Source organism: Apostichopus japonicus, chromosome 2 (assembly GCF_037975245.1).
Source record: "Apostichopus japonicus isolate 1M-3 chromosome 2, ASM3797524v1, whole genome shotgun sequence".
Lineage (NCBI taxonomy): Eukaryota > Metazoa > Echinodermata > Holothuroidea > Aspidochirotida > Stichopodidae > Apostichopus > Apostichopus japonicus.
Window position 1 is genome coordinate 22,332,826 of NC_092562.1, and position 142,367 is coordinate 22,475,192.

General features: G+C 36.8%; 2 protein-coding genes and 1 long non-coding RNA gene across 7 annotated transcripts; 2 read left to right on the top strand and 1 right to left on the bottom strand.

Moving 5' to 3' along the window:
* Positions 1-438: 438 nt before the first annotated feature.
* On the top strand, positions 439-5,910 carry LOC139982528 (uncharacterized). The gene is made up of 2 exons (XR_011798199.1): positions 439-3,849; positions 3,936-5,910. It is a non-coding gene; the product is annotated as an uncharacterized lncRNA (long non-coding RNA).
* Positions 3,089-105,650, bottom strand: LOC139982454 (inactive tyrosine-protein kinase transmembrane receptor ROR1-like). Of its 4 annotated transcripts, XM_071995370.1 has the most exons (14): positions 105,374-105,650; positions 67,331-67,385; positions 42,468-42,775; positions 29,161-29,185; positions 28,175-28,602; positions 17,890-17,920; positions 16,190-16,488; positions 14,965-14,995; positions 14,019-14,440; positions 13,082-13,176; positions 12,162-12,312; positions 11,081-11,271; positions 10,126-10,225; positions 8,483-8,623 (listed from the first exon to the last, which is right to left on the bottom strand). In XM_071995370.1, exons 1-13 carry the CDS (start codon positions 105,450-105,452, stop codon positions 10,163-10,165), a joined length of 2,178 nt encoding a protein of 725 aa, XP_071851471.1. In that variant the 5' UTR covers positions 105,453-105,650; the 3' UTR covers positions 8,483-8,623; positions 10,126-10,162. The 4 variants fall into 4 exon arrangements, with proteins under 4 accessions (XP_071851449.1, XP_071851463.1, XP_071851458.1 ...); XM_071995348.1 differs by lacking the exon at positions 10,126-10,225 and having other exon boundaries at positions 3,089-8,623; XM_071995362.1 differs by lacking the exons at positions 10,126-10,225; positions 67,331-67,385; positions 105,374-105,650 and adding an exon at positions 61,659-61,709 and having other exon boundaries at positions 3,089-8,623.
* A 29,173-nt stretch (positions 105,651-134,823) lies between these two features.
* On the top strand, positions 134,824-138,918 carry LOC139982508 (F-box/LRR-repeat protein 12-like). 2 transcript variants are annotated; one of them, XM_071995404.1, is made up of 3 exons: positions 134,824-135,191; positions 136,318-136,467; positions 137,282-138,918. In XM_071995404.1, the coding sequence occupies exons 1-3, from the start codon at positions 135,121-135,123 to the stop codon at positions 138,111-138,113; spliced, it is 1,053 nt and encodes a 350-aa protein (XP_071851505.1). In that variant the 5' UTR covers positions 134,824-135,120; the 3' UTR covers positions 138,114-138,918. The 2 variants fall into 2 exon arrangements, with proteins under 2 accessions (XP_071851505.1, XP_071851510.1); XM_071995409.1 differs by lacking the exon at positions 134,824-135,191 and adding an exon at positions 135,229-135,667.
* The last annotated feature ends 3,449 nt before the right edge of the window (positions 138,919-142,367 follow it).

The following is a 142,367-nucleotide window of genomic DNA, read 5'->3' on the forward strand; positions in this document are numbered from 1 at the left end:
TTAAGGCTTCACAGTAAATACCAATATGCAAATTTAAGCCATCAAAGCCTGTGCTATTTTTTTTGGCTAGATCTGATGCAGCCATACACCGAAGCCTTAGCGAAGCCATAGTGAAGGCATTCTTGGGGCAAATATAAGCCATCATTTATAAGCATTCGAAGCTTTAATGAAGCCTTAATGAAGCCTTCATTTTAGGCTTCAGGGCAAATTTATGCTAGCATTAAGGCTGCAGAGCGAATGCCTATTTAAAGCTTCAAAGTGAATACTTATATGCAAATTTAAGCCATCGAAGCCTTAGCTAATTTAAATTTTTCGGCTCTGGTGCAGCCTTAGCGAAGCCTTAGCGAAGGCATTCTTGGGGCAAATATAAGCCATCATTTATAAGCATTCGAAGCTTTAATGAAGCCTTAATGAATGCATTCATGTTTGGTAAGGGACAGTATACATATAGCAAAAAACATGCAACAGGAAATTAGCCTACGGTATGGCATGTTGCCCGTCATTCTGTATCAGTTATTAGTTTTGTAATTAAATAATTCATCTTTGTCCTATAAATCAGCTACATTGTTAGTATGTTTTAATGTTTGTGATCACTAATGTAGCTTGACATCAGAAATGCATGCCACTGGCAATAAATTCAGGCCTACTGATTCAACTACTTACTAAGTTTGGCAGCTGCAATAAGCTAAATTTATCCTATAGCCTATTACAAGCCTACAGTTGGCCACTGCGTAATAAAATACATATTGCCTACCTAACCGCACTGGATGGAATATCACGAACCGTTTGCACAACAATGTCGACAACGTTCGTTCTCATCCTTTCTATGGTTCGTCCTAAGTTGTTGCACGAACAGCATGTTATGAAGCTAAGCTAGCAATCGTACGTGATACGCATATAAAAAATTATTACACTGCTAATACACTGCGATAATGATATTTGTTTATAGGCCACTGCACATCTGGCTGTCTTACAAAATATGAAAGTTTATATTGTCCATTAGCTAAGTTCGTCAAATGTATTTAAGTCCAGACATTGGACAATAAACAAGAATCATCCCACTGGAAAAATTGTAAAAGTGCACTATGTTTGTCTTTCTGATATATCATGCAAAAGAATATGTAAAAGAATTCAAACAGGAAACAAAATCTGCTGATGATATGATATTATATGATGATGAAACTGGCAAAACATTGCACTAGATCGCATCTAAGGACCTTCATTTGTTCAAAATATCTCAAAGGGGAGCCAGGACCCTCCCCTTAGACCCCTCCCCCATATCAATCGCAAAAAGTGCTCCTCCCCTTTCAAATTTCTGTGCATCACATTTCTTTAGATTAAAACATACTTCAAATCTCTAAAGTTGCCCTCTATGTAAAACATAGGCTAGGAAAATAGCATATATGCCTGACCTTAAAATGTTAGGCACTAATGTTAGGTTTGCAACACACAGCAACAAAGATTGCAGTTATATACTTAGGTCTAGTACTAGTAGTACGTACAGGTACAGTAGTACTCTCACTCAGTAATACTAAAGAGGCCTACTGTAGCTACAGTATATATGGAAAGCTATACATAGGCCTACCTGGCATACTTTATTTTTCAGATGACACATGTTTTGGTTACATTTGTGGTGATGGTCTCTTTGCTAAGGAATGCTTCATTTGCCATTGTTCCTTCACTTCTGTTTTGATATCGTCATAATATTTGATATTTTTTGATATCGTCATGTCAGTTTAGAAACATTTTGCATTCTGCTGTGAGACGGCTGCAAGGTTCTACAATATGCTTTGTACATACAGTATACAGGGTAATTGCTGGTCGTGTACGATGACAGGTGATCGTTGGTTGTGTGGAGTTTTGCAAGTTTGGCATTAGGTTTAATTCCAGTCGTTCTTTATAATCCATAGAGATCTGTTAGACAGAACAACAGGAATATCAATCTTGTTATGTGAAACGACTGGTAACATGAGACTATTGAACTCGGTTTTAAAAGTTAGTTTCTCTAATATACTGGTTTATTTTGTCTGAAAGAAAGGTTTCCAAATTTATTGATGAAAGTAAAAAAAAAGTGGCATTAGAATAGGGTAAATAAATAGGTTTACCAGGTACGAAAAAAGAAAAAAAGCAACGGTGAAAATGGGAAAAAGTGCCATGTCTGTGACAGGGAGGCGTTACGAAGGCCCAGAAGGTGCTGGCAGATCTACTGTAGCAACTTCCTTACAGCATTATCATAGTGTCCCCTATTACCAAACTGAGCAATGACAGTTTATTTACCATTTAAGAAATACACGATTTCAAAGCGAGTATATATGATTGAGAAATGAAGTCAAATTACACTTATGATTGCAAGTAGAAGCCAAGTATCATAAATTACACAATTAAACAAATATCTTAAAAAGAGTCCGAGTATGATTTTAATTTAATGTGATTGATTACATTTTGTTGCATGGTTAGGTTTTCCTTATAAGTTGTTTGTGACCATCCCAGCTGGTATTGTATTATTGCACCCGTCTCCATTGGCTTCCAATCAGGACTCATATTAAATTCAAAATCCTTGTTTATGTGTACAAATGGTAACACTCACTGGTTCCATATTATCTCTCAGAACTCATTTTTCTGGCAACTTCAAACTTACTCAGATTTTCGATCCTCATACGACAACCAGGCTACCTAATCTATATTCAAAGACACGGATAGTAACTAGTGATTGAGCTTTCCAGATACCTGCACCACGCTACGGAATGATTTCTCATGAAACATCAGGGAGCCAAATCCATTCCAATCTTCAAGTCTCATCTTAAAATTAAGTTTCTTGGTTGATCATTTGTATTTTTTTTTCATATTTGGTGTGTAGTTTTTTCTCCATGTCTAGTGTATTCATGTTCTTTCTTATTTGTATTGCATTTTTTTTATTTGGTTTTCAGCGCTGTGTTCACTGGTGGGCGCTTTTGACATACATTTTGGTATTTTCCTGCAATTCATCAAAGTTGCAAAGTTGTGTAGTCTTCACAACTCTTGTCAAGCGCAGAAGTTATGTTTTTAATAAATTGTACCTTAAGGTAAGAAAAACAAAAGAAACAAAGCATAATTTTCATGTTTGTCTTTATTGCTTTAGACAATGACATTTCCCAGGTAAAAATAATCTTGTATGGGTGAAAACATGCATATTAAAAACCACTGAAGACAAAAAGCCTATAAATAAATTTACAAAAGAGCACCATAACAGAAACAAAAAGATGATCAATAAAATGTTGAGCAAAGATCAAAGAGTTAAATTTGAAAATATTACAGTTCAAACATCGAACTTGATGTCAAGGGGATGTCATGCACCCATATGCAGGGGAGAAAGTCATCTTGACTGTATTTTGTAAGAAGTTTTATAAGAGAAGCCCTAAGAATACAATTGCAAAACACTGAGTGGTTACCCACTAAACTGACCTGTTTGACATAAGAATTATCTTCATTTTAAGCTGTATAATATAACATTGGCTTGTTTCTCAATAATACATATATATATCATATATGGATATCCTTTCTTCTGTACTTCATGTTACTACTCTTTTGCTTTTTAATCCATGAAAACCTACAAAGTTTGTGCCTAATTCCATGACGATTGGTGCAATTTTGCTTCATTAATGTAAAAGCTTGTTTCCAAGTACATTTTCTGTCCTACAACCACTTTGCAAGGTACCACCAGAGTGGTGAAGCCATGGTGTCACTGCATGGTACCACTAGAGTGGTGAAGTCATAGTGTCACTATGCATGGTACAATGTACCACTAGAGTGGTGAAGCCATAGTGTCACTTTGCATGGTACAATGGTACCACTAGAGTGGTGAAGCCATGTGTCACTTTGCATGTACCACTAGAGTGGTGAAGTCATATTGCCACTTTGCATGGTACAATGGTACCACCAGAGTGGTGAAGCCATAGTGTCACTTTGCATGGGACCCATCAGAGTGAAGAGGTCATCTCAAACTGGAGCTTTAAGTCATGATGTTAATAGCTGTATAGACATTAAGTTTGGAAATGAATAATTAAGTTAAAAGTCAAGGCACACTCGATAAGACAATTTCCTTATCAATAAATGTGTTCTTTTAATATACAAGTGAAAATCTCATTAAGCCCTAAAGTTAAAATTTTAGACAAATTTCAAGCATTATTACCATGGTTACAGACAATTATCTCAAACCACTAAGTAAAACAAGTAAAACCTAAACAGTTAGTATCCCTATTCAACTCCTGGTCGATACAGTTTTATTTTTTTAACCAAAATTTGAATGTTTTGCAACTTATTCTTGAATTATATTAAATATCATTGAGGCAAGTGATGTTTTCCTAAAGAACCTTGTAGCATTTCATTACTATGATCTAAACAATTCCAAATTGTTATGACAACCACTCAGTTTACTAGTACAACACTCCTCACCACCAGTATAAAGTATTTCTTCTAGTGCAATTAGGAGTCCTATATAAACGAGTCATCTATCCTGAGCGTGAGTCACCCATTCTCAAAGTGAAGAGACTAGAGTGGATATTTGTGACCGTTCTTCAATGTATACACAGCAAAGTGACTCAACTCACTACAACTCCTGCAAGTAGTCCTCTTACCATTTAAAATCAACAACTTCAGCCCAAATTCTTATGTGCAAAGAAAGTCAAGGGTCACAACCCCTGCTTTTAAAGCATTCTAGGCATAACTTAACATTTACACTATGCATTGATATATCCTTTGAAGAGTAACAAGACCTTCTTGGGCTTTCATACATTGTCTCCATATAAATCACACTTCCCCATAGGTGCATGGCGGGAGTTGAAATGTTCAAACACAACCACCCACATATTTGAATGGCAGGTGTTATGTGCCACAGACACCCTGCCATCAATATGTGCCACAGACACCCTGCCATCAATATATGCCACAGACACCCTGCCATCTATATGTGCCACAGACACCCTGCCATCTGTAGTATTCTTCCCATCCATTAGCTGTGTATGTATTATTATTTTTTTACATCCTCCCGCAAGCAGGAACTTGCAAGGAAGCCTCATTGGCTTATCAAAGCTGCAAGCTGACCGAAGTCAGTCTCTTAGATTCATATTTAACGTCCATGATTATGAATTGTCCATTGTCAACAACTCTGTAACTGGACGACATACATTAATCTTGGAGTGACTCGAACCGGGGACCTTATGATTGGAAGGCACCGGCTTTAACCATCAAAATATAGCTGTCATATATAACTGTCAGCTGTCATATATAGATACATGATTTTCATCTAAAAAGGCTTACAAGAATTTAAAGTGTTGTGGTTCTTCAGGGATAAAACCATCCCAAACCTTTGTACTTAAAACAGAAAAAGAACAAAGAGAAACTAAAGGAAACAAAATTAATTGCACCATGAATTGCTCGTTAAGTGCCATACAATGCCATCGACAGACGTTGCAAGGTAATTAACAAGCAATAATTTAACCATTTCATCAAAATGACATCTTCATACATCTTCAAAGCTTATAAAATATTTACACCTCTTAGCTATCTAAATAGTTAATTTAAATTCTCTACTTTTCATCTTATTTCAAACTTCACAGCCTCTATTAAGTAAATCTACAAATGGTCTTTGACCGACAGAAAGAAAAGAATGTTGCATCATGGGTATTAGCAAAGGGACTTGATATTTTCTACATTTTAAACTGAAATTGGAGGAAGAAAGGGACTGTTAGGTTGGAAGGGGAGGGTGAAATGTTCCTTTTCATCACAAAAATGTTCTTGAAGTCTGGGAATGGTTCAAGTTTCCATAATATGAAAGCTTGAGGAATTAAACATTGAGACTTCTTTCTTTTTATAACAGGCTCACCCATCTTGTGCTAAGATGATGAAATGTTCAGACAATAATTAAAAATTAAATTAAAATTTAAACTTAGTACAAATGAATATGTAATATATTAATTTTTAAACAATTTGCAAGAATTTTCTTACAAACTGAGTTTATAAAATGTGCTTGCTGAGTGAACCATTGAAAAGCCTATAAATCTACTTATTTCATCAACCCTAGTACTTATTTCAATGTTCCCAAAATGATTGTTTCGTATTTTTTTTTTTTTTTTGTATTCCCAAAATGATTGTTTGTGCTTGCTTAGTGTATAGGTTACATACATATAGCCAGAATACAACATCAAAAAAAAAGTCCAGGTGACAGGTGAATACAACTAACGGCTGTCATATTTCTTAAATGAAGATAATGTTTGGGAAGATCACAGGAAACAGCATTTCAGATATTATAGATAAATGAATACAATAAAAGAATGGATGGACTGAAACAAAGCTATATGAAAATAATTTAAATATTCGTCTCCTTGGAACAACCTTGGTAAGACTGTTTTAGTCAATATTATGAGTAGTTTGTCTATAAATCCAATGAAAATTAAATGGTACATAGAAGATGACTTGTTTAACATTTGCTTTATTAGGAAGGACCTTATGCTTTTATTTTTTCAATTCTACAATCTGTATTAACATTGCAAATGAGACTAAAAAATATAACTCGGTTGCAATTTGCAATTAATAAGCATTATGCTAAGCCAATGTCTGCAATGTTAACAAACCTTCTAAATGTTACTTAAAACAAGTTACAATTGGTCAACCGATCAAGTATTTTATTTCTTAAATTTCTTGTCTTCATTGTTTAAAGATACTTTCAAACATGTATGGTACTCTCAAATGAAATTCCCTCCAATAACAACACAGTGGCCATGTGACCATGAGATAAGGTGACAGACATTACTGCTGCTTCAATACCATCGACAGCAAGGCTAATGGGTACTGGGTCCCCCCAACCCCTCCCCCCCCCCCCCCCCGTAAATTTCACTCCATATAAAGAAGCAACTTTGACACTGATAGATGAATGATGTTATGATCTGAAAAGTTATGTCACATGTTAGGGACAAGAATAAGAGTGTAGATACTCTCATTGGTACTTCATTGGTGGTTCATTTAGGTAATGAGTTGTGAGAGGTAGACACAGAGTGCTTGATCTCCAACATTATCTGGAACTCTGGAGGGGCTGAAGGTAGGGAGTGGGTCTTTATGAGTGAACAATGAAATCACAACTTATGGGAATAACAATAGGATTTAACGGCCATCAGCAGTTTTTTTTTCTAGCTCTATCTATAGGAGGTGACTTTTAAAAAGCCAACGAAAACAAATATCAGCATGTAAATTTAATGAAACTTAGCACATTTTGCTTATTTTACTCTTTTTGTAGTCATCAAATCATAGCTTTAGGAAAAAAGATTATCTGTAATGATATTTACAGTCAGAGAAGAAACATGATTTATAAAATATTTGCTTAGCATGTCATTAATAAATAAAACTTGGGGGAGTATTTATATTGTGTTAAAAGCTCGATACAAACATATATTACAAGATAATATGCACGCTTTGGTTCAAAGGGCAGTGTACCCCCCCTCAAGGTTGTCTATATTAACCCTCTCCTTGAAAGCTTATGGGTCAAAGGTCAAACTTGGGTTTGTTCCATTTGCTCCGATTTTCTGAGACCGGACGATTGTGATGACGCTGATCTCTCAGAGGGGCACAAATGGTTTCCATTTTGCTGGATCTGAGAGAGAGGCATGATGCCCGGTTTTGTGTCATGTATGAGTGTGCTAGCATCATCCATAGGTCCAAACTGAGCTAAGAATTGTGAATTGGGACTCGAGCTTGGATATGAATTATGTCCGTTAGGGATATGAGAGGGCATACTCTCCAGGGCCTGAAGTCTGGCCAGAATTACTTTAAAGGGTGGCCTTCTGGCCGGTATCTCGTGCCAACATTCCATCATGAGTGCATAGACGTGCGCCAGACAGCCGTTAGGGCACGGTAATATATGTCTGGTCCTTATCATGTCGATCACCTCCTGATTCTTGTAGCCGTAGAATGGCTGCAGTCCAAACGAGTATATCTCCCACAGCACGACACCGAATGCCCATATGTCGCTCTCGATGGAAAACCGACCAAAGAGGATGGCTTCTGGACTCATCCACCTGATTGGAAGTACCGCTGTGGAGGGCATGCGGTAGTAATCACCTGCATATATGTCCCTAGAGAGGCCAAAATCTGCTATCTTTATCTGGAGGTTATCACCGACCATACAGTTCCTCGCAGCCAAATCTCTGTGTACAAAATGTCTGCTGGATAGATACTCCATGCCAGATGCAACTTGAACACTGATTGTAAGGAAGTCTGCATGGTCTAGAGATGCCAATGTGTCTTCATCGCCACTGCCAAAGCCAATGTCTGAGTTAGGAGAATGCCGCACCAGGTATTCATGAAGGTCACCGTGTGGCATGAACTCAAAGAACATACAAAATGGCTTCTGCTTCAAGCAGACACCTAGTAGCAAGATAATGTTAGGATGACGCAGGGTAGCCATCACGTCACTTTCACTCTTAAAGTCTTGCTGGACGCTAGGAAGAGCTTTCTCTTCGAGCGTCTTGATAGTGACAGGTGAAATGCTATACTGATGCTCGCATCCCATTAGCTGCCCTCGGTAAACTTTGCCAAACGTTCCTTCTCCGAGCACCTCTTCAAATTTAACAGCTGCAAGTGGAAAGTCTCTGGCCTGTAAAGAGATGTCGTCAAAATAAACAAAAAGATAAGTTAAAGGTAAAATTTATTTCATCAATTTCAATGCACACGATGTAATAGTCACTAATCAAAGTCGCACATAGAAACAAACTTGCCATGATTATATTCCATGGACTACTTGCAGGTATTTCTTACCAACAACCACAAGGACACCTCAAAATTTGCATTTTCCAACTTTGTTATATGAAATTCAAGGGGTTAATATCCAAAGAAGTGGGGTTTGGGTACCAGAGAGGGGGACTGGGGATTGAGGATTGGCAAGGGTTTGGCTTCCAGAGAAGTGGAAGGTCTGGATGGAATGAAATGTTAGTTTAATATTGGTGACGTTAGCAAAGATGCTGATGGGGTTACACAGCTTACGAGCCATGGAGGGAAAGTTTTAATATGCTTTAAATATGGGAACACACAAGCACGATCATACTTTGAAATAACAAGTAGGTTAGTTTAACTATCATAGATAGTCAATAATGAAAGGGGGCTGTTTAGAGGCAAGGCATTGTCATACCCTGTAAATGCAAGGCATGGTAGCAAATGAGTAAAACCTTACATTTAATCAAGTCTTTTAAATGATAATTTGCTTTTCAAAATTACAAATTGATTTGTTACCTACAAGACAAGGCCAACTATGGCAACATTTCTTTTTTTACCATTGGAAAGTTTAAGAATATAAGCTAATATATATTTATTTTTATTTTATTAATTAAATTTTATTAGAATTAGATCACAAAATTAGTCTCACATGCTTAACTTTGTGTTAAATACTAGCCATATTAAAAATTGCTAGAAAAAATCTAACCTCACAGCTTGAGGAAATAACAGTTTAGTTCCTTCATCCTTTAACCTAAATTATACTGCTGCATTAAAGGAATTACTTGTAATGTCCATGCAAGGTTTTTTGTGTGAAATGTCCCCTAGATATCTGTCAAGGATAACTCTCCACAACTCATATTATTGTCAGTACAAACCAAAGATACATTCCTCATTGTGTATGTAGAGATATTACTTCAATGACCTCTTTTCTTTTATTCAGAAACATTTGAGCCTGATGAGCCAACCAACCAAAGACAAACTTATTTCATATGACTCACACTACAACTGGACTCACACGGAATCAATTCTATTAGAAACGACCTAATTTATTGCGTCAACCGTAAATTTAAGAGCATTTTGTCACACGAATCACCCATGAGGATATCCGTTGTAATAATTGTCTCACTGCTACAGAAATGTACGAAAAACCTTTAAAGCTTTGATTTGGGTTAGATTCTCCAGAAGGCAATGAGGCATGGTAAAACTATGCAGAGATATTTTTCACTTGACAAAGCTGGAAAATGCAAATGAGTTTTAATTTGGGGTCAAACATGCATGAGATAAAAATGCCCACTAATAAAAATCACCACGGTAACCAGCTGATGGGTGCCGTATGTAAGCTTATGAATAATTCATAAGCAGCTCGATCTCATGCATATGACTCACCCTAACTAACAAGTGTTCCATGAGTAAATACTTTAGGTCAAATAATAACAGCGTTGTCCATATTAGCATAAACCATCCCAGAAGGTGAATTCAAAAGAATCTGATGGAACAAGGATTTCATAAGAACATACTCCTATGTGAATTTGACATCATATCAGTTCTGTTCTAGGATATTTTGACAAATTCATCTACAAATTTGTGGTAGTTTTGCTGAAATCCATGTCAAGGCAACAGTTATGGTTTTTTCAATACAATTATTCAAAACTATGTAGTTTTCTAAGTATACTCTAAATGTTACCAAATGAGTCCGTATTCAAAACTTTGATGATGTGATCTTTCTTATATTGCTGAAGAGAACATACAAGAAAGAGAACGTCTCTTATTTGACAATGCTCTTGCACAATCTTCAGGACCGCATCACTTGTTAATTTGGAGCAATATCATGAAAACCATGTCCAACATGGATACCACATTTGATTGGTATTGATATTAATCACAAACTTATGTTTGCAAAGTTACTCTGTAGTAACATCAATAACTACTGAAAATTTTGAAAGTTTATTGAAATGACAAAGTGAGGAAGTGCAGTTTTTACCACAAGACAGTTGAATCATCGATTGCTGACTTCAAACCTAAGGATGGTCGGCAAGGAACCTAGACAGCAACAAACACTTATAGGACATGTACTCCTTGACTGACATTTCTAACACTAATGGAGATTATTGTATGAAAGCCAAAGATCTCTCTCATATCCAGTTGCTTTCCTCTTTTTTTAACAAGCTGAAGTTATTACTCAATCAAATGAACAAAGAAATGTCTTAACCTGCAGACTATGTTTCTATTATCCAACGGGGTTCCTTAATATATTACCATGTCAGCAGACAAACCTTGTTGTGGTCTGACTGTATTAAAAGTCAATGGTTTCTTAATTAATTTGTTATGTTAGTAGACAAACCTTGTTGTTTGGTTTCAGATTCACCAGTTCGGACTGCCTCTTGGCACCTGACTGGGAGAAATTATCTCTATGGGATTGTCTCCAACATAATATCAAACAGACACAAGGAATGCACACCAGTACCACCAATGCCAGTGCAGGAAGTATGAAATACATCACATCACCACTACCAGTCTCTGGTTCTGGGTTCGCTGTGGAACAAACAATATCCAACATGTTGCAAAAAGGATTCAAACTATTTCTTTTTTAAACAGTAGTTATAAATACATTTCATAACAGATACACCCCATGCTTGTTATGACTTCATATAAAATAGGAATTCAATCCTCCTATAGTATTTAGAAAAACTGGTGGTCACTCCCACTCGTGGCAATGATCAAGCAGATGTCTTCGGTCAATAGAGAAGGACTGTAATATCTAACTATAGTCGTAGATAAAAGTTGGTGCAGAAAGCCATACACTTTGTAAGTGTTACTTCATGGACTTAAAAGTTCTAGATACCATTGGCAAAGAGGATGATGGCAATCGGAATGAGTAACATCCAACATCATCATCACACACATCCAACAATATGGAACAGATTTCTCTTTCGAAGATGAATGTAAGGTTAACAAATTGAAAACTATAAAACCTTCTTCCAACCCCAATCACAGAAGTCAAGCAGATTTCACACATTATCTGTTACTGTAGTTAAAGTGCTTTAGATCGTTGCTCTTACAGAGTTGTACTTAGCCCTAGATATAAATGTATTATTATTATAACTACAAACTGACGATGCTTAAAACTCAAATAATGCAAGATAATTCATTCTATTGCTGAAAAAATCATGCATGATATATTTGCTTCACCACAAAATCTTGTGGTCTCTTTTATACTGATGAAGTTGTCTTCTCTAATGATGGAATCTACCCCAGTTAAATTATAAACCACTATATATACTTATGAAGCCCATTTAGATGTTTCCTTCAAATATGTCCTTAGTCTGTATCTACTTCTGTTAGCCTGAAGTCTCTGTTTTTGTTTTATCAATATCCACTATATATTGTTAGCCTGCCATCCTAAATAGTTGAATAGTACTCACCACACTGAACCATTTCACACTGTTGTACCCGCTCCTCTGGGTTCATTGTAAAGCACCACGGTTTGAGGAGACCACCCCCTGGATTCCGACAGTAGTTATGACCCCCGGCTAACTCATGGTACGTGGATACCAGCAGGCTGTGCTCGTGAGGCTGATCATAAAATATGAAAAAAAAAATTAAAAAACAAAACTTTTCATTATCAATCTCAGGTTACACCAGCTGATGTTTTTTAAAGTATCCTTAATAGGAATTTGCTATAGGAATAGGTACAAACTCTGATAGCATAACAACACGATGAAGGAAATCATATCATAACTTGCATTGATTTGCAGTTGTGGTCTTAACCTTAGGCCAGAAAGGAATTTCTTTTTGCAAACTTTGTATCAAAGCAAATTGATCATCTTTCATATCATACCTCAACATCAATACTTTTCCATAACAACAGAAAGTGAAGAAATTCATTTTTAATATTCTAATAAATATCTGATACTGTAAACACAAGCTTTTTAAAAGATGAAGCTTAGAAGGAACCCTGTCAACATCATTCCACAGATGTTTCTAACTCCCCTCACAGATTCTGCAAGGTAAATGTCTCCCTTGACTGCATTCATGTTTCAGTGTACATAGCCAACCGACCATGTTTAAGTTTCAGCATTAAGCCCTGTAATTATGAGTTGCATCTTTAGGAGGACCTATGTTTAATTAACTCTACCTGGCAACTTTCTATGCTCATTTCAAGATCCATGAACACATAAAATATGATCCCCAGAAAAGTGATATACTCAGTAGAGTACCATATTCACTGCGTAAATTCATACTAATGAGGATAAACCAACAAATTTGTCCTCCCTATTACACCCATGAACATTCAAGCTTGCTGATAAGAATAGATTACATTGTTTGCATGAGTGGGTCATACCTCTTGTTTATCCCAGGGCTGGCAGTCGTAGCCACCAATGGTTTTATTCACCTTCCCTCGGTAACTCTGTCCTATATCTTTGTAGCAGGTATCATCTGAAAATTAAAAAAAATTAATAACACAATAAATTAATAGTAACAGTGATAAAAAGGTTAAGCAAATAAAATTAAGGATATATGACACACAACAAAAAACTTTAAAAAAAAAATCAGTTGGTATGTTTTTGTAAGTTCCAGAGCAAGTAATTATCCGAGGGTCCATAAAAACTGATTAGGATATGGTGTAAATTATATGCCTTTAATAGGGTGCAAGTTGGTAAAGTTCAGAAGAAGAAAGACACAGGAACATACAACCACAAGTAGCTATGCAAACCGTGGCATCTGACAACTTCCACAAGTACTTCCAAAAGTACTTCCACAAGTAAATCTTAAAACTCACTACAAAGTATTCAAACCTTAATGAAATTATGATTTGTGAGTACACTGGCAGTTGGCATTTCCACATTGGTATTGAGACCAACACAAGAAGCCAAAGTGCTTATATAAGCAATGAAAACACTGTTTAGCATCATGAAGACTCCATGGCAAATTTTAATCAAGTGAATTACAATGTTTATATCGGACAAAATAGAGCACAAAGAGATCCTGGTGTGATCAAAATATCAGACTGGCTTTGACTAAATTATAGACTACATTTTCCTGACCATTAAGACATGACCACATTAATCTTCTTATTTAATTCTACTTTGCCACTTATTTCAATAATTTAAGCTCAAGGCCCATCTAGGGTCTAAATAGTCCATCCAAGCAAATTGCAATAAGATTACAAAGAATAGATGCAGGATTTTATTAAAATCCAAATTTTAGACATAGGATACATTTAATAGACAATACTGCTTCTTTTGCTTTCATATCCTGAGACCAACGGGCCGGCATACCTGTAATTTTTTCCACCGTCGGTATGTCGACTCGCATACAGTTTTCACTGGCTCTGCTACCTGCGACTGGCAGATAGGAGCAATCTGGTAAGATGACCCTAGGGTGGAGTTTAGCTCTCTCATACTCGGTCTTACAAATGTCCATTTCTAATATCTCGCATTCATCCCGACATAGCTGCCTCCTCTGAGGGACTCCGTTGGGCAGCTTGTCGCACTGAGGGAACGCAAAGAAACAGAGCGAGGGAATGGCATAGTTTTGACACTCCTGAGTCAGATTATCGACGATAGCTAAGAATGCTGTAGTGAGTTGCTTTTCTAGCTCGCCCTGAGCTAGGAGACTGGTCATATAGATTGTGTTGTTCTTGAGGAAGTTAGCGCAGGTGCTCCCGAGATAGTTAAGACACATTCCTTCTTCAGATGGTCTGAAAAAGTACAAAGTAATAAATGTAAGGCAAAAATGTGAAATGGGTGAGCACATTTAACTTGAGAGCATCACTTGTAGTTTACTGAAATTATAAGGCATGAACTGACTTTAAAATGCAACATTTGACCTAATAATCAATGGTTGAATATTTAAGCTCTCATGCACTGCCATATTACATTGCATTACATTTTCATGCGCAGTCTTCATTATGAGATCTACCACCAGTAAATTGATACTGCTGCTCACTTAAATTGAACTTTGGCAACTAGAAATTAATGCTTCTTTCAAGTCCCCCCCCCCCCTCGGTATTCCTTTCTCAAAGTGAGTGGTCTGAAACATATGACCCAATATTTCAACATCACACCAAACCATCTAACACCCGACCAAGAAATATATACTGCTTGCTCACTTTGCTTTTAAATTGACTGAACGTTGCAAGCAAACTTAAAGTACCCATGCAGAATACTGTAGCTATGACTCCAAAAAAATTTGATCAAAAGAACACCAAAACACAGTACTTACATGGCATTGTCACCAGTGGGAACACTTGCCCCTGAAGAAAAAGAAAAATCCAAAGATTAAAATGATTATAATTTAATGGGCAAGACAAAATCTGTTTTTAAGTGTAATTTACAAGAGTTTGCATTATGAAGAACTTGCAAATGAGTTAGATGAGAATAGGACACATTAACACATTAGCACATTAATTCTGAACGGTGAATTTTGGAAGAAAGAGTGAGTGAATGAGTCCACTAAAGGTGAGTTGATGCATTTAAGGTATCTCCCGAATGGGTACATTTAAATAATGAGTTTGTTTAAAGAAAAGGCAGATCGAGTACTGTCCAAAACATATTACAGGAGAAAACAGAGTTCAAGGGAACATGATGGGTTAATTTTTATGGAAGCAGAGGCCAACAGGGACATAATTATAGTCGGTTATGTTTCCAACAGTTGAACATAAGGCTAGGAGACTTGTTTGAAAATTTAAGACACATAGTACAGGAACCTGATTGATAAAGCAATTGAGTATAAATACAATTTAAGAACCAGAACCTCAGAGAGTTCTCCAACATCCAGCATAGCAAGACTTCTTGTATGGAATAGTCACATAGATTTACTACATATGAAGCAATCTATATGTTCATTTAAAATGTGAAACCCTTGGCCAGGTATTGAAATCAACTTTCTATTCAATATAACTAGCAGATAATATATAGTAGTGGTCACAGATCAACATGCATTTTAATTACTCTGAGTTCATCATTTTATTCAATATATTTTTTTATATTTTTTTATTGTTATTATTATTATTTTCAACTTGCAAATACAGGAAACAAGCTCAATTAGAACTCAACCACTAGTAGGTTTAATAGTGAGAAACACTCTAGTAAAATATGAATCAATACTTTAGCTCTTATGCTGAGAAGTGACTACAACCTGTCAAGTTTAATGGCGATTTTTCAACTGTATTTTTTGTCAATATGACTTCTTTTTCATATGTGGTCTTGATATTATCCCCCAAACTGCTTTGTTTCTCTTGACTTTAATATATATCTGTCTATAAACGAGGTGGTCAATGTCACAACCGACTGGAAAACTGGAAAACTTGCATCGACAGATTTTACAAACTCAAAATCAAAATCAAAACTGTGTCTATGACAGAAAACTAAAATTGAAATCTGACTTGGAATAGAGCAATGTTTTATTTCTTTGCTTATTTTTCCCAGGTTTCAATCTTCATACTTACTAAATTTTGCAAAGATGATACCACTTGTTGACCTTTCACCCGCAGAGTTACTGCCCTTACATAGATAATAGCCAGTATCTATGGGATCCACATGACGGATCAAGAGACGTGATCCCCAGTCAAATGTCTTTGTGGACGTCCGCTTATCCATCCGGTCTGGCGTCATCTCCACTTCATTCTTGAACCATTTGTACTCTACCGTCGGATACCCGGTGATGCGACAGTGAAGGACCGCTTTATCCCCCGATTGGAGCTTGGTGGCATTGTTCATCTGCCTCTCTAAGATGATATACTCACGGCTATCAGAAACAAAGAACATAAACTCACATGGAATTGGGGTCTCTCATCACTTTTTAGCATCATCACATTTTTCATTTCACTTAAAAAACATATATTTTATTCACTTTCTTCAGCTGCCCCAAAACAAATAAAGACCAACAATTTTTTGTTTTCAATGTAGCTCTCTCCTTCTTATTTCCTATTCTGCTATTATTACCCAACTGATATTGTGGATGTAAGCAAACTTGAACTACTTTGCTCTCAATTCAGTTCCTGGGAGGTAAGAAGGATGACCTTATAGGGTACTTGTATCAGCTTACCAAGTTAATTGAATGCTTAACTTGTGATAACTTCCCTAAGGTACAGTATATATAAATATATTCTGTTAAATGCCAGAAACATGTTTTCAGTGTGTGTAGAAATATAAAAGTATGTGTATAATGAATTTATGAGAAACAAGGAACACCCTAGAGACTACTGTGGTAGTGAACTTGAGAATAATGAAAGTATACAAACATGTTACATGTCTGTGGCTCTATTGGAAGTATACTTTACATATCAAAATACTGCACATTTTCTCCCTTACATATGTTCATATGTGGAGTGTTAGCTCAGTGGTTAATGCCGGTGCCTTTCAATCATAAGGTCCCTGGTTCGAATCACTCCCAGATTAATGTATGTTGTCCAGTTACAGAGTTGTTGACAATTAACAATTCATAATCATGGACGTTAAATATGAATGTAAGAGACTGACTTGGGTCAGCTTGCAGCTTTGATAAGCCAATGAGGCTTCTTCGCGAGTTCCTGCTTGCAGAAGGATCTAAAATACATACATGTATACATATCAGAACTTGTAAGATCTTGCCAACAGCTTTTCTGGCTTCTACAAGTAAGCTGAATTATATCAGTGCAAACAACTCTTCAATGCATGAGAAATAATGTTGCCAACCACACCTCCATCTAAGTGTAACAAATCTGCCTCCTCCTCGATCCCCTCCCCCCCCCCCCCCTTCTCCCACCATCACCATTAATACCCATCTCTACTAATTTTACATGAAATGTTCTCACAGTATCCTGAGCATCTACCCTCCAGTTATAACGAGAAATTGCCTCTAAATATTAAAGAACTTAATTCAAGAATCATTTTTTTTATGTTGATGATCAAGAGTGTGAATTCCTTTATTATTTCATACAATTTGCATGTAGACACCGGTATGTTATTTGCGAGCAAACTAGCAAACACACAGACAGATAGACAGGCACACAGACAGACAGACAGACAGATAGGTACAGTAGATAGATAGATAAATCAACTGATTGACTGACCAAATGACCTTTTCATATGTCCACTGCACAAACATATGCATGGCATAAAAGGGACAAAGAAATCAATTAAAAAAAAAATGTCTACAGGTACTTACTTTGGAAGGTTGAATCGACTGAAAGATGAATCTGAAAATCAAAGAAAGGTAAAAATAATAGAATGCATTGAGGTGACCTACTGTAAATGGCAACTTATATTAGTTGAACTGCAATTATTGACACAGCAAAGGTTGTTATCACCAAATAGTTCTCTTTTTCATTTGAAATCAGCATATTTTTCATCCCGATGATGACCCCAGTGAGTTGCTAGATCTGTAAACCTGGTGATTACTGGTGGGAAACAAAATGGAAGACTGGAAGAAGGGGTGGGGGTGGGAAAGAGGCTAAGAGAAGGAGAGGGATAATTAAACCTGCTGCAGGCTTTATCCCATAGTGTACCACAACAAGGCTTATATTCTCTTCCCATCCCACTACCAAACCCCATCCCTTTACCTACCCCTCCCCACCACCCCTTTACCTACCCCTCCCCCAACAGCTGCGGAAGCCAATGCTGATCATCGTGCACTCCACATACCCACAGTTTTTTGCACACTGCAGTTTGACTCTGGCACCCAAGTCATTTGATCACCCTACTGTATTCATAGCAGTGAGATTCATCTCATCTTTTTCTAGCTCATTATAATACGATCATCATTTACATGACATAATGATAATTTAGAAAGTTCCAGATTGCTTTTTCCTTTCTTTCTTTCTTCCATATGGAAGTTCTATTCACCCTTAAGCTCTAGCATTTCATTAAAGATATGAAAACTCCCCCAGGGTGAGAGAAACAGCCGCATCATCAGAGACTTATCTTCCTGGGTTTAGTCTCCTATTTTACTAGATCAGAGATTGCATGCATCATACCACATCATCATTCCCAAGGAGATTTCCTATAATCCAAAACAAATTCTTAAGTATTGACTCTAGAGGAGAGACATCCACTCTTGGCAAATAAACCCATTTCCTTTTCCCCGTGACATCTAATCTCACCGATTCATCCTTGTTAACATTTAAAGGTCATATTTCTATAAAATACTTAAACTTTTACTGTGATAAGCAGCTTCTGTCTTATTATATCTCTAAGGGAATTGAAATTAATAGACTTGTAAAAGATGAAACACCTTTTCAAAGATCTTTTTTCTTTTTTTTTCCCTTCCCTCCTTACATTTCCTCTTCTCCTTTCATTACTAAAACAAAGCACAACAAACAGTAGCTGAGATTATTTGAACATATACCATTCTCACAAATGTAATTTGAGAATACTTTACATTAATGTTATATTATGCGATACAATCATACTTTGTGTGTTTACCTTTTAAAATGCTGCAAAAACAAAATAGCAGCATTCAAGCTTATGCAAAATATTAAGTTAAAAAATCAAGTGATGCATGTATGTATGACACCATCAATGATGGGTGCTGTATCAAGTGATGCATTTATGACACCATCAATGGGTGTTGCATCAACTATAATTATCAAAAGAACTCTGTATATTATATATTTATGACACCATCAATGGGTGTTGCATCAGGGTACCAAAAGCTGCAAGGCCCTGACCAATACCCACGTGAACAGCAGGCTTCCACAGAAACAAAGAAATATTAATAATAAATAATCGTTAAATTATAGTTCATGATTAACTCTTTAAGCACAGGTTCTTAGTCCGAAAGTGACACAGGGAAGAGAAAGTGGAATGAAAACAAAAGTGAAAACCCTGCATTATAACAATCAAAGCAATGAGGGCAGCAAAATCAAATACATATCGCTAAAATGAAAAAACATAATTGGGAGAGCTACACAGGGTAAGGTTGGTAACAGGGGAGTTGGAGGAGGGGGGGGGGGGGAAAGATGGGTGGGAGGAGTTTTGTTCTCAAAACAGCAAATCTACAATTTAAGTAAGCTTCAAAAGTCAGATAATTTCTCATTTTCTGAAAATTAAACAACAGCAAACAAAGGAAGTTAAATTTATGCATCAGATCTATACCCACATGGGAAATAGAAATCCAGTAGACTTAACCCAGATACAAAGCATTATGAAGTATACTCTTGTTTAAAAATTACAAATTTAATACCTACATTTAATATCTACAAGAATCGATCATTTAATACCCTAATTGACATTCCATTCTGCCCCACTTTTATTACCCTCTTTGTTAACTCTATTACGGTACTATATATATCACCCTGACTGAGGTTTTACAAATTTTTCAAATAAGACAGACAACTTGAACAACACTGCAAGCGAGCAGAAACACATGAAACCAATATCATCTCCTTTCTACTTTTCCCCTAGAAAGCTTGAACCTAAATTCTTTATCTATCCTCCAGGGAGGATTAAAGCTTGGGATCATTTCCTCTCTGTCAAAAATGTATTCACCCCATTTTCAATTCATATCTCCTTCCTTTTTTGTTTGTTCCTTCTTCTGTTTGTGGCTTTCTTCATTTTATACGCCTTACTTTTAAGGCTTAGCATAATTGACTTCTAACCAATGACAGGGTGAACTTAATTTTAATCTCAAAATAAAGTATCTTAAAACAATTCTATTGAAATGGCTTTAACAAATGACATGTCATTCTGATTCTATGATAACCTGTTTCCATTCAGTTAAATTATGTATGCAAGCGTAGTACATAGAGCTTTCAACCTATTTTTGACGTATTTTGTCACTCTCACAGTTACAGATAACGATGACTGATGTCGAGGTAGAAGTAAGTTATAACTGGAGCAGGAACCATGGTTCTTGCTTTGAAATGCATCAAATATGCAAAAATTTCAGCATTTAATTGTTCTGTATTTTTTCTACATTTTTATATCTTTTAAAGATATTCCAATGTTTATTACTGTGTGCTATTATTACCTCTGATAATAATGACTGCTTCTGGAGACATCCTGAAGATATGATCAGACCTCCCAAGAGTCTAAGCAACTATCCTTATTAGATTGATAACCTACTTGTAGGCCGCACTCATAAAATATTCATAAGTTCATAAGATCTAATCCAACTATGTCATTACAATTGACCACATTTTCCCCTCTTAAATATAATCAACAGGAGAGAGGACTCTAGTAGAATTCGGCTAGCTGGGACCAGTTTTGCATTGAGTTTGCTGGTAATTTGGGTATTTTGCCAAATGGAAATCTGCTATGCACAACAAGATGCATGAAATATTATAGTGAAGCTAGGGAGAAATTAATTAAAAAGAATTGTCTTGTAACCAAGTATGGTCTTTGGTTTTTTTTTTTTTTTTTTTTACAATTCATGCTTGTATGATGCTCAAATAACAGATTTGTCATCATAGGGGACAATCTTTGATCAAAAGCCTCTTTCAAAATCCATTTGGCTACTCCTATTATAGCAAAAAACATTACATCATTGCAGAAACTATTTTCCCAAAAGTTTGAAGTAGACCTTCATTGGTTTGCATAAATTTGCAAATAAAATCTTTTACTGAATTCAGTGACGGAGTCAGAATCATTCGATTTTTTAATAAAACATTGGGAATGTTGGTGTGCAGGTAATGGGGCCATGTAGGGAGGATGAAGGGATGCAATAATGTGGTTCTCATTAGGGTGTCCAATAGGGTGACCAATAAGGTATTCAATACATTTCTACCAGTTGAGCCTGATCAGAGTCAGACAACATATATATATCGGTTTCAGTGGAAGTTATGAAAGGCATCAATCACTTAGAGTTGGAATGTAAATCATAGATGGTATTCCACTCTGGTTCAGATGCATGCACATGTGTGGTATTATAAAAACATAACTTGTACATCATCAGTGACATTGGTGATAATGTTGATCACATGACACATTGACATGATCCTTGATGAATATTCGTCTAAACATAACCGCCAGTGTTTACTGCATACCTATCAATGTTCCCGGCATAATGGCAGCATTAGTCATAAACTTTGACGGCACCGATATCAAACATGGCCATTAAATTGTTAGCATATTAACCCATCTGTCATGGGAGACTCGAGTGAATAAATACCCCGCACTGTGATGGACATGTTGAACAAACAAACTATCAACCTTAATAGAGGGCGCTGTTCTGAAATACCCAGGAGATTTCAGACCACATAGCTGAGATGTCTAAATCATAAAGAGAGACTATATACAATGGCTCAAATTGGAGGGTATAAATTAAATATGTTAAAGGTATTGCCAGGCGGTACAATTAGAACTATAATTATCAAAAGAACTTGATCTGTATATTATATATTGCAATGATATTCACAATCATCCCTGACAGTGAAAAATCCTGATTATTTTCACAAATTAAACTCTGAAACCAAATTCTAATCTATAATTGATTCATGTTTTACCAAAGTTACACGGCATCCTAATTATAAACTGTTTGTAAATCTCATGTCTTTTTTTGCCTTTATCACCTTATACTTCAGTCCTAGAATTTCATCGTTTTAGCAGCTTGCTAAGAAATTGCAATTGCTTAACAAATCCACTAAATGAAATCACATTCCCACCTTTGCATTAATTACAGCACACATCAGTTACTTTATTGATTTTAATCTTTATGTTCTTCAGGTCTGCTGACAGAGAAATGCAAGGACATTTTTGAGCTCAGCTGAAAGCTTCCAGCTGAGGTGTAGCGATCATGCAATTCTGTCGAAAGTCTGTCACTTTTTGCCTACGTTTTTGAACGACTGCCAGTTCGTCAGTTTCCCTTTGATTTGGCTGAAATTTTTTGTCCAGTGGCTTGTGGGAGTAAAGATTTCATGCAATCATATTTATCAATTTGAAGGTCATTTGAGGTTATTTTCTGAAAATGTAAAAAATGTTACTCCTCCCAAAACCATTGTCCAAATATGCTGAGATGTTGTGGATATAATGTTTGAATGGTGGTGAACCAAAGTTGATCAGGTAAAAATGTTTGTTGTCATGTGAGGGCCCAAACAAGATATGCAATGATCACAGGATTTGTTTTTCAACTTTTTAGTATTCATGACCAGTATGCATTTTGGTGTGAGTAGCAAAAATGTGTTCCCATCTTAATAAATCCTGTCATATTTTTAAATAATACAACCCTTGGGAGACTGAGATCAAGTCAAATATTTACTTCTTTTTCAGTCTTCTTATGTAGTTCGTTGTCATCTCTGTAAGAGGACTTCTTGGCAGATTTGAAATTTAAACTTTTCAACAGTTTGTGTACATACGTGGAATACCACATGTAAGAATGACCAATATTGTTGGAGCCTATTCCTATATCTGTTCATTTTCTCTGTTGTAGTCGATTGTAAACAAGTTGCAGGTCGTTCGATCATTATTTATTATTCCATTATCGACCATATCAGAAACAGAGTATTGTGTATGAATTACAGAGAGATGTAATACTAGGGAGTGTGTAATTAACCCACACATACAGTATATGCTTGAAAAACAATGAAATTCTCAATTTCGAAAGAAAGAAGCAAATTGTATGGATTTGAGTATCGTTCTGGTAAATGTTGGTAGTCCACATGCCTTTAGTAAGCGATAACCCCCCCCCCCCTCCCCATAGAGTTGAACGATAAACTCACAGCGAAATGAAAAGATCCTATGATGTCCGTACTGTATATATAGTAACTGCTGAGCTCATCCATGAAATATGTTAAGTGTAATGTCATTGTAATGTTAAACATAAGCAATGTTAGCAAATGATTGGTAAAGTAGCTAGCTAGGTGCTTGAAACTAATCTACAAAGTCATTTATTTGGCCAATGTTATGGACATTAAGATTAGCTTACTTCCTTCATAAACAGATCTACTGTACAAACATATAACATAGATTACTGATAAAATATAGCTCATCTTCTGTTATATTCAAAGCCAAACACTATACAGAATGTGTTCCTTATCAATGACAGCTTCCATATTGTCTGATATATCACCCACTTGGAAACCCGTGGTAATCACAGGATACTTTAGCAACTTTGAATAAAACAGCCAAACCAATAGTAGGGGATTGATTAATGGCCTTGTGACAACCAGTGAACTCTGTTAAAACCATTCCATAAATCAATGGTATTTTAGACTCTTATTTTAGATAACATAAATTATCCATTATATTCAAGACTCTGGAAATACTGAACTAAGTAAAATTTACTACAAGGAGGAATTAGAAAATAGTACACTACTTGACCTTCATGTTTATAAAACCTGCAGTCAATAAGGGCTTTTGCAAAGTAAATTGTCATACAGTAAATGTACTTGTGTCTGCTAAATTTTAATGAGTTTATATTTTTTTTCCTCTACTTTTTCTTGTTGTTTGCAAGAGCAAATAACTGTTTTGACCAGACAGGATATTCAGCTCAACAAAAGAGTGCCAAACATTCCTCTAACCAACTGTTCAGTTAGTGCTTCAGTTGCCCAGACAAATCTCTTTGCACTAACACTTTCTTCTTCCCTTAAAGAATTGTTGAGCTCCAAAACAATAGTATGTTTATAAATAAGTGTGAATGACTTGTTACACACATTTGAATCCTTTTAATCCAAAAATTGTGTCCAATTGTTTTTGGTTTTTTCTAAAGTTCAAACATTTGCAATTGATCACAAAGCTCCCATTCAAGAAACCCTCATACTTGTATTCACCATACATATATCATTATTTAAATTTTCCAATTTTCATTTGACTAGTTTTTACCACTCTGAAGAAATATGTGGGTGGTGAAATGTTGATATCTGAATGTGTTCATTAATGACTGCCTCCTGCAATCAACTTTCATATATTTTTTTATTTATCCTCAAAGAAGTTGACTTATAGTTAAGGTAATGATCTAATTTGCCACAGGGTTTTTAGGATTGAGTAACGTTCAAATTTTTGCAAAATTAACTCAAGGAGTTTAAATATACAGTAGTGAAAAACTCACCTCCACTGAGCAAACAAGTTATTTCCATGGTTTACAGGCCCTTTCCAATATCACTCCTCTCCCCCCCCCCCCCCCCATTATTATTATTGATTTCCATCATGTATTGGTTAACTTTTGACACAGGTTCATATTAAGGTTTTCTTCCCATCACTCAAAATGTCATCTTCAACAAGGAAAACAAATTTTAAGTGATCTTGTCAGAAATAATTGATGTTAATGACAGTATTCTGAAACTAACAGCACAGTAAAACATTGAGGGCTTTTGTTACAGCTGTAAGCAGAATCCGGGAGTGCAATAAGTCAAGATGATTTTGAATTTACTGTACAATCATTCATCCTTATGAATAAACATCTAGGTTATAAAGCTATGAAACTTGATCATAGCTATCAATCAATTAATGTCAAGAGCAAGCTAGGAGTCTTTATTAGATACATTGGGATGACAACTCTATGTCATTATGATGAAAGAATCAATCCATGTCCTGCATGAAGCAACTTAAAGAGGTACTTGTATTCCATCATCTAGTTGAGGTTAACTATTTCATAAATTACATGGGCAGGATAAAATAAAACACACAACAACCCACCCATACCATCAAAAGTTAGTGGTATTATATATTCTAGATGGAAGAGGAATTTAAGACGATGACCCAAAAGTAAGGGTCACTTGACAGAAGATCTCTTGAGTTTGAAGTAGGTTTGAGAAAAAATAATTTCAAAGTGTTGAAAAAAAAAAGTTTGGGGGGGGGGGAGGTTGAAATTCAGTTAATGAATGGAAGTGATGGGATCATCATCATGACAATTGTTTTGATAAAACAATACATAGAGTGAGAGATGATGAACACTCATTAATTGTTCATGTTAAGTTGGACTTATAAAGCGTCTTGCAACCTTTGTATTAATAACCTGGTATCATCTAATGAATATTCATCACATGACAAAATCTTAGTACCTAAATAAATCAGTGAGGCTTAATATAAGGGTATCAAAACTGTATCTTAATGAAAATGCATTTCCGTGAACCAAAAAAATTGCATTTAATTCACATATATCCTTTACAAACATAAACATGCCTGTGGATATTTCCAGCAGAGTGTGGATTAATTCATGAGTGATTCTAGGCTTGATCGGTTGCAATCATAGTCGTGGGAGTTTACGTAGGTTCGGTTACAATGGTAAAACGTTATGACGATCGAATGCAAGCTGTTCTTTAATAAAAAGACAACCCACCAAAGATAATTCCCTTTGAAAACAAACACCACTCTATAGACTGAATTTTACGACTATAATGACAGATAAATTTTACTTGAATTTTCATTTTATTAAGAATTACCATTAGCCAAGTAAATTGGGCGTGCTTAGCATGGAAGAGGCCTTTAAAGGAGTGAGATTTGCCTGTGGTCATCAAGGGCTATTATCACTGGTCATGCATCATATGACATCATCACACATGCCAAAGAGCTTTCAGACTTGGCAAAGCTCTTTATCATCCTAATTGATAAAACTACTCCTCTGGTTCTTAATTTTTTTGGCTTCTGATATTTGGAAATGGATTGAGAAATGAGGTGTTAGAATGGAAAGTGTATCAACAGTCTGGTTTGAGTAGATAAATCTTATAATCTGACATTACTTGCCCCTTTCAAGCTTCTGGCAGTGGCAGTGTTTATATTTAAATTTCTCAATTTCATTGGAAGGCACATTCCTCACAGTAGGGTACGGGTCTAAACAACAGAAATGCTATTAATCTTCCAGTTTTTGTTGTTTGTGGGGAAAAATTAGAGTATAGAGTTTTTACACTCTGATGAGTCACAGGGACAACGTTTTCAGTATTGTCACGACCAATGTATATGTATGATATTCAATTAATGGCTTCATTTCCTACAAAAGCAAGTGAAAATTTTCTGGTCATGTTTTAGGACTATTTGATTTGTCTAGTGAATATAAATTTGAATTTAAACTGTAGTGATATGCTCATAGAAGCAATTCTTCTACATTCCTACTAATTCATGTGTTATTATCACAGACGATGACAGGGATAGGAAGGAGGAGGGGGCTTGCTAAATATTTCAAAAGTTTGAAGTTTCAAAATGACAAACAATCTTTAGTACCTACAGTAGTAAGAAAGAACAATGAAACAACCTAATTATTGACTTAAAACATCTGGCTGTCTAAATGAATTATGTGTAGTAGGATTACAAGTACACTCACTCATAATCACTTGTTAAATGTGTGTTACTTATTCCAATTGCAATTATTTCAACAAGAAGGCCATTTAGCTTACAGCAACACAATTTTATAGGTGTACATAAAGAAAATGGTATTGTATTTATAGCCACAGTGTGTGTGTCAAGACTATAACATGGGCAGAAAAACTAATTAAGACATTATATGACATGTACTAAACATCTGCACAAAGACACGTTCTAGAGCCACTTTCCGACATTCCTATTTTGCACAATTTCGACAGCAGGAGCTGAAATAACAATCCATTGCTTTGAGGGTTTTCTTTTTCTACTGAAGATGATGGTATTCTTTTATCATCTCAATACCATAATTTCTAAAGAAGACAGCCACAACTATAAATTTAAGTTGCCTCTCAGCAGTAGAGTACTAAATATGTCCCAATGTTACTACTGCCAGTATGAAAACACTATCAACATAACAAATGAAGAGAATTATCATGCAGCAGCTGGTCATCATCTAAAACAAAAGAGGAGAATATTTTAGGAACAAGCTGTCTACCCTTTGCCACAGAGGAGCTCTTGGGAAAAGGCCACCAAGATTTCAAAATTCATGTTTCCATAGATGACACAGATATCATTGATGACAGTTTGTTAAACCTTTAGGGAAGATGCCTACCCCTCCCCCCCCCCACTCCCTCTGGAGTATGACTACCCCCATAGCAGGAAAGTCATTCACTTTTTCCTAATCAGTGCTCTTCTTCTTTGCACATGTTATATAAACATAGCTCGTTTATACATTATACATTATACATTAAATATACATTATAACATTTACAGATATAAGGTTCACTGACCCTGGCCAAGAGGAGACAGACTGTTTTTTTTTAGCCCACTTTACTGATGATAATCATAACATACAAATTTAAGGAGCACCATACAGGAATGTTGCACAAATGCAACACAATACATGATTTAAGTTGGAAGTTTACCTTCTTGCATCAAGGCCTGCTGACATACAACAATTAACACCTGGTCATTGGTAGTACTTGTCACACCCATTACACCCAAGTGTGTGCAATTCAAACAACGTCACCCCCTCCCCCTCCCCCCGGGAACTGCGGTTAGCTTACATCTACGCCTGCCCAGTACCTTGGGGGTAAACCCATAGGGTGCCTTCACAATTGCAGTGCATACAATAATGCAACCCACAAATATGGGTACATGACATAGATATCAACAATAAACACCAAAACACACTTTAAGAATACAAAGACAACAATACCAACCTGTCTGATCCAGTATGGGTAAGCAGGAGTTCTCTCCTTCAGTACCAGGGGCTGGTAGATCAGTACACACGGGCAGTACCTCCCCTAGTTCATCCGCGTTACTGTCCACATACTCGTAAAGCTCCGAACAGATATCAGTCTCGAGGGCGGTGCAGTCATCCTGACAGAGGCGATGGGTCACAACGTTTGGGATTTCTTGGCAGAGTGGGAACGCCGTAAGGCAGATGGACGGAATGATATTACGAAGGCATGCGGGAGAGACGTTATCCATGGTCTGGATACGGGACACAGACTCTTCCAGTTCGCTCTCGATGGTGTCTTGGTCCCTTTCACCGTCGACGTACACATTCGAATCCTCAAAGTAATCTCGACAGAGGGTACCATGGTACCTCTCACATTGTGGGGATGGACTGCTCAACTGGTAATCACTGTAGATAAAAGAAATTTGTAAAAATAAGAAAGAGATACAGTAAGTAGCTATGAGCTTCTATCTAATGTTTTGACATTCAATACCATTGTACTTTGTTGATCATACATCATTTTAGTCTTACAACATACAAGTTTATCTTTTCTTGATAACAATAATTTAGTTGGTGTGTTGAAGCATAACTTCAACTTTTGTAGCCACTTGTTATGGAATATTACCAAGTAACTTGTCCTACACCCACCCATCCCTCCCCCCTACACACCCTAAATTTTTTAATGCACCTTTTAAGTTAACTGTAACAACACTTCTAGTCGGTTTGCTTGCATACACCCTGAATATAAGTTATAAGACACTGGATTTCTGAGATGGTCTGACCATTCTTGCCTTCACATTTCATGATATGATATATCACGACACATGTATCTCAGTTCCACTAATTTTGTACGTCACTGTTTCAAGTTCTGATTGGAAACATTACAAGAACCCGACCAAAATAAAATTAGTCTTTCAGTTAATACTCAAAGGAAAAAAGGCTGAAATGATATCTGTTGATAATTACCTGAAACTCTCTCTGGATATAGGATCTGTCAAGAAACAGAGAAAAGGATCGTATAAAGTAATTGAAATAAATCTGAACATTATTTTTGAAGAATGAATGATGAGTATCCTTCATGAATAGAATATATATAGTAATATTCTTGCTTAGATACTTGATTTGATTTCATCAACTTTTCACTGTACATAGTGAGTAGATAAATAGTAAACTCCCAAAGCAATGTAGCTATTAGCTTGACTCAGTCAACTTTCATTTCAAATAATAATGAACTTAACTCACATCCAAAAATCTACAAAACTACTAATTTGACATGTTGTTTACACCACCATCGGCAAACTATGGGGCTCGACCCAAAATTAGGTGGCCAAATGTTTTCAGTGGGGGTGTAGATCTGGAATTTCTTTTAGGCATGATAAATAGTATCTACTTTTTTGATCTCGATGACAAATTATCCAACTAGTATTTTTTTCTTTTATGCATCCCTAGTCCCCACTAAGCTTCAAGTATTCTGAGCATTGATTCTGAGGGGTGTGGTCTGGTGGATCATGGCTCAGTCCTCATGGAAGATACTAGGTCATGGACAACTGGCTCATACTGTTATGAAAAGTGTCTGTATAACAAAATATTCAGGATCGAATTAATGGCCTCAAACTTAAAAGCGTTCTTTTGATGACCAAACAGTCATCTAAGAATGATGTCTAGCTAAGTAGCTGCACTTCCAATTAATTACTTTGTTAAGTCTGGTAAAATTGTTGACTAAATTGTCATGAAAAGGCTGGTCGTTTTAATGACAAAAAGGTTTAGTTTTTGGATAACAATGCTTGTTATTCAACTGAAATCTGATACAATATAGATTTGCATTAATGTTTAACTTGAAAGAGAGAGCGCAATAATTGAAACAACTTCATACTTCCTCAAATACATGCCTAAATTAACATAATTAACATATCTAGACAACTGTTCTTTGCCAAAGTACTGCAACAATGGTGGATTGGGGAGATACTAAACTCATTTGAGACATACCAGCAGGACATAAAATGTGTGTGGGAGCACATAATGGAGTTTGCCTATCTCATGCAATCAGTAGCAGAACAAATACCAAACTGACATATAGATGAATTGGCATCAATTTTGTTTGTCAAAGGGAGAGAATTATTATCAAAAGTTCAACAATAGCTGTCTGATAATCCTGGAATCATATCAAACCCCTGTTATTTCTGTAGACAGATCTTTAGAAGGGCAAGGTCATGAAAATAATTTCACTGAGCTGCAAACATTTGTAAGTGCATGAATACAGCTAAATGTGGTTGCTATGGAAAGAAGATGTGCTGGACACTTCATGCTAATGCAAATATGCCAATTGAAATGACAATCTCATTTTAAGTTTTCTTTGTGAAAAGTTTACTCTGATTGAGCTCAAGTATTTGAAAAAGTAGAAACGTGTTAAAATGTATTGCAACAACAATCTTAGCATTTATCAATTCAAAAATGAAATAGCTTTAAAAGGACATCAATTATAGCAAGAAAATATTCTAGAGGGCCAAGAAATGGTCATTCATGTTCTAACTTCATCACTAATTTCACTATCTAATGTTTGCCTTTCCTCTCACTAAAGTTGGTATAATTTAACACTCCTAAAGTTCTAGGAATTCTTTAAAGAGTCACAAAAGTAGATTCATATATTAGCAATTATAAACAATCGAAGATTAGAGGCTATATAGTAACAAGATTTAAACCTTTGCATATTTGGAATAAATATTTGGATGACCTTTATACAATCTGTTTAACTAAATTGCTAATAAACTGTATGCAGAGCTTTTCTCATGAGTCAGTTTAGAGGTATTTGAGCCGAAAAACATTTATGATACTAGAAAAGACTTGCAATTACTGGTGAACAAAACATGAAAGAAAGATTGCTAAACAAAGATGCCAAATTCCTGTTCTGCATCTCAAATCACAGACCACAGATGACCAGGTATACCATTCACCTGTAACTCAAGAAGGAAACCAAGAAGAGTCCATCAGTCATTCCATAACTAAAACCAACTTTAGCAGGGATATCAGTGGATGATGGTTAAAGGGACTCTGTAGTGACCCCAAAACACATGCTAGATATAACAAGGCAGATCCTTATGTTTTCAAACCATTTCTAGACTATATTTTGAAATTTGTTCTTAATTACAAGATGAAATGTAAACATGTGCATAAAACTGTAGAAAACCTATGTGAGCCTTAGCAAGGCAAACAAAGTTAACATTAATTATCTATGGATATTTGACATGTATGTACACAAATGAAGTATTCATGTTATTCGCTCACGTGAGCCATTTCCGGAGTTCTCTAACATGTCATACTCTGTATAATTAAATATCTTTCATGTAGAATCCATTGCTGTATGATTGAAAGTATGAATTGTAGAAAGAAAACTCTTTTTAACTTCTACTGTACATAACTTCACAAATTTTGCCTTCCAATAAAATGCAAATAAATGCTGCTTTGAAAGCAATTCAAAGTGAAAGTGAGGGTTTAGTATTTGAATGAAAGGTGATTTGATAAACACTGTGGCCAGAGATATAGAGAGGCATTACTTAGATGGAAACAAGAAACTCCATGTACATCAAGGCTGTCATTTCTCAAGTGATATCACCATCCAGAGAGGGTTGTCTTGCATTTAAAGGTTGGATATTTGTATGACAGATAAGGAAAGAGAGAAAAGACTGGTGCCAATCAATCAAAAGTGTCTATCAGAGACAACATATGCAACAACTCACAACTGCATATAGATAAAGGTTAATTAGTATACAATCAGGTACTTAGGTATTTAAGGAGACCAGTTTCAAAGCTGGTGAAGTAATTATGTAGAGAATGTATGGATGGGGGCTGACTTCAAATCACTGGCTACTCGGAATGAATTACTATAGTTCTAAGACTAACAGGTACAAAATCAATTTTTGATATACTGTAAATTGTAGCCCTTTAAAACACTGCTATCAGTCAAAGTAGATGTCCTATAACACTTTGAAGTTTGGAGAAATGTCACTTTAAAACAGCCTGGGTTTGGCGATTAAAGTGACTGAATTTATAGTCTTATACACAGACCAACAGTTGCAGCACTTCAATGGTACAGTAAAACATACAGAAGAAAATATTCTACACGCTCAAATGTTTTCATTTTTCTTGGACTATAACAAATATGGACTAACACTCTGCCTTAATTATGTCATCCTTTAAAGGTACATTCAGTGAAAGTTTGAAGTGAAGATTCTTGACTGAATGTTTCACATTTTTAAGAATTTTGCAACTTGAGTTATTATACTACTAGAGTCTGATCTTTTAACAGAGAGACGAAGTGAGAGAGACAAGAAGAAACACACAAATAGACAGTTTATACACATTGAATATCTGACTTACAACATGAGCTACACGCTCAAGTGTGGACTACTCACTTAAGTGATTCTTCTACATACATGGTAAAATTGGTATCTAATACAATAGTTTACCACCCCTTTAAAGACAAATACATTTTATTTGCATTAAATCCCCCCTCCCCTTTTTTTTTAAAGTTTCATAATTCTAAAATGCTATTTTCCTTCTTAAGGATCATCATTATTATCCCCAAATCTGCTAGAATGGCAAATGATGAGATGGGACAGTAAATAATGCTCCAAACTTATATTAACATGTTATTGCGCACCCTCACAGCAATTTGTTCTCAGTATTATACATGAGATATTTAAATTTAACTAACTGAACACTTCTCATTGTTTGTGATTAATTAGCAGACTAAGAATCTTCCAGAAAATGCATTCAAAATTTGTAGCAACATTTAAAGTTTGCAAGGCCAGCACTGATGACCTTTAAAGTTTTAGCAACCAGTTGATTTGGACATGAAGCCCTAAGTTTAGCAATGCATGGCAGCTGGCTCCGGTTACCATGGAGATTCCTACAGATCATTTAGGAGCAGATTTTCCAGGCGACCCTAATCTGTCAGATGCAGTCTTATCAACTACAGTTACAGAATCTTGATTTGATGGAACAGCTAAATTACACTTGGCTATGACAGAGTCAGTCCCCCAGGACAAATATCGAATATACACAGTAGCCAGCCCTTCACCATTTCACCGAATCGAAGGAGCTCCAAATAGAGTTCTCTTGGTGGTGTGGTGTATTACAAACTAATGTACTGCAATACTATTGTAGAAGGACTGTGATGATGGTGTGGATGACCTACCCAGGAATGCTTCAAAATTAGGACACCCTGAAATATTATATGGACAATTCTTCAATCATTCTAGAACAAGAAGGAAAAAGGCATTGTTTCAGAACGGAGCTGTGAATGGCGAGGCAAAGAATGTGTGTGTGTGTGTGGGTTGGGGGGGGGGGGGGGAGTAGGAACCACGCAGAATGTGTCTCCATTATATGAAAGGGGAAAAACACAAGGCATATACAGTAGTTATTGTCATAAATCATAATTCCAAATTTGGCAAAGAGAAAAATAAAATTAGGCAAGGCTGGTATTTTTAAAAGAAAGTTGCTGGAGATGCTTCATCATAGATTTCCCAGTGGAGTGAATGACCAAATTATGGATGATGAATGAGGTGGCTGGAATAAATGCTCTGCATCTAAATTGAGTGCATTTCTCATTTAACTTATTTGCGATAGTGTAGTCACTAACTATCCTGAACGTCAACCAATTAAAGGAGAAATAAACCCTGGGGTTTTGCAGTGACCTCAAGGTAGAGACATATATATTCTAACACCATCTGTGAAATAACTAGTCAAAACTACCTTTATTATTTTCTTGATGCCAACTGTGTTGGTGGCCGTTATGTAATGAGGGCGCTTCAAAAATGATGTCAGAGAGCAAGTTAACATCGTAAGTTAAAAAATTCCCCTCATTGCATATGAATTGTACACTAGCTCTTGGAGATAGTTCTGGAATTGGTGCAAAATACCGGAGTGCCAAGCATTTGGTTGAGTAAACAGGAGAGGGGAGAAAGTAGAGGGGAAGGGAAAACAATATATTATTCCTGATGGGAAAAGGTTTCCAGAGAAAAGAGAATGTGTAAAAGTCACGACAGCACCAGACGTGCCTTCTGTCACAAATTGGCCTTAAGGAATTCATCTGACCACCGTACAGTATTCAAAGCAGTATTACTGTACATGATGTGCATAAATGTTTCAAACCTATATGTGCTTTAATACACTAAACAAACATTTTTTATCTATATGGATTTTTGAAACTAACAAAGCATGTTTATCCATACTAAATGATGTTCAGCTATACAGTATGCAAATTGGCCTTAAGAAGGGTTCCTTGTTTTAAATTGAATATTTAAAGACATTTGATGACCTTTCTGTGTTGAGATCACCTGCGTATATCACCACCTTGATTAATTAGGTTAAGCTTGATATAATTACCAGTACCAACTTCTGAAGTTAAATTGTAACCTCTCTATGAATCCTTCCAGTACTCACCCAGCTGGCTGAAGAAGAGATTAACCTTAAGGCTCGGAATACTTAATCCTCTGAAGTTAATACCAGGACAGTTACCAAAGGAGACCATTTGGGCTCCTTCTAGCATATTTCCAGAATATATACAGTCTCTATAATTCTATATCGCTTACTGCAATTTATTTCCTGTAAATTACCAAAATTGTTTATTTGCTTCAAATCATAGAATCATGGAATAGTTCGTTTTTCTGACCTGACTTTATTTTTCTTTATACTGTATTGCATAATGTCCAAATTGTAATTTACAAACTCAGAATATAGCTCAAGGGTCCAATCATCCATCCACCTCAAATCTCTCTTACTCTCTCTCCCTCTTTCTGTTTGGTACAAAGGAGAACTCATAACAAAATTGTTTTTGCTGAAGAATTGTGACAGTGAAATGACCTTACATCACAAAAATATGAGCACATTTCCAAGTTTTTATTTGACAGTAATATCTGATGAAGGAGCCTGGTTAGGATTAAACTTTCATATTTTATAGGTGAAATCTCTGTCAACAGTTAATCTAAATCAAAATTTGAACTGAGGAACAGACAAGATCTTGAAGTTATTGTTGTTTGGAAGTATATTATAAAATTCAATCTCCAATGTGTCATTTTCTGAAACCGGCTCCAACTCAAGAATGACACTGAATGACACATTTTATTTCTGTGAACAAGAAATAAGTTTTAAATCTAGGTCACGATGTTCCTCACAAATGAAGGATGAAAGATTGAACTCTTTTACCCATTTCTTATGAAATGATATCCAGTTATCATAAATCAAAATCACAGCTCTAAAGAGTTACTCACCAGAACTGATGCATACATGGTACATGTGGTTGCAGGTGACGACTCCACATATTTGACATGGAAATACAGTATATGTACACCTCATTGTGAAATGAGCACACCAAGCCGACCACATGGGTTTCAGCAATGACACACCCACTTTCACTGAGGCAGGCACAAAAATATTAACAGTTTAATAGTGGATTACCAAAAATATCATGAGCACCCCTAATGTGTTCCATGCAATTAATACCAACTGGATAATGATTCTATCATACAAACTGCCACTTAAACCTACCATTTATTTTGCAACAGCTTTCTAAAAATGGGGGGAGGAGGGGGGGGGATGGGGCAGGAAGGAGAAGAATTAGTATGTCATACAGTCCATGGAGTGTAGTCACTGTATTAAGGACGTATTCTTCTGAGGGTGTTTGCTCAACCCAGCTGGGATTGCCAATCCATCAATCAGGACCACCAGAGGGGCTATGCTACGGGTGACCACCATACCAATGATTATAACCATATCCTTTATCACCACCACACAACACGAGCCTAATGTCTATAGACACAATGATTCTCAATCTTACAAATATTGACATTTTAATTAATTATCAATCACAAATCGTTGCCAATAAAGAACAATAGTACTGACAGCGGCGAGGGTTTAACTAACAATTAGAAGCGACAACAATACAAAACCAAACATAGTGAGTATACAATCTGTAATCACAAAGATGAACAAAATGTTGTCCTTTCCATCGAGAGTTGTTAGGGTACCTGTATGTATCCAATTCAACCTGGGCTATTAACTTAAAAATCTCATAGTCAACCAGGCATGAATGATTTTACTCAGCTGCTGGACTTGTCTACTGTTTATTCTTAGCACAAAAATTTCAAGCAAAATGAAATACTGTACTGTAATAACATATTGTCCGTGTTTTCTATTGGAGTGACTTTATCCCTGACTTTATTTAACTACATGGCTATACGGTACATGACTCATATCTGGCCATGCACTCACAAACTTTTGGAAACTTAATAAATCTATAAAAGCTTCTTAACAATCATATTACAACAAAACTTTCCACACGGCTTGCTGCCATTATTTGCTACATTAAACATTTAACTCCAAGGTTGATATCAACATTTACATGGTACACCTTCCAGGCTCATAACGTACTACATCAATTCTGTTGAATCGACTCTTATGAGCCATTAGCCCACCTTAATGGCCATGTTAAACTTATGCACAATTTCAAGAGCATCTAAAAATGTGGGTAAATTATACAAAACGACAGGTACTAAATGATATTTTAATAGTGAAAGCGGAGAAAAGCTAGTTCAATAATTATTAATCAGCATTATCATAAAAAAATGAAAACAAACATATAAGGAGACAAAATTGGCCAATATTTCACATCTATATAAAAAAGTAATATTACTACCATAGAGGATAGGAGAAAGGGCAGATGGGGGAGGGGTGGGCGTTGGATGGATGAACATGCCCCCGTTTTGTAAAAAGTTAGGGCTCTTGCGATTAAATCTAGGCCACTGTTATCTACTAACTGCTCCTTTCTTAAATCCCTCTACTATGATTGGTTACAAATGAACTACATAGCCAGAAGACAAGTCGTACAATTTGCTACCTCGATGTCCGGGATATATTTGCTCCTCAAAGCCAGCCCACTCTCTACCCATTGAAGCAACCAGTGGGTAATTGGACTAACACTGAAAAAATGTTATTCTTATTTGTTGACAAAATACTAAAAAGAATAGAATGAAAATATAAAAGTAAAATTAAATATGTTATCTTAGATATGTAGAGCCAGTACCTGTGGGATTTTCTATATGGTGGGTGTTCAACTGTGCACAATACTGTACAACCAGGGAGTTGTTCCATAACAACTCCCTGGTACAACTAAACATCTAGTCATATTTTAAATGCTATGTACATGGGATGCAACTGCTACAGTGTGTGTAAACAGGACAGCAATGAACCCTGTTTAAGTTCATTTTAATATTAAACACTGAAATACTTGTTTGTTTGAAGTAGATGATCTGTAGATTCCTCACACTGATATCTCAGTAGCAATACCGTACTGTAGACCTATATAATGACTCCATATCAACCAAAGCAATTTTGGATCTGCTTTTAATGCGGACAAAGAATTCTGCTAAAAAGAAAGTGTGCCTTGAAATGTTGAAACTTTTTTCAAATTGTGTTAAAAAAGAAATGTCCCAATAGATTCAAACTGTGGATATAATGCAAAAAGAAGGGGGGGGAGGGTATTTATATCAAATTTTTGGCAAAATTGGAGTTTGAGTAATTTCATGCTCTGGTTCACTTTACATCCTGAAGTCCTGATTTCGATGGGATAAATCACGATGATAGATTAATCTGTGTTTGGGTGTCACTCTCAGGATAATGGCCAATGAATCTGTTGGAGACTCTCTCTCTCAGGAGCCAATATGGTCAGGATACTGTACATCCTCAATATTGAAGAATCAATGAGACCAGAGCTGAAGGGTGGTTAACACACATGTACTTTTTTACAACTATAACCAATGGTCCCTTCAAAAACATAACTATTCTTAAAAGCAAAACAGTATTCATTACATAATTCTTCTTTTAATCCTATTTTATACATTTGTTATTCAGTTTTCTTTCATAAATTATTCACCTTTGCTAGGATAACAACAATGTCTAAAATTCTCTGTTTATTACACTATCAGAGGGAAAATGGTGATGGTACTATCTGAATAAATGTAGATGGCCAATAAAGAAAAAAGAACATTTGTTAAGTAAATGTTTTCTCTTTCTGTTACTTTGACTTTCTTCTGTTTGTAATAAAGAACAACTATTATCTTGTAATATAATGTTATTATAAAACTTACTGGTTTATATATTTACGAGTGACCCACTTACCTGTCTCCCCACAACATTAGCACCTCATTCTACCGTGTCTAATACGCCCTGGTAATCTTTTAACACTGTGCACCCTTAGTGACCGGTCCTATCCGGTCAATGCTCTTCCTTCTCATTCTACCATCCAAAGTGTTTACTCTTGAATGAGGTGCTAATGTTGTGGGGAGACAGGTAAGCGGGGAATGAAGTAAATCTACATAGTCTGTGCCAGTCACTATCAACTAAAGATATGGAATGTACTGTATGTAGCACACAATGCTATCCATGATATTTAAATTAAACATACAACTTGGCATCGACATCACTGCTATATTCCATAAACAAGGCAAGGATACTTACATTGAACTATATGCAATGTTAGTTAGTTAATCCAATCATTGTTGAGCATTTCAATAACACACATCATCACAGGTACAAACCACAAAAACCAATTAAGTTTTTCTTCTCTGTTGAGATACTTACTGTCTGTCATTAATTGTACTTTTTACCACACAGGACCCATAAATTACTACACAGGACAGTGTTCACATCAGCTGCATGAAATGAAACTCCCTAATGATTAAAACCATTCCCCACTGTCAGAGTTAATGGTTCATGCAAATTAATGGCAAAAACATCCCACCAGAAATTCCTTCAAATGTATACATAATATGTGTACATCAAGAACATCAATTAAAAAATTTGAAAAAGTTCTTCTTCGAATTGCAAGAACTAGGTTCAAACATACCGTAAATGGTTTTCCCATCTCACCAATGTAGTTTCTATGGTTACGACTGAGGTTTATGAGATTAAGGACCTCCATAAAGTGCATTAACTATCAACAATGAAGAAGTTAGACTATCAAATGGATGGATGTCTTGGGAAATCCAGGGCATTAAGAAATGGGGTTAATGGGCTGCACCATCATTGTGGCAATTTTATTGTTTTGAGTGGCCCTATACTTTAACCATGTGCACCATGGGGTCAAATGAACTTTTTAACCATTTCAACCACACCCCCCCCCCCCCTATCCCCATGCTCTCTGCCCATCCCCATGGGATAAACCTTCTTCACAAAAACAAATTTTGGAACAATTATAGTAGACCTTAAAATGGGATTGATGTAAATCCACAGAGAATTAAGGTTATGCAGTTATCATCAACGATTTACACAACATAAAATCACTTGTGAAACTGGAACATTTTGTGAAACTTGTTAAAGTGTAAAGTCTTGCTACTGCATATCTACAGTTATGTTGCCTACTTAATTCAATGGTCTGTTGTTAAGTCTTTATTAATGTTATTAAAAGTATAGAAGTTACCCCTTCAGTTATAGAGGTGGGAATTGGGTGGGGGGGGGGGGGGAGACATGTGCACTTCTCCTAACTTGAGAACACTTGATGTATTATTTGATCCGTCTGATACTGGATGATTTTTACAGGGAACAAGGGAGGGTCTCTTTTACTAAGACTTAAATTATAGAAGACTAAGAAGTCTATACAACAATCTACCTGAATCACTCCAAGTATATTCAGTCCTGCCCTACATACAGTACTGTACATCTACAAATAAGTCTGAGTAAGGTGAGCATGGCAAGGGAACCATTTCTGTCTAAATCACTTTTATGACACCTTGAAATCCCCAAGGTGCAAACTGTTTCTTAATTGACAAATTTCAAAACCATTTAATGCTTTTCCCACCAGCAATCAAATTACAATCCCCTGCACTATAGTATACTGTAGTTTCTGTGGAGCTAATAAAGAATTATTCTTAATCCGACAACACCAGTAAGAATGTAAGGGCAAATGATTTAGAAGGCTTAAAAATATGATCAGTGTCTGCAAAGGGAAAGTTTTAAGGCCATTATTTACGAGGCGACTCTGTGGGGCATCCTTCCTGGTATCATCATACCTGGCCAGGTGTCGTTAAAAGGACCTTTTTAGTACCGTAGACGGGGAGATTTCATGAGGTTCATATAGAAGGTAGCATTATGATGTTGCTTCATCGTCTGAATTCTCTAAACAGATGAATCATTACGAACATAAATGACATTCTCCACTTTTATCGCTTGAAAGTCAAGATCACAAAAAGATGAAGTATAGGATAAGTGTTGGTTAGGTGAGTTTTTCTTTCTAATTCAGATGGAGACTCCGATTATGAAAGAGAAAGAACAGAACTAATCAAATCAATGTGCACAAGTGACTTACTTTCCAACTTTCCACCACATAGAAATGCAATGATGGCCTGGCTTGTCAAACAGAAATTACCTTGATACCCCTGGTCCGAGCAGAAACAACAACTTGACAGATACCTGCCTCATATACAAGTGGACTAATCTACCTAGCTTTACAAAAATATGTGCCCCAGTTGACCCACATCTGTGTAACTTCTCTAATGACACCGTTTTTTGTGGATCAACCATTCTGTAGTTTACAATGTATTTTAAATTCCATTGATAAAGAAATCATCCAATTAGTTTAGAATTCAGTCATTTTAATTTTTGATATAAAATGTAACATACTGTAAGAAGGAGACTTTTCTGCGAGAGATAATATCTTGTCGGTTCTCTCTAACTGCTGTATTCTCCCAATTAAAAGCAGCAGTTAATGCTGTTAATGGGGTCGTACACCTAAATGACATCTTATGACCAAGCTTTGTAACATTTATGCATATATGTTTTATGCCTAAATTTATTTTTTCTGGTAAAATCTGGTTTGATTAGTCTGTCAGGTACATTTACAGCCGGGATATGCTCAGGATTGTTTTAATGCCAGATGGATTTGTACAGTGAAATTGCTCAACACTCATTAACTGAAGACTTTCAAAAGTAGACTACAGGGTAGCCCTGCATAAGGATTATGACAGTAAAGAAACTCATAGATATTATGAGTTTGTTGGCATGTGGTACTATTAACGACCGCCGCTTAGGGTTCAAAGTATGTTAAGAGTGGGTGTTTTTTGTTGGTGATTTCACATATAAGATGAATACTAATATATGAATTTGTATACTGTACTAAAAAAATAGAGGTGATTGTCAATAATTATTAACTGGACTGCGATTGACAAAGTTATGGGGAATTTGTATTCATGTGTAGGAGGTGATACACATTCAAAATCTTCTTTAGTTTGAATGTGCTCTTTTCTTACACTCATGAAAGGGAGAAACCAGAGAAGAAAAAAAAATCATTAATCATCCAAAATATCGCTGGGCAGAGACCTTTGAAATACTGCTTGGGCTGGGTGGTATTTAGCACTGACCGAGCCCGGCTGCCACCGCCGCTCAGCGTGAGCACATCCCTGGTAAACTTGTCTATCATGGAGGGATGATTGTAAAAACAAGATACATGATAAAACTTACTGGTTTATATATTTACGAGTGACCCGCTTACCTGTCTCCTCACAACATTAGCACCTCATTCTACCGTGTCTAGTATGCCCTGGTAATGTTTTAACACTGCGCACCCTCAGCGACCGGCTCCCCGGTCGTTGCCCTTCCCTCTCATTCTACCATCCAAAGTGTTTACTCATGCGTTTTCGTAGTGGATTCAAATCTTTCGAAAACTGCCGGGATTACATTGGATTATTACCTTCTTTACATCATATTGGATTTCTAAGCGTTTCAACAGCCTATTACAGCCTGATAAGTATCCTTTTCTTATAGGGAATACTAGACACGGTAGAATGAGGTGCTTATGTTGTGAGGAGACAGGTAAGCGGGGAACGAAGTAAATACTACAACTTCAGTGCAGATTGACTACAAATTCCACTTTTCCACTTTTGGGTTTGTGACTTATCAATACAGTTTGTAATTTGTTATCTTCACAGGTTTTCATGCCTCACTGGTAACTTCTATCACTCACCATTTCTGGAGGATTCTAGTCATTTTGTTTTGTTACTAGATTTGGATTCGGTCCCACCAGCCCACTTACCATGCCCTGTTGCAGAAAACTACTAACAAAGAGTAGCATCACATTAGAACAAATTCTAAAGAATAGTTCCTTTAATTTCTTCTCTTTTCTTCCTTACGTGTATATATTGTAACAAAGTAAACTTTTGTAGCAAACTGGACGACACTACAGCATACCACATCACGATACAGTTGCACTTACATACTTTACCCACCTGGATTTAGTGAAACTTTTCCCGTCACCGTTTTGCTGCCTACAGTGTTCTCCGAAATGCACTTAAAAGCACCCATATCCAAAGTGTCCACGTTGCGAATCTTTAGCCTCGATCCCCAAGTGAAATTTTTGACGGACATGCGTCCAACATTGCCTTGAATAAATGCGTCGTTACGATACCACCAGTAGTTTGGTATCGGGAAGCCTCGTATTCTGCAGGTGAGAGTCACCGTGTCACCTACATCGGCAGTCACATTGTTCATAGGACCATCCACATGGATGTATGGAGTTCCTGGGCTGGGTGTCGGCCTGCAATAGAAAACATACATATTGAAATTCACAATTATCACTCCTAACAATCAAGATATTGGAAAGTATACACAGAAATGGATAGTCTCCATGTAATTATGAAAGAAAAAAAAAATCATATATAAATTTACTTTAAAACCGTTGTCTGAATGATGGCAGTAATAAAGAGAAATTGACCTTGCTATATATCACTCATTTATATAAAAAAAAGTCCCCCAGTTTTACTAATAACACAGAACCTGAACATTTCCAAGAAGTTTATGATTTATAATTTACAAACTGAGTTCACATATGAAAAGAAAGGATAATCAGTTATTTTTTACTTTTTTTGCAAGGGGATGGGAGGGAGGGGGGAGGAGGGTTGGTAACATTTCCATGTATGAATAGCAGTTACATGTAACTGCAATTCATATTATTGGAAATAATATTTTTGTAGATCAAATTCTTACAGATTCTTAAACATTGTGTGATTGATTGGTGACATCATGGTTTAAGCATGTTACATACAATAGCAGGGGACACCAACAATTTCAACCATACTGTAGTATACGGGTAAACCACCAATAAGGGATCTTTTCATAATCCTTAAAAGAAAGAGTAAAAATACTACATTTAAAATCACACAAAAAAGGACATTACATAAGCCATCCCTCTAAATAAATGTTTGCTTAAAACAGCGAAGGTAAAAACTTGGACCTGAGAAATATGTAAGGATATTGGTGAGATACATATGGCTGGCAGTACTGTACTTATCTAAAGCAAGTTGTTAATGATTAATGCCCATTTTAGCAATTAGCATTAAATGAGATACATACTGATGGAAGTACTGTACTTATGTAAAGTAATTCCTTAATTTGTTAATGATTAATGCCCAGTTTAGCAATTAGCATAAATGAGAAACATACTGCTGGAAATACTGAACTTATCGAAAGTACTTCCTTAAGTTGTTAATGATTAATGCCCATTTTAGCAATTACTGTAGCATTAAATGAGAAACATACCGCTGGAAATACTGTACTTATCTAAAGTAATTTCTTAAGTTGTTAATGATTAATGCCCATTTTAGCAATTAGCATTAAATGAGAAACATTCTGATGGAAGTACTGAACTTATCTAATTCTTAAGTACTTCCTAAAGTTGTTAATGATTAATGCCCATTTTAGCAATTAGCATTAAATGAGATACATATTGCTCGAAGTACTGTACTTATAATCTAAGGTACTTTCATGTCGTTAATGATTAATGCCCATTTTAGCAATTTTACGTTAGTTTCATTGACATTAGGTTCCATCTATAAATGAATATACATCTGTTCTATATAATTGAAAAAAACATTACGGATATAGGTCTATCTTACTGTAGATGAACCAAATTTTGTTATCAAAACAGGAGCCCCAAAAAAACATGTTTTGATATTACCAAAGTGAAATTGCCAGCAAGGGGAATAATGTATACTATCCATAATAAAGGGTGACACATCTCGACTTTCCATGCTATTAACTATCCTATTACTTTAGGCAATTTCCAGAGACTGTAATTCATTCAAAAAATCTTTGTGAAATGTACATTACCTATATACTGCCACTCATGTGGTTGTAACAGCAAATTTAAATTGCCTCAGTCAAAACAAGTTATAACAGTCTGTCTTAACCATCTATTTAGCTATAGGCTATAATGACTTTGCTACAAATAATTATTATTTCCATATATTTCTCTAGGCACAACAGAAATACTCCATACCTCTTTATGTTCCTCCTGACATGTATAATCTTTTAAAGGTAAAAGGGCTAATAAGAGTGTTTTACATCAATAAACTTGGATAACCTCCATAGAAGACTTAAGAAATAGAACTGAAGTACATACTTTTCAAGGGCAAATATATTTGAAACATCTGTAATATTTTAAAAGTAAAATACAAGGCTTATCAGAGTGCTTTACATCAAGAAACTTGGATAACCTCCATAAGACATAACATGAACTAAATCTCAAAAAAAAAAAATTTAAAAGCAAAACTGTATTTTACTAGCAGATGTTGTGTATGATAATTGCCAATTTCAGATCATAATATGATTACATTTGATCAAAAAATTTCTAGATTTTATCTACCAAATAAAAGTAATTACTTTGGGTTTTTAATGTCATTTTCCTCACCCAGACATATACATGTTATGAACTTTCAAACAGAACTCAACATCATCAACAAAGCAGAATAATTTGCTAGATTTTATAACTCTACTTTTTAAACTCAAACAAACTCTGTTGAATGTCGTAAACATTACATGATTTTGAATATTTTCAAAAGTTTGGGCAAGCATTAGCCCATAAAAAAAAATAAGTTAAACTTGATGAATGAATGTGGATGAACCAAAAAAATGTTAAAAAATTTGAAATTTTACCAAGTATGTTATAACTTGCTTTCTTAAAAAAATCCCTGCCTATAAACAACTTGTAACTACTACAGGTGTACACCCTAACTGTCTTTGCCTTTACAATTCACAGCTCACCTTATTCTGAGAGAGCAAAAAGGAAATCCATTAGTTTAGAAAAACCTACCTATCTAAGTGATTTTTAATTTACTATAAAACCCTTCAGTCTAGTTATGAGGGGTTTCAGCTATTTGCAGAGATTTCAGAAATATTACACAAACTATTTTTTACTGCTAGTAAAAAGTTGTAAAGCTTTTAAGCTGATTCACTATCATTTAAAATCCCTTTTAATATACAGTAGTCATTATATTTTGACAATAAGTTCTGCTAAATTTGAGAGCAGGGATACAAATTTGGTATCGAATGTTTTTAGTGAAGAAACAACCTTTATTTTTATAACAATGAAGCACACCACTTTTAATTGGAAGGTTTTGAGGAATGTCCTATAGATTTGACTTCACAAGGAAAAACAACCTTTGAATTTTGAATTAAAAAAAAAATGTGCTTTTCATGTTCTCCAAATAGGACAAAAAGAGGAAGATTAACTTTGAACATACAGTACAGTACCATCTCTAATAATTCATCGGTAAAACATTGCCTCATTTGTCGATTTCATAAATTGAAGTATGCGTAATATAATTTCCAAAATTATCTTATATTATATTACACTAATTTCCATAGAAACAGGAGTGAAAAGAACCTCTGCAATTCTCTCCCTACTCACCATGATGAAGCAACTAGTTCAAAGAAAAGGCACAGAGCGACGAGAATGTTTTCAACGTAGCGTAAATCCATTGTTCCAGGGCTGGGGTAAACAGAAACTTATAAACAAAACCTCCTAAATTTTGTAATTGCACATAAATAATGAACCTGTCAATTTCCTTTCAGTTTTTCAAGTTATATCCATGAGATGGTGAAGAATTCCAGGCTAATTTTCGTCAGAATCTTGAATTAAAATATCTTTTTTGCAAAAGTTTCCACCATCTACAACTATTTACACAACTGATGCTTGGGTTTTATTCTAAGAGAACAACCAGGTATTATGACAGAAATGGCAAAAAAATTGAAAAATGCCACAAAATTGTCCGATTTTTATAACTTGACAACTTGGTGATAATGTTGCTTTACAGAAGAGGACTAAATATTCCACTATAAAAGATTCATGTAATGCCATGTATGATCCATCCACTGTGAGTTTGATTTCCTTGAGACGCACATTCAACTCAAAAATAAGTCATACCACTCGCAATCAGTTCTTACAGACGAAACTCCTAAACGGATCTATCCTCTCTGAAAGTGGCACAGATGCTGGTTAAAAACAGGGAACATCAAAAAACAAGATTGTCAATCCACTCTCAATGAAATGTGACCATCTGCACATAAAATGTTTCTTTGATGACAAACAAAATGGGTTTGCGGGTTGTCTTTGCGGGAGTGGTACTGGGTACTGCTATCAGTACAGATGTATTCTCTCCAGTGTTTATGGGTTGGAGTTGACTTTTATGCTCGTCCTAGTTTTGGAAAGGAAGTCAGCAATTCCCGACAGATCGAAATAGTCAAACAATGCTGCGGTGGCTCTTAACTCTCTTATGGAAATTCCAGTAACAAATTGATTGGACTATTGAGCCCTCCTTGAACCACTTACTGAAATCTAGATCAATTGTGTTCCTGTGGGGAAACAATGGTAGGATAAAGACCTACTTGCAGAAAATGACAAAAGAAGACACAAACTGTTCCATGTGTCCACAGAAATGATTGGTTTGTAATGTTCGACCAACAGAAACAAGTGAGCGACTGTGCAATCATAATGAAGCCTTGACCTAAATGGACTTGATTCCCTGCCACATGCCAACGGCCTAATTACATAGACAAAAAGGTACTGATACTAGTTACACTGATGCCGAACTGAAGACAACGACGACCACAATGACTGCATCACTCCCCCTGCAGGCTTAATCTGTCACTGAAGTAGATAAACTTGCTTCCATCCAAATATATAAGATATGTATATATACATTTACTCTCAGACCACCACTACCAAGTAACTGAGAACAACTTATTTTTTTTCCTCGTTTTTTTTTTTGCTTCAAATTCTCTTTTCTAAAGAGAGAGAAAGAGAGTTGGCATGAAAAATCAGCTCTGACAAGGCCATGCATACACAACTGGTTTGGTTTACTTCCTTATGACCTGTATGCCAACAGATCAATCACTTGAAGAAACAAGATTGAGTAGGTTTAGAACAATTTCAAAAAGGGGATAGGAAAGAGAGAGAGAGAGACCTTTGAAATGTAAAAACAAAGTTTGACATTTTGGGGTTTGGCATGCCACCTCTTGCCTATCTTGACAAAACTCTGGTGTGTCTGCAAAAGCAAGAACGGAGATGGCTCATTTAGCATGGCATCCAATTCTGTTTATCAACCCAACAAACATTAGAGATGGTATGGGGAAAACTCTGTAGGCTCACCATATCTGAACTTTGAACTTTATGCTCTGGGCAATCAGTCATCTATTGATTACCCCTGTCTAATATGGGTTTTCTTTCTTTTTAAAAGAGAAAAAATGGCTCAGAAAAAACACTAGAAATATTTCCCCACAGTCAGTTTCAATTATTCATTTACTTATATACAGTAGGAAGATATCAAAAGATGAACACACATGTCATCTAACAGATGAGTTGCTCAACAATTCCAGAATAGACATTAAATTCTGACATTCAATCTAAATAAGTCAAAACAAATTAGGCTACGGGTAATCAGTAATTCATTGCTTACTCAGTCCAATATATATGGTTTTCAAGAGAAAATGTCTGAAAATAAAGCCGGAAACATTCTTGATATCAAAAGATGGACAACTAAAAAATCATCCATCTATATCAGAAGATTGTTAAAGCTCAGCAATTCCATGGTAGACATTGGTCCAACGTTTGGTCATGTAAAATTCAGTCACTACAAAATTGGTCCCAACAATCTACAGTATATATCAAATAATTTTAAAAAAATATATTTTTAGCACGTTTTGGACGCTATGGATTTATCTATATTTGAAAAGTATAGTTTCTTGACAATATTTATGCTTGAACTCATATTTAATTTGGTATTTAATTCTAATATCACCAAGTGATGGTTCTTTTTATTGTCCTTTACAGTTGCTTTCATAGATAAAATTTAGTAGTAAATGATAGGATTCCTAGTTCAAGAAACATATATATGTTGCAAAACAAATTAAACATTTAACAAAAAACTCTTTATTTGATAGTAATAAAGAATTAGCAAAAAGTGAAAGTTATTATTGATTTTGGAGATAAACTTTTAATAAGAATTAATTAATACAGTCTTCTTCTTAAAAATACATACAGTTAATATGTTATTGTGTGTTAGTGTATATAGTTCTCATCATTACTCAGATTTCTATGATATAAGTGTATAGAGACCTGGATTTCTTGCATCTTTGTGAGATTTTCTCAAGTTCCATGCAAGTCATTTCAAGATGTCCTTAATTTGATCTGATCAAATCAGAGGACACTAACTTATTGCCTCATCGAGTTGTTAGAACTGTAGAGCTTGTACAATGCGGTCGGAGAGACAAAGCCATATTAGTGATACATGTTTAAGTAGCCAGTTTGATAACAAAGATTCTCAGCATACATCCACAAACTCAACACGAATGACTACATCTGCGCTTTTAAAGACAAGGCCGAATATTGTCCCATTGAGTCTTTCAAAGGATTCAAAATGTCTTGTGTCCATCAGAGTTGGTTTTGTTACAAGTAAGCTACTGTATGTACACATACAGTAGACAGAGTTAACTCAGGTAATCATCCAACCATCAATGGCCTTCTCCTTCTTCACAAATAAAAGGCGAGGTGAAGCTCTGTAAATTCATCTCTATTCTATCTACTCTTCTGGAACACGAACATGCATGGCTGCTCAAAGGAAGAGATTAGAACTTAAAGATAACTGGTTAATTCTTGGTCCTCATGACCAGTTCTGGACAGTAGAAGATATGGACACTTTTTACTATTCGATATGTATACTGTACTGTACTGTATTTATGGTGGATCCGTACTGAGGAAAGGGGAAGCGGATTATGTAAATTAGCATGAGACAGTGTCAATTAATGAGGGATGGAATTTAAGGTGTGACAAATATGGAAAAAGAAGGATTTTAATCTAACACAATTGCCACCGTGAAGGAAAAGCCTCCAATTGATAACATGACCATGATATAAGATATAAGAACCTTTATTGGCCATAAAAGGAATTGGAGTTCACTCCATCTCAGTATAACATACATAAAACAGTCAAAAATACATCAAAACATATGATGATCAGGTTGCTACGATTGTACAGAATAGCTGCAGTAATTAGTGATCAAATGATGTACTAAAACACACGGTATAGCCACTAGCCAGAGATCTGCAGTACTATGCATTGTTATCAACAACATGTTTACTATATAGAATAAATATTACAACTTGCATACTTGATCTAGTGTGTGCAGATCAGCTCACCACATTATGACAGCTCCTAACACTTGAACTCCAAAAGATATGAAAACAATATGTTTGTTTTATTCCACTGTGTCATTACCCAAAAAGGAATGGTCATATGCCCCACTGAAAGTTGCCAGTTAAGTTTTAATGGCAAGAAAATTGATGTAGATAGGATAGGGCAATAATACAATGACGACATGGCTAACAAAAACAAGTATCGGTATAAAAGAAGCTAGGTACAACCACGATTAAAACGAGACTTATGAAACATTGATGATTCATAACTATGTTGAGACAAGAAACATCAAGATACCCCTTTTATGCCAGTATATACTTGTGAAAATCACAATTCCAGAGTTGTTGAAATTATGTTTGTAACTACCCAAAAAGGAATACGATTTGCTTGAGTATGCTCAAATAAGGGGAATTTTTTATATGGTACAGAAGGTACCAGAAAACACTTTTCTTCAGTCAACCAAAATGTCACCAGGTGTGTTGTTATGAACTTTAAAATATTGTCACTGGAATGGTCTTCATTAGATGAACTTGATAGAAATAATAATTTTCTAATCTTCCCTTATTAGAATTTAAAAGCTTGTCAACACATGTATATATCTTTCAGTGAAGTCAATCAAAGTTTGGGTATCATGTTTTGAGTGAAATTATCAAATGGCCAGATATGACTTCAAAATTCATATAATTCAAAATACCTACTGTATCTTTAACATACCACCTTTACTCATGTTCAATATTTATACACAAAATATTCTCTTGTAACATAGGGAGCATAGAGTTTAACCAAAATTTATCAGAAAACACCTTAAATTAAATATATACATTTAACATCATTACTTTAAAGCAAAAATCATTCTTTATGATGTGACTCCTCCAAAAGACAAGCACATCACACAACTGGAACCTTTGCACATGACCAAAGCACTATATATATCCCTTTAAGCTACAGTATTCTAACCTTTATAATCACTCCTATCTCTCTAGGAGGAGAATATCACAAATATTTCTTCTCCAAAAGAGACAGTAATTGTAAAATTGGATGCCAGGAGAGGGATAAGGTCACTGGCGAAACTTGTGTCAGGAACGAAATTTACAGACAAATTAAGTGCAGCCATTGAGCCTGTTACGATCATTAAACTGCTTACAAATGTCTGCCACAGCTATAAAGTGGACATTAAAAGGAGCCATAAACTGGATGTTAGCTTTACTGTAAATATTACTCGCCTCTATGTCATAACCATACCATCTCCCCCATTATGATGTCATATAAGTGTTGTCAACGGATTTAATGGCCTTGACATAGTTACCGATGAAACAAACTCAAAAATACTAAATAGTTCCTAAATGTTGATTTTTTTGGGGGGTAATAATCTTGTAGAATTGCAACACTTTCGACTTTACCGAATAAGTCTTGATATTTTCAAATTAATACAAATAGTAGTGTTTTGACAAGAACCCCTATTAAGTCAGTGGTTTGAGATCCTGACAGGTCCAAAGAAAGATATGGATTTTATATTTGTAAGAAAGAACACAACAGTGGCTACTACATGACAGGTGACCTTTCCATTTGGATGTGTTTCTGTGTTACACAGCTGACAGTAAACTGAAAACACTCATAATGCACACTTATGTCAGTTACCAAGGTAGGAAATAATGAAAAGGTTTGCTTTAATCGAGGGAAATATTCACTACAATGTAGATCTAATACTGTAGTTGCATAATTTACAATAATTTCAACAATTTAAGAAGAATCAGGGAATAGGAATTGCAACAGGTGAGAGTGATAGTCATTTAGCATTCAGAAGTACTGTAATGCTCTCTGTTTCTAATTTGCATGATATCCATATAATAATTAAAACAGCAAAAAAACATTTAAAGTAACATTAAAACTATTAACATACAGGAGATGAATTGGAGGGCAGTATATCATTACAGAGAGATACAGAAGGGATACACTTGCTTAAAGACCAAATACTTCCAACTTGGTAGATACATTATATGTGTTGTGAGGAGACATTTCATTCAGCAGAGATGTATAACTTCCTGGTTTGGGTATTGTGGGTTTCTACTTAATATTTTAGTGACCCTATATCAAGCTCACATTCCTGGACAATGAAATGTTTAATCTGTCATATATATGTTAGAGTATCGCAGTGAAGAACAAGATATATCTCTACGGGAACCAGATGATCAGAACAAGCAGGGTTATTGACCATGGAGTTACAGTATGACTTGTAGCTAAGGATGTGCAGTGAATTAAAAGTGTTAAAAGGTTTGAAAGTTTGTGTGAAAGAGAACAAGAGTCAATCATTTTTCCAGTAGGGGCCGGTAACTAAGGGTGTAGAGAGTTAAAAAGATACTAGCTGAGTCTTAACACCATAGAGCGAGAGTGCTTTAAAGCTTTGTGGAGACTAGTAAGCGAGGAAGCAAAGTAAGTTAACCAAATATAAATTGTCTCCTTTCAGTAGCAACCTTTTAACTTTTCTCAAAGCCAATTCTTAGACATTAAACTCTCAGTTTTATAAAAAATACTTTCTAAAACATTCCTGAAGATCATTCTTACCCATGTACAAATAATAAGATGAAGATGTTTTTGCACAAGGTAACTTGCTGCACACAATACAAACAAATACAAACCAATACAAACAAATACAAACAAATACTGAGAGCTGTGATCTGAGAGTTGAATGCCTTAATTGTTTACACTCGTGAGAAGCCTGATTCACTCTTAAGTGCACACACTCTCTGTATATTTGACATACAATATAAGTTTTACAGGTCAAGCGTCAAGTTATTCTACATTCACTGATTCCAAATATTTAAACATCCATTTTAACAGTAAGTCATTGTACCTCTTTTTGAAATATGATAATCCCATATATGGCATTCTTAATATTTACTCAAGGATATGTACTGTTTTGTCTATAATTTGTTCATATAACCAGCTTTTATGGAATGTTTCATGCATGGCCCTTAAGCAGCTTCAATGTGAACTTGGCTTTTAATGACCTTTACACCAAACAGGAATCCCTCTGAGCTCTACCATTGGGAGTTCATCTACGACCATTGATCCAAATTGCTGGTGTGCATGACCAACCCTCATACCAAGAAAATCAAACCAGGAGATCAACTAAATATATCTAAAACAAGTGCCTTTGCCAAGAAGAACCTACCATTTACAGTAATACGAAAACAAAGAGTGCAATATGTCTGACTGAGTGTCATTTGCAAAGTGAGAAAAGACTAATGATTCTACACAGGTTATGGTTCAGAAAATGAACATTCATATTATAGAAAATAGATTAAGAAAGCATCACAGCTAGCCTACTGTACAGGGGATGTCAAGTTGTCCTTTCCATGTATTTTGTTTCTTTTTGTCAGCCAGCATGATACTAGGAACAATAACTTAATAATCATGAATGTACAGTGAATGACTCAAATAAACCAGTGCAATTATTGTGAGAGGACATGTAAGTGATGATTAGTCTAGTAAATTCTCTATATTTAGTTTACCCAAACTATAGACTAAGGACTTGCCAAATGTAAGGCAGATAAGGACATGTGGATCCCTTCCAATGTTTAATAGATGACAAAGATTTCAAACTCTCCTGCCAGGTGTAGCACCTCATTCCAACTTTGTTTGTATTTCCTGATCGGCCATGTTTATAAAATTCATTTCAAAGATATGGAACTCCCACCATGTTCAATTGGTTTCCATCCAGAAGAAAATGTCATCACTCCAGAAAATGTCATAATTGTTTAATTATATTGTTCTGACAGCCCCATCAGTAGTAGACAAGAGACACAAATTCATGAGCCTGGCTGTGACCTCATTGGTAGACCATGCACTCACTGATCATGCAAAATGGCTGACATTACAAGAGACCTCATTTACAGAGTTAAAAATAAGTAGGTAAAAAATTCTGCAGCATGGAAACTGTCAAACATTGTGGCTCCCCTTGAGCAGTGGCGTTTGACACATGGACAAGAAGGATGCGATTTTATTGAACAACTGGAAACACAACACATGACAGGAATGCAAATAACTTGAAATGATGACACAAATTGAAGAAAGCAAATCTCATTTAATGGAAGGCACTACCTAATTTGTAAATATTAAATCTTCAGTTTAAGCAATGAATATATGCACGTATTTATTTTCTTTTTTCTATCATACTTAATATACAATACCCTACCAATATCACACATATCATTTAAAATATGTGTCAGGATCAACTGTTTAAGCGCAGTACTCAGGGAACGTTTACTTGTGGAAATCTATATACTGTACAAACTATATAGTATTACTTACTGTACATGCTCAACGAAATTACAAATTTAATCGGTTAACAAGAATTAAGAAATAATATGCACATGAAGAGCTACAGTATACATGAATAAAGTTCAATGTACTGTACTGTACATCACAATTAACATGAAAAAGACATAATTTCACTAACATCACTGCAAATTTATTCCAAACTACCCAGCGATTACCAGCATTGAGTAACCAGCATTGAAAGTAAATTCCTACTGCCTCTGGAATTCCTCCAAAATCAAGTCATTCTCTCCACCAATCCGTCATCTACTGCCCTCATTAGATGTGTATGGATGCTTTGACATACCAGAACAAGAGAATAAATCATTTGTTGGTCTAATGGGATGACAGCTGTAATTCCTTAACTAGCCAGTAAATCTTTCATCGCTACATGGACTGCCAACCTGTCCAAGTCAGTAATAAACCATTAGGAGAGCCCAGAGATGGGAACCACAGATAATTAATTTCAACTTTTCCTTTCTTTTTTAATCAGCCAACTTTTCATCATCCAATAAAAAGCCACAAAATTAAGGTAGGGGGTTACAGGGTGCAAGGGGAGGATACCTTGTCATCCAGAGACATGTTCTGGTTTATATTTTCCTACTTAATTATATCACTTTTTGAAAATAATTTGTTTGCTTGTAGTCAAGATTAATATTGTGCCTCTTTGACCAGCAGCCAAATTGTTCACCCTGTGACACCCAGTAGGTTTAAAATGATGTAATATGTAAATGCCGATAGGTTTAAAATGATGAAATATATAGAGGGCAATAGGTTTAAAATGATGTAATATATAGAGACCAATAGGCTTAAAATGATGAAATATATAGAGGCCAATAGGTTTAAAATACATGTATATAAAGGCCAATAGGTTTAAAAATGATATAATATATAGAAGCCAATAGGCTTAAAATGATGTAATATAGAGAGGCCAATAGGTTTAAAATTATGTCAAGGCCAATAGGCTTTAAATTATGTAACATATAGAGACCAATAGGTTTAAAAATGATGCATTATATAGAGACCAATAGGCTTAAAATGGTGTACTATATAGAGGCCAATAGGTTTAAAATGATGTAATATATATATCAGCCAGTTGGTTTAAAATTATGTAATCATACCTTAGACTTAATATGATAATTTATACATATTCAATATTTAGTTACTTTGTCATTATTAAGCACTGTGTGTTGTCTTTGGACAGGCTCCCTACAGTATGTAGGAAAACATTCCTGTCACTAACACACCCCTCTGCTTTATTAATTTGACTCATTTGCTTGAGATTACATAAATTGGATCATTACTAACTTGAAATATATATACTTTATCCACATAACTGAAAGACGGGAATGTGCTAGGGTTAAAGTAATTGTGAATAAATTAGATTAAAAGGTTTGTTTCCTTCGACTATCTCAAATATACTGTACTAACCTGTATGCAACAAATGACTAAACTTTAGCTACATCCCCCAGTAACTTGATTACACATGGTTCTCAAAAATGCTTTGCCCAGATACACTCATATTATTGTCATGTAAATGTAACACACATCTCAAATTTCCAAAATTCCCTGCGTTTCATACTTGAAAGTACTGTATAACCTTGACTAACTAGAGCTGTACAAAACAAATTTACCCTAATCTTTGAGCTCTTAGTAATACATAAATAGAAACAATACCTCAGTCAATGCAAATAGCTGAACATTATAAAGCAAAATAAGAACCAAACATGAATGAATGGATGGAACTTCAAACAAAGTGCCCTCATTCCTACAAACATTACTCATTTTGCATATAAACTTCACAATTCTCCACTTATTACAAAAAGCTGGTTCTATGGTTGACCTAAATACATCCCCAATCCTAGAAATACGATCTGAAATATTTTAGTAGTACTGATGGCAACCACAACTATATACAGCAGGTAGGGTGACGCTCCTTGATCTCACTGGACTGAGGAAAGATATCTTCATCTGGTTTCAAGTGAGAGGTTACTCCAGGGGTGGATTAAATGGTGAGACAGTGTATAAACCCAACTCCATTATCAGATATAGATATCCATAACACAACACAATGGCAGCCATACCCCTCAGTAACATCCTCAGGGTTCCTGACCTAAATCTGACAAAATCTTCAAAATTCATCACAAATAAACAATCTTTTTTCTCTATTTTTTCAGGAGGATATAGACCCATTGTCTTGTATCAGTCATCAGCAGGTTACCATTGATGAAAGAATAAAAGGGCTTCTTGTTTTTCTTTTACTTTTTCTCATCTTCTTTGGTTTTTTCCTTGTTTCATCATTAGATGATACCAAAAATGTATTGAAAGACGGTTTTTCAAAACTAAAATAAGACCTGGGGGTCAAAACAAAGGGTGAAAAAGTTCAAAGAAATTCAAACAAAGAAGGAAAGGATGGGATTAAAATAAAAGGAAGCTAAATATTGCAATCTGATGGTAGAAGAAAAGGAAGGAGGGGGAGGGGGGGTAGCTCTTTATACATCATCATCATTGTCGTCATTGTTATGACTGAAGGTTTACCAAATATATAAGAGTCAACTCTAAGCTCTACTGTATGTAGGTGGAAGCAGCTAAAATCAGGGCTAAGGATGGGATTGACATGAGAATGAAGAGGTCAATCCTATGATAATAATGTAAACAAACAGAGTAAGAGCAGAACAGCATACCAGCCTCTGACAGTTAAATCCTGCCAAGAACTATATACCTTCATTAAAGCTATGCACTGATTTTGTAAGTCTTAAAAGTCTCCCGGCCATGCAGGGAAATATCTAAGAAACTACAATTTACTAAGTACTGGTTATTGAGTAATTAGCAGAGCCTGCACTCATAATGGGTACATGATACATCAAATAAGACATTATTTACCAGCAATCTCCTTCTTGAGGTAAAGTATTTATAAGGTTTCCATAATTTGACATCTGTTGGCCTAAAACCTCCACCAAATACACTGTATACATTTTCCATGTTGTGAGGCCAATCTATGATGCATGTAACCTTCCTTTATGATTTATCATGCTTGAGATATAGCACTTTCAAAAAACAATTTGACCTCTGTAGATCTCAAATGATTTTTGAGCCCCACCAAAAGCAAAAAGGACTTCACACACACACACTATGGTCAAGCTTCATGTACATGCTACATATCAAATTTTTAACAGCAGAATAACAATGAGAAAACAGTAAGTACCCTTTTCACATTAAGACATCAATCAGTCAAAGTGACTGGATTATCAAGTTAATTAAGTCTGATCCACAAATTAAACATATCCATATAAATCCTGCCAATGATTCAGAATTGTACAATAGCTACAGTACTCATGGATATAAACAGTTGTTGACATCTTCCCCACTTTAAAGGCATAACATCAAACCATCTGTCGTTGACTCCTGCAGGGTTTACTTTAATGATCATTGTATCATGTACAATAGCAAACTTTGAAGGGAAAATACAATGCTTGGTTCTTGTAAGCTGCCAGTAGACAAATAAAATATTTCATAATTTACTGAGGTTGTAAAACCTCAAGGGTCTAAAATAATGTTCCTCATTCCTCCTAAGTAGTAAAGAACATGCGCAACATCCTTTTAGCAATTTATGATGATGGACTTGTAAAGATTATCTCTGTGACTTTAAAGCAAACATATTACACAACACTAAGATTATCAAATACCATTAAGTACCTTATTGTTTGTTTGATATTTAACTTTTATAGTTTCTGTTTTTAGTTTTTAGTTTTAAAGCTTGATTCTTTTTCTTGACATCTAAGACAAGTTTTCATAATGTGACGCATTTGAAAAAGATCATAGCATAGAACTCAGCTGTATTAATAATACAATTAATAATACAATTCTATTTTACTATATAACAGCCTACTGAAGGTTCCTTTAAACCTGACAAACTAAAGACACATCTCAAAAATTCCAAATTTTATTTCATCAAATAAAGCCCTCCTTAAAAAAAAAAAAAAAATAGAGAATGAAAGAGAAACAAGATAATTTGTTGGCTTCTTAACTAAAAACACTTAGGGCTTGAATTTATCACCCATCATCACTCCTACCCCTCTTATAAGAGTCTCTGGCTAATAAGAGGTAATATTTATGACTCCACCGAAAAGGGTTTATCAGTACAGGTCAGTGGGAGAAAATAAAAGACTGACAAAAACTCCTTCCAAGGGAATGGGTTATATACTTTGATGTTTGATAATATTCTTAAGGTTTAAGGTGACCTCCACTGACCACTCAATGACCACAAAATTCTGCTAATTCTTTCAACACAATCCAGACTTCAATGTGGGGGATTACCTCCATTTCTGTGCATTTTTTATTCCAAAGAAACTAACAAGGATTAATTCCAAACTCCCAACAGTCATCATGACAGCTTACCCATATTTTGTAGGTGGTTCAAAATAGTGAACAACAAAATTATCCTTTGATGGATCTCCTTTTAGATCGTAATGACTTCTATTCAGATTCTTAAATGACCAATTAATTACTTAACCCACTATCAATATTAGCCTTAATAAAAGACCGGATTATGGGTTATCCTTCAAACACGTTTTATCACAAGCAATAAGGCCACAACTCACAACGGCTTGCATTAATTTTTTGCCACTTGGCATAGTTTCTTGCCTCATAAATGCTTTCTTAAACAATTTTAAGTCCTCAAACAAAAAATAAATAGTGCCACAGAATGGTATGAATTTGAAACTAAGAAAAAGACAGGAAAAAGCAACAACTAACTGGCATGAATATTCATGAGGAATGATTCATACCTGACTGCCTTTTCACAAGATTTCAGACAGAAGCCAACGACAAAGAAAAAGATTGACCAGGTAGTATACTGTACTTTCCTTTCTTAAACCCACCCATACGAAACACTTGTGGTATTCAACTACAGTAAAATAAAAAACTAACTGTAACTGCTAATTAGTTGTACTGTGCAATAAACATTACATATATTGTTCTGATTTTACTCTTCTTATTCTTACTTTACTGCTGTAGGCCCTTGCAGAAACATTAAAGTGGTATTTAACACAAGCAAGATCAAGCAACATACGTGTACCAGCTGTTACTATAAATATTGTTAATAATCAATTGTTCTGTAACCTGGTTCACTTATAAAAACACTGTGCACAATTACTTAAAGTAACGGATATGTTACAACTTGATATCATTCTCCATACTATACTGTAGCTACAGTCTAAATCTTACAGTCAGGAGTCTAGAAGAGTGTCAGTATTGAAGGAAATTAACTAAACTTAACAGGACATACTGTAGAATAGTGGCTAGATTCACTAACCTGCCTCCACACAACAACTGAACTCTCATTCCACCATGTCTCATCTGGTAACCATTTAGACCAGACTCTTACCTTATAGTGATGGACCTTTTCTGGTCTATTGCCATCTTTCTCATTTCTATAAAGCCTACCCTCCATTTTTCATGAAAATAGAAAATGCAAGAGCAGAGAAACTCAAAATTACAGACAGAGCAGTTAAATCACTATAAATCTAATCAGTTTTATTCTTTAATATAAAAAATCCAAAAGTAAATACCAAAAAAAAAGATGCTTAGAACTTCATGGGAAGACAAACATTTGTGGGAATCTTTGAGAACATACAAAGCCAAAAAAGGAAGTTTCCTATAAGAAACCAAAACACACATTACTTTGATAAAATCAATGGCAACAACATTGTTTATTTGAATAGCATTTGCCCAAATATCATAGCTCAAAGAACTGCTGAATATTCATGAAGTGACAGTGACTTTATTGATACAGGTGAAGTGTGAGTCACACTATATTATTCTACTTGAAAATGCACAAAACTCTCCAAAAGCTATCCAAACAAACCAATCTCTGACAGGTTGGATTCAAAATCAAGTTATAACTTCCACGGAAGGCAAGTTTAAGTTGAGAATAATTCGCTCACTTAGACGTCAAGTTTAACACTCCCCTAAGGGCATGCTGTTAATCTGGGACAATGAATGTTATCACAGACTCGATTACGATCGTTACAACACCTCCCAAAATTGCCCACAGGTTCTTTGCTCGGGATATGGTACTTTTGTTGAAAGCTTTCCAAGATTCAAGCTGAATGATAACTTAAAAGATAAGGATAAAAATCCAATTTGGTGTGAAGTTTTTGGTTTGTGACACACATTTTATCATTTGTGCCTAGGGAGACAATTCTGTTACACCAACCTGTACCATTTGGAAGTGCTGATATCAAACTGAAGATACCAATCCTTCACAAAGACACAATTCGCTCACACTTGTAATTCCTTTACAGATCTTGAGAACTACTGTAAATGTTTGTAATACACCAGCATAAATAACAATCAGTTCTATGAAGACATAATACTTCATCTTTGTTCTATACAGAGTGTCTGACAATTAGTCTTGTGGCTCCAAAGAATATATGGATTTTTTGGACAACTCTTTGTCATACTTTTCTTGTCTCATTTTGTGCACAACCAATGTAACTCTAGATACATCCCATGAGATTCATATACTGTACATGTGCAGGTGGCATTTGTATAATTTTAGGAGTCTCCAAAAGAATTAACAAGAGCATCAATGATGCAGTATCTCAATACTGGAAGTTTTAATTTTTATTCCTAATTTCAAATCTTTGCTCTGTCTCTACAATTATCAATATCAATCATGGTACAACAAATACATAACTTGCATTTTTGCTACTTTGCCACGAATAGTCTCTGCAGGTTACACTTTATCCTGCTAGTCTTGCCTTTAGCGCTCATTGCCTGTTAGTTGAAAGAACGACATTGCAAGGTTTAGTAATGTCATAGAATACCTAAGAACTTGTTTTTTATGTGGTATCCTTCATCTTAGGTCAGTCTCTGTTGGACTTTTTGGTCATATAGTTTGACGTCAATGACAATGTTCAGCCAAATTAGAAGAGGCGAACAACTCGACCATATTCTTGATGCCTGCCTTGAGAGCTAGGCCTATTGACCTACTGTATGTTACTGTAGTGGTGACTACCATCAAAACTGTGTCCATTTCTAGATATCAAAACAACCCACGTTTTTCCATCTCAATTTTTTGGACATGAAGATTTCATGGATTTATGACTTGGAAAAAAATAATGTAAAAGAAGATTACAAGTTTTTATATGCAAGTGATGGGTGGCCTCCTCTTCCCCTAATAGCCACCTCAGTTCCTCTCCATTTTGTTATTTTATTTTAATTCTTTGTACATTTGATGTCAAACATTACAGGTTCAAAAAAAAGCTAAACATACTTCATATAACCTTATACATCTTATATCCTTATAAATAAAACATAACCTTATACAATTTTTATAGTCTTATAAAAGTTGTGATGCTATGGCCGGCTTCTCTTTTATACGTACCCATCAAACAAACTTACCCTGGTCCTTCCTAGGAAAAGCTGTCTGAACACCAGTACAATGCTAATGTGGCTAGGCCTATCACTGAAAGCCTAATAGGCCTAGGCTTATATATATATTTTTTTTAAATGCACAAGGCCTACAGTAAGTAGCCTTCAGAAATACAAGAATGTGTATACGTAATTATACAAAATACATGAAGGGCAATCAAACAAACTTATCATGGCCCTTGCTCTGAAAAGCTACCTGAACACCAGTACTATCCTTAAATGGAATTCAGCAGTACATTAGCATGCAATACACTAACACCTCGCGTACCTAACTACACTAGAGAAATTGGTCGCGAGCGTAGCCATTTTCGTGTAGCTGTTATGAGTCATAGCCAATCTGCTACAAAACAGACTTGGGGGCGGGGCTTAATCATCAAAAACGGACCTTTTTACTAATAGTAGGGGCGGCAGCTCAGTGTTGTTTTAAGAAAGAAAAATCATTTAAACATCAAATAAAGCAAATAAAAGCCATAAAATGTCATATACAGGTAGTAAAATTCTTATTAATACCTACCTGTAAACAACAAATGAAAGTTTAAAATGTTAATAAAATATATAATACATAGGACCCTATCTTAGACGATACCACTGTTGAAAGACAGTTCTATTCTATTCTCTTTCATAAAACATAAGTTTTGGAGCGTGTGCAAAACAGGTTTGCCAAAGTGTTTTCAGTCCAAATTGGCCGATTTGGACATAAATCGGTGAAAAAGTCACAGAATGAGATACAATTCTGGAATAAAAAATAGTAACTTTTGTTGGTCTATATGATATATTCTTGCTCTGGAAATTCCAGAGAAAAAGAACTTTGTTTGAAGACGCTGAAAAATTTTTAAGAGAAGAGAGAGTCCCACTTACTGTTACAATATCTCTATACATGTAATGTATTGGGATAAAAACTTAGGTAGTTACAAAGAAGAAGTACTTTAAAATGAGAGATCACTAAGGCCAAACAAGAAATAAGTTCTCTCTGAGTAATTAATACACAATCAACACCAGTTGGCAGGTTCAAACAATTTACTACATAGGTGCTCTAATTATAACTTCTGCAAATATCATAACCTTACATTTTTTGGGGGGGAAAAATGGTACATATTAATTGGCACATGAATGGCTGGGATGGGAGGGATTTTTCCATGTTTCAAAAGTTAGAACTTTAAAAATATCATAATACATTTTTTTATTACATATATAATGCAGCTTGAAGCACAATACCTCTCCACAAACTGACTAAAGACATTGCACAGTATACCACCAGAGTACTGCATGATGTTTTGGTTTAACTTTAACTTCATCTGACCCAAACCTCTGACATGCCAAGGAATTTGAAAAACAAGCATATTAGACACAAGTTTCGATATGGTTGGATGGACTTCACCAATCTGTATAATGATATCATAACAAAAAAATATATATCTACATCACATGTTTAATCCCAGATTCCACAATAACAGTGATATTCATCACAACACCCTGTTCTCCATCAAGAATCCAAGGGCTTCATTTGTTTCACGCTTGAACACCAATTAATGAATTCAAATGTAGTACAATTGGCCACATGAGAGGGAGAGGTCAGATATTTTGCTCCCCGTGTAACATATTGTTTGGCATCCTCGCTATCTTCGTATAATATTAAGCCAACTTCTCAAAAAGCTTAATATCTGAAACGGCTCAGTAAAGAACCCCTTGGAGCAAGCCACTTTGTGAATAATTTTGACAGATTGAGTAATTCCTCGTAAACTTCATTTTGCCCACACAAAATATAACTAATGAATGTATTCCTACAAGCAACGATCCAACATCTCTTATACCCTGCCTGTCACAAATAATACCGAAGATGAATGCACTATGAATGAATGGTTTAACAAAAGTCAAACTAAATATTCAACAAGAAAGGAGAACGCGGAGACAATCAGGGAAATCCGTTTTTTGTCTCCTTTTCTGATTCTCGTAAATTAAAGCTGTACGGGATTACCGCTGAGATGAATGGAATCACCTTTACCCGATCCTTTAATATTTAGGAATTATGGACCCAAAAGTAATGAATGAATCATCTTCTACCTCAAGCTGATCAAAATATACAGTCAAGATCTTCTTGCCTCTGATTCAAATTTGATAAACTGGTTTGCAAAATTATTGCTGGAGGCAATCAAGCCTATACAGCTGCTGCTGCTTCAATGGTCTAGCTCTGTTTGTCTTCTATACAATGTAATTGAAGGCTGTGGATGTAACAATGCATGAGGAATGCTCCTAGCGCTTGTATATGTAAACTGTGCTGATTACGGAGTGGCAGCCACCGTTCTAATTAATTAAACCTGATCCTCCTTTGTTCTTAGTTGCACCTTTCCTTCATATATATATGAGTTTGTGTATTGGGATTGGGGGTGGGGGGTGGGGAGGGATGGGAAAGGAGAGATTAAATACATTAGTTCATTGTAAGGGGTGGGAGGAGGATGAGAAAGTCTGAGTTGGTGGCGATGAGATGTATGAGATACTGTATGAGAGATTGATGTAAGCATCTACATCAGTTTCTTGGTAATTACTTCATACATACCAGTACAGTAACTTGCACATGTATGCAATAACAGTCATGTCTATTGTATGATGGACTAGTACTGTTGACTTTCATGTCACATACTGTACTCTACACATAATTTAAGACTAACAGTAAACTGTTGCATTTTAAACCCACAGGATCATAAATAAAGTGACCAGATTGGGAGTAAAACCTGGATGAAGGGTAACACAGGAAATGACTCTTATCTTGATACCACAACATTTAGCAGACCAACTCCATATTTAGTGTGTTTGCATTTTAAATAGTCAGAAAATCAAATGATTTTGTAATATAAACTCATTAGAGAGGGCTGTTAGTGTTGACAAAGATGCCTTAAATCCTTTGCAAACTATACCTGAGCTCCATTGAACTAAACAACTATAACAGATATTATTTTCAGATGTTAACAGTAAGTACATTTCATGTACGTCTAATTTGGTAAGCAATACTGTGTACAATGCAACTTGGGATAATCTATTTGGTACATATTTAATACTTGATCAATTTGCCTTCATATGCTAGTTATTTGTTCAATAATATCCTATCAAAAGAATTCAGTATTGATGCACAGTAGCCTAGCCTTAATTTTCCTATCATGACTGACATTGAATAATAAGTTGAAAATCATTCGATCATATAAAAGCTTGTGAAAGTCAGCACAGGTGCATATACAGGTACAGTATCTAACACATTCACATTGAATCTATCTATATAGATGCATGAATTATCAATTGGAATGGCTTTTGTTCACATTGTCCTGTGTTTGAAGCATCTTGTAAGCTAGATGTTGACGGAGCCATCGTCCTAGCTGTTGACACCAAATCCTTATCATCACCTCCTGATTAAGCTCCAGTAAGTCAGCGGTAGCCAACCCTCTCTCAAATTCTGTCTTAGACAGCAATTTCATTAATTAAAGTGGCATATTGATTCTCAAAAAATAACAACTGAGTAAGATAAAATACAAACTAGCTTGGAAATGTCTAAGACAGTACAGTACAGAACGTGACAGTACTATACTGGGATTAGATAGATATACTATATATATAGAGATTACCTAGTTTGATCAAATTCCTTTTTTCATGTTCATTCTTTGAGCCATAAATTAAGAACACTATAAAAGTTCAGGAAACGTTTTCTAAATATTGGAAAATATATCAAAAATTAGGTCAAAATTACATCCCTTGCATTGTTGATACACAGAGGTTTAGTTTCAGATGGTAAAATTGATTTGATATGTTTAACTCTCCAAAGTATCAACAAATTTTACCCTTAACATTTACTTGGCTTATTCCACACAGCTCAATATCTGAACGTAACTTGGGGCTGCAGAACAACCAGAAAAAGTGCTATTAAATAAAACACATCTAGCAATTTTTAGCAAGCTTAACTTTGGGGCCAATACTGGTGACTTTTGACACTGTGTATTCCGAATGAAAGGATAGCAATTATCAGACAAAGAACCATGCAACATACAAAAACGTACAACGTACAAAAGAGAACACATGGATGGAGAGAAACATGCAATCATAAATTGTACATAAATAAAAGGATACTTATGATTTCTTCTTGAAACAGTGACAGAAGAAGGTCTCAGTAACTGAATTATCCAAGGATGATTCCAAAATCGCGAAAGATGGTTGTAAAATTATGGACGAAAGATTCGCGAAAAATTAAGTACACGTAGTCTACTTCCGGGTGGTAGATACGAAAGGAGAATTTAATGGGCGTGGCCCAGGGAGCGAGGGCGCAGTGCTATAACGTTTTCAAATGTGTAGTTAGGTAGATAGGAAAGTGCAATTGTGGAGTGAGAGACAGGTAAGAGAGGAGCGAAGTAAATCATACAAAGACTTTAATGATTCACAGGAATTTGACCAAGACGTGCAAAGTTAGGACTTTGATGCAGCAGTGAAGAACATATTACTATGTGTTAAGCTTCTTTGAGGATTATGTACAACACATCCAAGGACCCATGCCCATTTATTAGGTCTACACTGCTTCATTAATGTGTATTGCTATTCATTCATTTGATTAACATCACCACCATTACAGTAACTACTTTCTCTAGTGCTCAATATCTTCCTCTCCCAAATAACAACATTCCAAACAGAACAAGCCACAAGTTGGAAGGATCTCTAGATATATGCAAAAATGACAGGTACAATTCAAGTACATCACGATCCCATCTATTCATGCTTTAATAACGTCTCGACAGAAATACCGTAGGCTCCTTTAAAAGTAGACAGCATTTTTGACGATATCTTGAAGAGTTCAACGTTCATGGGCGGAGGAACAATTTCTCTTAGAGGCGTAAGTGACGGACAGGCAGGCAAATAAACATATATATGCCTAAGACTCAATCAGAAGCAGCTGACATGTGTGTACCATTTTCATTAAAGACATGAAGCAGACGCCCCAGCTCCGGAACCATGAGGATGAGAAGATGACGAGATGCAAATGCGACTAATCAAGTCGATAAACGGAACAACGTTGCCAACAAAATCATGCGAGACCTTCACTCACGAAGAAGAGTTAAAACTGTGAATCGTAGATGAGTGCAGATGAACAAATCTTAGGAAACTGATTAGATGATTAAACAGGCCAAAGTACTCTTGATGTTCTCTTAATTTTGACTCTTAATTCTCATCTGTCTTCATCTGCGATTCATAGAAGTTTCGAAAACAGTTTTGGTATTGAAAACGTATAATTAAAATGAATTACCTTCCTTTTTTAAATTGACTATGTACTTAGGCTGGGTGAATAACTTGATTGTAATCTTGGGTTACAATTCCTGAAAATATCCTCGTTTCACCACTTAACTGCAAGATTTTGTGCAAAACTCTGGCACTAATTAATCCACTGGAACTTATCACTGCTGAGATCTAAGGTAGTCAAATTGCTGTAGGTCTACAGGACTATGGCCTTAGTCTGTAATTGCTACATGAACCCCCTAACTTCCAAAAATCATTCATATCACTGTTATGACTGTAGTCGTGTCTCTGAGAGGAGTGTGGTGCCAGCTGCTCCTCAAATAGTCAATTTTAGGAGTTATCAAACCTATTTGAATCCTAACGTCTCAATCATGAAAATCACTTGATATCAAGTATATATGTTCAAGGCAGCTTTAATAACAGCCTAACACATAGGGTTGGCCGTGATGCAGGAATAGACCCGGAATTCAGTTTGCGCTCGTCCAACGATAGCATCAGTAGACGAGAACCTGTTTCATAAAAGGGTACGACTGATGCATGATGCAGGATATGTTCACAAGATTTGCCTGGCCTACTGTAGAATATGTGAGTTGATATACTTACCCAACAGTCCATGGGAATGGAGATGAAGGAGTAAAAACTGTTGTTGTGGCCATACCTGAAATGAAATGAAAGCAGAGAGAAAATTATATAAATAGAAGATAACATTGTATGCTCAATATCTCTGTTGTAGTTCATTGAATACAACTAACTATAAGCTATTACAGTTTTTGTACTGTTTTTTTTTTTTCTTTGCAAACTAAAAATATTTTAGCAAACATAAGGCCATGGTGTAGTACCACCATATACAGTACCTCTATTCCTTCAACCAAAAGGCTAAGATACTTACAAGTAAGGTTGTTTATCTCCCAGTCACTCCTGCCCCAGCCCCGGCCTCCACCCCAGACATAAATTATTGGTCAGTATGAAGTTGTATTCCAAACAGTTAAGTTGTTTCTTTCTAAGTACTACTATTATGAAGAGATGGAAACATGTAGACGGATGTAAAACTAATCCCTTCACAAATATTGCATTTCAGGTAGTGGCTAACTTTTAATCACTCCAGATAGAGGCTGGGCACAAAAACCACACAACTGGATGATCACTGTCATCCCCAGTGATCTAACAGTGAGACTGTTAGTGTATGTCTGTGACAATGTTACGTCAAGTGAGTTTACAAGGAGTCTCTTTGAAAGGGAATATACTGTAGATACTACACATGATCCAGTTAAAAGGATTGTCTGGTAGCCCTAAGAAGTTACCTTAAAAAACGATAAATAATTTTCCAAACATGTTGTCAAAGTATGAGAACGCTAATGTTGCCTTTGACAGAGAATCAATGTTTTAATTGTTAAGGATGGACACTTCAAATATGATTTGAACAGCAACGAACGTGACGTCATTTTCGCAAATGCAGATTGCGACATAACCCACGCTCGTACAGTACCTACAGTACCTACAGTAATCACAACAAAAACCGCTTTTGTATACAGATAAATTTCTTCCTTAATTTTCGGTGAAATTTCTTATAAATTAGGTAAGTTTTCCAAAACTCCTTAAGCTGCTATATAGTAGATTGGTGGTTTAGTGGTCTTTGTGTAACACAAGATAAGTTTGATCAGCAGACTCTTCGTTGTGTACACATCGCGCTATCCAGCTCCATCGCGAAGAATGTTCGCATGTAGGCTACTCTAACGTTTACAATCGGACAGTTCTGCGAAGCCTAAGCTTCTCGGTACTACATTCTGCTCTGACATCGTTTCCGCCAAGTTTCATCTTTCGGTGTTCCAAATACTTTCAAGTTTCCTTTTACTGTACAGTTGATCCGTGAATTTTGTTTCAGCGATTTCGAAGATCAGTTTATGAACTGTGGTTTGAGTGTGAGAGTGTATTATGTGCATCACTAAGTATGTATACCAACTTGGCATGGTAGGCTGTATTTGTTCGCGATATGTACGTAATACATAATAGGCATTCACCTGTGCGTGTACACACGAGAGTGCTAACTTCAAGTTGCTGGATTTGCCTATTTGCCTGCACTACGTCAATCACCAAATTGATGCGTTCGAACAAACGGTGCTTTTGGTGAGAAACTGGTGAATTTGAAAACCAGATTTCTACAAGAAGAAAACGTCGAATGGGCACAAATTTTACATGGTTAGAAAGAGAAAAATAAGAACTACAAGGAAATGTATCAACATCTTCCACCAGACAATTCCTTTAAGGATTGGTGATAGGTCTACCTGTACTATGTACTGTTGACACAAGTTACAGGTAGCGGCTAAGTACAGTAGATATCCCTTCTTCATATTAGCCTGCCTTTACACATTGGCACAAGTGAATTTTTAATGAACAGAATAGGGAAATTGTATACAGTAGCTTCAATCTACTGTACTCAAGATTCTAAATTAATATTTCAACAATCTCATCTGTTTACTACTATTTTATTACAGGTAGTGGGCTACAACAGTATGCACATGCTTTTCCCTTTTTTTCCCTTTTAGCTTCAAGTGAAAAGCCATTAAAGATTTAATTTATAGAACAGAATAGAGGTAAATTCACAGTTGGTATTTGAGGCTACATATATCTGCGCAGTCTCTGTTGAGGTACTACAGTAGCTGTAAGTGCAATGTATTGGTGCAGTAAGAAGTACAATGTAGGAAACACTGACCTCAATTGAGAGGTCATCAAAGGCCAGAAATGGTCAAACCTACAGTGGCTAATCACTGACAATAATAGAAGTATATAGTAAGGTGCACACCTGGCTGAAATTGGCCATTGGGAAGGGGCCAATTAAAGGGAAATTTTGTTTTTATTCTATATTAAAATACGCCATCCTTGAACAGAGAAAGTTCAAATTGCTAAACAGTAAGAGTATGTAACCTTTCTATGTTTACAGTAGTTGTTTCTTTCTTCAGACTATATTAAATACAATGACCCTCTGCTAAGAAAGTTTAGAATCTTTGTATTATGGCATAATAACATTCAGAAACATTCATGGTGAATATTCAGTCTTGCTTTGTCCTCTTCTTCTCTTAGTTAAATATATATTTATTTCAAAGTCATTTTTGCAAGTGTCCTCTTACTGTAGAATACTAAAAGCCCAAAGGAGCAGAAGTTTCAAAATGTAAATTCTCAGGAAACTAAGTTGTGTACTGTACTTCCATATGTAATGTTCCTGACTGTACATACTGAAATTATTGATAATATTAAACAGAACACCAAAGTTAAACATGGTACGATCCCTCTAATTCTGAAAAATACTTATGTTGTAAACAACATGTCACTTGATAACAAAGAAGGCTGCCAAAAAGTTGTTTTGTTTCAGTGCAATTCAGAAACTGACATGTGATCAAATTTTCCACAAAAGGCCAAACCTCAAATATCCATAGTTTTCAATATATTGTGGTTACACATGGGAGAAGATGGGAGTCAAAGAATGGGGCTATTCATCACTTTCCATTTCAAACATCTGCACTCTTCTGTACAAGTTCACAATATGTCTGACTCTTAGAGACCTAAACCAAACCCTGTTGTATCAAAAGTATTTGCTGCCATCATTTTTTAATTGCATTCAGTAGCTATTGAAGCCTCATGAAAAGAGTACAGAGCACAGGATAGAACATTATGATGACGTTCATGGATGGAAGCTGGTTGAGTTATTTTGGGGGTGAGGTAGGGGAGGGGGAGGATGCGGTCGTACAGGGAGTGGGAGAGTGGTTGGGCATTGAATGATATTTAACATGATTTTTAAATGAAGTTCAAGCACTGGATGAACAAAGCTTTGGTAGCATAAAGCTCAAAGTAGCTGCAAAACTTGACAAGAAAGACACTTAAAGAAAACCATGAAATGATAGTCTGTGACTCCGAGTAGCACCGCGACTCCTTCGTCAGTCAATAAAAATTGTAAAAAAATTAATCAGAAGTAGGACTGTTAGCTGGGTAATTACAAAAAAAAATTAAAGTTTGAAAGTTTTTTTAAATTACTATACTATATTATTTATATTTCATTGTCTGTGGTATTGTCTACATAGTGACAGGCTTTTAAGTTAATCCATGGGACTAAAGTTGGTTATAAATAGCTAGTTACTGGAGACCAGGCTTCAAATTAAGATATTTGATCGTTTTTACAAGATTCCTTTCAATTTTGTAGTAGATCCATAATTTAGTTTGAACACATTTCTAAATACAACCGGTGCTGATTGTCTCAAAGTATAGTTTGGTGAAGTTGGGTACGAGTTGCATGCCCAGAGTCAACAGCTCCATTTAAAGCAGCATTTTGCGTTGGGTGGCTTTTTTCCACTTTTTTAACATGTGCATCGATTTTTTTACATGTATCAATCATAAAACAGCAATCTAAGATACCATCCAAGTTTCACCCTGCCAAGAGCGTTAATTAGCGAGTAATTAACGATTTATGTCGATAAATGAGAAGAGTGTCCTCGACAAATTTCACAGTTAAAATTAATCGCATACAATTCCGCCAAACCCACTAGTTTGAATTCAACCAATCAGAGATGCAGGTTTAGTTATGAGCCGTTGCTAAAAATAGATTCAAGACTTCGCGTTGGTTGTACCAGGGAGTTGTTATGCAACTCCCTGGTACAACTGCCATATAGACTGTACACAAATCAAGCGTGGTGTTATATTACGTATCTGTCAATGACGTTCGTAGAGTTTAAATATTCATATTATGGGCAAGGTTTATTAGGTTCCCAACGGAAAATATCTTGGAGAACAACAAAGTTGAAAGTTGCAAATTTTTCGACTTTTATGCCACCATTTGAAGTAAAATATAAATAGATTAGCTAGTTATGTATGTCGTTATGGCAAAGTGGAATCAGTGAGGTTGAGAAAAATCGTAGAAAAGGACGCAAAATGCTGCTTTAACAGCTCACTGATTTCAAACTTCCAAGTATATAACTATCTTTTAAAGCTTTCTATACATCCAAACCCAGTTCATATGGGAATTATTTACCCTCTGCAATGTATGGGAACAACTTTGAGGTTAAGAAGCTTAAAAGGTTTAGCCATTAGGAAACTACTTTAAGATAATTTTATCAATTTCAGCTTAACTTTGGGACTACTTTAAGGTCAATTGTTGTTTTCTTTTTTGCATTCTTATCTTTTATTATATTTTGCTTTCTTTCTTCTTGGAGCTAATCCTTTTAGTTTTTCACTTCTACATCTTCATCTAAAACATGGATACAGCTGCTTCTAATAAACCTGTTTAATTTGACCTGTCCATTCTGTATATCAGTTTATATGTATGTATATCTCTTTAACATTATTTTCATTTGATCAAACCTTGGAGATAACAAGACACCCTGCAGGTTGAAGTCCCAAGAGTTGGGGTTACCAATACCATCTAGCAGCATAGCTATCACCCCAGGTGGTAATTTCAAAATATCAAAATAATAAGATCATTTGATATTTTGTAGCTTTTTGAAGATGTAACACAAAGAGGAATGAGGGATGGATGCATATATGATACTTTCAAGAGAGACTTGCTAGCTGGGTAATTACTGTGTTTAAGATGCAGCTTCAAGGAATGTGTTCGTGTGTTCACAGCAATATAGCCATGACAAACAACGACGGTTTGTACTATGTACACTCAACACTGTACACAGCAAGGCAAATTCCTAATATTCACGATGCAAATGTGTAAGTGTTGAAAAACTTTTCCAAATGATTTAACTTCCTCACATGATGACCTGATACCACTTTCCTCACCAGAATTACTCCCAAATATGCTAAAATTCAGATAATGGTCACAGGTGATCAAATTTCTACAAGCATGTACTAAATGCCGCCCCTAAATGTAATTATACCCAAACTGAGACCTTTGGTTGTCTGGATATAGTAACACTCCTGAATGTCTGTGCCAAGAGTAGTAAGAATGTCATCCTCCCTGAAAACATTTTGAAAAATACTACGTAGCAGCAAATTGAGCTCGCTGCGGTTACAATTCAAATTTAGCACTGAGTGCAGGGCCAGATCCTCCCCTTCCTCTATCCTTACTATAGTCCATCGTCAGGTCTGATCTACTTTAAATCATGTGCTGGGTTCAACAAGTGCTGTGCTCGTTCTCAAGCATAAAGTTTTATCACTGCAGTGTCCCTTCTTTGTTATACTGCATATTTAATTCACTCTTTGAAACATGATATAGCTGAATCGATCCATACCAGCTCCGATAGCCTATTGCCAAGAAACACTGCATAACTTACATATCCTCATGAAAAGGACATTAGAAATGGCAAAGTAACAACACACATCATAAAGCTAGGTCACTCTTTTCTCAAAACCATGATGGACACCACCAGTTGAATTACAGCAGCACATATTTTATGAGACCTCAAATAAACTGCATGCAATTGTCACTGGTTACACTAGCTCTGCCAAGTCACCGGTGTGCCATTTGATCATAGAGTGACTTCACAACACTACATACATGCATGCGCTTAAGTCAAATTAAATCTGACTACACTACAAAGGCTTAGCACCATCCATGTTGGATACCCCGTGGCGAGGTAACCCAACAGTAGTATCAGACACCGCTGGAGACTAATAAGGAATTGAAACAAAGGTAAGAGGATATCCCGACTGCAACAACATTCACTTAAAGTGTGCAAACACAGTGAATGGCAAACACAACACCACCTGCATAACTTCTTAGAACATTATTTTCAAATGATGAAAAAAAAGATGGCAAAATAGCACACAGAAGAATGGAAGGATGGATGTATTATTATCCATTAAGCTCTAATCCCACCCCCTTCCCCTCCCCTATAACTTTGTGTACACTTCATACAACCATAAACACTTTCAACTAGTTCAGCCAAAGAGCTGGAGAATTCAATCCTGCTGGTAGAACCATCAGCAGCCTTTGTGTCCATATAGTACATGATATGCTCAACTCAGGAACCAAAAATCCACACCCCCTCCCCCCTCCATATTTATGAACAAGACTCTACTTTCTTTTAACTCCCCTCTTTTCTTTCTCATTTTAATAACATAAAAGAAGTCAAGAGACACTTTTGGGAGCTATAAATCTTACCAGCATTTTAACAACCATACCATAATCTCTGTCTGACCTCTCTACAGAACACATCCCATTCACACTGTCTGCCTAATAACTCTCCAGACCCTTAGTTTACCTTATATGATCACCCGCTTGAAGATAAAAAGGAGCATATTGAATGCTATTTCAATATAGAACATTTTACACAAAATATAACACAAAAAAGGGACCCCTTATCTGGTGCAACCATATCTCATATTCTAAATTTAGAACTAGTTAACCTACAGTCCTCAAATTCAAACCCTGCCATTCCATGACAGTGAAAACTGACAAACTTTCCAACATACACCAAATCTATAAACGTTCACTCACTACCATGTCAACATCTTTGAATGGGTTTTCTGTGTACAGTGTCATTATGTCATATATACTGCTTTTCTGATTTGCTGGATCGAGCTCTAGAATGAGTTAATTTACAAACAAGTTTCTCTCGCAGGTCGCAGGACTTTTCAAAGCCACCCATGGAAATAAGCTTTAATGAAGTTAGCAATCTATTTGGCATTCAAAGTCTGTATATATACAGAGGACCTCATCATCTTCCTCTTTGATTGTTGCCTGTCACAGCTGCCATCTTGTTTGATATACAGTACTGCCTAATCAAGGTTAGATTATTTGACAGATGTCACTCTACTGAAGCAGAAGAAAACAACCCTCGACTCCTCAACGGTGCCTCATCCTCTCAAAAATTGCAAGAAGAGAAACTTCAAGACCAAAATTATCTTGATGAAATTTTTTTTTTTTTTTTTTGGCTCTCCTCCATGCAGGCCTCCGATGTAATCACCTGGCCGTGAGAGGATGCATATAAAGCGGAGAAATTGTATCGATCTTGATTTCAGACTGAGCTCCCCGTCTCACCTTCTCTGCTCATCAAAATAGTCCTTCCACATCTGGCTGGCTGACTTATGTACTGTATAGCGAATAAAGCATGAATTTAGAACAGGAGGCCACTTAGAGTCACTGATGGTCACTCAGAGACTGTTTGCTAATGGCCCTTCAAGCGTTCGACAGATAATTTAAAATGAGTTTGTAGCGGTTGTTGACCAACAAACACTGTTTATGGTGGCAGGTAACAGGTATAAATGGCAACATCTCATTCGTAAACAGCAAATTGCAGTTAAAAGATAGCCAAAAGGAAAATTTATTTTTGATAATGAAAGAGCAACACATTTAGAGTTCAAATTTTGTGTTTTTATAAGTTTGGAAGGTTCTGGACTATTTTCTCTTAAGAAATGCTATGATCAGTACACATAAAAGTTCTATATAACATCTTTTCACTTGTATCATAATTCCCCAATAAATTACCAAAAAATGCCTTGAATTCCTACATTGATTTTTCGAGACATCAGTAGTTGAAATTGCCACACTTTGTACCATGCAGTGAACTTGAAGCAAACAGGTGTGATGTCATAGTCGTACAATGAAAGTGAGGTTTGTTTTTACTATATATTTTTCACTATATTGTTCGGACCTTTAATCTGACAGGGTTCCAACTTTGCCTTTAAAGGAAATGTAAGTAAGTTAACAAGGATGGTAGTGTATTCATACTAGGGATGCATTCCAATTTTGAAGTCGAAAATTAATTGTTCTTAAATTTTAAAGGAAAACATAAAAGATATCTGTTATTTTGCATCACACCTTTTTGCTTCCAGTTCACTTCTGCTTACGAATAGGGTACATAGGAACTCAATACATGATACATGATTATAGAATAGATGTTATGTTCATTTTGCTTTTCTCCTACTGTATTTTGGGAGGGGGTGGGGAGTGGGATGGGGTGGGGTGGGAGAGGAGAAACAACACTGAGCAAATAGGCCTTCATCAGTACAACACTAACATTTTATACAGTATATGAATCTAGCCATATTCTCACAGCCACTGTAAGTTGTGGCCAAAGTTGTTCTTGTCATCTTGTGATTTCGCTTATAAACTGACATCAACAAGCAGTAGGCCTACCCATCGGAACCAATTTAAATGAACGAGTTTCACTTCACTACTTAAATTACTTTGTACAATTTGCAGGAAAACATGCACATGATAATTGCACCATATCTAAATGCAATTGTACAAAAGAAAATGTTAATTTTTACGAAATTTCCTTCATTCCACCCCCCCCCACCCCTTCCTTTTTTTCACGCTTTGCAATTAAATACAATAGGTGATCTATATATAAAGCATTGAATGTTGTCTAGCCCTTGTCTATATAACTGTCTCCTTTTGCATAATATCCTCCCCAGCCTCACTTTCCAGTCACTTTCAGAGAGACACGTACCAAAATTTAATAAGGTTGATGTCTTCATTTCATGGGGTCCCCAGACACATTAATGTATTGAACCACCTCGTCCTATTGCCATCAGCACCATCAATTTCTGTCTCTATAACTTGGTTAAAGAAAAACCAAAAGTTTTCACTTATCAGAAATATGCGAAAAAGCCCAGTTTGTTGGTTGAACTCTGCACTTTTGTCTCTTAGATTTCCTGATTTTGCCATCAACCCAGAACTAAGGTAAAAAGTGGTTTAATTCTTTGGGGTATACTGTAGGCCTAGATACATTCTGCTGCTCAGACAGTACAGATGTTACAACTTGTTTTTTTTTATATCTGAAATCATCAAAAAGCTGAGACTTATGATGAACAATTTGGAATGTGTTACTGTACAACTTAACCATGATATACTTGAAGTGATAATCTCTACAATGGACTTGTCTTCTCTACAATACATCAAGTAGACTGTTAGCAGGCTGTTTTTGAGTTCATGACTTCAGGCAGAATGTCAGGGTTTTAATAATATATCACAGTCCCACAAGAAGGCGGCAAGAAAAAAATTGAGCGCAAGAATAGTTGGATATAAATTTATGTATAATAAATTCTGGTTTTCAGGCTATTTACCTTTACTAATTAAATATAGATGGTCTACTGTATGTCTGGAACATTTAATATAAATCAATGATCATGCTGGCTTGCCCAGTCCTAACATTATTCTACTGGACATAAATGATTAACCATTGCTTTCTAATTTCTTAGAACTGAACAAAAACAACAAGAATGACAACAAAATATTCTTTTGAGCTCTAAGAATTAAAAACAAAGCATTATGAATAACATCCAACACCATCTGTCCTTAACGACTTTGTAATGCATTGTAAACATTCACCGCCACATTTAGTGGTCATGCGCCTCTGATGTTTTATACTTAACATCCTTAATACTATATTTCATAAAGGAAAGCACACTACTAAAAGTTCAAACTGGAATGGTAGCAGCTAGTATTTAGTAACAGTCTCTAACATGAAAGTTAGTTAATGCTGTTCCAACTGTTATCATTTGAAGGTATTTTATTTCTCTCTTCTTCCAACAGATAACATCTTTAATTGCATATATTTTCACTAGGTCTGTAAAGGTATAAGTACAATCCCATGTTCCCATGACTACTACTGTACTGACGTATGAATACACTACCACTATAATAGTTCAAGAGTTGGGACAGATCTAGTTACTTGTTCCAAATATTACAACATTCATTCCAATCTGTAAGCAGTAGTCTGACTTTAAACCAAGATAGTTATGCTACCGACGTTGAAAATAACAGTGTGCCATTTAAAATATCATTTACTTCCAGTTGAAAGTGTACAAGCCTGGAGAATACCTTCACTACACTACACTGCTACACTTACTGTAGCTCCCATAAGATAACCACAGTACAGACAAACAGCATGCACAAACACTATTGTAGGTACTACCAATACAAGCCTGTATTTAACAAACTTAACCCATTGGAAGATATATTTTGTCAGCTCTGTGCATCCAGCAATATGATTTAAAAGGTGAGATACCTAGAGCTACAACAAAAGTTACCTATAAATAGGGAAATTTATGATTGATTTCAGCATGGCATGGGGACATAACTTATAACAGCTCTGTCATATATATACTGTAGCACACTTTCTTTACACTGAATAGCAATTTCAGCCAGGTACTGAATGTCAGGAAAATATTGAGGACATATTAGCGCAGTGTGATATGGATTTATTCTCCTAACCACAGTTGTGGAAAATACAGAAGAAAATAATTCATACCAAGGAGTGTTAGCTCAGTGGTTAACGCCGGTGCCTTCCAATCATAAGGTCCCTGGTTCGAGTCACTCCAAGATTAATGTATGTCATGCAGTTACAGAGTTGTTGACAATTGACAATTCATAATCATGGACGTAAATATGAATGTAAGAAACTGACTTCAGTCAGCTTGCGGCTTTGATAAGCCAATGAGGCTTCTTTGCGAGTTCCTACTTGCAGGAGTATCTAAAATACATACAAGAGCTGCAGGTCCCGGTCCTTACCCAACTTATATCAAGCATCTACTGTTTATAAAATTATTCAACATACTGTACAAAAAAGTTCCTCAATAGTGGCCCATATACTCTTTTCAGTGTCGCTAAAGTTCCACCCAGTACCTTCTGGGAGGTTGTGACATTTCAATTTATTCCTAGAGAGTTAAAAGGTGTATTTCATTTGATGATAAATAAACAGAATACCTCAGTGAGGTAAACACTTGCAGGGTGGCAGTTTAATCCTATTTATTGCAGTTTGGGGATTACTGAATGACCATTATTTGACTTCCTAGCATATATCTAGCATATTTTGAAGGGGTATAGTACTGACAAAGTCAATACATTAAACTTGTTTAAAGTTACCTTGACATATGACTTCCTTGTCAGATCTAAAGAGTTCATACACATAGGATAAAACCCATGTTTTACCTACTACCTTTTGTGTAATACTTCCATGATAAATCCACCCTAAGGTAGCACTCACATAATGGAACAAAGCAAATGTCCCAGAGCAGTTGAATTTGTAAATAAAGCGCTACTAATTTGTCCACAGAGACACAAAAAGTAAATCAACAATGAGGTCGTGACTAGACTCTTTCTTCAAACATGGCAACCATTCTTATATGACAGTAGGGTCATGATGTGCTGGGTAGGATAACTACTCTCTCATCATCATCATCATCATCTCTAGTAATCAACTTTACTTGTTACCCTCTCACCCAAACAGTTCAAACATTTGACTTGGATCAGGATGCCAGATCAAGCTAACACCAGGGACTAATTTAGTGTTCAAATTTTGCGTAGTGCAGTTAAGAAGGATCTGAGTTTTTATTCTCTTATAAAATACTAAATAGCCAGTTGACTTTGTGATTACTTGTTATATAATTTGCTCAAAATTCCACATATCTGTTATGTAAAGCAAGTGTGTTAAATTTGTCCAAGAAATTAAGTGAGAACCAGAAAAGATTAGAGATGTCCATCTCTTGTTTGTAGCATTCACTTGTATATACTCAATAAGACGGATCCACATACCAAGTATGAAGTTAATCCAACATAAACTTTTTGAATTACAGTGTTTAAAAGCAAGTGTCACACACATACAGTACACACATTCACCCATGTATACACCATCACCATCGCATAGATTCCTTCTGCCTCCTGCAAGGAATAAGAAACTGCTATACATCTTGGACTTACAGTACTAATATTAGCAATTTGACCATTTTTGCATAACATTTTGCGATGTGATACCGGATTAAAATTATTCCCTGAAATACTTCCATTAGAGATCTGACAGGTTCCATGGTCAGATGTGGGAATGATACTGACCTGAAAGTATGTATGTTTTATTCATGACAGACAGAAGGACATTTTAGCCCAGCTGTGCCCCCACCCTCACCCAGAATGCCCTTCCCTATAGCAGTTCTTGCCCCAACCTAAATCAGTTGAATAAAATTTAAAATCCTTCTCCCCTTTCCCCTCCCCTTTCCCCTTTCCCCCTACCCTTCCCCCACCCCCCCCCCCCAACCGCACAGGTCTTTGAAAGTCTGGCAGTACTGTTTGAGATACAGGTCTTTAGAATCTTTCTTTTAGCAATAATATACTGTAGTACCATCATGTACCATGCAGGCAAGTTCAAAGCAAAACACACAAAGTAAGAAGAGTTACTTTGGAAGCATTGATTCATGTGATCATGAAACATACAAATTATCAATGCATGAGCTACACTGCAATATAATCAAATCAGCTAAGTAGAGGGAAATCTAGGCCATCTGCCATATTCTACAGTTTTTCTTCCCCATTATTCCATGCATGTTCAGTATACTGTACCCTTCAGTGAATTGGGAGGGCTTCAGTTAAATATTGCATACTGTATTAATTGCACTGCAGTGAGTGAATTGAACATTGTACAGAGAAGAGAGGGGACAGACAGCAATTAGGGAGAAGGGTTTCACATTAACTCATTATCTCCTAAGTACAAGACAAGGATTCTGCTCTCTATTATTAAATTAATTCATGTTATTAGCCAATTTATAAAAGCTAAGGCATGTACTGTATTCCTGTTACTTAGATGTGCAAGCACCTCCCAGGAAGATGTGTGACCGCAAATTACTTATTGTGTGCTGAGAGCGTTGAGAATCGGTATCGGTAAAATCGGAGTACTTATGAAGCAGAGAGACACTAGGTACATTAGGTAACAGAGAGTAGTGATGTAAGCATGTACTTTCACTGTGTTGTAGAGACCGGATACTAGACTAGTCATGTGCTGTACATGTATATAAAGCATTCCATACACGTTTATCCAATGCCATAGAGCATATTTGCTATTTTTGCAATCGGCACTGACCATACCTTGTCTGTATAGTTCACACATTTTTATCACATATAAAATAACACAATATTGTTTGTACAACTTACATGAATTATGTAGTCTTCTCCTTGGTTCTTTTTGTAAGTGTAGGCTAAATATATATACCCAATACATACTGCTGTACTCAATATGGTAAAAGCTTAGGCCACTGCTAGGTGAATAAGGCAACTCCTACTCAGAGTCCAGACTTCTGCTCACAGTACTTAGGAGTCCACTCCAGATGGAAAATTCTCCTTAATTCCCTGAATGACAATGTGCCAAAATTAACTGAAACTCCAATACAAATTATCTTAGAAGCCAACCTTTCTCCAAACAGTCTGACAAAAAGACTACCACCCTTACAGTAGGCCAATGCAACCTACAGTATTGCATACCTCACGATGTGAGAACCTAAAAATTCTTAGAATCGAAGGACAGTACAGTTTGTTCCAAAATCTTCAGTTCCTTCGAAGCAATCACGAAAACATTTGACTACCTCTAACTACGTCTGTTGTTCATCCTACTGTTGTCATCGTAAGTCACAATGAAGCCTAACCACCTTGGCAGAATGTTACATGCTTTTTAATTTACATGCATTGTTTTTTACCAAAAAGACAATAATCCTGTAGCATGGATTAAAGTTTATCTTATCAGCTGTGAAGGGCATTTGAGCCCCTACTACAAGGACTTAAAGTACAGAAGCCAACCTTTAAATAACCAGGTATCAAATTGTTTAAAAATTATGTGATTTGCAATGTTTTTACACTATTTTGTCTGTAAGTAATATCCAAGTGTTCATAACAACACTTACAAATTGCACAGAGTTACAACAAAATCGTTTGCATCAGCTACACCAAACACTTTTTCTTTTCAAACGACACTCGATTATCCTCCATAAAGTTGTGTTTTCTTTCAACATTTTCGTGCTCAAATATATATTTGACTCCTTGTAAGACAAAGAGAAGACAAAACCAAATGTAATGATGTAAAATTAAGGTAATTCTGATACATGCCATCAAGATGGGGTTTTAACCCCAAAAATGTATAATTAACTGAATTCGGAAACCAATACACAATGACACTGACATCCTTTTTATCACATCAGGCCGCTATTCTCTGCTCTCTACATTGGCCAATCTACGTTTTATTACGATATCACCGGGAAAGCAAGATTCACATATGACTCACAGAGTGATCATCTAAGCAAGATAAAATTGAACAAATTAGTTCGCTTTGCAAAAACATTTACCATTGAAAGTTTGGAAAGTAGCAATCGGCTTTCGACAGGTGACCTTTTTAATCAGAGAAGAATGATTGGTCAAATTGGATTTGATGGCCGATCAATCAAATTCAGGTCTATTGATCTGAAGGATGACTAAACCAAAGGAATGGCAAAAAGCAACTTTGATTATCGAATACTCACTAGTGAAATGGTGACAAGAATTTACCTGTGTGTGTTTAACTTGAATAATGAAATCAAGTATCATGTTCAGAAGTGTCTTGTGTGCAAGATTTTTTGTTTTGCTAATGGAGCAAAGGCTGGAAATTCTAAATTTTATGTTAAGTCCTGCAGTTGGTGTAAAGGTGTTACCCTAAAATAATCTTCTAGAACCTGTTACAAGAAACAGCAAAAGTTACAACAATGGGTTGGTTTCAGTATGATGATACTTAAGTTAAGTGGGACACAGTGCTACCTGGATGTTGCCAATTTGTGTTGTTGTATGCAAAGTGTTGTGCAGTATGATATGATTATAGGAATGTGTACAGTATGTACAGACAACCCACCCCACTCCACCCACCACAATCTCTAAGGGAAATCTTCATCATGGTCTAAAAATGAACAAAGAACCATATTTGCTGTCATCTTGCAAGTCTACTATAGCCTTCATTAGTCTTGATTCCTACTGTAAATGTTTAGAAGGAATAAGTTACAATAGAATGAAGCCTGCTCACATTTAACATGTAATATGGTATTATGTATGCACTCCTTCCACCACCCCATCTCACCACCCCACCCCATCTCACCACCCCTTCCCCATTACCACCGCATCCCAACACAAATCCACCCCATCACCACCCCATCACCGCCCCATACCCCATCTCACCACCCATTCCATATCACCATCCCATCACACCAACTCATCTCATCACATCAACCCATCTCATCACTCCACACCCACCATTATCCTGCTATCCCACCCCTAACTCCATCGGAAGAAGTTCTTATATATACTTGAAACTTCTGAAATAAAGTCATGAGTCTATGTACATAAAGCACAAAGATTGCCACTTTTCTTTTCATTTTAGCAATACCCAGGATTAAATGCATCACCACACTATAAGCACTTTCCACCTCTTATATATTCCCTACAGGCAAACATCACATTTAATTTTAAACTAATATTCAGGGGACAATTTCATAAAATAATTGGACTGCTTTGAGTTAAAGGACCTTGTGTATTTGTAAGGTACCTGGCATTAAAGTTTGACAAAAATCTGGCAATATTTCTTGCCTATCATTTTGCTAACAATACAGTAGGCTTAATATTACTTACTATTATTGATTTAAGGGCCATAACTTATGTTTTTATTACAATAGGCTTAATATTATTTATTATTATTCTTATTGATTTAAGGGCCATAACTCATAAGCATACTATACCTTAAACTTTATTGAATAAGACATCTGATGTACTCTCTTTTATGTTTTTACTTTTTATCATTTTATCGATGAATCCCATAACTTACCCTGAACACTACTGTATTCTACTAGCACATGTTTCCGTATACAACCATTTTTTAATTAAGCATTTAATTTGTTTGGGGGTCTTTTTGGTTTTCTTTTTTCTCAAATTGGTCATATTGACCAACAAATCCCAATACAAAAGTATTCATGCATTAAATTTGTTTTCTGCCTATTTAGTATGACTAAGACCACTGACAGCATACAGTTAGTAACAATAGTTTGTCTTCTATGTGAAACCATCCCTTTAATATTTTTAATTCCCAAACCTCTTGAATTCGGTATCTAGATTATAGATACTGTACAGTTAGGTAGTTATTTGGAATACTGAGATTGTTGGAAAATTATCTTCATGATCAAGGTTTCTCCCAAGAGTTACCTCTCTAAGTAGAGCCCAAGGCCAGCTCAGCATTAGTCACACATACTGACCTACATACACACTTGATTGGCATGAAATTACAAAATAATAGGATTACAAAACATTTCTTCGTTACGTACTGACGCTGAACTGTAGCTTATAAGGAAAGTACTAAAAAGAATTATTGTAAAAGTATATATACTGTATATATGTGAAATGTCAGCCCTTTACAGGGTATTGTTAAAGACTAACACACAAAAAAAAGCTTCACTTTTTTTATCTTTTCTAGGATGAATTTTATTCGTCCTACACCAACGCATGGTTTATATTCGTCATGGTATACTTATGTGACGTCATAGATACCATGGCTATGTAAAGAAATACTGTTGAAAAGCAACACACACTGGCAGCACTTTGCTTTTTAATAACACTACAGAATTAAAGGAGAGCACGTTCAAATGACAAGATCAACCACCTTAAGCTATGTACAGTATAATAATGGTCCTGTACAACTATCCCCTCATGCACCCTTGTCTTGTGTCCCCCATCCCCCCCCCCCTTTCCACTCTTCCCATTCTCTACCAACAAACTCTTTGTCTTGTATTTAGTTGAAGAAACTGGAGCATCCTGCTCTGAATGGAGTTGTGTTATAATGAGGAATGAAGTTGGAGTAGTACAAATACAAATTGTACTTGTTTAGTTTTATTTTTTATTTTACTATCTGGAAATTTATTTCTAATGAAGCATTTACTGGGAATGAGATTATGTATGAATGAAACTCAGTAACGGTTTTGGTGACATTAATCTCGAAACTTAATGTCCATGTTGCAAAGAGCATCTTGAGTTTAATACCAGCTGGTAACATCAGCCAAGCGAGACAATTGGAACAAAAAAAAATCCCTACCTGTACTTCAAGAAGGTTCCCATCCTACAGTAGCATGAGATAATATTACCAGCTCCAGTAAAAGTTGTTGGAAATCCAAGTTTTGTATTAAAAATAATGATGAGGGCAAACACCTTCTCTAATGTACAGGCTTTCAACCTGCTCAGCCATTTAATTTACAAGCACAGCAATAAAAATGTCTCCGTAGCCAATAATTTATGAATCTATACTTTCTGCCTGTCTGGATCTCAATATACTCTATCAAAGTGGACACATCTGTGCCAGAATTTATATACCCCAGCCACAGGCTTTTTCTTCCCTTAATATTGAACAATAATTTTGATGTACTGAAATTTTATTACTTTGCAATAAACATCAGAGTTAATAACTGAGATCATGGAGACAGAATGTTCATCAGAGCTGTTGTGAAGAGATCTTGCTGGATGGAGTCATTTTGGCCCTTTCCTCTTCACAGGGATCATAGCAAGGCTTGACATTATCAAGGTAATGGAAACAGCCTCTGTACACTGTTTAAAAAGAAATGGCAGGAATCCTGCCCTCTACAGTATGAGTCACAACATTCCATCCTGCCCTTCCCCTTTCACAGTCAAAGGGCTCATCATGCTCTTCCCTCCCACAGTCAATGGTCTCATCCTCACCCCCCCACCCCCTCCCTCCGACAGTCCATGGTCTCATCCTGCCTTATCCCTTTCCCACAGTCGATGTCTTTTGGTTTTTGCCTTCCACCAGAAACTTTCTGAGGGTGGTCCCTTCATAGATGTTAAATATGGTTTTATAATAAAGGTACTTCAGTTTTGATTTTGTTCTAATTCTTCCAACTCTGGTAGAAAGGTAAGGCAGCAAGTTAGTGTTTGTTATACAGTACTGTACGTCCTCAAAGCTTACTGTCAGAGACACAGGTACAGTCTGTAAGAGAGTTCAGTGCAAAGTAAATCAACAAAAGACAGACATCAGAAATCATTTCACATTGCTATATAGTAAGTCACACTTTTATAAGGTATAAATTCACCTTTAAAATATGTTTTAATGTCTTGAATGTGCCCTAAAGGCCAAATCGACAATGGCGTCTGTTCCTGATAGGCTATGGCCGATTTGTCGATGATCTTAATTAATCGTTTAACTCGGGGAGATCTACCCTACAATATTTGTTGAATTTCATATTGAACTAATCAACTTAAAACAAGAGATCTAATCAAATGATTGTTTACTGAACAAGCTCACAAAATATGAATGAAACTTGATAAGTTGATAGCATGATACCTTTAATAAACATCATATTGTCATTTAAAAACATATATCGTACTGTTGACATCAGTCACAAAATTTAAACATGAAAATCTTTCAGAACAGAGTCAGTCTTTCGGAACACCCTTTCTCCTGGGCCCTTCTAAAGTACAGTGTATGTTGCATCATACATTTATCTTTTAAAAAAATTCCACACCCTTGAATACCTCACCCTAACCATAAACTTTCCCTATGAGAACACCAACTGTATGGTGGCTCACGCTACCCTTATGTGTTTTCAATCTTCATCTGCTTCCAAACTGAGATAATTAATACCTCACCCTAACCATAAACTTGCCTATAGATGAGAATGTCACCAACTGTAAAGCTCAGGCTACCCTTATGTTTTTCAATCTTCACCTGCTTCCAAAATGAGACAAGAAAAAGACAGGTCTATCCAATACAATCAGGAACTAACATTCCTTTTCACTTTTAAGACAAAAGAAATTTTGTGGCTAAGTTTTCATCTTGTCAAAATCACCTTTTCACAATCTGTCACTTTCTTTTCCTATGGGAGTCTGAAATACTGTCATGAACTAGGTTTATGAGGCAATTAAAGTATCAGAATGGAGGATTACACCATTAGGCTACCCCCAAAGAGTTGAAACCAGGAACAAGAATGATGAATTTGACCAACAAACAACATCCTGGTAGAAGAATGTCATAATCACTAAAGGCTAATGGGTTACACAAAATAATAAGAGGGTAAGAAGGGTCACACAGGAGAGTAAATGGGAACCTATGTTGTCCTGACAGAATACAGAGCCAATCTGACAAATGAGGTCTTCTGTCTGAACTTGGAACTTCAAGAGGCATTTCGAGTGGTGGCATTAAATATTCATATTCTGGAAACACAAAGAATTGCTAGATAGTTTATGCACATTTCTGGATACCATGACTAAATTAAATGACCCGTGTACATAACTGGATATCCCATGACCTAACTAAATGAGCTATTGTATGTATAGTAAAACAATGTATACATGTATAACAGGATATCCCATGACTATTAAACTAAATGAGCTATGTAGTAATACATAACTGGATACCCCATTAACTAAATGAGCTGTGTATAGTAATACAATGTACAACAGGATATCCCATCACTACAGTATCTAACTAAATTAGCTGTGTACAATAGTTAACAGTTATATACATCACTGGATATATTTTATCTAAATGAGCTGTGAATAGTAAATTGTAAACAGGTATAACAGGATATCCCATGACTATTAAACTAAATGAGCTATGTAGTAATACATAACTGGATACCCCATTAACTAAATGAGCTGTGTATAGTAATACAATGTACAACAGGATATCCCATCACTACAGTATCTAACTAAATTAGCTGAGTACAATAGTTAACAGTTATATACATCACTGGATATATTTTATCTAAATGAGCTGTGAATAGTAAAATTGTAAACAGGTATAACAGGATATCCCATGACTATTAAACTAAATGAGCTATGTAGTAATACATAACTGGATACCCCATTAACTAAATGAGCTGTGTATAGTAATACAATGTACAACAGGATATCCCATCACTACAGTATCTAACTAAATTAGCTGTGTACAATAGTTAACAGTTATATACATCACTGGATATATTTTATCTAAATGAGCTGTGAATAGTAAAATTGTAAACAGGATATCCCATGACTATTTAATTAAATGAGCTGTGAATAGCAGTATAATACATGAATATGTATTTTACAGGATATCCCATGACTATCTAACTAAATTAGATGTGCAGTTATATACACAACTGGATATCCCATGACCTAACTTAATGAGTTGTGTATAGTAATACAATGTATGTATAACAGGATACTCCATGACTATACTTAGTTGTGTAGTGTTATGAACTGCATATCCCATGACTTTACTAAATGAGCTGTGAATAGTAATATGTATGTTTAACAGGATATCCCATGACTATCTTACTAAATGAGCTGTATAGTTATAACCTGGGTATCCCATTAACTAAATTTGTTGTGTATAGTAATACAATGTACTGTCTTTATAGCAGGATACACCATGGCATACCTAAATGAGCTGTGTGTATACAATCCATTTGACCAGTTCATCCTAATCAGAGATTTACAACTCATTTAATAATTCTTCAATACAGAATATATTGTGTCCCACAGATTTCATGCTTTGTTTTTCTTACCTTTTGAATTAATTAAATACCTTATTTCATCATTCCTAGTAAAGGTTTGGTTGAGAAAAGTAAGCTGAAAAATGTCTTGATCTACTGTAGGCACCTCATTGTTCCAATAATTGGTCACGTACAATATGATCTACCAAAACTTTAAATCAAAATCCAGAGCACTTTATCAACCAACCATATATTTAAGTGTCAATGCTGCATGGTTTAAGATGGTGACCAAGTGACTTACAGTGGCATTATTTTAATAAGTACACCTATACAAGTATTGACACACACCACTCTCACTGCTGTGTATATATCTACAGTAATGCTGTACCTGGATACTATATACTGTATGTGGGATCGGTCTGACTTTTAGTACCAGTGACAACAAAGAAAACACAGACAAAAGTCCCCCTGACTCTGTGCAAACGTCTTCACATATTTGGCCCTATTCAAGCTGTAATTTGTTCTTCTAAATGATATGGAAGCACTTGTAATGAGTGCATTCAGTTTTTGTCAGGTACCCAGCCTATCTGAATAAGTCTGTATTTATTCTCCTGTTTTGCAAGAGTTTAATCCCTTTATCCAAGAAGCTGCACTTACAGTGAATTCTCTCCTTCCTCCATCCCATCCTCTGGCAATTCTCAAATCAACAAACGACTATCAGTAGGATGGATGCGCAGTGCTACTGTCCTTCAATAGAGTAACTCTGCCCTGTATGATAAATATAAGTGCTACTCCTTTGATTATTTGAGAGAAGGGATTACTTACCGATCCCACCCCTACCATTGCCCTTTTCTAGATCTACCTATTGTAGATGGATTACAGCACAGTGGATGCAGGATATTAGAGGGTGTGGCCCAGAGATTACTTAAGTCGACTCCCATGAAGGGAGGGGGGGGGGGTGTAGGAGGTCCTTCGGAAAGAATAACATTTTAGTTCTGAAATGGTGATTTGTTTTAAGGCAGCTATATTAATTAGTTCTGATCAAATGTTTGTCTTCAGGCTCTAGTGTACTGCAAAGTTGGAGACCTGAGCACTGCGGTTATCGGTACAACGACCAGAACAACAGTCGCATATCGACTACCCTGGTTTCAGTACAGCACTAATAAGCAGGGATTTGTTATTTTTTCATTTGGTTGGCAATGTTACCAAACCTACTGTACCAAGTACAGTATCCCTTAAAGAAACAAAAAAAGAGAGATTAGAAATGATAAAATTAAGACAGTTTCCTAATTACTGTTTATATCAGGGATGTAAGTGCAGCCAAAAAAAAAAACCGGAAAACTATTCGGAGAAACCGGGGGAATGTCGTGCTAACGCATCCTACTCCTAGCTCTGAATACTTACACACTATCGTTATGTTAGGCTAGCTCAAAAGTATTAGCGCTAACACATCATACCCCTAGTTCTGACTACTTACACACTATCGTTATGTTAGGCTAGCTCCAAGTAACGAATACGTCGCAGCGAAATCCGGAATAAAAAACAGTCTCACATTTGAAAGCGATCACGAATATCGACTATCATATGCGTATCCCGTAGACTTAGCCGCTCACAAATATCACAAGCGTTATTTCCGAAACTTATGTTGAGCACCCGCAGTTACGAATCAACGTGAATTAGGCAAGGTTTTTCAACGACAGAAATGAGCTATGGCGATTTGAAGTTCGCACGTACGCAACGATGTTCACATGGCACACACAATGTTGTACAGTGCAATGCGATGTGTAACAGGTATTTTGGTTGATCGATGAGTGAAAATTGAAGTTAGCTTGCTGCAACGGGCCAGGCATTTTTGCCGCGTTGTGTCTTTGATATTTGTACAATTTTGTGGAACTTTATTGGAATTAAAAAAAAAACGGATTTCCGTAAAAATACGGAAGACTTACATCCCTGAAAAAAAAAACCGAATTTCCGTAAAAATAAGGAAGACTTACATCCCTGTTATATACTTTTTCACACAATGAAGATTAACCATAGAGCAAATTAATCAATGTATTTATGATTCTCAACATTTGGTCAAAAAAAAAAAAAAAAAAAAATCAATTTTTATGTAATTTCATAGTCAACATTTTAAAAAGAAATAAACATAATTTCTCCTTTCGTTTTCATTTAGATCACTTTATTTAAATATTTCACAAGGTACATTGTAATGGGCTTTTAGCATTGGATAGCTAGCACCGAAAAATTGATCAAATTTGATCTAAATTTACTTTGAAAAATCAAGCCTATATCTGTGCAGCATATTTTCAAACTATACAGTATTAAATACAAAACTATTAAAGGCAATATATACACAATTTGAACACTAATTATACCTTATTCGAGAAGTTCTTTTTGAAATATCAATATGGTATATATGGATTAAGAGCCAAGCATTTAAGTTTTGTCAGAAACTGAACATTACAAACTTACAGTATGAGTATTTCTTCAAAGAAGATCGTAATTAACCTTTGATTAAGACATCCTTCTGAAGTTCTTCACCAAATGAATAAAATTGAGTGAGTAATTAATTATTCAGTCCTAAACATTTCATCTGTCAGGACACTTTGATAATAGTTTAAGACACATATAAAAGCAAATTTTGAAATTTTTGACTTTTCGACTTTTCCTTTGACACTATACTTGAAAATGAAACTTTGCTAAACAAACTAATGAGATCCATTGTTATGGGGTTTGACTATGGACAAGCATTGAATTTTTGTTGTTATCAATTTTAACTCAAAAAGATCCTTTAATATTATAAACTATATATCTGAGTAAACTTAACACAACAATCCTGCAGCTCAGCATTATTGGAGTGGTTGTTTTGACTAATAGAGTTTACACCAAATGCAGGTTCTTGAGAATTTACTTAGTTAAGATTGGCTGAAAAAGGTGGTGAGCTTGCCTGGCTGAACATCAAGAAAGGCTTCCAACAGCCTTGCTCTTTAAAGGCTTCCTACCTCATTCTATCAGTAGGTCAACAATACCAAGAGAATGGAGGAGGAACACAATGGATCCAGACCGTAAACACTCACATGCAGTATGCTTTTATCAGAATACTGGTAAATACTTAGTTTTGTTCAAATCATCCAAAGGGGGAACTCTTTGTCTCTTTGAAGCGAGGGATTATTAACCGTTCACTTCAGCTCTAAACTTATAGACAAGTAACTTAAATTTTCTAAAGCTTTTTACTTAGAAGCATACCTTCATTTACCATCTTATTATTATGTGGTTCAGTACACTAAATAGTACATCTCCAGATTTGTACCTAATTTTGCCGAGCTGAAATTTGTTGAGATGTTTCACAAATTGGCATATATTACAATTGCTGCTTCCTAAATCAGGTGGTTTTGTCCATTTCAAAATTGGGCGATTTATATCCTCTTAAAGATTCATAAATTTTGTGTGTGTGTGTGTTGTTCTTCTTTGTCTTCTATTCAATAAATATCTGACCAAACCATGTACTGTATTATTCCACACATCTTTCTTCTTTCTTTCTAGCCTATTTCGCTCCACTGCAGGAGGAAGGCCTCTTCATCGATTTTCCATTTCCATCTGTCCTGTGCTCTCCTTTGCCATAGAACACCTGTAAATTCTCTGAGTTCATCTGTCCATCTTCTACTCTGCCTGCCTCTCCTTCTGACACAAGTTCTTGGGGTCCAGTTGGTAATTTTCTTTGTCCATCTGTTATCATGTTGCCTGGCCAAATGGCCGGCCCATCGCCATTTCTTGACTTTGATTTCCTTTATGATGTCTTGGACATTGGTTTTCTCTCTTAAGTTTTGGTTGGTTACTCTGTCTCTCCTTGTGACTTCAATCATGATTCTTTCCATCGCCCTCTCTGTCACTCTCAACTTCTTTTCCAGTTTTTTTGTTGTTGTCCAGGTCTCCGCACCATATGCTAGTACAGGAATTATGCACTGGTTGAAAACTTGTTTCTTCAGTGATGTTGGAAGGTCCTGGTCACGGAAAATGAAGCTTAGTTTGCCAAATTTGACCCATGCTAGTTGGATTCTTCTGTTTACCTCTCCTGGTGTTTCATTGTTGAGGGAGATCCTTTTGCCCAAGTAGATGTAACTGTCCACCTCTTCTATCTCTATCCCCTGTACTGTAATCTGTTAATTCCACACATAACTTACTTGAATACCCATCAAACCTAACTATAACATATCTACTGTACAACATAGGTACAATCATTTGGCTACTCCAAACCAAGGAGTAATATAAGCTGCTTACAGTAGTTCAACTCACAAATTTTATGTACAATTGTACACAGTAATAAGTTTAATGATGAGAGACCAATTTGGGTCTCCTGTAGTTTTCAGAAACGTTGTTATGGCTATAACATTACTCAATGATCACACATGAAGAAGATGATTTTTAATATCAGGCTAAGCCTACAACATATAATGACACCAGAGTCTATTGAGTAAAGTGCATTGAAACAGTTTATACAAGCCCTGATGTACAACAACAAGAACAAACCCTACAAGCAGATAACACATTTGGCTGTTTGACATCTTCTTGGAACATCTGTACTTGGGCTATGTATCTTGCTTTCACACAGACAGAAGACCAACTCATGTACTGTACACAGCTTTGATATTTATTAATAAGTACTATGAGCCAAGTGGCCGAGGTTCCTTATTTAATACTGTAATTGGGCTACATACTGTAACTTCATGACAGAATACCTTGTCAAAACTACCTCTGTGACAGCAATTTTACAAAACCTTACATGAATGTTTGTATACCCAATAAATAAAATTATTGTACTTGAAAGTTACAACTATAGATGCCTTCAAGTCTACACCTTTGTAAACTTGTACAGTAGGTTGAATAAAGTTGCGATACATACAGTAATTACACATAGTATGTTTCAGTATGTAGATTGCTCTGTCAACAATCTGGAGCACATGTACAGTGTACAGTAGGTATAAATTTAACATCAATCAGTACTACTCATTAGTGGATCACGGTCCCATCACCAGTTTGGGGTACATCTAAGTAGGTACACATAGTGTACATGTTACTGTAGACAAGGCGTCTGTAGCGGGTCACCAAGTCTTTTTTTAAGTTACTTGCAGCCTGTACACAGGTATTACATAGATGTCTCTGTGACATTTGGTAGCTCTCCAGTTGGGTCACATGTAGATACTGTAAGTAGAGAGTTTGCATCAGTAACCATGGAGACAGGTAAGGAGCATTAGACAACAACAATAATAATAATAGCCTAGAATGCTTAATTATCGCAGTATACAACACCCACATGTCATTGTTTATTCATAAATTTTGATGTGTTTACCTTTTAAGAATTTTACTATATATACATATTACTAAATTGCTTTATTATATGTTGCTTTCATTTTCATATGATCAGTCTTGGTACTCCTTTTCATAATGATTTGCTATTTATGCTGGTTTAATAAATGACATGTGCATATGGGAGAACCTGTATGATGAATGGCTAGAACTTACACATGTATCCCATTGGGTGGCTATCCAAGAACTGTACAACTTTAGCTACAATTTGGAATCTTGAGCACGTCAGATGGGAAAACAGTGGGTTTCTCCTCCCATGTAAAACCCACCTTACAGTCCAGTTACGGACCAGCGCTCGAACCCTCAACTTCCCAGAGGCTATCTAGGCTTCGTTGCTTCTGAATAGTGACAAAGCCTATAATTCACTCAACCATAGAGCAATGGTTAACTTGAAGAACAAAACAATTTATAAGCAATAAACACAACACAAGTTGCTTCCCAGAATGCAAAAACACATGACAAGGTAGTAAAACATTCATCCAATGTAGACAAGTTCTATCAATTGTAACTTTGTAAATGGGAAAGAAAACCTGTTTACCAAGAGAAAATACACACAAGAGAATACAAACCTCTTTAATTGAGATGCCATGGACTGTGTGGTGTTTTGGCACCGGGAGAAACCTCAAACATGCTCGTCTTGACTATAATTAAAAGAGAAAATTGCCTCCGGGAAGCTCATGATACTGTACAGGTGTGTTTTGAAGATTTAATTCCAGGGGCACAAACTGGGTAACTCACGTAATTAAAGCCCTTTCCACATTTTAAGTACATCCTTCGTAAGAATTTTTTGGAACGAGATCCCTGTAACAATGATTAAGGATCAACTGACACTGTTCTATAAGGTTAAATGCTATAACAGGTATTACCTATCATAAAACTTACATGCAACAACATGGCCTGGAATTCCTTGCTAGTTAATATGAACAAAAGTGTAAGAAAACTGTTACAATATATTTTGTTAAATCTTAGAATTTGGCTTGTTTTGTGCATCTCACTTATTTCATGTTTGATCATGACAACTAAACAGTCAACAGTTAACCATATGTATCAAGTTTTCCAATATCACAAAATTGAAAACAATGAAACTTTTTGAGTTAAAGCCAGCAAAATAGGTACAGTACAAATGCTTATAAATGGGGAGATAGGTAGCTTTACTGTAGCTGCCATGTTGAGCAAGTTGTGAACGAGTATTTGTCCTGTATTGGTCCTGACAAAAGAAGATTCTGCAAACCATGCATGCATTCACAAGTCTATAAGTTGCAACTTTTAGCACAGTGATCTTTGACCCCTCCAAATTTAAGCGCCTGTTAAATTTAAAGTAAATCATGTTTAGGTAGTTCAAAGTCTGACATTCTGTACAAATAACCTTTGACCTATACCAGAAGCATGAGGGTGATTGACCTCACTAAGTTGGATTGATCAGCATAGTGAACAGTGAGTAGTCAACCCACAGAGATATTTTTTGACCTTTGACCAGTACTCTGAGTACTGAAATGTGTTACAGTTTGAATACTGGATTGTGGATATCCACCATTGGGTGTCAGAAGCATCCAAACTCCCACTTTATGAGATACATCCAATCCAACCTACAGGTCATCACAATCAACCGCATATATCATCCATTCATGCACAGCCTTTAGTTTGGTAGCCAATTAAAGTCAATAAAATTAACTGTTTGAGATTGCCTTTTTTTGTTGCGTTTTAATCATCTTTATAACCCCTTTCAACTTCTTCATTCCCATTCAATGCTCATTCCCTGCATATTTCTCCTATTCTCAGTCTTATCCCATCTCCTTTCTCCAGTCCCTCCACTGTTTCCCAGGCTCTTCCCGCCTCTTCTATCACTCCTATGTCCCAGTCCTCTCCCTTTCTGTACACCCCCTCCTGTTCCTCAAGTCCTACCTTCTTAATTCCCCCCCCCCACCCCGATCCCCTTGATTACCTGTCACTCTTGCCAAATTTACACTTTCAATATTTTATGTCATACTACTGTTGACTGGTGGTGTTAAGTCCACAGTCAGCTGCTAAACAACAGCACCTTTCATTATCCTTTCATCATTGCATTTCCCTTTGTGCTCTCACCTTAAATGTATCCTCTAAGGTTCATAAACTTTTTATGCACAATAATACATCCATAAAACAACTTGCTTTCCTTTCTTTCATAACCATCAAATCACCTTGTCCTCCTCCTCCTGAGAAGGCTCCTGGTAGCAACAGTCCAGAGCTTCCCACAAAAGACGGGAAGTATCATGGTAGAAGTTAAAGATAATTCCCCAATACACATTTGTCTTGCTGTCAAGAAGATGAACTGGATATAAACATCACAGTTTATGGTCAGGTCATAAATTCATAAATCAGTTGGATATTCTAAATAAACTGATCTCTTTCAGACATCTCTCCAAACCCACTAAACCTTTAGAAACCAAACTGTTAAGGGCTGCTTGCCACTGCTCATACAGCAGCAGCTGTACACACAGTAACACAACCACACAAGCTACAGTAGATACATGTATTGTGTAGGAGAATAAAGGTGTAATATAACTTGTGATGAAGGGGGGATATTTTAAGTGCACAATAAAATGTTTGGTATGCATTTGCCAGGAACGATGTACAGCCACAAGACTTGTGAATAGAGTGGGAAGGTCAAATTTATGTTCCAATGACCCAGAAGGCATATATATTCATGACCAGATAATCTTAATCTTTTCTTTCCAAATTATTACAGAAATAAAAAAAAAATATTTCAGGGAGAACACCTCATCATTTTTTACATTTTTTTTTATGATATACCCCATGCTGAGCCCCACTTAAGTGAATAATACATCATAGGATCCATTACTTAGACTTTGGAAGTGTCAGAATGGTTTAAAAATTAGTGGGTTAATGTTTACAGCTTGTATGGATCCATGTTATGTCTGAGCTGATAATTATCTGTATTGAAAATTGGAATCTCTTTTTATTTTCATTTCCCCCTGCTTCTCACAGAAGGAATCCCTTGGGCAGATCAGATAAGTCTTTGGTGACACAAACATCCAAGTCTGCTGATCAATATTAGTCAAGTTACTGAACATTGTCATATGGGTTAATTAATCATTTCAGCAGAATATTGTCCAGGCAGTATTCTGAAAGCGATCATGATTGAAAAGAGCTGCCTTTTGAGATGTCAGAAGTTCTACCACACACAAAGCCTTTCCAGTCACGAAATTCAAAACCTGCATGGGGGTTCTACCCAGAAAATAACTTATCAAATCAGGGCTGGATTTGTTGAGTTTGTTGGCTCCTAAGAACAACCGGAAAATTTCTTTAAAATATGGTTATTTGAACAGAAAAGTTGGTCATCCGATACCAGCAACAATGCTATGTAATGATTGTATCTCAAATTCAATGTACGACGATACTGTTGTTTGTCCAACTGAAATATAGTCATCTGATTCTCCAATTAGCTGACAGCACTTAAAGCAGCATCTTGAGGATTCCCAATGACAAGCCTTTCCCCTACCCTACATATACTGTATACTTAAAAACAATATCTTCGTATGTATTGTCAACCATGGCCACAGTAGAGAGTAACTCTCGCACTGAAACCTTTAACTGGAAACTTGCGCACTAATTACCTTCCATCTTCACACACTGTAAGTCAACTGTGATGGAATTTAGTCCTTCAAATTGCTACCGTATCAAGCATACGTGTAGAAATAAGATTCTTTCACAGTAGCCACATGACTGTAGTCAGTGGCAACATCAGAATTTATAAAGTGGGAGGGGGGCAGGGGGGCAGGGGTTTTAGAAGGGGACAAGTTGATGTCAAGCAGACAGTTGTAGCGGGGAACATTCTGAAACGGCAAAAATGCAGGTTTGTGTAAAGTGTAAATGTCACAGGCAAATTTGGGAGACAGAAAATCTTATTTATTGGTTTACTGCTACCGACTGGGGAGGGTGAAGTAGGGGAGGCAACCATCATGGGCAAATCCCACTCCCATCTGCCCGCCCCCCCCCACCTTCATCCTATTGGTGTCACTTCTGTCTGTAGTGCGGTGCATATCTCTATTCAAAGCTTGTATATACTGTACTAGAATGCACCCAATAGGTTTGCAAACTGGCAAAAAGACAGTTTGGGTCAGCTTTTAAACTTCTGTCACTGAACATATAGTCAAATTGTAGTGAGAAATTATGTTTGATGATAATTCCACAGACAGCTGCCATTGGCTCTCACTATATAGTTAAATTTATAAGATATAGCAGAGTAAATATGACTCCTGTAACTTACGGTCCATTAGAAATTAAAGACAACAGCCATGTTTACGGTCATTCCTTGGCGAGCACTTGCCATAACGATCAACTGTTTTATTATTTAATCAATGCTGTGTAATACCACTGAAAGCTATTATCTCAAAAAAGGAAAGGAAAAATTGATCTCCTTTCAATGGTACAACACTGAGGCATTCAATAACAGACTACTATTTTCCGTTCATTCAATTACTGCCATCGTTTGCACCACATCACTCTGTATTATCACAAGGCCAGCTGTAACCTAGATTCTATTACATAGCTCTAGCCTCAAGTCTGAAAACTCTTTGTTTCTTCATCTCATGGATCTGATGGAAGACAGCAAAGTTCTACCAAAGTTTCCTAGTTATGTCAGATATGACAGGAACATGAACAGCGAGTAGAATGAGAAGAATGTTATTCACTGAATAACTTCTTTAATCTCATGAGAAATAAACTTAGATCCACGTGACAGTAGCCATTTTTTTTTGGGGGGGGGGGGAGTCTTTAATTAAATCCTTAACATCAATACTTATCTACTATACACTAGTCCTTGTTATCAGGGAGATCTCTATGGAATGCAACCAACATACTGTCCTGATTAGAAAGCTCAAAGCTGCAAAGTATTTCCATGTTTCTTTGCCAAAAGTAATCTATATCTCGAACACAAGGGAAAATAGACTACAAACAAACATTAACTCGGTCATGCCTGGATCCTTTGGTAACTTCTACAATTTTAAGAGTAAAGTCATGACTTCATCAGCATTCAATACAATATGACATCGCAATATATTTTAAACATGTTGTCACTCAGTTCATATAGAATTTAGGACTAAATTAGAAACAGTGCAGTAGCTATCTACGTATATACTGGCAAATTGTTTTCCACACTAAATTATGCCCAATGACAATACTTTGCTCCCACAACACTGTATGCAAGTTTTCGTTCTATAAGAATCCCTTTCTTAGACATTGGAGCCAAACAGAACACACAGGCCCCGTACAGCTTTTAGGCCAAAGAATAATTACCCGTATTATTTGTTTACGTTTCTTCAACTAATTTGGCCAAATTGTGTTCTTGTAAAGCGCATTGAGTTTTTTTCTTGGGGGGGGGGGGGGGGAGCGCTATATAAATATCTTCAACGTATGTTGTAAACTTGCAAGGGATTTTGCTGTAACCTGTCATGGTAGAGATACCTAGATACAACATGTATCAATCAAAGATTCTGATCATTATTTTTTATTTAAGTAAAACCAGGTTACTATTAGTTTTTATCAAATACTATTTGCCCCCTCTTCATTTAACTCTCCTCCCCGGCCTCACTCCAATCAACAAATCCTGGACTAATGCCCATGTTCATACTGTATGGTCTAACCTCTTTAGTCATTCAGTTGCAGTGCAAATACAGTAAATACCTTTCCTTTCATTTGTTCATCTTACCATACCCAACTTGCAACTCACTTCTCCCCCTCCCCCCCCCCCCTCCCATGTATAGTTAATCCACTAATTGCTGCTGACCGACATACTTTACAGTTGATCAATTGTTGCTTTAACAAAAGTAATCAACCACATGCATCAGCAGTCTGTGTTCAAAAATTTCTTACCTTAATTTTGCTGTTCTACTTTCGTCTTTTGCATCATGTCTTTATAATTGTCTTCGGGCATATTAATCACTTAATAACACAACCCCAAGGATCAGAGTGCAGAGCTGTGCTATTAAAAACATTAAGCACATTCAGTAATTCCAGTGAGTAAGATGTATAGATAATATGACTGGTACTGTATAATCATGGGACTCAGACTGTCATTTAAGCCAGTGCTGAACAAGCAGTAGTTCACAGACACATGAGAATGGCCGAACATGTGCTGCAGGCGACTTTCAAATTGCTCTAGTCGAACAACAAACAGCCAATAAAACATCCGGCAAATCATAGTTGCTGTACATCCCATTGAGTGCAGGCAGGAAGAAAGTACTTTAATATGCAAGTACAAACAGACTATACATGTTTACATATTATATATTTATTTGAATTGAAGTGCTCACCAATTCAAATTTTCTTTGTTTTCTTTGGATGAGAGGATGTGTAAATGATGGATGAGGATGGATGGGAGAATGAACATTTACAAATAAATTCCACTTAATATTGTAAAGCCAGTCCTGCATTCTGTGAACATGCATATAATACTTTATCTGAAAAAAGGTTGCACAATATTTAGAAAATGCAAGATCTGTAAGACTTTTTAAGGAGTATGAAACTTGTTCTAAATCTTGTGTACATATCAGAAATTACCTTTCTACTGTAGCACTGGCTCAACTATCCATTGCATAGTTTGACATTCAACAGTGTGCAATTTAATTAACTCCAATGGAAGCCTACTGTATATCTAGTGAAAGGTCTGTAATATGCACCGAAGAAATATCAAATGATGAAACCTGTTTCTAATATACAACAACAAAATGACAGTAAAATTCAGAAGCAGGAAATTTTGCCATAGACTAGTTACCATACATGCTGGCCTAGACATCACGCAACTCATATTTACCGTATGGTATACAACTCCCTTACATAGCATCTGTGAAAATGTTGCAGGCTATGAATACGCTGTGAATGTCGGAAATCAATGTAAAGAAAAAGAGTGCCTAGCGAGAAAATGCAAGAATAAAACTACTGCACTTTTAACTGATTTTATTGAGCCCCTTAAATTTTGTAGAAAATATTACTTATAGATCTGGAGGACACAAGAACACGCCCCTAAGAGGCCCAATACTTGCTCACAACTTTGATGCACCCTTGTCATAGGTTACAGTACCTTCAACAGTTACCCAATGCAATTTTATTGATAAGTTTTATTCATCTTTAAACAAATTTTTCCTTTTCCCAACCACCAGAGGGAAGTCGGCCCAACCCTGGCCAGTTCAGACTCCTGTCCCACTACAGTATGTTAACAACTCTTTACGCAATGTCGATTAACACATGTACTCAAGCTCAATGGCTGCTTTTGATGATGTATGATTATTGCACACAAAACAACATAAATAAAGAATGTGGTCAAAGGGACCACGAAAAAGTTTGCACCGGAGAAATTACTGTGCTATGATGCACATTTACCGTAGTGCTCAACTCTCAATGCACAGAGAACAAACATACTGTGAGATGAAAAATTCTTTTCAGTATCAGAGATGCAAGTTTCCCACAAAGTTCAGACAAGAGCATCAATGACGCAGTATCTCAATACTGGAAGTTTAAATTTTGATTCCTAATTTCAAATCTTTGCTCTGTCTCTACAATTATCAATATCAATCAAGAGCGGCGGAAGCACTTTTTATCTGGGGGGCACCGACATCAAAGGGCACTTTGCAGAAATTCGATTGGACTGATGCAGCCTTATATTGAGTACCCTTTATAACTCTTATTGTATTATCTTATTTGCGTATACACATCACTCCATCAACACCCCCCCCCCCCTCAAGGAAAATATGCATACTAGCACTGCAATATCCAATGTGCAAATTGGGAAACAAGGGAACAAGTTTTCTTTTGAGACAAAATGAGGCGAAATCATGCTAGTTGCTAATGTAGGAATCTTCCGAATTAGAGTTTATTTCTTGTTAATATCTTAACAATTTTTTTCCCATTCGAAATAGCTTTGAGTTTGACCCACAGAAATTCATTAAAAGTCAGGGGCGTAGCCAGGATTTGCAAAGTTGTATGCACGACTATCTTAGCGGAGCGCCACCATCGGTTGGCGCGGAGCGTACAAGAAAATTTTTGGTTTTTCAAACCCCTCAGATGGCCGGAAACGGCCCTTCCCGAGTGTTCATTCTGGTTTCCTGGCCTCTTGCTAACTTGAGACACCTCAATTTTTATGTAGAAAAAGGGCACATTTTTAATCTGGGGAAAAGTGGGGGGGGGCACGTGCCCCCCCCCCGGTTCCGCCGCCCTTGATATCAATCATGGTACAACAAATATATAACTTGCATTTAAGCTACTTTGCCACGAATAGTCTCTGCAGGTTACACGTTATCCTGCTTGTGTTGCCTTTAGCGCTCATTGCCTGTTCGTCGAAAGAACGACGTTGCAAGGTTTAATAATGTCATAGAATACCTAAGAACTTGTTGTTTATGTGGTATCCTTCATCTTGGGTCAGTCTCTGTTGGACTTTCTGGTCATATAGTTTGACGTCAATGACAACGGCCAAATTAGAAGAGGCGAACTCGACCATATTCTTGACGCCCGCCTTGAGAGCTAGGCCTATCGACCTACTGTATGTTACTGTAGACTGTAGTGGTGACTACTATCAAAACTGTGTCCACTTCCAAGTATCAAAACAACCCACTTTTTCCATCTCAATTTTTCTGACATGAAGATTTCATGGATTTATGACTTGGAAAAAATAATGTAACAGAAGATTACAAGTTTTTATTTGAAAGTGATGGGTGGCCTCCTCCTCCCCTCATAGCCACCTCAGTTCCTCTCCATTTTGTTATTTTATTTTAATTCTTTGTACATTTTATGTCAAACATCACAGGTTCAAAAGAAAGCTAAACATACTTCTTATAACCTTATACATCTTATATCCTTATAAATAAAACATAACCTTATACAATTTTTATAGTCTTATAAAAGTTGTGATGCTATGGCCGGCTCCTCTTTCATACGTACACATCAAACAAACTTACCCTGGTCCTTCCTAGGAAAAGCTGTCTGAACACCAGTACAATGCTAATGTGGTAATCACTGAAAGCCTAATAATAGTAATAGGCCTAGGCCTATATATATTTCTTAAATGCATTAGGCCTAGGCCTAAGTAGCCTTCAGAAGTACAAAAATGTGTAAACGTAATTATACAAAAATACATGAAGCGCAATCAAACAAACTTATCATGGCCATTGCTCTGAAAAGCTACCTGAACACCAGTACTATCCTTAAATGGATGTCACAAAAACGAAGGCCTAATATAAATTAAATGCACTACGTAGAATTCAGCAGTACAGAATGTGGCAATACACTACACCTGGCGTACCTAACTACAGTACAGAAAATTGGTCGCGAGGGTAGCCATTTTCGTATATCTAACATGTAGCTGTCCATGAGTCATAGCCAATCTGCTATAAACCAGACTTGGAGGCGGGGCTTAATCATCAAAAACGGACCTTTTTACTAAAAGTAGGGGCGGCAGCTCAGTGTTGTTTTAAGAAAGAAAAATCATTTAAACATCAAATAAAGCAAATAAAAGCCATAAAATGTCATTTACAGCTAGTAAAAGTTTTATTCATACCTACCTGTAAAAACAAATGGAAGTTTAAAATGTTAATAAAAAATATAATAAATAGGACCCTATCTTAGACGATACCACTGTTAAAAGACAATTTTATTCTATTCTCTTTCATAAAACATTAAACTGCAGATAACAAACCAATCGCTGAGAAGTAATATGTCACGTGCCCATAATAAACCATAGACATCGAATAATAATTAACAAATGAGCAGGAAAACGTGGGGAAAAGTTCCCTACAAACAAGTTTCGGAGCGTGTGCAAAAACATTCTGGTTCAATCGTTTTCAGTCCGATTTGGCCCGATTTCGACATAAATCGGTGAAAAAGTCATAGAATGAGATAAAATTCTCGAATAAAAAATAGTAACTTTTGTTGGTCTATATGATATATTCTTGCTCTGGAAATTCCAGAGAAAAAGAGCTTTGTATGAAGACGCTGAAAATTTTTTAAGAGAAGAGAGAGTCCCACTTACTGTTACAATATCTCTATACATGTAATGTATTGAGATAAAAATGTTCATAACATTTTGAGATCAAAACAAAGATTCAAATATTATTTGATATTCTTTGAAATGATTCAACTACAATTTCATACCATGATCACTTTTTGCTGAAATGTGTTGTCAACAAGGCCTAGCTTTATTATATTTGAGTGCACACATATGATAGCCTATAAAATATTATGACATACTTTGCTATCTCTACACAAGGGAAAGTAACATTACAAGTAATTGTTTTTAAAGAATATACTTTGTGCTTACAGATGCAAGAATTTTTCCAGACAATGGGTAAGGGACTATTAGCCAATCACAAATAATTGGAAACGCATCATTGACTACTTTTAGCATGAAAATGCAGTAATTGAAATGTTGGTACCATGTACCTTGAGTTGATTTATGATTTATTTGTTTTCAAACAAATTCAATCATCAGAAGGATTGGACAAAATTTCGGTTCTTTTGAGAAGTTTGTGGTTTGCTTGAAAAGAAAGAAAGATGTTCATTCAAATATGTGTTGCTTTGTATAGGCCTAGTTGTGAGTGTGGATACTTGGGGTTTTTCTCAAGAAAACAAGTTTAAGTCTGCTGGAAGCAAGTAATTTGATGATTTTGCATCCCTGGCTAAAACAGTGCCTCTCGGACGCAGAATCCTGTGTTCGTAACAATGCGGCAACCACGTCATTTAACCTTACAAAAAAATTCACTTCACAATCAGTTTCATCCTTTTGGTCTGTAGGAATTGAACCTTATACCTTGTGTCAGACATGAGTCCATATTGTTCTACAATCTTTCTTTTCTATCCCTGGTGTGTCACTCATGGTCATATATCTGCAAAGTCTGCTCAAGATGACTGTCACTTTCAGAGGTGTTCAATTGTACAAAGGGCACTGGTCTTGATGATGGTCTTTCATATAAATTTCTCTTACATCACATCTCACATTCTTCATACTTGTTATTAATACATGCATTGTGGAAGGCGCCTTATCAGGACCACCAACCCAGTATGCAAAGATTGCACATTGAAGCATTTTCTCCCATCAGGACTTCCATCATCCCTAGTTTGGACAGCCCATAGCATCAATACCAAAATGAGATAAGTTGTGCAGTACCCTCACTACACTCACCTTACATGATTACTCTACATAGTAGTGTGTGTTGATTTTCTGTACAAGTTTGTCTATTTCATAATATGTGGACTGTGTTCAATATAGGTCTTCATGTAGCTGTAGTGATAGACAATGTGATACACAGTGTTTCAATTCAAACACCACCTTTACAACCAGTTCATATTTCTTACAGAGTCTAATTTACATCAGTTTTGTTTTCATTCTGGGGCACTTGCAGCATGTATGATTTTGAACAACCATTTATCAGAATTATATCAGAAAACTGCTGTGCTTGTGTGTGATGACTTAAAAACATTCCTCGGTTAGCTCAGTAATATCCTGTGAAAGAAAATTTGTGCTGCTACCATCATATTTCAAACATGGCCTCTCGGCCTTAAATTACTTGTTAGGCTGTGACCACTCACAGGTTAAAAACAAACTATAGGTATGTAACTGTTTGTTAGGCCTATGTAAGGCCCTGGCCTAGCCTAGAGGCCTATGTCCAAATTTGATAGGCCAACACACATCCATACCACCAGTAACCTAACAGCAAGTCAGAGTATAGACAGTAATTGAAACTTAAAAGGTTATTGACTAGTATGATATACACTACATAAACTCAACAAACATGTACTGCACAGTAGTCAGTACTTCTGAACCTATGTACCACCAGTACAAGCCCAGATGTTACATTTGTGCACATAGTATCGGCATGTTACCGTACACCATCATGTTCATCCAAATATCTTGAAAGAAAATTTATGAAATTGCCAAGGCATTATCTAGCACTTTTACAACAGGGCCAACCAATAACTTCGCTATGCAGCGAAATTTAACTGCTAGCCTACATGCAGACAACACATCATTTCTTATATCATCTCTCTTGTGTAGTCTGCATTGTATGGTTTACGTTAACAACAGTGCGTGTAGCACATGCCTACCTCCATCAGAGTATCGCAGCAGTACTACGACCAACGGTGCCAGAAATAGCCATTCGAACATCTCCATCAAATTCCTCATGGCGACTTCAGAAGACTCCGTTCCTTTCTCTCAACAGCTCAAGATAAACAGCAAGTGAACCGTTAAGTTTTGCAGAGCATAGATGCACGAACTAATGTCGTTGTGGTCCAATGGAAAAGGAAATAAACACTGTGTTGACTACCGTCTGCCCAGGGATTGTATATTTGGTAACACTTCGTCAACACTGAAGGATTTTGGTAGACGATCGCGTTGTTAACTTCTGAATCTTTGTTTAACTGGTTCCCTCAGTTTATTTCCAACACAAGAAACTTAGTGCATCAGTTTTAAGCACTAGCTTCGGCTTTGACTCGTTATTCTTCTTGGCGCATATGGTTGGAAACATGGGGTGACTGAATATATATCCAGGTTTTGTCTTCAATTCAATTTAGAAACAAATTACATCAAATTAAACAGAAAACACAATATTGGCGTATTTGGAAGCTTTCAATTAAAAAAAAATACCATAAACGTGTGCAAAAATTTGTGAAGTGATTAATAAGGCCGATACCAGCTGTTTTATTCTATTCTCAGAAATAATTCCAAGGCTCAGTTAGACAACAGTAAATTTTGCACATGTATCAAAGGTTATTGTTCTATAATGCTTGACCCGGTAACGATTAATCACTTGATATTAGAACTAAAGGATTAAGTATTTAAATATATTTCAATATGGCAAGGACGAAGAGGCTCGGCAACTTTCCTTCTTAAAGGCAACTGTTGGAAACCTCGACCTGTTGGCAATAAGATAAGTGATATCTGGAATTATTTATTAATATCACTCATAATGTAGGCCTGTTGATATCAGTAATTGAAGCATACGAAATCAAATATGATGTGCTTAAAATCATTTCAACGATTACAGACTGATGTTATCAATTATATTCAATTATCTAAAATTATATCATGGTATCATCAAATGTATTGATGATCTCAAAAATTAAATAATGAAATCATTTATTACGTGCAAACATGATCAATAATTAGACGTAATCATCAATCAATCTGTGCTGATATTTGATGATATACTGTTTCAAACACGAATGATCTAATCAAATGCAATTGTCACAGCCGTATGTCTTCTATATACGGGTCTTGCAATAGTGAGAGAGCTGTGTCCATATACGGCTCTGGCAATTGTTATAGGGTCTCTAGCAATTGTTTCCATGTATAGCGCCATCTATTACGATTGTAGCACTTTTCCCCATGAATTTGTTACACACATTAAATTCTCAAAGCCATCGGAGCATAAATAGAAGTTATGAATTGGCATGTTCTGTTTTACCTCCATGGTTCTACCTACATTGGTAATTAATGGTAAGGATTACCATGGCACATGTAAATAATAATAGCTGAAATTAAGGTAAGCGTATCACTTTCTCAACCTTTCTCAACCTTCTAAACGGCTGTCTTGGTGTTATCTTCACCATTCTAAATTGCGAACTAAAATTACCGTGAGTTTCACATTACACCATCAGTCGTGACGCGTTAGCAACCAAGCATCGGTGATACCTGGTCATTTTAGAATAGTAGTCCTACGTCATCCACTCTCCTCTGTGTCACTATAGCAACCATTACTTCCATGGTGATATCATTCAATTCTTTGGAGCTAGATCTCTAACACAGGGGCGTATCCAGGATTTTCCAATAGGGGGGGCGCCAGGCATGAATGATCGCCGTCCTGGGGGATGGGTCTAAGGGGAGGGGTGTACAATTTTTGCTTTCAAAGAAGGGCTGAAATGCAAAATGGTGTCATATGCATGGGCGGCGATCCGTTCTTCCGAGTGGGGGGGTGGGGGAGGGGATATGACCTTGTTGACTATCTAAGCGTAGCGCCACCATGAGTTGGCGCGAAGCGTACAAGAAAATTTTGGGATTAACAAACCCTCTAGATGGCCGGAAACGGCACTTCCCGAGGTTTCCAAGCGGCATATACCCAACTTTAAAATAGGGATGTCATGTCCGAAATATCTCATAATCAGGATCCAAAATACTTTTTTTTTTTAATTTCGGGTGTTATTTTGGGAAAATTGCCCCTGTAAATCTTGTTTCAGGCGCAACGTTAGAATGTTCGAGAGCTCTGTTATATTATTCGATGAAGAAAATGGCCTCATGCAGGCTATTATAGGCCTATACACATGCAATACACAATTACACATAGTTACATTCCTAGGTACCGATTGCTAGGGCATCCAGGTGAAACGTGTATTAATCATTACCCTGGTTACATGAGATTCTCAGCTGTTCGAGGGAACATGTACGTGTGTAGGCCTACTATAGGGCCTATATGAATACTATGAGCGTGCATATATGTACTATATCAATACCGTGGGCGCAATAATACATTTTGTTGTTATAGGGCCAATGAAGCCTACAGTCAACTATTTTTGCTTTATAAAGACGCTTTATTTGAAAAGATCGCACTGCGTTTATGGTAGGCGAGAAATGAAGCTAAAAAAGAGCCGTACATTAACAAAGATGCATAAATGTAGGCATGAAAATATTCTTATCCGTGGCATTTGGTGGTAGGGGGGGGATATGGTGCATTACATCCCCTCCACCCATTTTCATGGGGGGATATATCCCCCCTCCACCCAGGATCGCCGCCCATGGCCATATGTGATCCATTTTTCGACCTTAATAATAAGCAACATTTCCAGTAAATATGGACACAAAATGCACAATTTAGTATGGCTGGCATGTCATTTAGTGTTTATAGTGATAATACAAACACAATTACCATCTATGTTTCTAAAACTATTATGCCGCCGAACTTCGCCAGAACCTTTTTTTGGCAAACAAAAAATAAAGCATACGGGAGGGGGGGGGGGGGGTTGAGCGATCACCGACATCTCACATAAAGGTCGTCATCAATTTTTTTGTTTTTTTTTGCTAAACTTTTTTTTTTTTTTTTGGTGACGGCCAATAGGGGGGGCGCGCGCCTGTTGCGCCCCCCCTGGATACGCCCCTGTCTAACATATACATATGATGATATCAACAATTACAAATCAATAGATTAGAATAAATTATATTAGCCATCAAAATGTTGATTATCAAGCAATTCAATAAATGATTGGTTATATAATGAAGATGGATTGATTATATAATTAATTAATTAATTAATCCATGGATCATTTCATTGATGAAATTTGTTGATGATCATGACCGGTTCATCTGCGGAACCACCGATTCATTTGATGATATGATCAAATAATTGAAGAAAACTGTCTAGAATGGTATGAATGACAAGCAGTACATTTTGTTCGCAGTTCGGACATCACGTACGTCTCTGTCACGAAGCGGAGGATTTACGAAGTGAACTAAAAGTACTTTGAAGAACTAAATGAGAATGGGAGGTATATAGAGTTTAACGAGCATATTGCTGAATCATTAACAAAGGCTATTGAATAGTTACATGCATGCTGTGGCAACTGGATACCGGTGTATATATTACCAGCATTGACAACGTGTTACTTGCATCAACCATCGTTAGAACACAAGTGTGACGTTCGGATCGAATGACAATAAACTGACACAGGCCTGGTAGGAACTGTTACAAGAAGGACAGTCTTCTGCGTCGGGAATGGCAGGACAGTATAGGTGGACGGGCGGGGAAGGGTCCTTTGATAACATGCTCCCATCCTTTCAACGATTTCTACCTTCCCTCGTGGAACTCATTTACATATTGATTTGAGACGATTATACCTTGTGTGCCGGTTGAGTCCTAGCCTCGCTCCTTGCGAATCACTTGCTTAGAGAGGGAATTCGAAACAGTGACCTGAGAAGGACAAGTCCTTTCCTGATTTCTCACTCCAACTGAGAAATCCAACCCTTAGTTGTTGACGATCTCATCGCCAAATAGGGTAGGAAGCAGATGGGAGAGGGGTGGGGAATGGGCAGCTGGCAGTTTTTGTGTCCTATTGTTTTCAGTCAGTATAGTATACATCCGTGCACAAGGCTCAGTGGGTTTGTTTGCGTTTCTCCAATTAGTAAATAACATGAAATGTCAGATTATATCATTATCACACATAGATAAAAGGAAGCGCGCCCCTTTGATTTATCCTTTTGGAAGGGGGAGGGGGGAATAAGTCCCCTACCCAGAAGTATATGTATTGCGCCACTGCATATTGGTATTTGCGTTCTCTGTGTGACAGTATCGGCCGATAATAGTAGCACATACTTTGAAAAATAATTCATAGTCCATCTGTACCGTGTTCTTAGACGTCAGACCCGCATGGCTATTTTAGACGTCAAAGCCGTATATAGACACATATAACAACTCTCTGCACATACGGCTCTTTTACACGTTCAGAGCCTTATATACTGTATATAAGGCTCTGTACACGTTATTAACAGAGCGCCCTCACCTTGGCGACCTAAGCTGAATTTGACGTTATTTTCCGTTGGCTCCACAATTCTAAAGCAACTTCGTGGCAGCATATAGCTATAACAGCGAGGATAGTGATTTACGGCCAAAGTAAATAAATACGTGATTTGCAAAATATTAATTTATTACAAGATCCAAGCGCGTTTGATAACCCAAATGTAAAGAATCAATATAAGTTGAACGCATTGAGGTTTCGATGGCTTCATTGCACTAGACTTCTTCTTTACAAATCTTCCAAAATAGAATGTTAAAAACCATTACTTTTAAACATCGACGTTATCCTACTATAGTACTTTGCACAAAGACCTTGGCAATCTTAAGGTCAGCGACATTCATGTTCTCATGTTACTCATGTTATTTATAATTATATCAACAATATTCTCCCCCGTGTCTTCAGTGATATTGTTAATCCCAGTAATTCCGCGTATATTCGTAACAGTACGAGGAATAATACCCATTTTTCAGTTAGCAGTCATCACTCGAAACACGGTAAATTACTCTTGAATAACTACTGCTATAAAACCTGGAAAGTGCTTCCGAATGATATAAAAACTGTTAAATCTTATGTAACGTTTAAGCGCAAACTAAAAGCCCACCTAATTGAAAACTACGTTGATTGAGTATTGATTATCTCATGTTTATTTTTCTCTACTCTTAATTGTTACCTTCTTTCATTGTTATTTGTTATTTTTTGGTCGCTAGCTCGACAAAACTACTATTGTTTTTCTAGTGTCCTGTTTATACTATACCACTGTTCTATTGTTCTTATGTAAAGACGAAATAAATGAAATGAAAGAAATAAACCAGAAATAGCTGTTACAATGTAAATGGCCCGAACCACTATGTTGATGTACAATTTCACTATGGCATGGTAAGCACAGGTCAGTCGACTCTGCGTGGCAATACACACCTCCACCAAAAACCCCATTGACTTACACACTAAATCACAAAAGTAATGTGGTCTCGAAGGTTTAGGAGGGTAAATGCAAGCTGTAGTTATTCAATGCGAGATTTGATTGGCAAATTAAGGGAAAGTCGAAAAAGACTCTCTCTGTAACTCTGTATATTTGCGTACTCAGTACTGAAAACTTGAGAAAACTTTGCACGGCTTCATATATATTTTGAAAGCCGTGCACGTAAAAATAGGCCGTCATTTTGCGAAACCGTCACGACGCACTTCTATTCCTTCAAGCCCAAACAGGCTCGAGTGAACATTATTATGTGAATATTGCGTCGATAAAGGACAACTTAGACGCTGATTTCGGGGTTAATTTGTAAATAAATATAATGAATTGTCAATACATACCTTAAGGTAACCGTTTCCAAGGTCAATAATAAGCTATTACCGATCGGCTATAGGCAATTGCAGTGATTACGTCATCAATTCCTCGTGTCGAAGGTATGCCGATAGCTATTACCAATTGGCTGGATGCCAACGTGTCGAAGCTACATAGGCTGAGCTACAATGTGAGCTTATGTACAAATGGCCTGTTGGTTTTGAAGGTATGGTTCTCGTTTGGTGTGCGCGAGGTCCCGGGGTCGATTCCCCGTCAACTTTTTTCTTTTCTTGTATTTCTCGCGTAGAACATATTTCGATTGCACGATTTTTGGACATGCAGCATTTGAATCTGTTTCAATCTTACTATTAAATAGGTATAATTTCTTTTCATGTTTTCACGGTCAATAAATAGCTATTACCGATCGTCTATAGGCAATTGCAGTGAATACGTCGTCAATTCCTCGTGTCGAAGCTATCTAGTTGCCGTGAGCAACTCAATTACGTGTACATGTTGTCTCGAAGCGACTAGCTAATGGTAATTGCCCCGTCGCGTCGAACTTTTATTCCTTCAAGCCCAAATAGGCTCGAGTGAAAATTATTATGTGTATATTGTCCATTGTTGTCCTTTATTACGTGTAGATGATGTCTCGAAGCTACGTGGTAGTGTTAATTGCCCCGTCGCGTCGAACTTTTATTCCTTCAAGCCCAAATAGGCTCGAGTGAACAATATTATGTGTATATTGCGTCACTAAGGGACGACTTAGATGCTGATTTCGGGGTTAATTTGAAATATGTACAATGAATTGTCAATACATACCTTATGGTAACCGTTTCCAAGGTCAATAAATAGTATTTCCGATCGGCTATAGGCAATTGCAGTGGTTACGTCATCAATTCCTCGTGTCGAAGGTATGCCGATAGCTATTACCAATTGGCTGGAGGCCAACGTGTCGAAGCTACATAGGCTGAGTTACAATGTGAGTTTCTGTACATATGGCCTGTTGGATTGAAGGTATGGTTTTCGTTTGGTGTGCGCGAGGTCCCGGGTTCGATTCCCCGTCAACTTTTATTCTTTTCTTGTATTTCTCGCGTAGAACATATTTCGATTGCACGATTTTTGGACATGCAGCATTTGAATCTGTTTCAATCTTACTATTAAATAGGTATAATTTCTTTTCATGTTTTCACGGTCAATAAATAGCCATTACCGATCGTCTATAGGCAATTGCAGTGAATACGTCGTCTATTCCTCGTGTCGAAGCTATCTAGTGGCTGTGAGCATCTCAATTACGTGTACATGTTGTCTCGAACCGACATGCTAGTGGTAAATGACGCGTCACATCGCACTTCTATACCTTCAAGCCCAAACAGGCTCGAGTGAACATTATTATGTGAATATTGCGTCAATGAGGGACAACTTAGATGCTGATTTCGGGGTTAATTTGTAAATATATATAATGAATTGTCCATACATACCTTAAGGTAACCGTTTCCAAGATCAATAATTAGCTATTACTGATCGGCTATAAGCAATTGCAGTGATTACGTCATCAATTCCTCGTGTCGAAGCTATCTAGTCGCCGTGAGTACGTCAATTACGTGTAGATGATGTCTCGAAGCTACGTGGTAGTGTTAATTGCCCCGTCGCGTCGAACTTTTATTCCTTCAAGCCCAAATAGGCTGGAGTGAAAATTATTATGTGTATATTGCGTCACTAAGGGACGACTTAGATGCTGATTTCGGGGTTAATTTGTAGATATATATAATGAATTGTCAATACATACCTTAAGGTAACCGTTTCCAAGATCAATAATTAGCTATTACTGATCGGCTATAGGCAATTGCAGTGATTACGTCATCAATTCCTCGTGTCGAAACTATCTAGTCGCCGTGAGTACGTCAATTACGTGTAGATGATGTCTCGAAGCTACGTGGTAGTGTTAATTGCCCCGTCGCGTCGAACTTTTATTCCTTCAAGCCCAAATAGGCTCGAGTGAACATCAATATGTGTATATTGCGTCACTAAGGGACGACTTAGATGCTGATTTCGGGGTTAATTTGTAAATATGTATAATGAATTGTCAATAGATACCTTATGGTAACCGTTTCCAAGGTCAATAAATAGCTATTACTGATCGGCTATAGGCAATTGCAGTGGTTACGTAATCAATTCCTGGTGTCGAAGTATGCCGATAGCTATTACCAATTGGCTGGAGGCCAACGTGTTGAAGCTACATAGGCTGAGCTACAATGTGAGCTTATGTACAAATGGCCTGTTGGTTTGAAGGTATGGTTCTCGTTTGGTGTGCGCGAGGTCCCGGGTTCGATTCCCCGTCAACTTTTTCTATTCTTGTATTTCTCGCGTAGAACATATTTCGATTGCACGATTTTTGGACATGCAGCATTTGAATATGTTTCAATCTTACTATTAAAAAGGTATAATTTCTTTTCATGTTTTCACGGTCAATAAATAGCTATTACCGATCGTCTATAGGCAATTGCAGTGATTACGTCGTCTATTCCTCGTGTCGAAGCTATCTAGTTGCCGTGAGCAACTCAATTACGTGTACATGTTGTCTCGAAGCGACTAGCTAATGGTAATTGCCCCGTCACGACGCACTTCTATTCCTTCAAGCCCAAACAGGCTCGAGTGAATATTACTATGTGTATATTGCGTCAATAAGGGACAACTTAGACGCTGATTTCGGGTTTAATTTGTAAATATATATAATGAATTGTTCAATACATACCTTAAGGTAACCGTTTCCAAGGACAATAAATAGCTATTACCGATCGGCTATAGGCAATTGCAGTGATTTCGTCATCAATTCCTCGTGTCTAAGCTATCTAGTCGCCTTGAGCAACCCAATTATGTGTAGATGATGTCTCGAAGCTACGTGGTAGTGTTAATTGCCCCGTCGCGTCGAACTTTTATTCCTTCAAGCACAAATAGGCTCGTGTGAACATTATTATATGTATATTGCGTCACTAAGGGACGATTTAGACGCTGATTAAGGGGTTAATTTGTAAACATGTATAATGAATTGTCAGTAGATACCTTAAGGTAACCGTTTTCAAGGTCGATAAATAGCTATTACCGATCGGCTATAGGCAATTGCAGTGATTATGTCATCAATTCCTGGTGTCGAAGCTATCTAGTCGCCGTGAGCAACTCAATTACGTGTAGATGATGTCTCGAAGCTACGTGGTAGTGTTAATTGCCCCGTCGTTTTACAATCTTACGTTAGGCCCCTAGATCCCAGAAAGTTATTTTTTCGCTTGCAGCAAATTGAAGATCAACAGCTCTCCTAAAAGCCTCAATCTACACTACTATTTCACTTAGCCTTAACGTCCGTTAGGCAATGAAGTGTCTAATTAATATTCCAGATTGTAAGGAATTCTTAACATACAAAAAATACTGTGAGCCATTTCTAAGGGTAGACGTGTGCGGAATGGAAAACGAAAGGAAACTTTATCCTATTTCTATTTAAACAAATAATGGGTTCCAGGTAACAGTTTTCTTATTGTTATGTTTTCGTTGGCAGGGTTGGTTAATGAGACATTTCTTGATAATTAACAATAATCAGAAACACGATTAAGGTCTGATTAGGCCGTCCGATTTATTGATATTTTCTCTGCGTCTGCTTTCGAATATTTACCGCGATAACCAGCAAATTTAAAGGTCCTTCCAGAAGCTTCGTTCTTGCTATCTTGACCACATCACGTTTGAATCTCACCACACTGGAGCTTAGGAGATTACTAGGGGACTCGATCCAGGTTTTCAAGATTGTGTATGATTTCGACAATTTATCCTTTACCGACTTTTTCATGTTTGCCAACAGTAGTTGTACCAGAGGTCATTGTCTTAAACTCCAAAAGTCACATAGTAGGATTAATATTCGGCATAACTTTTTCTAATAGGGTTGTGAATGAGTGGAATGGTTTGCCTAAGAAAGTTGTACTTGCAAGTAGTGTCAATGAGTTTAAGAATGCTTTGGACAAGCACTTTAAGTATTGTAATCGGGTCTGAGTGTTTGTGTCTTCAGTTTTTTCTCTCTCTCTCTATAGGGTCCTTGATGGGGACTTAAGTGTCCCTCCTGATCCTTTTTTTCTACTACTAAACTAAATATACACAATCATGAATAATTATGAATCAATAACCAATCACAATACTGAAGATTATCTTTGATTTTACCGAGAGGCATTGGAAATCCTCTACACATCATTATACTGCTCGATCTGTCCTTCTGGGACGTAACAGTGCCAATCGACGGAAGCATACATACTGCACGTTTAACGACGTTTTAAATGTTCCAAGAAATTGAAATTTGACTTTTTAACTGAACAAATGTAAAACACGTTGATGAAACCAGAGTTTTTATCGATCAGTATTAGATTATCACAAGACTGCGTCTGTCCTTTGGCATTTCACTGTTAGTGACATAGACGAGCGATAGCATATGACTTGCCTAACCTAGCTACAATTAACTAGGTTAGTACTAGTAATAACTGAATAGCTACAGTAGTAGTTAGGCCTAGCCTAGGCTATAGGATAAAGGAAAGCAAACTTCAACTCAAGTGATAGTTATAACAAACTTTGTTGGGACTGAGACGACAGTCTGTTCTTGCTGTTTGCCTATATAAGTCTAACTGCTCATTAAAAAATTGCTAATTCAGAAGCCCAAGATGCAACACATTCTTTTTGTAACTTCCAAGCAAATGATGATGAAGATTCAATGTTTGTTTCAAATGTATGCACCCTTTTGCGGTTATGAAGTGACAAATTTTATTGTATAACAACTTTAAGTATGCACATGTGAGTCACCATGCATCACCGATGGCATCTGAGATTTACAACATGGAGATCAATTTACAAAATATAAACAATATAATACTTCAGTTAAGAAAGAGACTACTTGTAAGTAGACAACCGAATGCACTGTTGCAGACTGCTAAAAATGCTGCAATACACGTGTATAGGCCTACAACTATGATGGTGCCATATGTTCCATTGTAACTTCAATATTCTTCAATAACATAATGCACATTGTGAAAAATAAGATACAGCATGATCATATACTACCATTTTATTTGGGGAGAGGGGAGGGGGGGAGGGGGAGGGGCAGTTGCCAATTTTTAGAGAGGTTATCTATTTCTCCTTCCATGTTGACTTTTATTTTCCCCTTTATGTTTAAACTGTACCAGTTTCCACTATCTGATACGTTCCGATTGAAAATAGTCAGAAAGTATATACAGAGCGAGAAATACATTCTGGGAAGTTCTATCCAATATCGCTTTGCGTGTCGACCTATTCTCCAAGCACCTGTCATCATCAAATTATACATAAAAATAATGGCATGTTGGTTGTTTCATTACTATGAGGTACCTTTCAGTTAAGAAATGGAGCAAATTATCGAAGATCTTACACCCAGCTTCATGTTTTGTGGGGTGGGGGGTAGCCGTTCCCCTCCACGATTGCACTACTGTACATCATAATCCAATGAAGATAGTATCTATTTTCCCACCTGAGCTATCTATTGGATTTACTATGTTCCAATATAAACTTATCCAAGGTCTCATTATCAAACTGTGGATTGTCTGATACATCAATTGATTTCAACTTTTTCATTTTCTTGATGTGTTCGAAGCAGCTTTCAGTTAAATTAACGTTGCCTCTTAAAGTCAAACTGGTTAAGTTTGGGATGGATTGTGACATTGCTTCGACGACACTGTCCGTTACACCTGTTAGATTACATAACGATAATGAGGTCAGATCTGGATTTTGTTCACTTAGCAATCTCATAGAGAGTGTGTGACTGTAACAATCACAATTAGATATGACTAACCCTTGCACATTTTTCAATAACCTCAGACACGATCCAAGCTCATGGCTACAGGTATATTCCAAGAAGCGAACTGTTCTGAAGTTAAGAGAAACACCGAGATCGCTACGATACAATGATCTCTTCCCTACTTTACATTTAATGAAAGAAATTTGTCGCAAACTATTTGGTAATTCATTTACATTCAATTTGGGAGTAAGAGATACATTTGTCAAGGTAAGATCTTCCAAATTAGGACATTGCTTTCCGATTTTCCGCAAGACGGCGTTGGTCGCGAACCTCCGTGGAAGGATAATGTTTCGTACTTGCTCAGAGAGGATGTATCTGTTCAGTAAACGATGCAGAATCCTGCCATCCATTGCGAACCTACAATCACTTAGATTCACTTGCTGCCATAGGTATTTATCTTTAACAAGGTTGTTGAAATGCCGACATACCCTGGAAGCAGAACAAATAAATTATTGAACGGATGTATATATGTAATATATATGTAATAAATACTAATAATATGGACAAGGGAAAATTGAAACTGACAATGCGTGCAGCTGAAACACAAACGCTCGCAAGAGATTTGAGTGAGCCTAACTGATCCCATACTGAAGGCTACCTTCAACTGTGCTGCTACCAAACACAGTGTGTCATCTGAAGTCTTATTTCGTGGATTGAGAGTTCTGAACAATAACCGGTTGTTCTAGTGAAATCACAGGTCAAAGATTCGAAGATTACCTCAGTTTGTTACGCATGACATTACTCCATCCTTACTTCAAAGAAGTTAACTACGTGTCGTATGTAACCAATGACCATGGGCGGCGATCCTGGGGGGGGGGGGGGAAGGGGGGATATATCCCCCATGAAAATGGGTGGAGGGGATGTAATACACCATATCCCCCCCCCACCAAATGCCAGGGATAAGAATATTTTCATGCCTACATTTATGCATCATCGTTAATGTACGGCTCTTTTTTAGCTTCATTTCTCGCCTACCATAAACGCAGTGCGATCTTTTCAAATAAGCGTCTTTATAAAGCAAGAATAGTTGACTGTAGGCTTCATTGGCCCTATAACAACAAAATGTATTATTGCGCCCACGGTATTGATGTAGTACATATATGCACCCTCATACTATTCATATAGGCCCTATAGTAGGCCTACACACGTACATGTTCCCTCGAACAGCTGAGAATCTCATGTTACCAGGGTAATGCACGTTTCACCTGGATGCCCTAGCAATCGGTACCTAGGAATGTAACTATGTGTAATTGTGTATTGCATGTGTATAGGCCTATAATAGCCTGCATGAGGCCATTTTCTTCATCGAATAATATAAAAGAGCTCTCGAACATTCTAACGTTGCGCCTGAAACAAGATTGGCAGGGGCAATTTTCCCAAAATAACACCCGAAATTAAAAAAAAAAGTATTTTGGATCCTGATTATGAGATATTTCGGACATGACATCCCTATTTTAAAGTTGGGTATATGCGCTTGGAAACCTCGGGAAGTGCCGTTTCCGGCCATCTAGAGGATTTGTTAATCCCAAAATTTTCTTGTACGCTTCGCGCCAACCAATGGTGGCGCTACGCTTAGATAGTCAACAAGGTCATATCCCCCCCACTCGGAAGTACGGATCGCCGCCCATGCCAATGACATTCATTCCCCCGCCATCGCCCAAAATGGAATGTTCTGTCTAACAAGTTTACATTCAGTCTGCAAACTTGAAGATTAAAACATCAAATTAAGTACAAAATGACGAGAAGAACTCTCAGTAGAACGAGAGACTTACCCAGCTAATCTGAATTTATCTTGAATGTCCAAATATGTAAAGATCAGTAGAAGAACCTCATCTGAAAGTTGGCCGATGACGCTGTTTGACGATGGTGTTCTGCTCACGTCATCCTCAGGTGCATGTGTACTATATAGAGAGAAACGAAAATTCGAATGATTAAGATGGGCTAACAAGTAAAGATTGAATCAAGGTTGTCATCTTCTGAAAACTATCACATAAGTGAAGTTTATTAAAGCTAAGGCGAGCCTCGTCTTGGCCATTTTATAGCAGGTTCATGACTAATTAGTAATTATACAGATAAGTTGACACGTGGCTATACACTGTATAACATATGATATCAAACAACATAACTCTTTTACAAAATTGTATCGAATACATTTGCAAAGTTATACTGATTCGCCAGACGGGCAATGAACTATACCACTAACGAAACTAAATCAGTCCGTTGTCATTGGTGTATGTTATACAGAGGTAACTGTGACGAACAACCACCCCATGCCCCCCCCCCCCCGAAAAACGGGAAATATCTTATTCGATATGAAGGGGTATCACAGGTTTAATGTTTAGACCTATTGACATTTGTAGTATGCGCTGTTAAGTGTATGCAAGGCGTTTTTAATCCCGTACATGACGCAAGCCATGATTTTACATTGTAATAACTAAGAAGGATCACCTGCTTACAAGAAAGGGTGTTACCCGTGTAAAGGCAAAATTGACAGTAAATCGAAGGGAGACAACAGTGTGTAAGGTTTTATTCCTGCACTTTTTCACGTAAATTTGATACAGGTTTGCGAAGACCTTTGTAATTTTATCGAAGAACAATATGTCTTATACACTAGCTGGCAAACTACCTTCAAGGCTGGACTACACTCGTGAAAGTTATAACAATGGTCTCTCTGCTGAATCTGAGATAACGGTCAGTGCCCCCCCCCCCCCAGGATGGGTCCCCTATCGACATTACTCTTCACAATTTATACAGACGAAGTTCGTTCTGGGTCAAATTGTACTGTTATTACAAAGATGCTGACGATATCGTCATATATCTTGCAATAGCTCTAAATCTACATATTAGATAGGTCAGGGAAAGCGATCAGTCTTTCATTGCTAGTTATGTAAAGTCTCTGTGAAAGAAAACCCCTGCTGCTTAAAATATTAATGAAAACCAAACCTAAACACATGTTATTCGAAAATAACAATGTACATATGGACAAAGGGCTGCGAAGAACAAAGAGACCAAAACGAGTAGTCATGGTCAATCGGTTGCGCGGATCTATCATACAATGTATTTATAGGAGTCTGCATTTACGATAAACTGAGCTTTAAAAATCACATTTCAAAGTATCTCGCTATAAAAGCTTTCACTATAATGTCTCATCATATTGGCTACTGCTCTCAATAAAAGCCAAACAGTTTATACTGCATCCAATGTTACCGCTCAAAGTATGCCGAATATGCTGTTAAAAGAATAAAACGGATCCACTTAGATGTTTTCTCAAATATTGTGCTAAAGTTTTCCCACTCGACAACCATATCATTTTAAATAAAGTTAATGAAGCTTCAGGTATTTATTTTGGATGAAAATATCAAATAACATTTATATCTGTAGAAGCCGGCCATCCCTTCATTCTAAGCTAACCGCTCTGTGCATTAACTCAAAAGACTATTGAAGAAATCATGCTTATATTTTATTTATTTATTTATTTTCTTTATTCTTTATTTATTTACTTTATATCTGTCATACCACTTGCTACACATTCTTTTCTTATTTACGGCTTGGCTTGCCTATAAAGAGTGGTTATTCTGTTGTCAGATTCCAAACACATTCATATATATATATATATATATATATATATATTACTTTAAACATGTGCTTCCATGCCTCTTTGTCTATAGGGTAACTACTTACTTCCTGTTGCCGAGTTTATTCACCCCTCATCCACACCATAGTATATAGATGCCTCCTTTTTCTTAATTCCATGAATTATTCAACGATAATTATCTTTATAATTGTCTTTATACACTTTCAACCTTTGTGAACGTTCAATTCCTTTTGATAACTATTACCTCATTTTGTCATATATTAGTTTTCCTATATCAAGTGTACTGCAGTGTTTCCTTTTAATAAATTGCTTCAATATTTATTCTGTTATAAACTCAAACTTTTCATACATCGAAACTATATAGCATGACACGTACAAGTCCTAATCCTATCTGCATACACGTCACTGTACACTATCTGTGAAGTGATATGTAGCAAATCAAACCGTCTTTGATGTTGTTGTCAATGATGCAACAAGGACTTCCCCATAATTGAAATCAGTTTTTTTTTTCACGAAGTTCCTCGACCCTACCATCAAACAATATCAAGTTCACATTGAGTAGGCCTGCTATTTCCAAGATTACATTATCACTTCAATTTTAGTAGACAAACTATGAAGCGTTATTTGAACTTGTTGGTGTAGTCCATGTAAAACATCATGGTTATATATGATTGTGCAACGTGCTATGGGTGTTCCATCCTCTTGAAACCTCATACAGGGCACGTATTGCGCAACCATGCCTGCAGACTTCCCCATAATTGAAACCAGTTATTTTTCCACGAAGTTCCTCGACCATACCATCAAACAATATCAAGTTCACATTGAGTAGGCCTGCTATTTCCAAGATTACATTATCACTTCAATTTTAGTAGACAAACTATGAAGCGTTATTTGAACTTGTTGGTGTAGTCCATGTAAAAAATCATGGCTATATATGATTTTGCAACGTGCTATGGGTGTTCTCCTCCTTTGAAAACCTCAAACAAGGCACGTATTGCACAACCATGCATGCAGACTTCCCCATACAGCAATTAATACGATAGTTCTATCAGGGAGTTGTTAGGTAACTCATTATTTCTACTATGGAATTGTGTCTAAACAATACTTCGACCGATGCCAGGTTTCTTTGAATGATAAACTGCACCGAGGTTACCGAATAATCAATTTGGTATATGTTGTGACATATGACACGACATTTAGTCTTTCTTGCAGTAAACCCATACGTCTGCACAGACACATTGCATCGCCTACTTAGAGTAGTAGCGCCACCCTTTTACAACAGCATCATAGTAATGAGTAGTAGCGTCTCTTGTTTAGAGTAGTATCACCTTCTTTTTAGGGTAGTAGCACCTCTTGTTTAGGTTTGTATCACCTACTGTTTAGGGTAGTACTAGCACTCCTTGTTTTTGGTAGTAATACCGCCTGTTAAGGCTAGTAGAACCCCCCCCCCCCCCCCGGTTTAGGGTAGCAATGTCACATGAGTCCCTTTCGGCGTTCCATATTATGTTCACAACAATGTCTGATGATTTCGTGAAACTAATATGCATAGCTTACTGTATGTGCCTGTCAAGTGCACTATCCGTGTGCATACACCATATCATGCAATCAGCCTGAGAAGTTTATCTCGACATTCGAATGTATTCTCGCTTCTTTGCCCAAGCAGCTTGGGCGTGCATCGAGACAGGAATTTTCCAAACAAGCCAAAGCTAAACGACAAAGAGCGAGATTTGAAGCAAAGGAACAGTAGGCAAGCTGATAGATCTTGAGGCGGAAGTGCAATGTTGAGAATGTGTAGGGGGCAAAAACACCCCTCGATGATTTGCTTTAGTCCTTATCAAAAATACACCCAATGGGAAACTGTCTGTTCCTTAAACTTGCGATGTGTTTGCCATTGGTTCGTTGCTAGAACATAATATTTTAACATCACAGTAGGAGGAAATTCTCTAAGTTAACAAGGCTTCGGTGACATGTATGGAGGCACTTCAGCTCAATAAATATGTTATAAACTTGTCTGAAAGCCTTTCTCTAATATTTAGGTTATATATATATATACTATACTATTGTAACAATACGTGTGATACTTACAATGTATGCAGCATTAATTTTTTCCAATGCCTTTCCGAAAACATGCTGTTTTTTTGTGTGTGGTTGGCGGAAGAGCTTCTACTTCGTAGCCTACTTAAACAGGAAATGCAGAGACACCAGTATGCGTGGTTGTTTTACGGAACCATTGGAATATGTCATGCGTGCAAGTGGTTTCGAAATAACAAACAGTCAACCGTTATTGTTTACAGCTCGCTTTTGTGAGTTATTCATCGATATCGACGGTACTCCTGCGGGGACTTTTGGCATTTTGTAATTCACTTCGACCGCTCAGATAACCGAATATTCATAACGTTGCATCGCTACTCCTAATTCACACACCGCGATCCGGAAGACTTCGTTGACAAGCTAAGTGGTATGAGAACTTTATCAACAACCAGTTCTTGTGCTGGCTAGGCATGCATGGAAGGGCAGTGGACTGTAATGATGTCATAAAAATTGATCAATTTCTACGAATTATGTGTATAAACTGTAATGACGTATAAACTATTTTTAAAATCTGTTCATGGATTCACAGCAGGCATGCATCGAAATGTACATAATGTCTAAAAGTCGCACCAGCTGACAACGATACGGCGCTTAGTGCAGCGATTTGAAAGTCACTCCCGCCATCTTGATACATACAAAACAATGACTCGCGCAAAGGGTGCCTACGTCATAGTAACGAGGTTTGGGTGAAATCCTGATCATATCGTTGAGTTTCATTTTCACAGAAAGAAACACTTTAAAGCACCATAATTTCGCGGGGGGGGGGGGGGGCGGGATACACCAGCTGAAATGAATTATAAATTACGGATATTTAGCCGAGCTGCTTGCACAGTTGTTATTACTTTTTGAACAGAAACAAAACAATAATTCTAGCACTCCCTTCCCAAATGTTGTACAATCTTATATTACGTATACGTTGGACCCCTTAAAGGATTGGTTCAGGTGTTTGACATGTCTATTTTGTATGAAAGAGCCCAAAAAGACAAAAAAAAAACAGTGAAGAAACTACCATGATAGCATGCTCTGTTAAGGAGATATGACACTTTGAAGATATCAAAATTACTTTGAAAACGACATGGTGTAGAAAGACTTACTGTGAGGGTGTGAATTCACATCCTCACTTCCTTAACATTTGTGAATATATTTCTTTAAAAATTATTTACATTTTTTACCACATTTGAAAATATTATAATCAAAAATTCTTCAGATGTTTAATCTCAAATACTTCCTTAGACAAATATGAGATCCCCTGACATATCTTTTGGTTGAAAGTCATGAAATCTCACAAAATATTTAGAGAAAAAACAAAGACTTTTCAGGAATGTGAGGATGTGACATCACAGCTAGTCAGATTTCAGCAGTTTCTACACAATCTGATAAAACTTTACACTTGAATATCTCTTTAACCGAAAAAGATATTTGAACAGTTTTTTTTTTTCACCATTGTGTTTCTTTTATTGTCCTCTTTCATATAACATAAACATGTATGACAACTGAACCAATCCTTTAACTAGTTACACCTGGGGACAAAGACTAAACATATACTGTCTATATTGTTCACCATGCTAATTTTGATACGACCCAGTAAATAAATGAATAGGCGAGACAGGCTTTACAGAAATATTTGGTCCCAGGGATCGGCGGGCCTTCCAGATCATAAATAAGTCGATGTATAACGTGATCCTGTGTGCTGTTCTAACGAATTAGACATCCATTTGTCAGTTCGAAACGGTGTGAGAATTTGCCGCAGCGTCGCAGAAGGACAGTTTGTTTATTGAAATTGCATGAATTACAATATTCAGTTAAATATTTACCCGATAATACACACACCGCTCGTATTTTTCACTCATCTCAAGTGCTATTGCACTTCTTATAATACAAACAACCACGAAGAGATGATTCATAGATAGAGCAAATAGTCATGTAGAGACCATTCGATTTGTGTAGAATAAAAAAAAACAGCCACTATAACGGATCTTTACGGGTAAATTTGAGACCGTTCTTTTTATCGACGAAACTCTTATACCACTTCGAACTGACAAAATGCTAAATAATATGCTAGTAGCACCCTAGGACTATGCAAACATCGTTGTATATACATGCATTAACCTGGACCGACTATTTCAATGGAGATACGAGTGCAAAAGACATCCATATTTAACGCAGGGTCATGTGACGTTCACCCTTCTAGAACTCAACTCTTACCGTACTTGAATGTATATGCCATAAACAATTGATGTCATGATCTCATATAGCTACACCACGTTTCTGGTGAAGCTATGCGAACAACGGAATATCGCTAAGTGGTAGGCTACATTTTTCCAATGTTTATCGCAATTTTCAATTCCAAAATTGCCATTTTGAGTATCTTCTTTTCAAGAAACAATCGAACTGCAGCTGGAACGTACGCAGCTTATCAGGACTGTATACACAAATGTACATTTAGACACATAGGGCAGGATATAAGAGCTAAAGGGCTGACTGTCCAAACTATAGCTGTGCCAGTATGGAGATTATGGCTCCATTACCAAACCGGGCAAGTAGTGCAAGATATTGTGAACTTCGTTTGCTTACTTTTTACCTTCAACACAGTAATGTTGATACCAACTTACCAAACTGTAGTAAAGTCTTTCTAAAGTAACATGCCAGTACCTTGCCTTGCATGCATTCGGTTGCACCAACCGGTGACAGAAAGGAACTGTGGTATTTCCTTTCATAAGTAAGGTTTTATGATATTTTCCCTGACATCCAACCTAGAGGTTGGTGCCTCCCCTCCCCACACCCCACAGATTTATTTTGGGGACGGAATGGGACCGCTTGAAATTGAGTGACCATAAGGGTATATAATAAATGTTTTCTGAAGCAAAATATGGGGAAATAGTGTTATTCAGTCATAATTGGTGTTTTGTCTAAAAGGCATATTTTTTTTGCGCGCTCGGCGGTGGCTCTTAAGTGTGGGCTGTAAAATGGGGAAGAAAATTTTGATTCCCCCACCCCCAAACCAAAAAGCTGGCTACGCCCGGGCCTCTGAAGTGAATAACACTATTATCATGTTTGCTATGTGGAAGGGTCGAAGAAAAGAACAAAATGAAGTAGTCACAGCCGGTCGTATAGATATATTTTGGATCATATAATGATCGCTGTTTATTCAATTCTGAAAAGAAAAAAGGGTAAAAGGAACAACTTTAAGTAAGTAGTCTTAATAGATTGTGTCCAACAAAACTCTTAAAGACTTCCGTCGATTTTTCTTGAACATTTAATCAGCATATCGCTTTAACCCCCCTGAATTTAGCATAAAACCCTCATATTCTTGAACAGTGATATCAAACCAGTAAACATACAACTTCTTCCATTAATCTGTATGGCACCCTTACTGGGCTTACCAAATTTACCTGACTTTCAGACATTTGCATAATTAAGCGCAAATCCCTGTTAAAGAACTGTATACAATTAACTTACTACTGTGACCGGATGCGAATAACGACAGTTTCAGAATACCGATGTGGTTCACAGTCACACAAAGGTTCAGTACAATATAGTTTCGGTAAACCTGTAATACAAATGTACAGTAACATAAATACATGCAACAGCAACTCATGTAAACGTAATAAGCTTTTAATGAACAGATTTCTTAAATTAACATTACAATCAATAGGCTAATTCAACGACTAGGGCTAAATTCAACCTGCAACGTCATGAACAGTCTAAAATCAGTTTGCTACCGAAATCTCAGCTAGCTTCGAATCGAACTCATGAATATTCATGACCCTTAACATCGAGGTACGTAACGTGTCTTGACAACAGGTCCATAACAACAAATTCTAAGTCCCTCACAAGTTAAAAAATCATCGTAGATTGGTCTAAATACTCTTTTATGAAAACACCCTTACAAACACAAATAATCAGTAATATATTGAGGTCAAATCAACGGTAATTCCACAGAGAGAGAACCAGAAACCGATAAATAGCGCTGAATGACAGCCATTACAAGCAAGCTAATCATGAAACACATGGGCCTATCTGCCGTGAATACCCCGAGGCGTACGTAAACTATAATTAGATTAAAACGTGTCTACACGGGTCAACAAACTACAACTCGTATCGTAAACCCAGTGTACATATCGGAAAACCAATACAAGAAGACAATTGTATAACACTCACCTAACAAACTTAAACATTTACGACGGTAACTTTCTGAAGAAATAGCAGAACTTGGCCTAATTTGTTGCCGTCGTTCTCTCCAGCAGTGCTCTGTTTAGCGCCATTTTGTTCTCGCCTGCTTGACGAGCGCCCCCTAAAATGGAACAATTACTTTTACGGTTTCACTCGAAACACTATGGATAAAGGAAAGCAGTCACCATTTTCATGACCGTGAAAAAGTACACTAACAATTGTGTAATGGAAATTGGAATGTGGATTATCCATGTTGTATTTTGTTATGTATCAAAATCTGAAGGAACGTGTCATCATATTTTCCTACAGATTAAAATTATCCAGAAAAGTACACGCCTAATTATTTCATGTGGAATATCATTTTTTCCAAATGTGCATAAAACATCCGGGGTGTAATACTAAAAGAACAAGCAAAGGTCGCTATTTTCACGTGGCAAATGGATTAAGATATTTAAGAAAATGACCGTAAAAGTTACCTAGTTATTCCATTAAAATTACTATGTAGATCATTTTCTTGACTGAAAGTGGATAATCTGACAATATGTTATAGCCTAATATAATTTGTTCTGTGAATCAAGGAAATTTAACGTACGTGTCACCATATACATACGGATAAATTCTTTAGGAAAATTCGCACGGATTTGGTGATATGAAGGTAAGATATATGTCAGTGGTTTGATTTATGAAGGCTCATGATCTTTTCTCCTACTTGTATTGGCTTTTAACGGGGGTAAAACGTGATAAGTAACCTTTAAAGTTGTGTTTAAGTTACCTTAGGTCATACTATTTGTACACTCATACGCGCACAGTGTGTTGGTCTTGCCCTGTTTGGCTCCCCATGGCCGCACAACGGCTTTGGGTTAGCGTATGAGTCCGCCCCACTGATCTGTACAATAACGTTAGTGTACAGATCAGTGGTCCGCCCTCCAGTTCTTATACCAATGTCTTTGTAAGGAGACGAGAAGCAGACGACAGGATTCGTTGCTCCACAGCCACATAAGTCTCCTTGCCGTTCTTTTTTTGACATATCTTTTTTTTTCCACAGCGCATGTGATATGGCAAGTGTAATGTGTAAGACTCGAAGAATAGACGTTTGAATAGTGTCAAGGTCCATTCAGATCGACCTTTTTATGACACGGATACTAAATCCCAACAACGTTATCATCCAATTCTTGGAAGTAATATCAATTTTATGGTAAATGTCCGTTATAGTGACGTTCTGTAGTCTACGAATCGCTGATCTCTTCGAACTGAAAGGGGTTAAATAACATGGTAGTAGCACCTAAAAGCACGTCACATGACATTCCGGCTGAGGTTAGTTCCAAGGTGTTTCGACAACACAGCTAGTTGACCTCCAACGTCACTTCCGTTTCAGATTCGCTGATCGTATTGTGGAGTTTTGGGATGTGTTGGGGATAGAGATGAAGATGCTAGTTACTTTTAGAGCATTTTTAAAACGAAATGCATAAAATCAAGTCAACAAATGATGGAAAACGAAACATTCAGTGTGCGGTACTAACTGTTTGCATCACTAAGGTAAGCGAAACCCTCAGATCTAGGCCCTAGGTAAAGATGGTACACGAAACACTCAGTGCGCTGTACCAGGTGTCTGAATCACTGTGTATGTGATGTGGTGTCGAAACACCCTGCATGGAATTCCAAGTGTTTGAATCACTGTGTCCTGGTAAGTGAAACCCTCAGAATGCAATACCAAGTTTTGTTGTCGAAACACCCTGAAACTAGCCTCAACTCGCTGTGTTGTCAAAACACCTTGACACTAACATCAGTGAAACCCCTCAGAATGCAACACCAAGTTTTGTTGTCAAAACACCTTCAAACTAGCCTCAACTAGCTGCGTTGTCGAAACACCTTGACAATAATCTCTTTGTTGTCGGAACACCTTGATCGTAGTCTCAACCAGCTGTGTTGTCGAAACACCTTGACCAACTAGCTGCGTTGTCAAAACACCCTGAAACTAGCTGCGCTGTCGAAACACCTTGACACTAATCTCTTTGTTGTCGGAACACCCTAAAACTAGCCTAAACTAGCTGCGTTGTCGAAACACCTTGACACTAATCTCTTTGTTGTCGGAACACCCTAAAACTAGCCTCAACTAGCTGCGTTGTCGAAACACCTTGACCCTAATCTCTTTGTTGTCGAAACACCTTGAACCTAGTCTCAACTAGCTGCATTGTCGAAACACCTTGACCAACTAGCTGCGTTGTCGAAACACCCTGAAACACCTTGACACTAATCTCTTTGTTGTCGGAACACCCTAAAACTAGCCTAAACTAGCTGCGTTGTCGAAACACCCTGAAACACCTTGACACCAATCTCAGTGAAACTCATAGAATGCACTACCAAGTTTTTTTTTCGAAACACCTTCCAACTAGCCTCAACTAGCTGTGTTGTCGAAACACCTTGACACTAACCTCAGTGAAACCCCTCAGAATGCAACACCAAGATTTGTTGTCAAACACCTTCAAACTAGCCTCAACTAGCTGCGTTGTCGAAACACCTTGACACTAATCTCTTTGTTGTCGGAACACCTTGAACCTAGTCTCAACTAGCTGCGTTGTCGAAACACCTTGACCAACTAGCTGCGCTGTCAAAACACCTTGACACTAATCTCTTTGTTGTCGGAACACCCTAAAACTAGCCTATACTAGCTCTGTTGTCGAAACACCTCGACACTTACCTCAATTAAACCCTCAGAATGCATTACCAAGTATTGTTGTCGAAACACCTTGAAACTATCCTCAACTAGCTGTGTTGTCGAAACACCTTGACACTAACCTCAGTGAAACCCTCAGAATGCAATACAAAGTTTTGTTGTCGAAACACCTTGACACTAGCCTCAACTAGCTGTGTTGTCGAAAGACCTTGACACTAACCTCAGCGAAACCCTCAGAATGCAATACCAAGTCATCATTCATTCACTTCCCATGCTCCATTAATCCCCATGCTTTATTCCTCACCGTGCCCCATTAATCTACCATACGCAATTCAACTAACACACCATTCACATACTGTACCTCCATTCTTTCACCTACTAACCCCACCCACCTTTTGCCATCCACTGATCTACCAAATATACTTCTAACCATTTAGTCAGTCCAACCTTAATTACAACCTTTACTCACTCTATTGCAATTCAACACACCTAGCCTTTATTTTAGTCTGACATAAGTTTCTAAAAGAAACATTCTCAACTTTTTTCCCATAGACACCAAATAGGGCTTACCTATTTACCAAATCAAATGTTATAAAAGTCTATTATATTTCCACTCTATTCTATTGACACTATTGTTTTTCTCTACTTCTTTTCCAGACGCTTTGTGGAGGTTGATCTGACAGATTTACATACAGAAGGACGGCTAACGTGTGAACGTACAGAGAGACAAATGGACCACCAGACAAATAAACAGATGAACAGTAACGATGTTATGTCCCCTCTTCACCAACTTTGTCGGCAGAGAGATAATAAGTGCTTTGCTTAAGGACATAACACAGGTGCATTGACCAGGAATCAAACTAGGAACCTCTTGCTGTGCGGCTTTGCTAAAAACTTTTAAAAAGAAAAGTACTAATAACTTTGTGTAGGTTTGAGTTAACTTACTTTCCTTGCTCCAATGCAACCATGCCTGTTCCATGTGAAAGGCATATAAAAACTTCTGTGTACCTGGAAACACTGCATGCAGTGCTTGGTATTCTTGTTCGGAATAGTCAAGCATGAAGAACTTGGCGTTCCAATCAAGGTTCCATCTTTAATGATGTCAAGGGCCTCTGTTATCGCAACAGTCGTTTCATTCTCTGTGATGAATTCAGCCACAGGACTATAACCAACCTTGGTCCTCACAAATACCAAGAACAGGCAGTGTAGGTGGCATCAATGAGTACCATGTCTCCATAACGCTTTAAAAGCAGTTGTTGCTGGCTGATCTGATGGATGAACAGGAAAGTAGTGCTTTCTCTGGTGTCATAGCTGTCATCTTCCATGTCATCCCTATCATCTGCTTCTTGGACAATACCTTGTGTTTTGGGCTTTCTATGTGTAAATGAGCGATTGTAACGATAGGCGTATTCTTGTGTGGGCGTACATGTATATAGTGTAGCATTAGGCCATGGTGCGCTTGTAAGGGACGCATCGCTGTTTAATTACGTAACAGAGGTTTCAAATGTATCGGGCGCGGCGCGCTGTTTGTGGTGCGTGCGTGCATCTGGTGTGAGTGTGTGCGTGTGGTGTGATAAAACTTTCCTGTGTATGAAAAGGTTTGGCAGAGCTTATGAATGAGGCGGTGAGTACGGATGGTTGACCGGCCAAGACTTGTGAGCGAGTGAGTATGTTTGATTCATATGTAGTGAGCTTGTGACTTGTAAGTAAATTATGCTTTATATTTTATATTTAGTTTGCTCCAGTTGAGTTGTTAATTTATTCAAGTAAACCGTTGCTCCAGTTGAGTTATTAAATTATCCAAGTAAACCGTTAATCTTTTGTTTCTGCGTTATCTTTGCAACTTCTCTCCCCTGAGTCATCATACTTTTGGGAGGGCACGCCAATATGGAAAACCACTAAATTTACATATGGATCCGCACATCTGAGATAGCTGTTTGTTTTGGCTTGTCTGAGCACTTGCGAAGAAAAAAAAAGTCTCGGTTGTCTTCACTTTGCCATGCCTTCACTTTTTCTTCTAGATTGAGTTGGTCAAATTGTGAAAACCTGCCTTTACATAGTGCCAGCTGTATGTAGTTTCTTATTGTTCTGTTTGTGGGAAAATATCACCTGTCATGTTTCAGAGGATTGGAGTCAGGACAAAGCTCATTATTGACAAAATGCTCAAGTGTCTTTCCATAATTCCTTATATAATCTTGTTCCTAACTTCACGATGAATATAGCAAAAACTGCAATATTTTTTTTACAAATGTCACAATGTGACTTGATCCTATACAACACTTCTACCAGCCTAGATCAGTTTCTTGAATATGTGGCATGATGCTTGTTCATCTGGGCTATACAGGGCCTCTTCTACCTTCACAATTAGATATTATGCAGCTCTACAAGTGAAAGCATGATGTTGGGTCTGTAGTGGGTACCAGTGAGAATAAAATAAGGGAGGTGCCTCTGTCCATTAGAGAAAATTGTGGTTTTATTAAGCCCCTATACATAATATGGTGAAGCTTTAGTAAGCTTATTTCCAAGTAATGGTTTTTGAGGAAAACCTGCGAGAGGGAACAAGGGCTTCCCCCCCCCCACCCATCCCCTTTGGGAAATTTGTATTTCTAGTTGTGTATTTGAAAATTTGCTCAAGGTCTGGGAAACTGTGGGACAAGACCTTATAGAGTGCACCTGCCCCCACCCCCAGATTCCTGTCAGTGGGTTTGTTTGTACCTCTTGGGTACCAGATAAAAACTTCACATTGTTAAGTATGTTATGATTCTTGCATTGTATGTGTAACAAAGAAATATAAAATAAATAAGTTTTATCTGCTTGTTAGAAGTTCCTACACTCTTTGTCCTTCCTGAAGCGGGCAATGTTTTTGATCCTTCCAAGTTTGCTGGACTGAGCTGCTGCAATTTTCTTTCGACCTAACGTACACACTCCGCCAAGGTTTTCTTGCCAATCAAAAGCAGCTGGTAGTGAGCTTTAACAACATCAGCTCCCAGTTTTCTTGCTTAAAAAGGCGGGCACTCTCTTATGTGTTGTTGAAGAATTTTCCACAAGTTTTTTTACATTGTTGTATCAAGTTAACTGTAAATTAAGAGACCTTTTTGTACTGGAATTGCACTTCCAAGTGTATGGTGACCCAAGATGAACCAAAAAAATTATATCACACATTCACAGACAAAACTCCTCTGTAAGGAATGTCAGAATATTCATTGATTGATTTGCCAAATTGCCAAACAAAATTTCTATCATGGGATTAGTCTTTTTTTCTATAGCAATTAAGTCACATGCACAAATGATCAAATTCTTCTTGGAAACTGAGTGGCTTAATCTTATCTGTTGGTGGACTTGAACCACCTGCTGAATAAATTCTGCATCACCTGAACAGACTTTTATTATGGCCAAACAAATTACCAAGAAGAAATAAGTTACTTAGATTGACAGTTCACTGGCACCTTGAATACTGAAATTAGCTAGGTCTACCAGACTTCTGTAGACCTAACGTAGTGCCTATCTGAACGTATTTATTGTTATTATTAGTTTAGTTTGGTAGAAAAATAAGGATCAGGAGGGGCACTCAATTCCCAAGGACCCTATAGGAGAGAAAAATCTGAAGACATAAACACTCAGACATGATTACAATGCTTAAAGTGCTTGTCCAAAGCATTCTTAACCCATTCACACTTCTTGCAAGTACAACTTTCTCAGGCAAACCGTTGTAAGTTTTCACAAAACCGTGCAAGCTTACCCACCAATTCCATTACGAGGAGTATCCCTCCTGTCCTGACAATACACAGCATACCCCGTCCAGGGGAATTCCACGAGACCGAAGGTCTGCGAGACTGAATTTCCGAGAACCGATGGTCCGTGAGACCGATGGTCTATGTAGCATGCCCCCTACTGTAAATTCTTCACTGGTGGACGTCCCTGCCCCCCCCTTAAAATCTGAAGAGGTAAGGGAAAACGGGCGATTTAATCCAGTTTAAAACACTTTTTTCATTTTCTAAAGAATTTTGACTCCTTACAGAAGTAGAACCGAAAACCGCAACATGTTCCCTTGTTATAGCGGATACTGTCATTATTATCCCACTTTACTATGAAATCAGGATTAATTAGGGGTCAACTTTTAACCTCTAGCCTGTAACAGTTGACCCAATTTCCTCATAATAAACCAAACGTCTAATTTACTTCCTAAAATTTGTACACTTTGTAGCACAAACACACAGCAGGGGGGTTAGACATTTGAGAGCGGTGGCTTTTGCCCCCTGCAACCCCCTCTGGTTACGCCACTGGTGGAGGCCTAGTATCAATGCAAGCCGCCCCAGCCCCTTTGCGCAACTCACTGGTATCCATTATGAAAAGAAATGGCTGTAAATTCTTTTAAATTACGTGCTTTATCAAGGTAATATTACCGGTAGTAAGATTTGTCTTACCAAGTGATATTATAGGCCTAGTAGTTTAGGTCTCGCGGGGCATAGTATTTAGTAATAGTTTCGTTCTTGCGGACCTCGGTCTCGAAGATCTTCGGTGTTGCAGACCTTTTTACTTTCGGTCTCGCAGACCTTCGGTCTCGCGGACCTCGCAGATCCTCAAGAAGAACAGTAAATTCAGCAAAAATTTTACAAATACTTCTAGCATTGGTAAAGACAATCTTCAGCTTATCCCTGTAGTGTAAGTGTAACTAGGCCTAGGCGTACCTTACTCCTTAGCATGCCTCCTGATACTGTATTATTAGAAATGACTTTCTTTCCTTTCAAAACACCTATAAGCACCTCCACTAGAAATATAATCCTTATCAAAATTTATGCCTGCCCCCATCGACCCCCAATTTCGTTTAAACATAGCTGTTCAACAGAGTAATTCACCAACCATTACTAGGCTAACGGTTATGCCGTTAGGCCTACAGTACCTTAGGCTACGTCTTGGGGCCTAAGCTGTGGCAGCTACAACCTGCAACGAAGCCTGGCTCATATAATTTTCTCAAACGTTAAAAGTTCAAGTCAAGAGCATACATTTAGGTCTAATCTTTACGTCCAGGCTTCAAACCCATGCTGCCTAGTTGCCGTCATCTTCAGGTTAATCTTCAGCCTGAGTAGCCGTCATCAACAACTTGTACAAGTAATTTACACTTTCCATTTCGCGCCATACAATACTAGAGAGGGCTCTTGAAAACGGAAGTACGTCACAGGTCAACTTCTCTGTTGTCGAAACACCTTGGAACTAACCTCAGCCATGACATTCCATGGTGGAACGTTTACGTACTGTGGAGCACAGAACCAAATTTCTTTTTCTAACCCCCTATATGAGAGTTCCAGTCATATTAATTCGACAAATACATACATCGGCGTATCACAGTTGTTTACATAACACAGCACTTGACGTGTACTTTGATACAGAAGTCATGCCGATGACCATACGTGGCTAGAACGTTCTGTTACTGTTGAGAGAGACTTCCAGATCAAATATATTTCGATTGATTTACAGGTTGAAACTTGAAAGGTTCAGGGTCGATTAGAGTCTACCCAATTCCTATGAAAGTGACCATTGCGCTCTAAAATTGTACTCATTGCAACATTGCAGTTGATTGACAACCTGTAACTTGTAAGTTTGTTACATAATTGTTGAAAAGATGAACGAAGAAAATAAATCACCAAAAAGGATGAAACGTCGCATAAGTTTGAGAAGAGCGCAGAAAGAAAGGTAAAGCGTTTTTCTCTGACATGACACGGGATTTAGTTTCGCGAAAACAATTTCACAATGCTAGATAAATGTAGTCAACTATACTAGTGGCACACATGGCCATACTGTAATAGGCTGTATAGCAAACGCTATATAGGCCTAGTGCCTACAACACTTTTGAGGCGATGTAAATTAGAGTAGCAAGGTCGTTTTTGCAGTATGGTGTCTACGCTTTAACACAAAGTCATTGCAACACTACAGATTAAGAAATTTTAACACATTAATGGGCTAGAAGTACTAGCCTAAGCATTAGCCTGGATCTAGTGCCATTCCACCATAGGTACATACGGAATTAACTTCCCACCATAGGTTTTGATCCTTTCCGCCATGGTGGAAACGTTCGAAACCTATGGCGTAAAGGTGCATTTTAGGAATGGATTTTACCTGCTGTACAGAATGTATCGGTGAAACTTTCTTTGAGTCGCGTGGAAGGATAGGTAGGTAAACCGTCTTCAAATGTGAAATAATCGCTGGATAGATTGAATTGTAGTTAAGACAAGATTGAGAAATTGATACACAGTCTTTAAAATAATGTACAGGTTGATTGAATAGTATTAATTGGTAAGTTGGTAAGGTTCTATACACTGTCTTCAAATATATAATAGTTGGTTCAATTTAATTAAATTACTGTAGACTGATTGTTAAATGAAAAGACTGATTGTCGATTTAAATGCCTGATTTTGTGGATGTTGCTGTCCTAGGTAGTGTGAAGCGAAGCAATATACAGTGCATATAGGCCTACAGTGCACCCACAATAACGTGCTCTTTCTGCTATACAAAAAGTGCTTTAATTACCACCATGGCGGCAGAATGGTACTATTTTATGGCAGAAAGCCCATTTTCTATGGCGAAATGTACCGATGGCAGAATGACACAGCCCCCAAATAGCCTTGGCCTATAATGCTCATTGAATTCCTCCCAGCACCCAAAATAAAGTTGTTAATGTATTGTTAGACCTAGGCTACAGAGGGTGGCTTGTATGTAACATGGGAAAACAACATAGAACTGAAAATATTCAGAAAGAACACCTTTGATATCAATGTTTTAAAAGTAAATATTGTAATTATGCTACTTTCATTTTCTTCAGCACTCCAGTTGTTACTGGCACAAGCATGGAAAGTGGTACCAAAATACCTGAAGAAGAAGACATAGGCCTAAACATTTTGCAACTTCCTGAAATGGTCATGGTTGACATATTTTCATTTCTTCCAGTAAAAGACAAATGCAGATCAACAAGGTTTGTCAATTAACAATCTATGGTCTAAAACTAGTTATAATTTATATATCACATTGTATTTGACTTTAATGTCATAATAGACTATCAGAAGAAAGATTATGTCACTGGAAGCCTATAGGCCTAGTGTTAATGTATTAGAGCTGCAAGGAACAAAAGTAATTGTATGAAGCTTTCTAGCCTAGGAATAAAGCTTCTCCAAAGTTTAACTCCTCACCACTTCCGAGAAATGACACAAACTGAACGTTTCTTTCTCATGCTTATAACATATAGTTTCCCAAATAGAACCTGTAGAGCTCTGTATTATATTCAGCTGAATTCCATGTACATACTGTAAGTATCACACAAATGGTTTCAAATATAACAGGAATTGATGAGAATTGAAATGGACAAAACAATATTACATTGTTTTGTGTGTCTTGAAGTGGGGGGGGGGGGGAAGGGGAGGGGTAGGATGGGTGAAGTGGTTGTGGAAGGGTTAAAGTGAGGAAATGGTGACAATAGCCTCATAGCACAATTGACTATGTCACAGGTTTAAGACAACAGTTCACTTTCAACTAGACAACATTGTATTAGTCATTCAAGTTGTGCAATTGACACTTAATGTTTTTTCTTCCAGTTGCATGCTTGTAGTATTGTATTTGTAGTAGTATTGTATTTTTCATTTGATATGTCCTCTGTGTGATTTCCTCCAAGTTTCTTGAGCTTGGCGTAATTACTTGAATTTACTATTCATTTGGGAATACTGTAGTCCATGGCAACGCCTTCGAAAAAAACAAACAGGCAGTCCAACACCAGTTTCTTTCTTGCTTGACAGAGTTTGCAAGACTTTCCGTCGATTGATGAAAGATTCTTCACTGTGGAAATGTGTTGATCTAACTCAATATTCGATCAAACTTCGGGATCTGACAAAAGTGACGAGACTTTACCTATCAAAATCTTTAAAACATTTGGAACTGAAGGGCTTCCTTTGTACGACAGTGAAAACAAAGTTGCTTTCGGAGGTATTCTTGGAGGAACTACGTGCTCGAAGCCCTAATCTTTCAAAACTTGTGATACATAATGCAGAATTGAGGACTCTACCATCGTCAAAACTGCCCAAGAGTTTGCAGCATCTGCATTTACAGAGCTGTCAGTTACGGGAAGGCTGGTTATTACCTGCCCTAGAAGAAGGCACGTTAAAAAACCTGAGGTCACTGGATCTCTCTGGTTGTGGACGGATTACTAACAGGGATATCTCACCCATGTCTCAGTTGAAGAACTTAGAGGAGCTTTCCTTACTTGGCTGTTATCGTCTTGGTGACCAGGCTCTGGAGGCAATCACCGCTGACCACCCTAATCTGAAATCACTTTTAATCGGTCACTCCGATTTCACTGATGTAGGTATGAAAGATGTAGCTCTAAATATGAAAAGGCTTGAAAGGTTTTCAATACAACACTGTGAACTGGTTACAAGTAAATCTCTGAAATTCATACAGCGTATGAAAACGATTGAAGAATTAGACATATCATACAACCCCCAGTTTGATGATGCTTCAATCTATGGTTTAGTCAAAGGCCTTCCCAATCTCAGGAAGATTACTGTCCATGATGTGACCACAGTGTCTGATACTATAATGCAAATAAACCCAAACATAGAAGTCCTTTAAGAAATTTTATATGTGTTGTGTCAGAGGAATATTACTGCAGACAATAGCCTACTGTATTAAAGACTATTCACAAAATTGTATACATGTAAATGGTTCAATTTTTCCTAAGAGTGTATCATATTTTCGTAAAGTCTTTTTTCCTCAAAATCGTTAAAGACCAAACTGGTAATGGACTTAATTACATTGAATAATTTTGCAGCTGTTTGTTACAGAGTTACTGTAACCACCAAAGTATATATAAATGCAATCTGATTTGTTACGATCTTACACAGTCTGACTGGACTCAATCCCTCGCTTAATCTCTTTCCTGCCAAGGTTTTCACAGAAATTTTATCAAAATAAAACTGAACCTGGCAACATATTTTCTTTCTTCTGAACTCCAGTAGAACAACTCCTTTTGTACTCTTTAATTAATTGATAAGTTACAGCTAAAGTGATGCATTTCTTCTCCACATTATGGTGAATAACCAATTACTTATCATATGATGAAGATCTGTCATTAAGAATTTTTCTTGAGATTTTCAATTTGTTTTTGATAGTGCAATCTTGTAATGTTAAAGTCTAAATCCTACCTTGACTGAGAAGATGACAAGTTGGTGGTTCATATGTTTTGTATATATCTTTGCTACGATTAAGTGTTCCTTTATAACAAAGACTTTTTCTTATATATAACTAGTCCTGGCATATACTAGTACATTACCATTGAAATATTTGCCATTTTTTTTGTAGATGGCTAGTGCATTACACAAGTGCAGTATAAATTAGTATATTATTTGCAAATAAAAGTTTGAGCAGACATCTGAAACATTTGGGTATTTGCCCTTGCAGGGATATTTTCTTTCTGACCAATGTAACAGCAAGTAAGGCAAAGGCTTGGTTCAGGGGCTAGAGTGTCCGCCTCACAATCTTTAGGTTCCAGTGATCAAACTTCCGCCAGGAGCCAGATTCTCTTGAAATATTAAAAATCGCTGCAGTGCAGTGGTGACGTTTGGAGTCTTCCGTGGATTTGGTATTTCTGGTTTGTGAACTTGGGGAAAAGGGGATTGTTTCTGTTCTTCACTTGGTTTCGAAACAACTTTGCTCGACATGGCTGCACTGCATTGATGTCGCATTAAGTGCCTTTGCCTACCTCAGTATTTGAGAAAGTGGTCAGATGCTGGGGCATACACTCTCGTCCGTCGGATGGGGACGTTAAATGGCGGTCCCGGGAGCAGGAATGGGAGCGAATTCACATCCCTGCCTCGTTATCCTCTGAACACTTATCGACAAGAGAAGGCTTGAAATAAGCCAGTGTTCATCCCCAATCTAACACGGAAAGGGTCTCAAATAAGCTACTGTAAGGCTTCCTGATCCTTTGGATCCAATTATTGGAGATAGATTTAGTTATAACCAGGGGCATAGAGAGCCAAGTTTTACTCGGAGGATAACAATTTCACCTCTTGAAATTTTGCACAAAGTGAGATGGCTTTTCCTTTTTCCATCCCAGATGTCTCACTTCCCTATTGATTCCAGACCCTGGGGCTATATCCCTCTCCTGCCACATTCCCAACATTTATCAGTAATTTATTTATTACTATCAGTTTAGTTCAAATACCTGTCACTACTCTCGGGGTTCATGTCCAACAAGATTCTGTACTCTTACCCTATACCTTATTTTGATGATTCATACCATTATGCTATACCAAATATAAGAAAATTCTTTTGTGAATCTTCAAAGTAAATTTATTTTGAGATGGTGCACTTTTGGTCCTAACCTTGTGTCATTTAAAGCAAATGGATATTTGACATGTAAGCCAGCAGCTTCCATTAGGCTATATAAATCACACAAGCACTTAGTATCTCCTGTCAAAGTTTTCAAATCTTGTAGATTAGTCCTTCAAATTGTTACCAAGAAGAATACTCATTATTCAACTTAATATGCATCAACTTTCAAGAAGACCTTAAATGATAAGCTATTTCATATATGAAATTGTAATGAGATAGAAAATCCAGAACAGTGAAAAAACTTCCAGCCTACAACGCGACTTGAACCCGGGCCTACTGCTTTATATGCAGACACCCTAACCAACCATGGACACAGATTGTGTACAACATGAAGCTACCATTTGTCTGATGATCGCTCAATGCATGAAAAATCTGAGTAACAACTACTAGTGTTCCACTAGTCTCAACTAATTCTCACATATATTTATGTTAATTCCAAGCACCCTGGAGCAAGAGATCCACCTGCATGAAGTAAAGTAAAGTAAAATTTATTGATATCAATCATAAAATGAAGACATAATAAAATGGAATCCGCAGCTTAAAAATATGCAAAAAAAAAAAAAATACAAAAATATGATAAAAATGAAAACAACATATTCAATTGCATGTTTTAACAGGTGCGTATCCAGGGGGGGGGGGCGTTGGGGGGGCGCGCCCCCCGGGTAAGAAAAAGAGAAGAGAAAAAAAGAGAAGAAAAAAGGAAAAACGAGGGGGAAAAAGAGGAGGAGGAGAGGAAGGAAGGGAAAAGAAAAAGAAGAAAGAGAGAAATAGGAGAAAAGGAGGGAGGAAAAGCAAAACGCGAAGACACCGGGAAGAGAAAGAAGAACAGTGACATCATTACAGCGCTGAAGGGTAGCCAGTGACGGACCAATGATTTCGTAAAAGTGTGACTCACCCTACCCCTTACACCGACAACTCCATTTTTTGACGTTTCCATTTTCCTCTCTCACTAATGATCTATATATATGCTATATATGGTCTATCATAACGTGTGTGTAGAATTGTGCTATGAAACCAACTGTGGCTGGTCTCGAACTCGACCGTGTCGTCGGGGAACATGACGCATTTTGGGATGGGGGCGACCGCCCGCCCCCCCCCCCATTCAGCATTTTTTTAAATGATATCGCTAAGTAATTTCAAAATAGAAAGTGCTTAGAGGCAACTTACAAGGCCTGGGAAGTGTCATTTCCAGCGATCTGGGAGACATTTTCGGCCAAAATTTGCTTGTACGCTTCGCGCCAACCTATGGTGGCGCTACGCTTAGATAATTTGCCCACAGGCTTCGCCCCTCCCTTGGCAAATTCCTCGCTACGCGCCTGTTCGAATTTGTAACGCAAACAGCAGATATCACATCATATCAGTGAGCATGAAAATGGCGTTCCAGGATGAAAAGCCTCAAAACTGTCCGACTTGCCTGAAAAAATAACCAAAAATTTTCGCGCGCGAAACGCGCGTTCACCGTGTTCATGTCAATATCATATAAGCAAGCATCGGTTATTACATCGCATGCCATCATGTACCGTACGGTCCGTTCAAATTGCGCAGTATACCGCGGGATGCTAATGTAAACAACGACATGTCACATGTAGATGTATAAAAAGCATGGAGGTCCAATTATGTCAAAACTCTCTTTTACATTAGTAATGGCGAATTAGGGCCTGCACCCCCGCCGCGCAGTGGCGGAGCGTCCATATGGTCAGGGGGGCGGATGCCCCCCTGACGGACTCAAGTGGACTGCTGGCGCCTTTTTCAGCTCTTTACCACTTTTTACTTATTCTAGATTATTGACTCTTTTATTGCGCTCTCATCTACGTATTGACATTTGTCACATTTTGTTGGTGTAATTTGGCGATGACACCTTATTCTTCGTTTATCTTCAAATTAGCCAGGCCCGGAAAGGGTCATTTCCGGCGATCTAGGGAGTATCTTTACTCAAAAATTTTCTGTACGCTACGCGCCAACCAGTGGTGGCGCTCCGCTTAGATAGTGTCGAAAGCGCCCCTTCAGACCATTCTCGCCACTCCTGACCAATACCCCTAGCTCCGCCACTGCCGCCGCGCCTCCTACGCCTATGTGTGTAGTGTTCGGTTGAAGGAAATATCTGCTATTTTTTCATTTCCTTCAACCAAGTTTTATAATAGCCGTTATAACAGGTTTTAATATTTGTACACCAATAAATTAACTGTGTCTGAATTTTCGAAAATTTCTGACAAATATTCTACATCACACTTCCCTCTACTCGTGCAATTTTGACCGGTCTGTTAGGGGTTGAAGGAAGTTTTTTCTATATTGGTTGTCCATAGATGAAATTTTGTACAATATTATGGGTATGTTTTGAAAAGAGTTTATTCACGAGAAATGGGAATTTTCAAATTCTGAACAAATATGGGGCTTAAAACCTTGAAAAGTGGGGCTGACGGGTATTGTGGGCCGCGACGTAGAATCACCTACAAAAGCAAAGACCCACAGGAGATGCGATGAGGTCGAACA

Coding starts and splice junctions, on each gene's coding strand:
- LOC139982454 (XM_071995348.1), bottom strand. CDS start 105,452: ATGAGGAATTTGATGGAGATGTTCGAATGGCTATTTCTGGCACCGTTG. Junction 42,776..67,330: donor CCATTCCCATGGACTGTTGG/GTAAGTATATCA, acceptor TTTCTATTGCAG/GCCGACACCCAGCCCAGGAA. Junction 17,921..28,174: donor ACCCATACTGGATCAGACAG/GTTGGTATTGTT, acceptor TTTGATTTTCAG/ATTCATCTTTCAGTCGATTC.
- LOC139982508 (XM_071995404.1), top strand. CDS start 135,121: ATGAACGAAGAAAATAAATCACCAAAAAGGATGAAACGTCGCATAAGT. Junction 135,192..136,317: donor AGAAGAGCGCAGAAAGAAAG/GTAAAGCGTTTT, acceptor CATTTTCTTCAG/CACTCCAGTTGTTACTGGCA. Junction 136,468..137,281: donor GACAAATGCAGATCAACAAG/GTTTGTCAATTA, acceptor CTTGCTTGACAG/AGTTTGCAAGACTTTCCGTC.